We start from the raw sequence: 144,179 nt of genomic DNA, 5'->3' as shown, positions 1-144,179 counted from the left end.
TACGTTGCCACGTTTCTCAGTGTGCACGTTATTCCATTATAAAGTCCCCGTTTCTAGGCCTCAAAAGGGCCCGGACACCAGATTCAGCTCCTGTCTCCTGAGCCTCGCTGAGGAGCGATGCAGCCCCCACCTGTATCCCTGACCCTTCACTCATTTCCTGCCTCGCAGTGCCTGGCCCAGCCTGGCTCTGCCTCTGAGTCTGCCAAGAGTATGTTATGATTCTAGTTATCAGTCCAGCCCTCCTTCTCTGCATTCCTAAGCTACTGAACCGCATCAATAGTTTCCGTCATTGTCTAGCCTTTACGTCTCCATGTAAGAGAAATACTGTATTAATGGTCATTTAATATTCTTCATCACGCACTACATGTAGAATAATGCATGCTCCAGTCTTAGAGTCTGTTAGCCTTTACCCCGATAGCTTTTGGATTCTATCAACATGTTCTCTAAACATCAGATACTAGATACTGCTTAGGTACATGTCGCCCTGACTCTCCAGACTTCAGTCTCTGCTCCTAGCACAGAGTTCGTAGCCCCCAGCTTCTCCTAGTAACACATCATTGCCAGCTTGCGCGTACCATCAGGTTAGAGGTCCCGGCTCCTTAGGTAGCCCCCTCCATGTTTCCGCCCCATTCATGACATATTCTGTTACGTTTGCATCACATGTCTATGAATACGCCCTGTTACACCTACTTTCACCCTTATCTTTCGCGACTACTACGCGTCACACCCTTTGCTCCACCCACTGCTCCGCCTATCATATGTACTGTAATGTAACTGTTTTACTATATATACTGGTGTATTGTTATTAAATGCTAGCGCGCTCATCCCAGATCCAGCCCCGGCAGCTGCCGGGCCCTGCCATTCTATTCCTATGCAGGTTGTCCTGTTCCTGTCCTTTATGCTGTAATAAACATGCAAACTCCTACTACCTCGAATCTTGACTCTTATTTATTGAGCTATCTGTTATTCATTTATCCATTCAAAAATAGAGGTATTATTTATTTATTTACCACAATTTGATAGGGGAATTCAAGTCTCAAAGACATGTATGAGATAAAAGTAATAGAAATAAAAGTGAACCGGTGAAATACTGTACATCATGAACAAGAATACTTGTGAAAAATGCAACAAGAAAAACTATGTCAAACATTGGAAAAAACCTTCTATGGACTACAAAAATGCAAATAATCAAAACCAAACGAGAGAAGTAAAAGGGGTATGACAGAAAAAGTAGAAGGAATAGGAGTAAAGATACAAGAAGGGATGATGTATAAGAAAAAGATAATTGATAGAATAGTATGCAGGGAAAAGAAGTGAGAAAGAACATAAAAGCGATAATGAGTACTATGAAAAATAGTAACGATAGATAGAACATACCTACAAGGAATTCAAAACAATGAAGGGGCGGGGGGTGAGACCACATGGAACGATGATATGTCCAGACTTAATGAGGTAGGGAAAGGGAGACATCAGGATGTAGACAAAACATTGGACAAACTTGGTGAATAGATTGAGCCGAACCCTGTAAAGAGAAAAGGAATGATTAGTAATGCTGAACAAATTGCGATAATACGCACTTTAAAATATGAAGTGAAAATTAATATCCTAGGGTCCAAACGATTGAATTAAGACAGGCAAAAACAAATGAGATCTGCAATAGAAAAGATACAACAATTCAAGAAACTATAAAATATGAAGAACAGAAGCAAGCTCATTTGAAGCATGCATTAGAAGTGTCCATCCAATCCGGGCAATGCGCATTAAAGAAACTTCAAATTTAAGTGGGTCTTTGTAAGTCGTGGTACTCTTATTGTGGGTAACCTTGAACAAGCAAGGGTGTAAAAGTCCAAACCTAGCTCCGATAGAACTCTATGCTGGCCTCCTGGTAAGAACTTCTCTGCCACGATCCGCCGTTGACTTGGCGTAATCTTGTGAAAAGAAAAGTTGGTTGCCTGAAAATGGTATCCGTTTCATTAGTTTGGCTGCCTGCAAGACTTTGAGAAGATCAGTGTATTCAAGAAAGTATAATATGGAACCTCTGGGTTTTTTCATGCTTGAGGCTGACAAATGCATCGGGCCCAGACGATGAGCTCTTTGGATGTTTAGGATGGTGCCTTCAGGTAAATTGAGGAGCGATGGCAAGAACTTTTGAAAGAAAGAGATGGGGTCAGGTCCTTCTGAACCTTCTGCCAGACCATAAATGTAAAGGTTATTTCTCCTGCTTCTGTTCTCCAAATGTTCAACTTGCTTTTGGAGAGTTGTAACTTGTGTTTGAAGAGCCATCGTTATAACAACAGAGGAGTTTAGCGCTTCGATGAATTGTTCAGCTATAGTGACCCTGTCTTCTAATTTCTCCCAGCCTTCTGTAAGAACTTGGATTTTAGAGTTAATTTCCTCCACAAATGGTCTCAGAGCATGGAGAAGATCCATAGAAACAGAGGAAGCTTGCTTCGGCGGAGAAGGAGGGTCCTTTTTTAATCGCATAGCCATAACCTTAGTGCCTGCCAATTAACCACTTGTAATAATTGGAGCTGCTATTTTAGGGGACAAACTCAGTGCTGGTTTCATTTGGGCGCAGTGGGTAAAAAATTTGGCAGGTGTCAAAATTGTGTGTTTAGAGGCTGGTTGTAAAGAAAGAGCTTTTTTCAATCTGCCCATAAAAGGAGGTAAAGTTAGTATCAGAGTTAATGTCAATCGGAGTGCAACAAACCCCTCAGATTAAGAATAAGCAGACTGAGGAGTGGCGCAGAGTTAATAATGAAGTATCATGGACCAGAACAATAGTAATGGCCACATGCTTTCAGTGAATAATACACAAACTGAATGCCAGCACATATATTTGAAAGCTGTGACAGTGAAGCACTATAGGGTGCAGTATGCAGTTCAGAGCATTAGTTTTACAGAGATGACCAAAACATAACAGGGATACATTTCTAATAAATTCCGTCCTCATCCGAGTCACAGGAACGCTGCCATCATCCTTGTACGCTAGCCACACACCCCCAAATCAAATCAAATCAAACTAAAGTACAGAGATAAGCCACTTTGTCAAATGACTAGCATGAAATATTGCTCATTTTTTGATGCTTGTACAAAATGACCACAAAATGCCAATAGGAACAGTGACTCACTGTACCTCACATGCTATTGGTTAATACTCAAACTCTCCTGAAGACATCAAATGGCAATTGAGAAATAACACGGACCCAAAATGCTTATATGAGAATGTGCACTCAATGCACTCTGCAGAAGTGTGGATCAAAAATCGCAGTTATGAAAGACAAAACAGGTGTAAAGCAATAATGCAATCAAGTTGAGATAGAAGAGCACTTACCAGTCAACACTACAACTGACTCTGTAGAGCTAATGGACCACTCAAACTAATGTGTGGGCCTTTTATTTATACAACGCAGTAAGCCAATCCAACCATGAGAGAGTGTATTTAGCCGAACGGCTAGAACAGTCCATCTCAAATCAGGGGAACTGGGTTCGAGTATCGTTAATGACGCTCAGCATCCTGTGATTGTGGGCAAATCACTTAATCCCCCTGTGCCTAACAAAAATGAATGTGTCCTTATATAATAAAACTGGTGCTCATGTAACGCGCTCTGATGCCTGATACCTTTGGGTCAAGTTTGGGCTATATTTTGCGTGGAAAAAAAACATGCACACCGCTACTCATGTAACCTACCATCGAAGCGGTTTGCTCATTTCAAGTTACATTTTTATTTATGATTCAGAACTTCAATGAGTTCCACATAAAAGATATACAAATACAAGAAAATTTCAATATATCAAATCATCCTGATGTTAATTCCAATGTGTTTTTTCAGAACAATGAGGTATTGCTGAACACAACAAAACCATGCAGGAAGAATACTGTCACTAATCATGAAAAAGCTTGTAAAGTGTAAATATGCTCATAGAATCAAAGAATAATAACTCAAAATCAAAAGAGAAAAAAGACTTGCTGAGACAGATCTTACAAATGATGAAAGTTTGCCTTGGTCTTTAGAGGACCCCACTGCTATCGAATCAGTAAGCAAGATAAGTACCCAATATCCGAGGGAACAATGAAAGACTGGGTAAGGCTCTCACTTGGAACTAGAATGTCACATTGCCATGCTAAAAATCGCTTCTGTAGAGCAAAGAGTTATCCATAAGCAACAGTTTGTTGCCAACAGATAAATATGTCAGACAGATATTTCCAAGTTCATGTTTTGACCAAATGCCTCTACCCCAATGTGTTATTCGTCCACATGAAATAGAACTAACGCAGCCCATCTGCTGGCATTCACAGCGGGTCAACATTGCAGCAGGCAACCCCGTGGTCCGGTTTGAGAAGCTCTATAACAGATAACCTCAATTATCTTGATTTTGTCCAAGTAGAGGGTTCTCGATCACACAACAGTTGATCCTTCTGTAATGCTGGGTGGTTGTGGATTTTAATGTTTATGAGTAGCTGTCCCATATATATGTAATCAGGTGTGCACCAAATCGGACGTCACCCTTCTAGAATTACAACGTATGGAACGTCTTAGAGTGTGATTGACATTTTTTATGTTTAGAACTTTGGTTTCCAGGCAATATTCATAGGCAGTAGATTTTCCACATTTATAGTGACTTAGGTAGACACCATTGTGACTATAATTTAGAAAGATTGCTGATAGCAGTGCAGCTCTGACTATGCTATCATGTTCATTTTTTTCCAATTTGAAAGAGAGCAGAGCGCTATCAGGTATGTTTAGGGTGTCTTGTGCCAAATTCCAGTGCTTTTTTGAAAATTTTCTTTTGCTTCTTGTTGCCTACTATGGCTGGGTGAAATTTAAATTAAGCGGGCGTATTTTTGGGAGTGTCACAATTATGTTTGTTACACGAAATCCCCAAAATTACACCATTACGTCACTTTGTGTAATTACGTTCCAATCCAGGGAAACATTTACCATAAAAACGTGTGACAACAAGAACAAAAGTGGCTTTTTGTGGTGCTTTTGTTTAAATGAGTCCATGTGACAAAACTTGAATGATTCGCATTTTTGTGTAATCTTGCACTGTTTAACATCATTTTGCTACAATTACGCAAAATAAAATTACATGAAATTCGCCAACACCTACTGGCAACACCGAAAGCGCTCTCAAATATCAATTTATCATCTGAGTCATTTATGACTCAGGATTAAGTAGCTGCTCTCTCTGTGTAGATACCGTAGCTCTTTCTAACTTGATGAAGCAATTCTCTTGCCAAAAGCCAATTGACAAGATGATCAGATTCCATGAAATAATCTTTCTTTCTATATTAATCACTTCTCAAACTAAAACATTTGGCAAAGGATGTTAGCCCTCACGTTTCTCAGGTGGTGAGTATTTTACACCAGTAAACTATTTATTTCTGATGGCTTTTTAACTAGTGTGGTGTACAGTTTCTCTCCATCAGTGTTGATGGTCAAGTCTAGAAAATGGATGTTATTAGAATCTGAATGTCAATGGATTGGGTGTTAAACCAGTACTGAAAAATATTCACTGCATCCTCATTTCCTCTCCATATCATGAAGATTATTAGTCCCTGAATATCTGTGCTGATGTTGAAATCATTCATTTATATATATATCTTGGTAAAATTCTACACCTTTGACTTGGAAATAAAAATCCCTCGTAAAAGAGACATAATTCATGATCAGTGTTAGCTCAGTCAATTAATCAGTCAATCAATCAGTAGATTTGTAGAGCGCTTCTTGTCACCCTTGAGGGTATCTCAGGTGCTGAGATGTGTGATAAAATCAGTGGGGACCCTGACTGGATGTTCACATTTTTTCAGGGTTTCAGTGATTGCTCCGAGGGTCTCAGACTCGGGAATGCTGATGCATAAAGAATAAATGTCCATAGTTACCAGCAGCTCTGAATCACAGTTAAAAAAGAAATGCTGTCAATGGTATTGATGAAATCCATACTATCATTCATGAAGGCTGAGTCTCAGATGCAAATGGTTTGATAAATACATCTACATATTGGCTGAGGGGATCAAGTTTTGGCTGTTCTTGTGAATTTTTGGAAGAGTATAACTGGTTGGTATTCTTGAAATGTTTTTATATAGAAACTCAAATTAATTTTAGCTGGGATAACAAAGTTCTAACCCAGGTAGTGTAATTTCTCTAATGTCTTTATCTATTTCATCAGTTGGAACAGGTCTTAATTTCCTGTAGTGATCGTTAACACTGCGCTGGCGTAACACCTCTGCTTGGTATTGGGTGATGACTCCACCACCCTTGTCAGCCAGTTTGATAATAATAGGATGATTATTCTTCAGACTGGGAATTGCTAGACTCTCTTCAGGCGAGATGTTATATCAGACATACAGCCTCTGTTGCTTGAAAGTTTCTATACATTTTAAGACTATTCTTTATAAAGTCACAATTTCAGCAGGTATAAGGATGGATTACAGTGGATGGTGGTTGTAAGCCAGTTGAGTCATACTCTCAATTATATGTATTCCGACCAAAAAAGTACTCTCCGTAATGCTACCACCAGCTTTTCCATTGCTTCCCCCATTCCGCACTGTCCTGCTTGTTTTGTTTTCTACTCTAGTTCCTCCGTCCTTTGCTCGTTTTTTGCTTTCCACACCCTTGTTTCAATTTTTTCTTTTTAAAGAACAAGGCAGCTGAAAGTTTTTACTCAGCTGCTTCCTTCTCTTTAATGAACTTTGGATCCATTTTTACTTTTTAATATATTGCTCCAAAATGAGCATCTCTCATCATAGAATGGCAAACTAAAACTACTGAAAAATAGGCCACCACAGCCTCATAACAGATATGTGCGCCTAGTGAGTGACATAAGTTATGAGGCTGAGACTTGCCATTTTGGCATTTTTCTCTATTGCTGATGTTGCTCAGAATTTGCAACAACCATTTTATGTTGTAGTCAAAGCTGTCTAGCATTGGTAACAAGCATTGCCAAAGTCACAAGATTGGGAAAAGTCTTACATTTGTGATATTTGCCAAAGATTCTTAAAATTTGGAAGCAAATTGACCCGTGCCCACAATAACTCTTGACATGCCTTCAAGCTACTTACTTCCATTGGTAGCTAATTGAGACCAGGAACACAGTGATGAGATAGAATGTCTTTGCACCATGGATGCTCCAGGTAGACGACTATGTAACTGCACTGAGGAGGTTATAGCAAGCTTTGATAGACTCTGATGTTGGAACAGGTGGCTGTAAACGGACTGCAGAGAATTAACAAAAACCTAGGCACACATAGTAGTAGACAAACAGTATGTAGATAAAGACAAAAAATGCAGTATTGTAGCCACAATTCTGAAAGAGATATCTTCAGAAGAGTTGGATAATGTTCAGTCTTTTAATTTCACTTACGTTTTAGAGCCAATGAACAGAAAAATCTGTGTAAGGATAATGACAGCCTTTCTTAGCTCACCTATCTCTTCCTTCAGGTGCATCAGCTGGGTCTCATCTACACTACCCACTGTAGGTTGATTTAAGTTAAATTCCGGGGAATTTTGTACTGGATCATCTGTAGTAAAAAGATCCTGTCTCAGTCCCAAGGCCAAAAAATCTTTTTGTACATCCTATATTGAACATGAATCGGGTTAATTGTCTTTTTATCCCCTGGTGAGCCGGACACTACCTTGGCCTGCCCTGCAATTATTAAGGCCCTGCTACCATGTTTGTGGACAGAAGATTCTACTAACGCTGCCTTGCTTGAGCTTGGATGTGATTTATTTAAATAAGACTTTATCTCCCTACGCTTGCTTGTGATTGCTGCTGGTATGCCTCATTTATTCTTTTCGCCCAGCATACCCTCAACTTCCTCAATTAAAACCTCCATTTTGTCAAGGGTGCAATTTTCTACAGCATGTTGTGCTAGTTTTTGGGCCTTCCCATTTTTACCAACATTAACCACAGCTCTGAGTTTCCCCATTTCCCCTAGTTTTAAAAAAAACACAAAAGTTGATAAACAGACCCCAGAGATAGACTCCCAGTTAAGTACCATAACTTTAAAATAGGTTTTGGCCTTACAGTAAAACAGCATCAGCCACTGTCGTAAGCTATTTAGTTGTCACAAATGGCACACACTATCACAGAACAAGTGTCGCAGAGTATCATCAAATAGTGCGCTAACACTTCACTTTGAGCTTCCTTCTCCATAATCAATTAGTCCTTTACACTAACTGAGGTGGCACAAGCGTTTCCAGGGATTTTGGTGAATATACTGGAAAATGACATTTGCACTCACAGATAAATCAATCAGTGTGAGACCTGCCTCTACATAAGTCACTTCCATCCAGGAGGGCCTTTGTGGTGAGTACAGCAGGACTGATGCTACAAATACCCACAAGAGAAGCAATTTACACCACCTATCCACTAGAGCTCTTTCCAAAATGGTTTATGGCAATTTGGGGAAAAGACAGTACCTTTTGCAGGAAAGTCAAAATGGGTGGCCCACCCTAGCCTCTACCAGGCTCTGACGGGCACAAATGGACCATCTTTTGGCCTGGTCTTTGCCCAGGCATGCGTCTGGGCACGTCCTGCGCCGCGGGTTGTGGTGAGCGCTATGAGCAGAGCAGCCTTCCCCTTCCTGAACCGGGTGATAAGCAAGGGCTGCAGGCGACCTAAGTTAAACTCAAGAAGCAGCGGTCAAAATGTAACTTTGGCATCCACTTTGTGGAGAGAGCTTATGAGCACGCTAGTGGAGAGCAGCCCTCCCCTTCCTGGGCCAGCAGCAAGGGCTGCTGGGAGAAGTTACACCCCAGCTGCAGTGTTCAAAATGTAATTTTGTCGGCCACTCAATAACTGAGTTCTAGATCATCAGAATAAATGCAAAGGTTTTATTACAAAATTCAAAAGATGATTTACAGATAACTGCCAAGAAGGCCCTCAGCACATAGAAAATTACAAAGCAGTGCAAAACCAGAAATATTTTAAGTCTCAAATGCGCAGTAAAATCAAAAGAGAACCAGACAGCATCATTAGTAGAATCAGACATGCTTTGGTCAAATTCTGACTCACCTGGGGCTTATGTAGAAACGTTTCTAAAAAACTTTACGAAAACTGCAAATTCATCATGGCGTGAACGAATGTATCATCTTATTAGTAAATCAGAACATGGTTTTATCAAATTCCATACTGCTTAGCCTCTAAGCACTATCCCACCACATTGATAATGATTCTTCCCACTCTATGGTAATGTCATCCAGGGATGGTAGATGAAAGATACATGAACAGCAGAAAACATTATGAATGACAAGGATACACTGAGCTAACGCAAGGACCTTGGAATATGTTACAGTTTTGTGAGCAAGCCAGAAAGATTGCTTTGAGAATAGCAAGAACCATGACAGAGGAAGTAAACAAACACGACTCTCCTTGATTGTGTGTCACAGAAATAATGAACAGTAAATGTGCAGGGAAAGACAGGAAAGACATCCATTTTGAACAAGGTGGCTGCTAGACCCAAATTCAGGCCTAGTTAACAATTGTCTGAAAATTCACACCTATATGTCATTGGAAATTTTCTTAGAAAATAATAGCACAATATTAGTTTGTACATGTGTAATCAAGAGTAAAGCACATTCTGCATATTGTTAATGATGCACAAAAACTTAAGTTCACAAAAATCCTTAACAGCTGGAGCTGCATGTAAGTAGAATGGGGTCAGTTATGTCTGCAGTACTGAGAGGCATGCATCAGCTATGGTGTCTACACATCCTTTTCCAGCTGGTACATCGAGACACAAAAAGGCATTTGCACTGAATAGGGGAGAAGGAGCTCTACCGCACTGTGTCTGACTGGGATTTAATGTAGGAGGATTGCTGGAATTTCCCTGTAGGTTACAGCATAAGGGCATATGACATCTTGGCCTATAAAAGGGTCAAGGCAGGATAATAAGGGGCATTTTGGGATCATCCAGCAGCAGCAGTCCACGGCATTGCAGGTAGAGTGCTGATTTTCACTCTCGCTATTTTCAGCTGGGGTAGGACTTCATCCCCCTGCCTGCACCACTGTTTCTTGTCACTCCTGCCTGCCATCCATAACCCCGTAACTAGCGCTAAAAGCGCACTGCAATGCTTGCTGTGATGGACCCTCACTACTTTTGGCTCGGGTGAGGCTTCGTCCCCAAGCCTACCCCACTGTTTGCTGCCACTCCTGTGGACCGCTCACTTACCCATAACCAGTGTTAAAAGCGCACTGCAATGGGACATCCAGGTGAAGACAGGCCAAGACCGGTCCCATCTGCACCTGTCCATTCGTAAATGAGTCCGTGACAGGCCACCCCTCTTGGCCTGAGGACTTCTCTGGCGCCCATCAATCCGCTAAGAATTTATTGTATGCCTATTCCATTCCTCATAGTAAACAGTAACCGGGACTGGGTGTCAGGATCTGCTTGTCAACTCATGACCAAAAAAGGGTTAAAAGAAAGACAAAGGCCCAATTGAGATTAAGCAGAAAACGCTATCCACAAAAGAACAAACTGCCAATGACAAAACTCTTCATGAGACAATGCCTGCTAACATTGCAGAAATCAAGTATGTCCGCTGCTGACTCCGCTTGAGAATTGAGTCAGCGGTCTAGTCTTTCTGGGCTCGCGACGAGCCAGGTGCCTAATGCTTGTGTTCTAGAAAAGAACCGTGCACTTAAACCGTTGGCATGACGGAGATGGTTGTTTATTCTTCTCGTCAAGTTTGCTGTTTCCTCAGATTAGAATTCCGTTATGTTTAGAGTCACAGTTCTTGTTATTTAACGTAGCCGCTATCCTCCGTATATTTTCCTAGAGTGAAATTGGAACGCAAGCGCAACGTGGGATCCAGTGACACTACTCTCCTCTTGAGAATCGATGAAGTAGTGTTCAGAACATTGCTGTGTGTTTGAACCAGAGACTCAGAGCGTATGTATGTTTCCAGAGCGGCGGTGGTAAGAGGTGTCTTTGACACCAACTAACTGCCAGACAAAAATACTTTTCAAATTAGTAAATAGCGCAGTGTAGCTTCTATCAGTGGAAGCAGTCAGTTATTTTTACAGAAGTTCCTTGGATATAATAGAACTCAACATTGTATTTAATTTTGACGAGCAGTAATACTGCTATTGGGGTAAATAACTCAAATTGAATTTAAAACATAAATCAGAACGCTAGAACTGCAATAGGTTGGTACAAATTGTGTTTTTTCTTACAGGTACAGGTACAGATGTTACTTCCCCAAATAATCACAAATAGAGAGAAGCAATAGCCATGGGGTTAATTGGTAAATAAGTGTGTGATATTTAAAACAGTGAATCCAATAGGAGAAATTGCATTGCGTGTTAATGAGGTTTATTTTCACTGCAGGTACAGCACACTTATTACACAGGACCCAGCTGATCCAAAGCAGCGTGCTTCAAGTAGATACCAACGCCAGGCTGTCTCACTTTATTCTCCAATTCCCCTTTCCCCCCTGCCAGTACGTTGCCCAGAAAATTGTAATTTTCGGGTGTCGGCCTGGTGGTGGGGCGTTGGGACCATCTTCGACTCCTGTGGTACAAGTTTTGGTATTCCTGACAGATTGAAGTGCCACTGCTTCTCCACCTGAGTCGAAATAGCAGAAGGGTTTGATTTTAAGGCTTTGGCAGGCATACTAGATGGGTTACAAAATCAATTGACACAGTCAGCAGAGCAGAATAGGAGCTTGAGGGAAGAAGTCAAGAGATCTCAACAAGAAACCCAACAAATTAGGATGAGGATGGAAGAATTAATTGATAGGGATTCCACTCCACCTCAACTGGGGTCAGATAGAAAATTAGCCTCAGAAGTAACAACTCAAGTTATACATTCTGTAGCGCCAATAGTTCCTTTAGCAACCTCAAACGATTTAGTGGTGATCCACATATAAGGCTCAAATCTTCCTCCATTAATGTTCACTACACTTTCTATGTAGATCGGCAGTGTTGACAGAAGATCAAACCAAAGTTGCGTTCATGCTGTCCTATTTGAGTGGCGATGCTGCTGCCTGGTCGATGCCCGTGATATCACGCAATGACCCAGCCTTATTTGATTTCAACCTTTTCAAAAATGAATTTTTGAGGATCTTCGACAGGAGAACTGCAAATCAAGCAACCGACGGTGAGTTGTTGGACCTAAAACAAGGGAGTCGTGACCTTGTAGCTTACATCGCACTGTTTAACAAATTAATTGTAGAGACTGATTGGCCAGAGAGTAAACGATCTGCGATTTTCTATCGCGGCCTTAAAGATGAGTTAAAGGACGCTTTAGCACAAATACCAAAAAGGCCACAAGAAATCTCCGAATTAATAGATTTGGTGCTTCAAATTGAGCATGGTCTTGGTGAAAGAAAATCTGAGAGAAAAAAGGACTATCGTACTTTCGTTTTGACCAAGTAAAACCTGAGAATAGTAAGTCAGAAGCAGCATCTGGAGAGGAACTGATGCAAACTGGCTCCATCAGAGGTCCTCTCACCAAGGAAGAGAATGAAATAAGACGATCCAAGAACTTATGCATGTATTGCGGTGCATCCGGACACTTCGTGAAGGATTGCCCTAAAAAAAGAAAACTAGGGGCCGATTAGGACGGGGGATGGACTTGCGTCCGTCTGCCACCCCAGAGGTGGAGGGACCGTCTGCAGGGGCAGCGGCGGTCCCTCCGTGCAAATTAGGATGTGACCCCCACCCTGGCGGTCACATCCTGTATGTTTTAACATTGCGGCGGGTGCTGCTTGAAGCAGCACCCGCCGCAATGTTAAAACTGCATGTGTTACATTTACATGCACAAAGCGGCAGACACGGCACGGTGCGTGCCGCTTTGTGCATGTAAATGTTGGGGGTACCATAACTACCCGCCATGTGCACCCCCCACCACCGACACCCTGGGGGCCCGCAATGGGCCCCCAAATGCCAAAGACCACATGCTTTTCCACGGCGGAAAACCCGCCGTGGAAAAGCATGTTTCCCCATGCATCCTAATATGGCTGGCGGTGTCTGATAGACATCGCCACCATATTAGAGCTTTTCCGCCACGGTCTCGCGGCGGAAAAGCGGCAGACGGTCTTGCCTTCCGCAGATGACCCCCCGCCATCCTAATTTGGCAGGGAGTCATTTCTCTGACTGCAGCGGTTAATCCGCATCTTCCGGGCAGGTGGTGGCTTCTGCCGGCCCGGAGGATGCGGATTAACCGCAATCGTAATCGGCCCCTTAGTCTGGGGTTAAAAGACAAATCCCACCAGTAGGGAGAGTTGCCCTGGTGGGAAATGTCAGAGAGCCAACTCCAGAATCGCAACAATTAGCAAACACTTTACAATCAGCTTCCCCGCATTTGACAGTGTCTTTCACAGTAAAATTCAGAGTATTTGAAGTCAGGGGTGTGTCGGTGATGATTGATTTTGGTGCCACCGGCAGTTTTTGTGATCTGAGTTACGCCAAGGAGATTGGAATCCATGCCATTAAGAAGAAACATATTGAGGTGGTGAAGGCAGTGGATGGCTCTAATCTCACTTCTGGTCCAATTACAGAAGAAACGGAGACCTTAGAGACGATTGGTTTGCACGGTCATCGCGAGTATATTCGATTCAATTTGCTCGATGCTCTGCAGTTCCAATTGATATTGGGACTGCCGTGGTTGTCTGAGCACAATCCAAAAATGATTGGGAAAGAAGAACGGTCTAAATGACTTCTGAATATTGTAAGACAGTTTTTCTCTGGAAAGATTTCTACTTCCATGCGGAGATTATGGACAGAAAACTACGAGAGCGAGGATACCCCAAGAAATTAGTCAAGCAATCCTTAAAAAGGGCTAGATTTTACAACAGAGATGCTCTATTAGACATAAATAGACAGAAACCAAATAAAACAGATGACAGGATTGTGTTTGTTAGCCAGTATGCGGGTCTGAGTAACAAGATAAAAAACATTGTCAACCGCAATCGGAAGATTTTAAACAGTGAGGTGGAAACATCTCTCCCCAAACCGTTGTTTTCCTTCAGAAGAAACAAAACCCTGAGAAACACGTTGGTCCATACCTATAAGAACCATGATACCAACTCTCAAATGACAGTGACAGGATTGGGAAGAGCGGTGGGTAACTATAGATGTCGCTCATGCTCTATCTGTCCAAACTGCATGGAAAGTAAGTCTCTGACTCTTAATGAAAAAACAATTGTCTCCAAGAGTTTAAATAACTGCAGGAGTAAAAGTGTAATTTACCTCCTGATTTGCCCATGTGGCTTAGGCTACGTGGGGGAAACAGGTAGGGAACTCCGAGTTAGGTTAATAGAACATAGATCAGCAGTCAAAAACCAAAAGGAAAATGCTCCGCTGACTGACCATTTTAGGTCAAAGAACCATGATCACAACCAATTCTCGTGGTTCATCCTTGAGAAGGTTAATATCAGTAGGAGAGGTGGCAACCTGGAGGCGCTCAGAAAATCACGTGAACAATGGTATATATGCCATTTGGACACAATTAGAAGGGGCCTCCACTCCAGGGAGGACTGGATGACAATTGTAGCCAATCAAGAGTAGGTGTGGACCCTTTAGGTGTGCCTACAAGAGAGGTCCAGTACGAAATCAATAGTCTGACAACTATATACTGATCCCGGCTAACTGATGTATCTAACACACTTAGAACAACTAAGTGCGAATATATAATATTGATCGAACATTCTACAATAATTATGGATGTGGGAACACACATGAAAAACTGTTCATCTTTCACGATGACAATAAATCACAACGATATAGATTTGAAATTACAATATAAGAAGTGTTAATAAAAACACAACTTTTACCTAGCATATATTGAATAATAAATGCAAACAATTTATTTTGCATATGACATCATTGTTGTTATTGGGTAGAATGGTGAAGTGGTCGGAAAAAATATATATAAAATCTGAGAGCGAGGTCTGACACGCAGTAGGGTTAGCAAAACGGAGAAGGAAAAGAAAACAAACATGGCCGCGATTGTAAGCGAGGCTTGGAACTCGCACTTAATGCGTGCTAACTCAGCTTGAACTACAAGGAACTACAAAAGCACGTCGCAGAGAGAAAGACGTTTAGATTAGGAACAGCTGGGTGTCATTAAGGTGAGCCAATAGCATGAAGACTGACCCGGTTCAAATACCGAGAACGCGACGCGTAACAGTCTTTTCAATCCCGTGTGGTTAAACCGAAACAGGAAGGACTGCAGGAGGAGGTATTGGGAGTGGAGGAGATCGAGCAGAGCAAACGCCGGTAAGATTCCCATCCCACTTAGGTGCTGAGACTTTTTGGAGTGATATCACAGTGAACAGTTAATAATTCCTCTCCCATGGGGCTCTTTCCAATAGAATGCGATGCCCAACGAGCCACACAACGTATCCACTCCCTGAATCTACCGGCATTAGCGTAAAACGGTAAGACAAGGTTAACAGACCTGGCAATATTTAAGGCAAATGGCAGACTATTTTTGAGTACATGCAACAATGACCAGTTATTTGTCATTAGTTCTGCAGTGCCAGGCGCTGATTTCACACTGGGACACGAGTACTAGTATAAGAAGAAGAGAGATAGAGCCTGCCAACATAGACCCCCATGACCGAAGACGAGTCAATAAGGTAAACCCTAAAAAAGTCAGCTAAAATACTAGGTAGATGAGCGAAACTTAATCTTATGACACTTAGTCTACTCTTGGCCTCCCTCACTATAGATAACACTCGGCTACGGCAGAGGGTGAAGAGAAAGGGCGGACTTTATGGGTGACATTAACTGTGCAAAGGTAACTAGAAATGATTCTTAAAATAAGTACAAGTTAAGAACTGAAGAAAGGGGATAATGATTATGTCCATTCATGTTTTTTTTAAGGGATGTAACACTTTGTGGTTTACCCTCTGAGAAAGAACTGTTGAGCGATCTCCTGATGATAGAGAAGCCCCAAATGTAATCAGGTAATTGATAACTGCCCAATAGCTGTAAGAGAGTAAACAGTAATGAATTTCGTGATGCAGCAGTAATAAGAATGGGGCATGAATGTCAAATGAGGGTAAACATCACTTACAACGAAACTTTTACAACGCACTACCATTACAACGCGGTCATTACAACGCAAACTATTACAACGCATTGCGCTGGGAGGCGCTCTAGGATAGGGAATAGGTTAATTTACTATCCAATAACCTTCCCTAGTGTCCACGGGGACTGGAGTTGGAATAGTAAATTAAACTATTCACTATCCAGCACCCAAAAGCGCTATGCGTTGTAATGGTATGCAATGTAAAAACTGAGTTGTAAAGGCAGGCGTTGTAATAGCCTGCGTTCTAACGTCACACATCCCAAATGAGAGATAAAATTGCTCAATAAAAAGCACAACAGAACATAGAGATAACCTGTCAGAACAGTTATCCAGTATAAAAATGCAAGGGGTTCTAAGTATATGGATCAATGAATGTGGGACACACAATCTAAAAAGGTGCCTGAGTAGTAAGTACCCCACTAGATGAGAGGATGGGGGGACTGTGGCCCTTATATCAACATGGAGTGAGGGATGAATTGATTGATGATCCCTGCAATAATATTAGTCTCCCAAGAGTCGATTTAAGATCTGTATAAAATGAGAAATGATTTCTTGTACTGAACATTGATAGAATTATGTTTACCCGTAGGAAAAATCCTGTCAGTGGCAACCAACCAGTGCCCAGAAATTAGGAGAGACCAATCATCTAGTCTTGATAAAGATGGCAGCACATCAGGAATAGCCATCGAAACGCGTCGACACCACCACAGCATAATCAAGAGAACAAATCTACCTTGTAGATAAAATCATAACAGGCTGAGGGCTAGATTCTGTGATTCTTAGGTTCTCAGATGTGCAATTTTGAATGACCAATTATTACGTCTGTGTATGTCTCTCCCCTTACTGTTGCAAAATGTATTGTCTTCTTTAGATATGTATGTTGATGAAACATGTTTTGTAAAATAATGTAATTTTTAAACCATTTATGTATATTCAATTGTGTTGATTAGACTGTGAATTTTTAAATCGGTAGCACAATTTGTGCCTTTGTTTTTAATGTGTCAATTTTAAACAAGACGTTGTGTCTTTTTCAAAGAAAACAATAATAAACATTTTAATGTTAGAATTTGTGTGTGGGTATATAAGAGTGTGGTAACACAGTTTACATATGGGCATTCTTCTATGAGCATAGAGGCTAGTCAAAGGAAGTGTGTCCACCAAGGGAAAGTTCTTTTTTCTACTGTATAAGTACCCTATTCCCCTGGTGCGCGAAGGGGTCTCTCTCTAAATTTAAAGACATTTGTGGAATCACCTGCAACCAGATTGGCACAACTTTCTAAACAATTGTGCGTGGTTGATTTGAAGAAAGTTCCAAAGGACTATCGAGATTTGATCTGCGTTTTTGACAAAAGTAATGCAGAGAAACTTCCACTGCATCGGGACTATGACTGCAAGATTGAGTTGGAGCCAGGGGCCACTCTACCATGCAGTCGTATATACGCACTTACAGAAGCAGAAAATGCATATCTACAGGAATATTTAGAGGAATATTTGAGGATTGGATTTATTAGACCTTCACAATCTTCTGTTTCGTCTCCACTATTTTTTCAACTTAAGAAAGATGGAACCTTAAGCTGTAGTATAGACTACCGAACACTAAATTTGGTGACTATCAAAAATCTGTACCCCCTTCCCTTGATATCTCAACTTTTAGATCAAGTAAAAGGGGAAAAAGTATACACAAAACTTGACCTCAGGGGGTCCTTTCACTTGGTTAGAGTGGCTGAAGGCGACGAGTGGAAGATGGCTTTTCGTACTAAGTATGGGCTCTATGAGTACCAGGTAATGCCTTATGGTTTGAGCAATGCACCAGCTGCTTTTCAACATCTAATCAATGATGTTCTTCGAGAGTTCCTGGACAGAGTGGCAGTTGTCTACATTGATGACATATTAATTTTCTCTGATTGCATGGAAGTCCACGTGAAACATGTACGAGCCTTTCTGAATAAGCTATTGAAGAACCAACTTTTTGTCAAATTGGAAAAGTGTTCCTTTCATGTGGCTCAAGTGGAATTCCTTGGATTTGTGTTGTCTGCAGATGGCGTGGCTATGGATCCCAACAAGGTACAAGTTATCCAGGATTGGCCTTCTCCCAAAAATGTGAAAGAAATCCAAAGTTTTTTAGGCTTTGCCAACTTTTATCGGAGATTTATTACCAATTGTTCAGTTAAAGTTTCCCCAATCACACAACTCTTGAAAAAAGGAACGAAATTTGACTGGTCAGAGAATGCTGAAGAGGTTTTTCAATTTCTAAAAAGGGCTTCCACTACTGCACCCATCTTGGCGCATCCGGATCCAGAACAAGCCTTTTTTGTGGAAACAGATGCATAGGACTTTGCCACTGGAGGAATTTTGTCCCAAAGAAACAAACAAACTGGACAACTTCATCCAGTTGCCTACCGATCGAGGAAGTTATCAGAAACTGAGATCAACTATTCGATCGCAGACAAAGAGCTATTGGCAGTAAAGGAAGCTTTTCAAGATTGGCGCCACTATTTGTTAGGGGCTAAACACTGTGTGACGGTGTTTACAGATCATCGTAATCTGCAGTTCCTGAAGTCGGCGAAAACCTTGACTCCACGACAATTAAGGTGGTCATTATACTTTTCAGAGTTTAATTTTGTAATTACTTACAAACCAGGCGTCAAGAACGGGAAGGCTGATGCATTATCCAGATTGAACATATCTGAAGATGTGAAGGTTCCTTCTCCTGAACCAATCATTCCTTTGGACAGGATCATTGGAGTGATTTATTTGAAAGACTTTGCAGAAGAAATTCATGAAAATTGTTCAGCTCAGGAACTGGAAAATTGGGCCAGTGATGATCCAAGAAAAAGTATTGAAGAGGGTCTTCCATATTTGGACTACGCTCTGTATTTACAAACAAAGAATTTACGAGAAAAAGCCTTATATCATTGTCATGGCCAATCCATGGCGGGTCATAAGGGCATTAAAAAGACTGAGGGGCATATTACCAAGGGCAGTATCACCGCATTTCCGGGACTTTTTCCCGCTAATGCGGCGATAATTTTATCGCCCTATTACCAAGCTGTCGCTAACACCAGTTAGCGACAGCTTGTAGGCGATAGTGGGCATTTAGGGGCCCACTTTGCATGTCAGCGATAATTATCGCTAATGACATGCAAAGTGGGCGTGCCAAGATGTTAGCGACTGAAAACAGTCGCTATCATCTCTAACTCCTATTAACAACTTATGAAAATATTCGCGCTAAGCGCGAATATCTCCAAAAGCTGACGCCTGCTAAAAGCAGTTCATAGCCATGTTATCCAATGGAAGGTGGATAACATGGCTAAGAGCATTGTCACGATAATGCATGAATATCGCTGATTTTTCAGCTATATTCATGCATTTTGCAGGATTTTTACCGCTTTTGAGATAAACCTTGATAATATCAAGGTATCTCAGCGGTAAAAATCCTCGGTGCTCGGCGATATTTTTTTCCCGCTAACCAAGCAATAGCGATAATTATCGCTATTGCTTGGTAATATGCCCCTTTGAGTCTTATCAAAAGACATTTTTGGTGGCCGGACATGGCGGCTCAGGTGGCACAGTATGTATGGACTTGCGAGTTATGCTTAAAAGGGAAGCCAAACAAACAAGCGCCACAAGGGTTATTACAACCTCTACCTAATGCACCCTACCCTTGGAACACAGTGACTCTAGATCTAATAGTAGACCTTCCGCCCAGTAAAGGTTATACGACCATTTTATTTCTAGTGGATACATTTTCCAAAATGAGTCATTTCGTTCCAATGAAGTCAATCCCTACAGCCTTCCTACTTATCCAGTCATTCAACCAACATGTCATTCGAGCTCATGGGGTTCCACAGGTTCTTATTTCAGATAGAGGTACTCAATTTGTGTCTAGAACTTGGATAAAATTCATGAAAGGACTGGGAATTGACACGCGGTATTCTACCAGTTTCCACCCTGAAACCTACGGTCAGACCGAAAGAGTCAATCAAGAGCTGGAACAGTATTTGAGACTCTATTTGTTGGAGCAGGAGGGAAATTGGTCAGATCTACTTGGACAGATGAGTTTGCGTACAATAATGCAGAATACACTTCCACAGGGTACACTCAGTTTTATCTAAATTCAGGAAGACACCCTAATCTAGTAACAGGGAAAAAAGATGAAACTGTGCCAGCAGTAAAGGATTTACTAGTACAATTAGAACACTCGCATAAGAAAGCTCAGGAAAACATGCAGAAGGCTAAAAAGTCATATAAAAAACAAGAAGACATAAAAAGAAGGGTGGGTCCTGATTACAAGGTAGGAGATCAGGTTTGGTTATCTACCAAACATTTGAAATTAAAAGGAAACAGGAAGTTCCAACCCAGATTCATAGGCCGTTTCAGAATAATCAAAAAGATCAATCCAGTGGTGGTAAAATTACAGCTTCCTAAAAAACTAAAAATTCACCCAGCTTTCCATGACTCACTACTAAAAAAGAATCCCCCCATCGTAGGATTCAACAAATCTCCAGTGCCTATACAAGTAGAGTCAGGCAAGGAATTTGAAGTCAGTAAAATACTAGATTCCAAAAGGTCTAGAGGGAAGTTGTTCTACCTGGTGGAATGGAAAGGTCATGGTCCAGAGGAACGTTCATGGGAACCATCTCCGAATGTTCATGCTCCCAGATTAATAAGAAATTCCACAAAAATGACCCTTCTAAGCCAAAAGAGGGAGGGGCCCCTTTGGAGGGAGGTACTGTCAGGATCTTCATATCAACTCACAACCAAAAAAGGGTTAAAAGAAAGACAAAGGTCCAATTGAGACTAAGCAGAAAACGGTATCCACAAAAGAACAAACTGCCAATGACAAAACTCTTCGTGAGACAATGCCTACTGACATTGAAGAAATCAAGTATGTCCGCTGCTGACTCCGCTCGAGAATTGAGTCAGCGGTCTAGTCTTTCTGGGCTCGCGACGAGCCAGGTGCCTAATGCTTGTGTTCTAGAAAAGAACCGTGCATTTCAACCGTTGGCGTGACGGAAATAGTTGTTTATTCTTCTCGTCACGCTTGCTGTTTCCTCAGAGTAGAATTCCGTTAACCTCCGTATATTTTTCCAGAGTGAAATTGGAACGCATGCGCAACGTGGGATCCAGTGACACTACTCTCCTCTTTAGAATCGCTGAAAGTAGTGTTCAGAACATTGCCGTGTGTGTGAACCAGAGACTGAGAGGGTATTTATGTTTCCAGAGTGGCGGTGGTAAGAGGTGTCTTTGACACCAACTAACTGCCAGACAAAAATACTTTTCAAATTAGTAAATAGCGCAGTGTAGCTTCTATCAGTGGAAGCAGTCAGTTTTTTCACAGAAGTTCCTTGGATATAATAGAACTCAACATTGTATTTAATTTTGACGAGCAGTAATACTGCTATTGGGGTAAATAACTCAAATTGTATTTAAAATATAAATCAGAACGCTAGAACTGCAATAGGTTGGTACAAATTGTGTTTTATCTTACAGGAACAGGCACAGATGGTGCTTTCCCAATTAACCACAAATAGAGAGAAGTAATAGCCATGGTGTTACTTGGTAAATAAGTGTGTGAAAACAGTTAACTTGAAATTAAAAGAGAATTTGCATTGCATGTTAATGAGGTTTATTTTCACTGCAGGTACAGCACACTTATCACATAGGACCCAGCTGATCCAAAGCAGCGTGCTTCAAGTAGATACCAACGCCAGGCTGTCTCTCTTTATTCTCCAATTCCCCTTTCCCCCCTGCCAGTACGTTGCCCAGAGAATTGTAATTTTCGGGTGTAGGCCTGGTGGTGGGGCATTGGGACCATCTTCGACTCCTGTGGTACAAGTTTTGGTATTCCTGACACTGGGTCTGGAGAAATCCAAAGCATAGGCATGCACAAATTGACCCATTGCCCTGTGTGGACAAGTTCCAAAACTGCAAAAGCTACAACCAATTATTTAACCAATGCAATGGGCATTATTACCAGAGAAATTGGCAATGCGGATAAAAGATTGACTGCCACTCTGAATGCAGCCAATGAAGCCATGTGTAGTGTAACTGTGGAAGTCAAGTCAAGTCAAGTCAAGTGATTTATATAGCGCGCTACATACCCGGAGGGTCTCAAGGCGCTTGAGGAAGGGTGGGGAATTACTTGTCGAATATCCAGGTTTTAAGTTGCTTTCTGAATGTAAGGTGGTTCCGAGTGAGGCGAAGGTGAGTGGGAAGCGAGTTCCAGGTTTTAGCTGCCAGGTAGGAGAAGGATCTGCCTCCCATGGTGGTTTTGTTGATGCGAGGTACAGTTGCAAGGGCTTGGTTGGAGGATCGTAGGTGGCGGGAGGGGGTGTAGAAGGAGAGTCGTGAGTTGAGGCATTCGGGTCCAAGTTCATAGAGTGCTTTGTGTGCGTGGGTTAGGAGGCGGAAAGTAATCCTCTTGTTAACGGGGAGCCAGTGGAGGTTTTTCAGGTGTCCGGAGATGTGGTCTTTACGCGGGATGTCTAGTATGAGTCTGGCTGAGGCGTTCTGGATGCGTTGGAGTTTTTTCTGGAGTTTTGCGGTGGTACCGACATATAGGGTGTTTCCGTAGTCCAGGCGGCTCGTGACCAGTGCATGGGTGACCGTTTTTCTAGTTTCGGTGGGGATCCAGCGAAATGTTTTTTTGAGCATGCGAAGAATATTGAAGCAAGAAGATGAGACGGCGTTGACTTGTCTGTTCATAGAGAGTGAGGAGTCCAGGATGACACCTAAGTTCCGTGCGTGGTCCGTCGGGATGGGTGCTTTTCCAAGGGCCTCTGGCCACCAAGAGTCATCCCAGGCGGAGGGGGAGGTACCAAGGATAAGGACTTCAGTTTTGTCAGAATTCAGTTTTAGACGGCTGTACTTCATCCACTCGGCTACTTTTTTCATTCCTTCATGTAGGTTGGTTTTGGCGGTGTTGGGGTCTTTGGTGAGTGTAAGTATCAGTTGAGTGTCATCAGCGTAGGAGATGATGTTAAGGTTATGTTGGCGTGCGATGGCCGCGAGGGGGCTCATGTATACGTTGAAGAGGGTGGGACTGAGTGAAGATCCTTGTGGCACGCCGCAGATGACTTCGGTAGCTTCTGATTTGAATGGTGGAAGGCGGACTCTCTGAGTTCTTCCGGCAAGGAACGAGGTGATCCATTCCAGTGCTTTTCCTTGGATTCCGATGTTTCTGAGGCGTTGTATTAGGGTGCTATGACAAACTGTGTCAAAGGCTGCGGAGAGGTCGAGGAGGATGAGGGCGACTGTGTCTCCGTTGTCTAGCAGAGTTCGAATGTCGTCAGTTGCTGCGATGAGTGCGGTCTCAGTGCTGTGTTTGGCTCGGAAGCCGGACTGTGAGGCAATTGGGCACCAAATCCTGCCAAGTTCTAGCTGTTCTATACTCTCTGATACAGTCCCTGCAGTGATAGATATAATTAACACTGAACTGGAATCCTGCGTTTTGACCAACCCATTGGAAATAATACAAATTTTGCCTAACCACAACCCAAAGTCACCTCTGGCAAAAAAGAGTAGAAAGTGGGCTGGCATAGCTAGCACCAATTCAAAACAGATCCCAAAGGCTCCTGGTACATGTGGGAAGGGCAATAGGCAAATAGACTAACCCTCAAACAGGATTCTGGGCCCAAATATGACTTAGGAGGTGTGGGAGCGGGCCATCATGACACTGCCCTTCTCCCACACCACCAAAGCCGTGTGAGCACCGCCCTCCAGATTACGAGTTTTCTCATGTCTTACGGGCGTTTCTTTGGCAGTTCCACTGCAGTGCCTCTGAAACAGGGCACCACCATGGGAGAGTCAAAGGCAATTCCTGCACGGCATGGACTCTGCAGTCCATGCTGTGCAGGAACTGGGGTACATGCACACAGGGAGACACAACATGTCCCCCCTTGCATGCACCCTATGGCCCTGAGGCAACAGGGGGCTCTGTAGGGCCCCCTTTGTTTCCTCTCTGCCACAGTTTTCATGGCTGGCTACAACCATGAAAACTGTGGATGAGAAAAAACTTGTAATATGCTTGACAGCAGTACTGCCAAGCATAATATGACCTCAAGACTGCTGCAACACTGCCAGGCTGCGGTAGTCCTATGGTGGTTTGACTGCCCAACTTGTGATAGGACAGTCGGACAGCTGGTGTGGCGGTGCCTGCACCACCACCATGGCTACGCCAGTCCATCAGACCAGCAGAATCATAATTAGGCCCTCTGTCTGTTAAAGAGCTTCGAGACAATGATAAAAACTGGGCAATATAGAAAAGAGCTTAAAAAGTTAAGGACAGAGTTTCAGCAGTTGAGATAGCTGTCAAGAATATACCGGATATATTAAAAAATGCAGAAAAACCACAAAACCAATCTAGTTTCTTTGTAGAGAACGTGGTTGTTGGAACTAAGCTTCAAGTATCAAAAAGTAACAATTATGTGTTGCCTTACAACGAGTTGAGAAGTGTACGCCCACATCGAAACTCTTGCATGGGACATCTCATCATTCCATCCACCTTGCATGAAGCACGGTACCCTGTAATTACTAATGGAGCACCGTTGAATAAACCAGGTACTTTACATCTATTATCCGATGCTACCCTGTATGAAATTATTTTGAAGTATGTTCCCAAATGTTCGCTGTCAAAATTATGAAGTTCAACAATATTTGAGCATATAATGGATCAACTAGTTTGACTATATATCTATATAAAAAAATTAAACAATAAAATATTTATTATTAAAAAAACATTACATATGTATGAAGGAAAAACAGTTTTTTACATGTTTATTTATTAATAAATATCTATATTTGAATATAATATGTGATGAGTGAAAGTCAATGATTTCGTCGCACTGAAATTGGGTTGCCTGTAATTAATGTAATAAACCTTGCACATGTTCTCCTTTTTAACATTTCCCAAATTAGAACCACACATGATTTAATACTAGACCGATCTAAAGAATAAAGTTGTACACTGGATGTTGGACCTAATTTTTTTTATAATGCAATTCTTATGGTGAGAAGTGTGAGCTGGGTTCCCCATTCTCTGACAACAGGTTGTAGTGATTACATTCTCGTCAACTTTTACCACCCAGATGTGGTAAAGTCTCCCCTCTCCAAATTACTCTATAGGCAACAGTCCTTGGACAATTATAATAGGTACATCCTAGATGTAACTTTGAGTTACTTCTATAAACCCCCGAAATAGATCCCCAACATCAGAGGCCCATGTCCCTAACCCAGTTAAGTAAACATTGGGAGCATATGCCCAAAAGGGGCTTGATACTCATCATATCTAATAGAATCACCACACTTTATACTTATAGTGAGCTGGATTGATATTGAGCGCATAATGAGATAGAGACTACAAATAGGATATTGGGGGCTTCAAAAGAAGATTATGATAGAAGGGAGGAGAAAATCAGCGCAAGTAAGGAGGCTTTCTAACCACTAGATAAAGGAATGTCAAATAGAGGATAAGTAATGGCTGAGCCCTATCAATACTACACACTTTTCATGTGTTTACAGGAAGCATAGGACGTGGGGAAGTTTTAGTGTCATAGGATTCACCACTATCACTTCCCCTGCAACTCCCTCAAACAGTGGTTGGGCAAAGAGAGGCCTGACAGTGTTAATTTTAACTACAGCACCTATATGAAACATTTTACAAAATCACTGTACTTTCAGCTACTACTTCTACAAACGAATGAGAAACAGGAAATTATACACATAAATATCTATAATAATATATTTAATGAAAGAAGAACTAGGGTTATAAGGGATCTCAAGAGCATACTAGAAATCTTTCACGAGTGGCTGCAGGGTAGATAGCATTTAAATTTGGATGGGAGACTTTAATACTAGTATGTGCCATCTCACATGAAGAGACCTGTGGGTACATTGATGGAAAAGGTGGATCACTGAAAGAATATCGACTACCAAAATATCGACTACCCAAAATATTGAGGAAAAAATATCTACAGCAAAAATATCGAGTTTGTATGTACAAACAGGTAAGTACAAAAATATCGAGTACAAAATATCGTTTACAAAAATATAGTTGTAAAAAATATCGTATTTACTAAAAACAGTGTTAAATTAAATTAATATTAATAATTAATTACTAAAATATACTTAAAATTACTTAAATTAACTTATAATAATTAAATAATTAATGAAAGTTAAATAAATATTTTTTTATTTCATATTTATTAAACATATCTATATAGTAATAAAATATATTAAAATAATACCCAAAAACTGAAAACTGACCCCGAACTCTAAAAATACCCCTTTACCCAAAAACTGAAAACTGACCCTGAACCATAAAAATACCCCTTTACCCAAAAACTGAAAACTGACCCTGAACCCTAAAAATACCCCTTTACCCAAAAACTGAAAACTGACCCTGAACCCTAAAACTACCCCTTTACCCAAAAACTGAAAACTGACCCTGAACCCTAAAAATACCCCTTTAACCAAAAACTGAAAACTGACCCTGAACCCTAAAAATACCCCTTTACCCAAAAACCCAAAACTGACCCTGAACCCTAAAAATACCCCTTTACCCAAAAACCCAAAACTGACCCTGAACCCTAAAAATAAAAACGATATTACTTCACTTACCTTAAAAACGATATTACTTCACTTACCGTAAAAACGATATTTTGGCTGTCGATATTCTGTCCTGTCGATATTTTCTCCAAACGATATTTTGGAGTCGATATTATGTCCAAACGATATTTTGGAGTCGATATTATGTCTGTGTACCGGAAAAGGTAGCTGTCAGTCACATTTCCAGCATGATCAATATGGTGAGCCATTAATGCGCTGATATTTACATATTTTTTCTTGTAGGGATAAATACCCAGGCAGGCAAAAGAGTACAAGAGCTGGCTGACTATAAAAACAATGTTGAGATAGCACAAAATTATATAATAAAAAATGATTTAAGCAATGGACTGGAATGATATCAAAAGGATATACTTTAATATAAATATAAGATAGACATATACATAAAAAATAAATAAATTACACAATAGACATATTATTTCATAAAATTCATTTGTTTGTTCTCAAAAAGAGAGAAATTCTTTTTCTTTCATAACATATGGCTGTATATCGTGTATCAACGCGTTTCGACAAACTTGGTTGTCTTCGTCAGGACAGAAACGGATGGTCAGCCAGTTTTTCTAAACAAAAAGATATGCAATGATAATAATTGAATAAATTTCAAAGTCACAGTGCATTGCTTTCTTATAAACAATAAAATTATTATAAAACACTTTCAAATATCTCAGCCAGACTAATGTAATAATACATAACATTTTTTAGAAAAGTAGTTGGAAAAAAGCATACATTGTTCATTTTGTCACAGTTATCCAAAACACAGGACTTTATTTTTAGCAAAAAAAGCAGACATGTGTTGTAACTTCATAGAAGTCGGTGTGTCATTCATAAAGTCTAATGTTCTAGGATGGTCACCCTAAATTTTATTAAAACTGTTTAGTTCAGAACCCAAATTGTTTTTCCTCATTTAGTATATCTACTAAGTTATTTTAGGTCATCTGTATGAAAGGACGGCCTATATGAGATTGTGTCTAGTTTTTGTTATTTATAGATAGTTAGGCTGATATTAAATCAAAAACATGATTCTAAGGTATACTGATCGCACATTGTTAGACTATATCATCCACATAAAACTTTTCTTACCAACAATGATTAAATGCCATAAAGATATATAGTAGTTCTAGGGAGTAAGGCACCTTTCCTTCATAAAATTCAGATTCGGTATGTGATAACTAAATAGAAAAAAACATATTTTAGATTACTGTTCAGTTTGTCTTAGATCTACATAGTTCATCATTATAAAATTAAATGATTATATTAGGACCTAATCTCACCTGTTTAGTCAGTGTTCACTGCCTCCATCTTACTACTACCTATCACTACTCTTCGTCGTTCCTTTTATGATATGAAGACAAAGGGAGAGAGATCTCAAGCATTCAGATCCATTTTAGGTCGTCATATAGCGATTAGGGCACAAGGATGTTTACTGTTGAAAATAAAATCATAATTATAAAGTTAGCATATTTCGCAAATGATATTCTACCAGTTTAAATTTAAGGTTAAAGGACTCTTGTCTCTTACATTTGTAATTTCTTATAAACAAACGTGATCCCCAACAGCTTCTAACGGTAGTCTGAAGCGTGACACCGCAATGGAGGCCGATGTGCGCTTTTATCAGCGCTCGCGTTCCTCAGGTAGCACACGCTTGTTGATTGTATATTTACATATAACTTAGATTTTTTGGAGCAAACTACGAGTAATAGTGAGGCACTGTTAGACCTGTCAGATTTAGGGTGGTCTTCCGCCAAACATTTTGCTTTTTACCTCCATATTTTACTGAATTGTTTTGTTGGCCTTAGGAATCTGAGCACTTTACCACTGATAATCAGTGCTAAAGTGCATGTGTTTCTTCCTTAAACATGTTTGTAATTGGTGTATACATGATTGACATGTACTGTACTGCAGCACTGATTATGCCACCAACAGAAGTAGCCTTCCAAACCTGTCTCAGGCCTGCCACTGCTGTGCCTGTATGTGTAATTTACTGCTGCCACTTCAACTTGGATTGCCAAACATTAAACGTTCCCTTTCAAACATATAAGTCACCCCTAAGGTAGGACCTAGGTAGCCCTAGGGCAGGATGCTATGTAAGTAACATGTAGGACATGCACTTTTATGTTTTCCACGTCCTGGTAGTGACAAACAGCCTATTTTGTGTTTCTTTACTGCACTGTGAGTCCTACTTCTCACGTAGGTTAGCATTGGGAATTCCTTAATACACTTTTAAGCTGTAGCTCCTGATTAGAGAGGAGTAGCTTTTTCATGTTTCATATGTTTGGAATGGCTATTTTAGAAATGCCACTTTTAGAAAATGAACATTTCTCTGCATGTACTGCTATGTGTGCCTGACAGCCTGTCTCTAATACACATCTGGGGTGCATGACAGCTACACTTTGCGCATTCCCTCTAGCCAGCCACAACACAGGAAGTATAGGTTTGTCTGAGTACCCATCTATATATATCTGCATTCTGATGGCTTTGCCTGGGCAGTATGAAAGGGAGGGGCTAACATTTCACTTGAATACGTAGTGTCCTGTCCCTACACAAAGATGGCCTGGCCGACAAGACTGGGGAAGGGAAGCCTGTGCACTTCAGAGAGATGCTCTGAAGTCATACTCCGCATCAAAGGCACTTTTTGGTATAAGTATTGGGTCTCTGACCCCCTAAAATCAAACACTTCAGGATCTTGAACTTAACGTCTGTCAGACAGATTGCTGTGCTGCACCACACGGTCCTGCCACTTTGTGCATGCAAATTCACAACATGCATTTTTACCATTGCGGCAGGTGCTGTTGAAAGCACCACCGGCCGAAATGTTAAAAATGCATGATGTGCCTGCCAGTGTGGCGGGGGTATCCTAATCACCCCCACTGGACTGCCGCACATATGGCGTGCAGTTCCGTTTTCCGGCAGGATGGCGGGTGGACGGAGTCCGCCTGCCATCCTAATGATGCCCTAAGACATCAAACAAGAAACACAACCCTAATGTGTTCAGGTTAGCTTGGGAATGATGGCATGCCTGTCCAGGACTGATTAATGAAGCTGATGTTATTCCATGGAAAACAGTCAGTATTGTGAGCATAGTTCTATTACATTAATTTAATTTACCATAAAAAATAGATAAAATCTAAAATAAACACAACCATCTTTATCTAGGGATATCATTTGGGTGCCTGGGCCCGGTATATATTTTCCATGGTCGAACATCCATAAAAATCACCTAAGACATGAAAACAGCTTCAGGTTTGTTGAAATCAACAGGGTGCTATTGATTCAGTCCTCCAGATCACTTCCCTTCTAGGTCTACGGCGAGCGCGACTATGAAATTCATGAACGGTTAACCTGAGGATTATCCCACAATCCTTTCTCTAAACTCAGTACTTTTGTTTCATTTATATATTCTGATTGAGACTTCGAACCACCGATTTCCTAACTTGGAATATGGGACAGGGTAGAGATGCCCTGACACCTTAGCATTGGTGATAAGGTCGCAGAGGGACCCTGCCCAGGCAAAAAGCACTTTAAAAACAATTTAATTTGGAAACAAGATGGAGATGTCACTGAGATGTCATTGAGATGTCATCAGTGATTATATCAGTGATGTTAATGGCCATGTCATGAGTGATGTAATATGTGAGGTCATAAGAAGTGCATTGCAGGATTGTAAGCTATAGTTAGAGGAGCTAACTTAACTTTTGAATTTCACAGGTTTTGTACGAGTGAAATGTGAGACTAACTATAATGTCCCTGTAACCTTTGTTTTTTTCTGTGAATATATATATATTCACGTAAAATATTTTTACGATGCACTTGCCTTGACGATGCATGTCTTTACCATGAAAATATAAGTATTTTACAGGTAAGTGTAAACCCATTATAATTCTATAAATATGTATAAGAAAAACGGATTTACTAATCTGCCAAATACTTACATTTTTTCTGATGAAGGCTTTCATGGTAAAGGGATATCCATGATAAACACTTCTGTTGTTAAGGCAGGTGTTGTTAAGAATGTATTGCTGTAAAGCCTTTGTTGTAAAGACTTTCGCTGTTTAGCCTATCGTTGTTCAAACATACAACTGGCCACAGGAACCAAGTTATGTCTGCAAACAAGAGTATCTTAAATACTGATTACGGAGCATTGCGAGGACCTGCATCGAGGATATATCGTCCAGCAAAAGCAATGCATCACTTCCAAAGAGCTGCAGAGCATAGGGCTTTCGATGCAAAGTCCGGCATTGGGGATGATTCACGCAGTTGAGGCAATGCCGATGTTCCAAAGAGCTGCGAGGATTTGATACGAGAACATGCATTGTCATCTAGGCTGCCAATGACAAGAGATTTGTGATGTGAGGGCCTGCTACGGCGATGCTTTGCACAGTGGCAGTTCTGATGCGGGCTGTTCTTGCGCTGAGAGTCCCCTCGCAGCAGAGGCGATGCATTGGTTCGGCTCAGAATTGTGCTGTTCAGCTGAGGTGAAGAATCGGCTCTTCTGGATCCACAGATTGGCTGCAGTAGCAGGGCACATAAAACTTAAAAGTACATGTCCAGCTTTTTAATTACACTGTACTCTGCCTTCAGGGCTGTCCAGGGCCTACCGTAGGGGTGACATATGTATTGAAAAGGAAGGTATGAGCCTGGCACCAGGTTTGTTTTGCCAAGTCAAACTGGCAGTTTGAAACTGAACACCAGGCTGCAATGGTAAACCTGAGACATGTTTAGCATGCTACTTAAGTGGTTGGCACAATCCGTACTGAAGGCCCACTAGTAGCATTTAATCTACAGACTCTTGGTGCATGTAGTGCCACTCTACTTGGGACTTACAAGTAAATTAAACACACCAGTTGGGTATAAGCGAATTGTATTATGTTTTAAGGAGAGAGCACAGACACTTTAGCACTGGCCAGAAGTGGTAAAGTGTGCAGAGTCCTAAACTCAGCAAAAACAAAGTCAGCGAAACAGGAGGGTTGGATGCAAAAAGTTAAGGGGAAAAGCACATCAAGGGTGACAGGTCTTAAACAAGGTAAGTGTGCTTTTGCTGAGTTAGGGTTCAGAATATTGCAGTCAGATACTTCACTGGCCCTTTTCTTGGGGTGAATACTTGTGGCCTCCTCTATGATGCAAGGACAGTCTGACCTCCTCATACAGTTTGGTGTCCTATGTTAGGACCCACAGGTGATGTTATACCCGTGATTACTAGGTCATCCTTTTCTATGGTGGTTGATTTAAGGATTAATGTAGTGTGTCATCCTGCAAACTTCATGCTTCCAGGCTGAGGACTGCAAGTGTCCACTTTCCTTTGGGATGTTTTAGAATCTGCATATTTTTTATTTTCCATTTGAATTTATATTTTTGGTTTTGATTGTTCATTGACACGAATATAGGTGAGATGCAAAGAAATGTTCTGTGCTGCATATGTGCAATTGTTGGCCACACGTGCATGACCAGGGTTGGTGGATTCTGCTGATTATGTCCATATTTGTCCCTATAATGCCTGTATATACGCCCATTCATCATTATTTGTTATGGGACAGTGTTAACCTGCATCTCTGCAATGTATTTTCTTCAGTGGTTCTTTACTTTTTTATGTTCTGTTATTACAGGATGATATTAGAATGGGGCAAGGCTTGCAAGTTTGGATGTCTGTGAGTCATCATATACAAACAATGTGCTCATGGAGGTTATTTATCCACTTCAGCGCTAATGACAAGGGTAACTCGTCATGGACTTTCCATTGATTTCAATGGAAAGTCAATGGAAGCTCATCAGGTGCCTTAGCAGCCAAGTGGTTAAAGGGGTGTTCTTATTCCCTAATCACCAGCACTTTGTGACATTAATTGACTTTTTTTAAGACCTAGCCTGAAGACAGATTTAGCTGTTCCTCTAGCCTCATGTTTTCCAAACAAATAACAATACAGACATATATTCATCCAAACATAAAGGGGCTTAGGGTCAGCCCTCTTCATCCACTGATCAGTTCAGCTGTCATTCACAGTTTGCTGACACCCACAATGGGTCGAATCACTTCATCCCTTGCTGTCTTGGACTGTGGGTTGGCATTTTGCCTGGTTACCTGTCACAACCACCTGATCAGATGTGTGCTTCAGTGCCAGGCCTGATGTCCATGGGCTGATGGGCCACTCCTTTAGTTTAGACATTTTTATACTCTGCCTTTTTGTTTTGGCAAGGTGCATGTGCTTGCAAATGCCTGTTTAGTTGATAACATGGACCTGGTACTTTTTTTGTTTGCTCAAATACTGCTGGAAGATTATTAATATATTTTCCTTTTTTGTGCAATAATATGTGAGATTATTTATTTATGGTTTTAATAATTGTGCATCGTTCCTGGAATGGGTAGCAGTGCATTTTAAATCCATACAAGAGGTAAAGAGTAATAGCAAAAGCAGCAATATGTATGCTAGAAAAAGAACATTGCGATATAAGCACAGCGTAACAAAAACCACCATACATTATATGTACTGTTTCCTTAACTAAATTCTAGGGGCCTCATTTATGAGCCCTTGCGTCACTTTTACGCCGCCGGTGCGTCACTTTTTGTGACGCACCAGTGGCGTAAACAATGCGCCTTGTTGCGCCATATTTACATAGTGACGCACCTAGGTAGATGCGTCACTTTGTAAACCCCTGCGCCACATTATACCTGCACCAGGTATAATGTATGCAAAGGGGGCGTATTGACGCAAGAAAGGGTCATAGAAGTGACGCAGGGAAATCTATGAGATTTCACTGCGTCACTTCTAGGACACCGTTGCGTCAAAATCTTGCGCCTGCCTCACAGCAGGCGTAAGACTGACGCAAGCCCTTTCACATGGGGCTTGCCCCATGTGAAAGGAAGCATTGCTGGAGTTGCGTCACTTTTGTGACACACTCCAGCAATGTGTCACTTTTGCGCTTACAGATACGTCAGAAATACTGACGTATCTGTAACTCTTTGCGACATGATGCGTCATACATTAAATATGACGCATCAGGTATGTCGCAAGGAGTGTGCACTGAGAAGTGACGAATCGCTGCTTTCACACAGCGATGCGTCAATTCTCATAAATGAGGCCCCAGAAGAGAAAAAGGGCCGCAATAGCAGTGCTTGCTGCTGTGGACACTATAATGCTTAATATGAGAAAAAGTGACGTACCGGCGGTCAAAGGGTCAAACCCCCATATTTTTGTGGAGTATTACACTCCTTTTTTCCTGATTTCGTGGTGCCATACGATAATTGCTTTATTACTTCAATTTTTAGGTCGACGGGCCTAGTCTGCGTCACCCAAAAGTGAATCTTCACTTCAGTTCAATAAAGTTTTTTTAGAATTTTAGTAAGAATCGCGAGCTCTGAAAGGCTGTCACATCTTATTGCACGTCTCTCCATTCTCTGTGATTAATCTGTGCCACGATCTGAAGAAAAATACACCATGACAACCAGCTGTCACTCTCAATGAAGAGTTACATGAAACCAACATGGCGGCCGCATTAGCTAAAGACATCAATTAGGCAAATGCCGCATTGTATTTTGTCTCACTCTACTGCCAGTCTGCTGCATTCATGTACTCAGTAAGGCTCATAGACAAGCGCATTTTAGCAGGACAGACCACTTACAAAGGAACATTTCTTACATCTTATTACAGCCTCTGTCTCCCATGCTGTGTAATCTTCAGGTAATGAGTTAAAATGAAGTGCAAATAGCAAAAGCACAAAAACATATTTAAAAATGAACAATAACCCAAAGACTTGCCACACTAGAAGGTAACCAAAATAAAGAGCTGCTAAAATAAATACCTTTAAGAAGGAGTGTGTTTTAGCGTTAGCATTGGGGATGTAATTGTTTTTTCTCAGAGACAATTAGTTGTAAGCGGGCAGACTATTTTGCAGAAAGAATATAGCTAGACATTTGAATTGCATTTTTAAAGCTGATTGGTTTTCATGAACTGCAGGGCACTGCGACCTGGGGGTTGTAGGACGCTTATATTCCCCCAGGTTCCTTTGTGCTTACCTAATAACACCTTTGTTAATTTGGGAAGTAGCTAGCTGAATAAAATTTAAGTTGCCATTTCCAAACTTTGCAGGGAAACCACTATATTGTGCTCCACAACTATGTAACTATCTTCAGAAGCACAGAATCGAATCTATGTTTCAAACGAGCTGCTGGTGAAAACCAGTTCAGGTGAAGGTCAAAAGGGGATAAGGAGTTCTATGGTAAGGCTCTTTGATGGATGCGTTACATTTCGGCGCTACACTCCCTGTTGCACTGACTAGACTCTAGGGTCCTGCTAAGACCTTTCCTCCATTACTCAGAGGATAACACCGGATCCAAGGAATCAATTTACATTCCACTCTTCACTGATACATGTAATACTATTCGCTATAGTTCTGGCATTAACTGGGATCATCAGACCTACAAGATGCATTTTTTACAAGCTTTACTTGGGCCGCGGAACATTGATGGCCCGGCATGCGACAGGTATAGTCCTCGGTGATGCATCCCTCCTGGGGCAGGAGAGATAACAGGGACTAGTCAGAAGGGATATTGCTGCAGCCCCTAAGCTGATAAATATCCAGCAGTGAAGGAAGGCAGCCATCTTTAATAATTCAAGAAGGTCTCTTGGGGACAGGGAAATGAAAGGCCAGAGCCACTCGCTGTGATTCATTGGCCCATGCTGTCGGATGACATTGGGATGCAGAGGAGTGATGCTCAGTTTGTGCAGTCCTAATGACTTGTTGAAAGCAGGGAGCACCCCATGCGGCTGATTGAATCTGAGATTGATAAAGAGCGGTGCAGATAATGTCAGGCGGGAGAAGATCACTCACATAAAAAGAAAGGAAGGGGACAGTGTCGGGACCAATGGCCTTCAGGCCTTAACATGCAGGAGCAGCTGCATTATAAGCCACCAGGACAGCCGAAGGATCGCACTCTAGAAACAGTTATCGTGAAAATCTAATGCAACTAATGGCTTATTGCAAATTCACACCTCCTTAACCAGGGTACATGTCAAGCACCAAGCCAGGTATTTGTTAAGTGTTGAATCTGACCCTATGATTATCAGCTATGGTATTGGGCCCACATTTAGTAGGTGCTCATGCAAAGGATAGCATCAATTTACTTACCATTTCAAAAATGTGCATGCGCAGTGCTAAATTGGGTTTAATGAACACTCACACAAATCTTAGCAGATGAGGCCATTTGTGTAAAAAAATATTGTCGGCACACATACTCAGACACCAAGGTCCCAATTTATGAAGCCTTTGTATTGTCCTTGCGTTACGCCAGGAGACGCAAGGACAACACAAAGGCAACAGTCATTTTTACACATCCACGCAAAGCCTGATTTGTGTGGCTTTGTGAAGTAATGTAAAGTAAGGCTGCTGCTTGTGCTGTATTATGCTACATTTCAACTTGAGAGGCGTGCAATGGGTGGAACTTGGGCATTTCCATGCATCCACCCATGGAGTTTGGCGACAAAGGGCCATATTTATTAAAGGGTTGTGTCGCTTTTGCACCACACAACAGAGTGCATTCCTGATGCAACCCTTAACTATGATTGATCAAGTCTCGCAAGATCACCTTGCGAGGCCCTGAGAGGCTTGATAAATCCAGAGTGGCACAGAGCAGTGCAAATAACTGTGTTGCATTACTTGGCTCCAAAGAGGCGTTCCCTAGGAGGTGCATGGGTGTTCCCACGCAACATCCATGTATTTTGGCGCATTTCCAGATTTACCATAACTGATATATCTGGAAATGTGGCAAAACTGCTATCCCTCCCCAGATGAGTTATAGCAGTATTTTACTCTTTCTAGCAGTTTTTTACTCTTTCTATGTGTGCTGCATTCTGCAGCACACATAGAAAGAGGAAAATGACTCAGGAGATTGTTTTTGTGCAGGAAGGTGCCCCTTCCTGCACAAAAACAATCCTGCATGCAACAGAGGCACCGTTGCACCATGGTGCAAGAGAGCCTGCGTTGTCACTAGGCATCACATTGTGAGCCACTGCTGGGAATGGGCAGGAATGCACTGTATTACATTAAATACGGCACATTCCTGCCCTTTCCCTATCATGCACCACAGCAAGGTGACTTGCTGCACTGCATTACTTTTGATAAATAGACCCAACGGCGTGTAAACCTGGGAATGTGTCCAAATGCTACACCTTCCCGCTGAGGCGGAACAAGTAGAAATATCTTTATTTCTCCTTGTTATGTCCTCTTTCCACGTGTACTGCATTCTGCATCTCAGACAGAAAGAGAAAGATAAGGGGGGAGGGAGCACCGCGAACATATCCCAGCTGAATTACCTCTGTTGCATCTTGGTAAATGAAGTTCATTGTAGTTGCTCGTTCAGGTCACAAATCATAAAGTTCAAGGCCAGTGCCATTATTCTTCTCTCGCGTATCCCTAGACACGTGTTTCAGGCTTCTGCCATCATCAGTAGGGAAAAAATATCGTTAGGTCGCCGGATATGCTGCCACAATCTTCTCAGGACCATCACCACTCCAAGGCATGCAGGCGCTCCCTGAGCTCGTCAGCTCGTGGCTCACGGGAGCCATTTTAAAGTCAAGGGGGGAGGGAGCACCGCGAACATATCCCAGCTGAATTACCTCTGTTGCATCTTGGTAAATGAAGTTCATTGTAGTTGCTCGTTCAGGTCAAAAATCATAAAGTTCAAGGCCAGTGCCATTATTCTTCTCTCGCGTATCCCTAGACACGTGTTTCAGGCTTCTGCCATCATCAGTAGGGAAAAAATATCGTTAGGTCGCCGGATATGCTGCCACAATCTTCTCAGGACCATCACCACTCCAAGGCATGCAGGCGCTCCCTGAGCTCGTCAGCTCGTGGCTCACGGGAGCCATTTTAAAGTCAAGGGGGGAGGGAGCACCGCGAACATATCCCAGCTGAATTACCTCTGTTGCATCTTGGTAAATGAAGTTCATTGTAGTTGCTCGTTCAGGTCAAAAATCATAAAGTTCAAGGCCAGTGCCATTATTCTTCTCTCGCGTATCCCTAGACACGTGTTTCAGGCTTCTGCCATCATCAGTAGGGAAAAAATATCGTTAGGTCGCCGGATATGCTGCCACAATCTTCTCAGGACCATCACCACTCCAAGGCATGCAGGCGCTCCCTGAGCTCGTCAGCTCGTGGCTCACGGGAGCCATTTTAAAGTCAAGGGGGGAGGGAGCACCGCGAACATATCCCAGCTGAATTACCTCTGTTGCATCTTGGTAAATGAAGTTCATTGTAGTTGCTCGTTCAGGTCAAAAATCATAAAGTTCAAGGCCAGTGCCATTATTCTTCTCTCGCGTATCCCTAGACACGTGTTTCAGGCTTCTGCCATCATCAGTAGGGAAAAAATATCGTTAGGTCGCCGGATATGCTGCCACATATCCAGCATATCCGGCGACCTAACGATATTTTCCCTACTGATGATGGCAGAAGCCTGAAACACGTGTCTAGGGATACGCGAGAGAAGAATAATGGCACTGGCCTTGAACTTTATGAATTTTGAACTGAACGAGCAATTACAATGAACTTCATCTACCAAGATGCAACAGAGGTAATTCAGCTGGGATATGTCCGCGGTGCTCCCTCCCCCTTGACTTTATGTAAAATGGCTCCCGTGAGCCACGAGCTGACGAGCTCAGGGAGTGCCTGCATGCCTTGGAGTGGTAATGGTCCTGAGAAGATTGTGGCAGCATATCCGGCGACCTAACGATATTTTCCCTACTGATGATGGCAGAAGCCTGAAACACGTGTCTAGGGATACGCGAGAGAAGAATAATGGCACTGGCCTTGAACTTTATGAATTTTGAACTGAACGAGCAATTACAATGAACTTCATCTACCAAGATGCAACAGAGGTAATTCAGCTGGGATATGTCCGCGGTGCTCCCTCCCCCTTGACTTTATGTAAAATGGCTCCCGTGAGCCACGAGCTGACGAGCTCAGGGAGTGCCTGCATGCCTTGGAGTGGTAATGGTCCTGAGAAGATTGTGGCAGCAAATCCGGCGACCTAACGATATTTTCCCTACTGATGATGGCAGAAGCCTGAAACACGTGTCTAGGGATACGCGAGAGAAGAATAATGGCACTGGCCTTGAACTTTATGAATTTTGAACTGAACGAGCAATTACAATGAACTTCATCTACCAAGATGCAACAGAGGTAATTCAGCTGGGATATGTCCGCGGTGCTCCCTCCCCCTTGACTTTATGTAAAATGGCTCCCGTGAGCCACGAGCTGACGAGCTCAGGGAGTGCCTGCATGCCTTGGAGTGGTAATGGTCCTGAGAAGATTGTGGCAGCATATCCGGCGACCTAACGATATTTTCCCTACTGATGATGGCAGAAGCCTGAAACACGTGTCTAGGGATACGCGAGAGAAGAATAATGGCACTGGCCTTGAACTTTATGAATTTTGAACTGAACGAGCAATTACAATGAACTTCATCTACCAAGATGCAACAGAGGTAATTCAGCTGGGATATGTCCGCGGTGCTCCCTCCCCCTTGACTTTATGTAAAATGGCTCCCGTGAGCCACGAGCTGACGAGCTCAGGGAGTGCCTGCATGCCTTGGAGTGGTAATGGTCCTGAGAAGATTGTGGCAGCATATCCGGCGACCTAACGATATTTTCCCTACTGATGATGGCAGAAGCCTGAAACACGTGTCTAGGGATACGCGAGAGAAGAATAATGGCACTGGCCTTGAACTTTATGAATTTTGAACTGAACGAGCAATTACAATGAACTTCATCTACCAAGATGCAACAGAGGTAATTCAGCTGGGATATGTCCGCGGTGCTCCCTCCCCCTTGACTTTATGTAAAATGGCTCCCGTGAGCCACGAGCTGACGAGCTCAGGGAGTGCCTGCATGCCTTGGAGTGGTAATGGTCCTGAGAAGATTGTGGCAGCATATCCGGCGACCTAACGATATTTTCCCTACTGATGATGGCAGAAGCCTGAAACACGTGTCTAGGGATACGCGAGAGAAGAATAATGGCACTGGCCTTGAACTTTATGAATTTTGAACTGAACGAGCAATTACAATGAACTTCATCTACCAAGATGCAACAGAGGTAATTCAGCTGGGATATGTCCGCGGTGCTCCCTTCCCCTTGACTTTAAGAAAGAGAAAGATGCCTCAGAGAATTGGTGTTGGGAAGAAAGGTGTTACATCCTGCACAAAAGCAATTCTGCATGTAACGGAGGCTCCCTTGCACTATGATGCAAGGGTGCCCCACTGGTGCTAGCCAGCCCAACGCAAGAAGAGAGCAGAAATGTTCCATATCCTTGTAAATACGTCCTCATGCTGCATGAAAGTTTAACAAATGTGCCCCTGATTATGTTGCCCTTTGTTTGAAAGTTAGGAGGTAAAATTGAAAATAATTGTATATCTTTCACATGAGCAAAACTGCAAATGGTGCAGCTTATTATTAACATTTCTGAAATGCTGAGGATGGGCTCTGGGAAGCAATGATTTGTTTTCGTCACTATTGAAATCGCGCTTTACACTGCTCCTTCAAGGACAAATGAACACTCCTGGAGGATGATATATTCGCGAACATATGACGACAATCATTGCCTCCCAGTAGACGGCGCCCTGGAGCTTTTTTTATGAGTTGAAAATACCTCCTTATTGAAAAAAGGTTTAAAGGCTGTGCTCCAAAAGTGAGCTGCTTTCAGGCCCTTCCTCTCAGGAGCCTCCACTCTGGAGTGAAACTTGGGGGCCCCAAGGAATCCGGGGTTACGGCCCAAGAATACATGCCAGCAAGGGTCTATGCTAGAGATACTTGCCTTGACCAGCCCCCTCAGGGTAGCCGAGGGGTTTATGTACGATTCTTAATCCAGCCCTAGAATATTTGGGGAGAGTTAAATATTTCTCGAGTATTTTGAGAAAGGCTTGTAAAGTATCTTTGCATTGCGAACCCCTGAGGGTGGCGCTCGGTGAAAAGAATTAGGAATACTGAATCACATCGCGCCAAGACACCTCCGGGTAATCAGGCACTCTAAAAGTTACTTTCGCATAACATACCATTACATAACATTGCTGCAGGAAGGCTCAATGTGTCGAAAGTGTCACTGTGGTCTCACTCCAGCAAGTGTGACAGTTCAGACTAGTTCAGGCCCCCATCGCTATAAGAATGGCTCGGGCGGAAGGTAATAGACATTTTTAATGTATATTGAATTAATAATTAACTGTTTCAGCGATATCTAAATTAGCCACACAGAACCAAGCTCAGGTGTTGACATTTAAGTGAGCTAAGCACTGGAAACCACCAGCTCAAATTAAGCACTGTCAAAACCCCAGTAGGCCTATGAAGTAAGCATGAATCCCACCGGACTCACAGTTTGTGCATTTGCACAGGCACAGCTGTGTGTTGTTATTATGCATTCGTCTAATTTAGAATTTCCTCATCTTAGTGCATAACATGCAGACAGCACAGCTTGGTTATAAAGAGAAGCAACCACTGCTCACTGTGTAGTAATGTGTATTGCGTAGAATCTTTAATATGTCATTTGTTGAATTCTTATGTTGCTTAGTGCTATGGAATGTTATGCTTTCTGTTTGTCCTGGCCACGGAGCCTGCTGGAGCCGTTGCCTGCTGGCTCCATGACCATGTAGTCACCAATAAATCTCTTCAAGTAAATGCCTGTTTCCGGCTTCATTACTACAAATATTTTGGCGACAAGGATGGGTTGCGAACCTGATAGACATCGCAGGTCACCCGGCCAAATAATTTCACCATACACGTACCAGGCCCATATACTTGTTTCAATTTATCATATACATTAATCGGGTGACCTTACACTCTACTACCAGTAACCCTGGTTCCACTACTATTTTATTCCTCGTGTACCCGACTTACCAATCCACCGTTACGGGTACCTATGATCACAATGGATCAGGGAGCTAGCTGTGAAAGAAAGGCAGGCAACACAATACCAACTCTATATTTCTCTTTGTATTCATAAAATGACCACAAACTACTGGAAAGTTTTAAAAGTTTATCTAGAATTCAGATTCGGAGAGCATACAATTTACTACCAACAGGCAGTCAATAATCAACATACCAAACAGTATGTAACCATAAAGGAAGAAAATTAAGGCAACCATTTATGAGTCTATAGGAAGGTAAGAACAGAGAACGTGCTAAGCAGTAAAATCAGGAATGGAGTTTTCAAAAGGGGAAAATGATTATAACTGAGGAAAGTTTACTTTAGACAAACTCTAGAATTTCACTACTGGGAAAATACTATAACGTTTAGGAGATCCTATTTATCTATAAGAGGGGAAAAGAGAAGGAACACACTATAGTTCTAGAAACCTTACTTCAATCAATTCGAGAGGAGAGAAATTATAGAGCACATCTATATTTCATAAACGATATGAAAAAAATTGTACAAAAGGAAGGGTAAGATAGGAAAATGCTAGAAAAATATCAATAACGTATTAGCTTTCATTCAGTAGCTTTGCGAAAGCATGGAAAGTCAATTATGTGCAAGAGTATGTCTTTATTAAAGCAAAAGACAGAAAATAAAGGTGCTGTATAGAGTCTCAGCACTATATATTTACCTAGAATGGTGTGAAGACCAACCCTGGCCACGGATCAGTCAAGGACAGGAAATACCCCAAGGAAGGACAGTCATCTATGGGACAGCAGGTGCAGATTGGACACCCCAGGACAGGACAGGAAAACCAGATTAGGATCAGGACAGGACCCCCAAGGCACGACCAGCACCCGCAGTTCGGAAGCAACGCCTGCGCTCCACCCTCTCTGCAGCTATCAGTCAGAACCCCGATTGGGTTAGCAAACTCTCCAGCAAAGTGCTCCGCCAGCACTTAGGTTTAGTAAAACCTCCAGAGTTTATGGTATATTTCGGACAGAGTGCTCCGCAGCACCTCTGTATCAGTCACCTATTGAGTGCGTTGGGTCAGTGACAGGTCAGCTATTCAGACAAGTCGGACAATTTCTCTAGCTAAACCTAGGCTAGTTATACTGTTTTCGGGTCAGTGTACCACCCCCCAAATGTTGCAAGTGTCAGAATCCCCACTTTCGATTGGTCCCCACCTAGGATAGGTTAACACACCAATCACAATTTACGTCTACAAGCCTAAATTTGCATACTCTGGGACCGCCTAGTGATTTTGTGGTTCTCACGAGATTTTTGACAGAATACAATAGAAAATAACATTTGTAGCAAGTTAGAAACAGATCAGCTCCTTCCTGCTGGGTCAGAGGTTGCGTTCACAGGAGCATCTTGACTGTGGCTGCCAGCTGGCTGAGTTCCACTGCTCAAGGTTGCCTTCTCACTGCCTGCGCGACATGCGCAGTAGGGACCTACAAGATGGTTCGCGTCTCCCTCAGACCCCCAATATCGCAGTATATGAAAAGTAAGCGAAAACACATTAATAACGTAAAATATAATGACCCATGAATAGCTACTCTATACCTCTTACTATAAAAATATATGATGCCATTATGAATTAGTGCAACAAACAATAATGTAAAGCGTTTTGCGCAAGCTTCACCATGTGAGTGTACAGACAGCCATTTTAGACGCAACTGCGCAGGGCAAGAATTCCCACCAAAACTGCAAATACGTCACGTCACATGAATGTGACTAACGCATGCGCAGAAGAAACCCCTCAAGCGGCTGCCATTTTTAGGAACAAGGGTTACTTGAATTAGAACACATAGGCAAGCATCACTAAGATACACAAACATCAAAAATAAAGGGAAATTAGTAAGACGTACAGGTTGAGTTATAGGATTATGAGTTATTCGAGGTTCTTGATTTCAAGCAAGTTGCGTAATATGCAAAATCTTGCTCCATCAAACCCACGCGTGCAAAGCACAATGGATTCGCATCCCATCCTCGTTTCCTAGGGGTAGAAGTGAGAAGGCTAAGTAATGGTTTCCAGACACAGCCATTGTCCTCATAAGGATAAACATCTGGGTTTATGACTTTCATGATCTTGGATATATTTGTTATATCTAAGGTTTCTACCTTACATCTTCCCTGTTTCTCTGCCTCTGCTGTTCAGCCAGTGATAGTGGAATGTTAGTGTGAATGTGATGTCATTGGAATGTTTGGTATGCTGTGAGTGGACTGTCAGTTGGATCATGGGCTGAGCAGCAGAGAGGATGCTCCTGGTGGAGCTTTGATTACATATATACTGGAACCTCTAAGAAGAATAAACTTATCATCTGTAACCTATCCAAGTCTTCTGGAATTCCTTACTAGGATGTAACAATAGTTCCACTTCATGAACAGAAATGTATTTCTACATTTTGTCGAGCGACTCACACTGGTATGAATGAAATGTTTTGTGACTGGGAATGTGGTTGAAAAACATTTGCAGTAACCCATTTGCAAGCAGGAAGGGGTGCCCAGAGGACCCCTTCCCCTTTGTGAATGTGGGCATCAACATTTCTTGGGGGCATTCAGTGGTCCGACAGACCACAGCTTACTCTTAAAAATGAAAAGGAAAGTTTTCATTTTTCTTTTTTAAATGCATCCTGTTTTCCTTTAAGGAAAATAGGATGCATTTCAAAATAAAAAACTGCTTTATTTAAAAAGCAGTCGCAGACATGGTGGTCTGCTGACCCCAGCAGGCCAACCATAGGAGGCCACCATCCGTGTGAGAGCTGGCCATTCCCAATGGGTCACAATTTCTAGGTTGGACAAACACTGGTTTAAAAAATTTAGAAAATGTAGCCAAACTCCCTTTTAGAGGGAGTACCTTCATATCACAATAGGTGTGGGGTAAGCCAATTACCTATTTTTCTGGTCCTGAAGAATTACCAAAGATTGTTATTAGACCAACAGGATCGGAAACATGTCAACCCATTTACTTTTTATTCAGAAATACAGAGCTACCAGGGCAAATCATATCCCCATGGTAGCCTCTATCTGTCATGATTATTTACTCTGTCAAGAGAATAATTACATTAAAATGTGATCATATATCTCCTAGAGAGTTTTAACTCACTCACTGTCATACCTATGGTCACTCTACACTTCTGAGATTCCCTTATACTTGCACCCTTCACCATATGGTGATAAACCACAAAAAGATCTCTGCTAAAATGACCCTTCGGGGGACCTGTAGCGAATTGCAGCCTGTGTGAGGAGCGCATGCCCAGTGATGGAGCATGACTTCCCAAGGAGTGTGTGCGGGCATTAAGAAGTAGTTCTTCATACCTCTCTTAAGCTGTCTGACCACAAACTAGTTTTCTTTAGCTTTCTTTCTGTGTCTTGAGGAACAGTACCCCATCTTGTTGAAATTGACATATTTTTGGAGCATAGGTACTGGACCTTTATCTGCTCCCCTAGTCCTCCTCTTTTTGAATTTTACATTGACCATACAGTGGCACAGCTGAGGGACTCATGCCATCTCTTTTCTTTACTCTAGTTCCTCCCTTTTTCAGACAGATGGCAGGCCAACCACACCAAAGTCCCTACATGGATGAGAACCAGGGCCTCAGCTATGTGGATGACATCCTTGCTGAGATTCTGAAGACACCTTCCCTGTGAGGGGCAGGTGGGAGAACACCAAAATGTAAAAATCAGGGCGACTGGAACTCCATAACTGATCTTAAAAAGCAACATGTCAAGATAGCGCTTCATGGGGATATCATGACTGAATATCTTAGGGACCATCAGCCTGATTCATGAACGGGCCGTTTTGCGAGCCCCTAATAGCGATTCATAGCGAATCGCTATTGAGGACTCGCAAAACGGTATTCATGTAGGAATTGCTAAATAAATAGCGATTCCTACACATTCCTTATTTGCGAGTAGCAAATTGCTACTCGCAAATAAGGAATAACTCCCCATTCATTCCTATGGGCCAAAAGGCCCATAGGAATGAATGGGGTGTATCCCTTATTTGCGAGTAGCAATTTGCTACTCGCAAATAAGATAGCGATTTTAAAGGTGCCAGGGGTGTCCAAAGGACACCCTGTAGCACCCCTTAAATGCACATTTGAACAGGTGTTGCGCACACACATGTCCAAAGGACATGTGTGTGTGCCACATGCAACTTAGAAAAATGCTTTTAAAAGCATTTTTCTAAGTTTTTGCTATTTACCGAGAGGTCTGACCTCTCGGTAAATAGCGGCCCAAAATTGCAAATTTGCAATTTTTAAAAGTGTCATGAATAGCATTTAAGGAATCTCTAATAGAGATTCCTTAAATGCTAATCCTCGCATATTTGCTAATTCATTATTAGCGATTTTTGCATTTGGGATTGTGAATCCCAAATGCCAAAATTGCACTCGCAAAAGGCAAGATTCTGAGAATCTTGCCCTTTGCGACTGCAATTTAGCTTCATGAATCATATGCACTAAATGGCCTACTAACGACCACAGCACCATGTTGTTTCATGAAGACATTGTGTTCAGGCGTGAATGGAGCCAGTTCGTGTGGAAGTGTAAATGCAACTACCTTGTTCTAATTATTAACACAACCAAAAGCCAGTCTGAGGCATTGATTATAAAAAAATCCAGATTGCAGAGAATGCATTAAAAGTGGGGATAAATATCTCAGCATTTAAATCATGTTTAGCTGGGATCAATTCTGAGATGAGCGAGCATAAAGACTATTTAGGCAACAGAAAATATTGAAGCTCCTAAAGCATATTAGAAGGTTTGATAAAGAGAGCGTATTCCCCTACATCAGCGATGATTATTAACCGGCGGGGAGGGGAGAAACCTCTAGTACGATGATGGTTCAACATCCTCTTGCAGATAATACCATTCTTCTAACAGCAATTCAAGTAATGATAGCTGGGGCAGCATTGAGGGCCGCCATGCATTAGTTCCTACACCGCAGGTGCATGGAGATCAGATTCTCCGGTTTCCAGGGCATGCACCAATGTGGTACCTTGGGACACATGGACCTCATCAACATCCACAACTGTTTTTTCGACCTCCTTTTTTGCAACTTTTTTGGGGCAGAGAACGGGGCAGAGGAAGAAGAAGAGGAAGCAGCCATCAGGTGCACTGGCAAGAGATAGAAATCCATAGACAGACCAGGAGCCAAATCTTCAAGAAAAGCTGATAATGAATCTATCGGATAGGACCTTGACGGATGACAAAGTTTCGATTTTACAAAGAAGCCTTGGCTTTGTCCCTGCACCCCGGGAAGACCACTTTAGATTTAGGAACTACACCAATTCTTTTGGAAGATCCACCTGAAGGCTTTTTTCCAGGATAAAGACATCCCGGATCGTAGAGACTCGGTACTGAGGGCCCATCAACATTTACCTCCACTATGGCCATGACGCCATGTGAGGTGCTCACATTTGCAGAAGCTATTTTGAAGGATAGTGCCTGACTTGGTACACCAAAACCATATGACAACCTACCACTTAGGCAATGGAGGGACATTATGACACTGACTGGAGAACCCTCTATCATCATTTAAACAGCTGATAAGGGTGGGGCTACTCAAGTCAAAGCCAAAAGATCTTTATTCGGAATAAAAACATCCATAAAAGTGCATAACAAATACAATGGCAAAAAATGCATATACAAGGATAAACAACCAAATATGTAATCTGTCTAGTTTACAACAATGCAAGTACGTATTAAAAGAGACAATATGTACAATTTAAAAGATTTAAAAGATTGATAAATAGCGACAGATATGAAGTATAGGACAAAGGAAAAGCAAAATCCAAACAAATATATGTACAACTTTACAAATGTGCAAATTGATGAAAAATATAAAGTGCAATGTGCAATATGCAAATTTTCATCAGACAATAAGCAAGGTTGCTCGTGAGCGGACTGCAGCTTTGAGGAAGCAGCTCACTCTAAATATTATTTCATCTGTTCCTAACATTAGTAGATTCCTCAACACTGTCTTAAAATCTAACAGGCCGTGTTTCCGACAGTATGGCATTAAATAGTGCACAGTAAACAGTTTATAAAAATCGCAAAAGAACATAAAGTGCATAAGGCTTTGTTTCATGGTCGGATTACATGGGCAACATAGAGTTTCCAAATGTTTATTGTAGCCCAAAAGAAAATTTAATAGATTTACAATGCTCCCGTCCCGTAAATGGAACAGTAAACTTCTATTCCATCTACCGAGATTTAAACGTAGATATTTCTGGGGCGGGGCAGAGTAACTAGCAGGTGGCTCTAAATAGCCCATATACTTTACGACTGTACACTTTGAGAAATTTTTCCTTTCCCGTTCTTCTCTATAGAGGTTATACAGAGCCCTTTGAATGGATTTCTTATGTGAACAGTCTATAAGATTAGGAGAAGTAAACAGATGTCCTTGCCCTACACTTATTAAACAATCATTTACCGCTTTCAACCATGGTATACAATGTGCCCTGTCACATTTTAAACAGTCTGAGATTATATCTCGAGTCAATGTAGCTGCAGGGTTCATCCATGTCTTTAACCAAAAAAGGGGGGGCCTAGATCTAACAAAGTCCTCTATATAAGGAATATTTAATTCACTGTGGCATATATAGTTTGAGGCACAAATAACTCCACCCAACACCTTCCGACAGAATCTATTTTCTTCTGTCTGGATATGGAGACAATTTGTATGTCCCCTGTGGCTACTGTGGTGAGGAACTCCACTGAATATGATCAAGAGAGCCTACATCAGCTTGCAGACAACAATTACTACCACAAATTACACACAGATCCAGCTAACATTGGTCAACACAGATTCAAGGACTGGGCATGGCAGCAGAAGACCAGGGATGGATTTTGAAGCACAAAGCTGATTTTCTGGTAAATACATTGCCTATGACTTCGTATTTCTATGTATTGCCAAAGATGCAAAAAGCTGTCCACCAACCTCCTGGAAGACCCATCATGCCTGCAATTGGGTCTTTTTTTTGGAACCACTGAGCCAATTCTGTGACTACTACTTACAACTCCTGGTGCAAGATACCCCCATCATTCATTAATACACCAGGCACATCCTAAATCTAGGCACCAACATGGATAATCAATGGAATTTTGACTTACTGGTCACTTTGGACATGTAAGCAAAATATACAAAGATTCCCCAAGATGCCACACTCGATGTCAATCAATCAAATACATCGTTATTTCAGTTTGGAGAACCATAAAAGTGCGCAATACAAAAACATTCACAATATATAAAAAATTATTCAGACATGTTCACAAACCATACCAATAGAAATATCATAATCAATTTCTAATATAGTGCATCTTGTTAATAGAACAGGCCCCTAAAGCTGCAAATCAAGACCAGGGAGACAAAAACCTCAGACAGAGGCCCATAAAAGGGGTTCGTAAAGGGACTGCCATCTCACCCAGGTTACTATTGTATTTCCATCCTAGGGCAATACAGGCAGATCAATATTATGCCTGATGACAGCTACTCTAACTACCTCTACACCCATCAACTTCATTGTGAAATGTGCCACCTTGGCACTAAAATACAACTTTTTCAAATACAAGACTCAGCTATACCACATTGTCCACATGGGCATTCATTGATAGCTTGGACTACATGGTCATCAGGCCATGCAGTGAGTGGGTCATCATTTTTTCCAGTTGCCACATGCGAGTATTTCCATTTTGGAAGCATGCAATTTGAGATGGCGCCACAACATCCATTGATCCACGGCTCTGAGACAACTGAAAATTGGTGAGTTTCCAATAGTTTTTGAGCATTCCCGTTGAAGGAGTATTTGTTTGTCATCTGAATAGGTATAGCACATGAGGTGAAATTGATTGATGACTGCTGGTAATAACTTCATGTAGATGTTGAAAAGCATGGGTGAAATGATAGAGCCTTGAGGGATCCTGCTTTTGTGGAGTACGATTTGGACGGGAAAGGGGGGTATGGATTATATTAGTTCTGTTGTGAAAGTAGGATGTGATTCATTCTAGAACAGTCTCCTCTATGCCAGCTTCGTAGGCTTTTTGTATCAGAGTGTCATGGCCATCCATGTTAAAGACAGCCGAGAGGTCCTAGAGAAGTAGCGCAACAACCCATTGCGGTCAAATGTGTTTGTCAGGCTATCCCATCTGGCAATAAGGGCAGATTCTGTGCCTCTTCTTGGACGGAATCCCGTCTGGAAGTTTGAAAGTATGACATTATCTTCAAGTAACCGTGACATCTGGGTGAATGCTACACTTTCGATCAGTTTGCCCAGAAAAGGTCCATTTGTAATCGGTCTATAGATGACGTGCCCTCCTCTCACCATCTGGAATTATGTACAAAGAGCTGGAAGCAATGGCGGAGGTACCATCATCACCCTTTTCCTGGGAGATGTTTGGTGGGGGGTCATTCTTTCCCTCCCCTTCATTCTCTGGGGTCCCTGACCTAGCCTAAGCCTTCAGGGACCTAACCAACTCTGCCTTCTTAATCATATTAGTAGCAGGTAGCCCCATAGACTTATATTGAACCCTAAGCTCAGACATGTTGAGTTTAATCAGTTTAGACAGATCCAGCTCCATGGTAGCCCTAGTCTTGGGTCTCAACAACTATCAATCCGAGTTAGAACAAATTTAGAAAAATCAAAACAATCGATTAAAAATCAGTTTAGTTTGCATTTCAAAAATGCAAACATTACATTTTTGTTCTAAGACCAATTAGAGGATTTTTAAAGATCTTACCTAATTATTGTATGGTGTACTTCAAACACAAGTCCGTATCCACACTGCTGAAAACTAAATATTGGAAAGTAGGTTATTGGTATGAGTATGCACTTACCACTCACAATAAGGCCATCAACCTAGTATAAGGTCCAGTAAAGGTCTCAGTATGTTAGTCTCTTGCTCAACCCTCAGTAGCTGACAACAAATAGCCAGCCCTAACTTATGAGACAGGTATGTAAAGCATTTACAAACACCAATATATCAAATAAGTAAGACACAACACAAACTAAAAATCCCACACCAATTTATAAAAATCAGAAATATATTTATCTTTAAAATCAATCAATCGATCAAATATTTGTAGAGTGCGCTACTCACCCGTGAGGGTTTCATGGCGCTGGGGGGGAAGCAGTTACTGATCAAACAGCCAGGTCTTGAGGAGTCTCCGGAAGGTCAGCAGGTCCTGGGTCTGTCTCAGGTGAATGGAGAGGGTGTTCCAAGTCTTGGCAGTGAGGTGGGAGAAGGATTTGCCACCGGTGGTTGTTCGGTGGATGCTTGGGAAGGTGGCGAGGTCAACGGAGCAGGGCTGGTGGTTGGGGGTGTAGAAGGTGAATCGCTTGTTGAGGTATGCTGATCTGGAGTCATGGAGTGCTTTGTGAGCTTTGTGAGGAGCTTGAAGGTGAACCTCTTGTTGACGGGAAGCCAGTGTAGGTCCTTCAGGTGGGCAGTGATGTGGCTGTGGCGGGGGATGTCGAGGATGAGGCATGCACAGGCGTTTGTATACGTTGGAGTCTCTTCTGGAGTTTGGTTGTGGTTCCCATGTAGAGGGCATTGCCATAGTCCAGCCTGCTGGTGACCAGGGCCTGGATGACCATCCTTCTGATTTTTGTGGGGATCCATCTGTAGATCTTCCGAAGTATACGGAGGGTGTTGAAGCAGGAGACGGCGTTGACTTGTTGGGTCATTAACAGAGAGGAACCCCAGGTTGCATGCTTGGTTGGTGGGTGTTTGTGCACCTCCCAGCGAGGCTCGCCACGAGGAGTCGTCCCAGCGGAAGGGGTGGAGCCAAGGATGAGGACTTCCATCTTGTCCGAGTTTCAGGCGACTGCTCATCATCCATCCTAAGTTTGTGGTTGTCTACTGTTTTAAACAGCCTGCGCCTTTAGCACTTCTTTTCAGCACTGGCATGTTATTTAAATTTTGCTCTGGCGCGATCGCGCTCAATCTATTGCATGCACACAGTCACTTTCATCCACTAGGCTACTGTTTTATGTGTCAAAGTATAGTCGTAGTCGTTTGAACCTACCTATCTTGCTTGATTTTATTAGTGCCCGGGCCCCGGTCCGTCGCGGCTTGTGCCGTTTGTGCGGAGGGTCTCAGGGCTTTTTTCTCCTCATTTCCGGTCCAGGACCTGTGGCGGTGAGCCAGTTGGCACTCTAGTTGCTACGACCTCCCCTTTGCCTATTTAAAAGCAGTAATAGGGCGAGTATGCGCACAGCAGCGGCGTGCCAAAGGCAAGCCCATCTGTGCCCGTCCGTGCCAGACCACTGCCAGCTGCCAGGACCCCTGCCTCTCTGACAATAAGGGAATAGGAAAGGTCAGCCATTTAATAGGGCTATTCTGAGTTCTTCAAGCGCAGAGCTAAAATCCTTAAATAAGTCCTCCATCATCTAAAAAGCAATAAATCTACCATGTACCAAGGAGTCTTCCGTGCCTCCAACGGCTGAGGTTCAGATCTCCAGGAAGGCACTGCCTATGGCAACCATTTCCTGTCATAAGGGAAAAAGGGACTTACCTGATCTTCCGTATCAACTGCAGGGCCTCTATCTCAATGCCCGGTCAATCCGCAAACATGCTTTGGAACTATGGATCACGACAAACCAGATGTTTGTATCATAAGTGAAACAGGGCTTCATGACTAGGCATCTCCAGACATAGCTATTGCCTTTCCACCGCCATATCAACTAACTAAATTAGATAGAGCAGCAGGGAGAGGAGGGGGGATAGCAGTGGCCAGCAAGGAAAAATTAGAAATCACCACATTAGACTCCTGGAATACGGATAAAGCAGAAATATAAATTTTTAAAATCATGACCCAGACCTCTGTAATATGGACAGAGGCCTTAGTTATAGACCCCCAGGTCAAAAAGCCAACTTCGTAAATCTTCTACTGGAATTTATTGCGCCCTATGTTCTAGGCGCAAACAACTACATCCTCATAGGTGACTTTAACTATCATGCAGACCTATCACAGGACCCAGATACTGATCAACTGATAACATCATTACAGACATTAGGAATGGAGCAATTGGTAGTAGGTCCTACCCATCAGGCCGGCCATACTCTGGACCTATTGTTCACAAACATAACTAAATTTATAGTTGAACAACCTGTACTGTTACTTAGGTCGGATCATCATTTGCTAAAATTCAGTTTTCTTATGGATGCTCCAATAGTTAGCCAAGGCAAGAATTGTGCCTTAATCAGGCTACTATGGCTTTTGAAGAGGCTATAACATTTGCCTTGAACATGGTAGAGCCCATGTCAAGGGTCAAGACCAAAAGTAAAACATCTCCTTGGTTTACATTAGCATTAAAAGCTGAGTAATTGTCCAATAGAACGGCCAAACGACTCTGGAGGAAAACGAAAACTAATATAGATCCAACTAAATATAAAGAAATCCATCGCTCCTACTTAAATAATATCAAACAGGCCAAAAAGACATATTTAACAGAGAGGTTAATGATGCTGCGAATTCCAGCAAAGAGTTATATAATATTTGAAAGAGTTTACAACTCCCCAAGTTGACTACCCCACCGTTCTCCCCACACAAGATTGGGTTGATAGAATATCTTCCATGTTTGATGAAAAGGTGAAAGTTATTTATAGATCTTTCCCCCAGGAAAATGCCAACAATACTGATATGCACCCAGCTGTGAAGAGCCAATCACTGGTGCCTCTGCTGGTCGAATTTAAAACAGTGACCTGTGAACAGGCATCATTGTTATTGCCACGATTAAATCTGGTTCCCCAGCGGACCATCTTCCCCCTTGCATTTTCATGCAACTAGCACCTCGGTTGATCATGAAACTAACAGAGATTTTTAATATGTCTCTGGTTCAAGCGTTGGTGCCGGGAAGTTGGAAGCCATCCCAAGTTAGACCTATTCTGAAGAAGCCAACCCTAGATGCCAGTGAACCAGGCAATTACTGTCCCATCTCGCTGCTGCCATACTTCAGGAAGGCGCTTGAAGCCTTGGTAAACAAATAACTCACCAGCCACTTGGAAAACCATGGACTTCTTGATCCTTCACAATCAGGGTTCCGATCGGCGCTCAGTACCGAAACGGCAGTAGTTGAGATGGTTGATAACATCAGGCTGGCTTTGGATAAAAGAGAATCAGCTATGCTGGTTCTCTTGGACCTGTCAGCCGCCTTCGACACCATCTCACTTGACATTTTAGTACAACGGCTCTGGGAGATGGGGGTACAAGGGAAAGCCCTGGACTGGTTTAAGAACTATGTAAAGGACCACTCCACTACTGTGCATCTAAGTTCCCTGGCTGCATGCAGCAGACCAGTAAGCATTGAAGTTGCTAAGGGGTCTATCCTGAGCCCTTTGCTTTTTAATCTCTATGTAACCCCATTGGCCAGGATAATCAGGTCTTATGGGTTTGAGGCAGTATCATATGCTGACGACACTAAAGTTCAAGTTCAAGTTCAGAAATTTATATAGCGCACTACTCACCCAGAGGGTCTCAGGGCGCTTGGGGGAGTGGGGTGTATTTACTTATCGAATATCCAAGTTTTTAGTTGTTTTCTGAAGGAGAGGTGGTTCTGAGTAAGGCGGAGGTGGGTGGGGAGAGAATTCCAGGTCTTGGCCTCTAGGTAGGAGAAGGATCTGCCCCCCATGGTGGATTTACGTATGCGTGGGATAGCGGCGAGGGCTTGATTGGATGATCGTAGTTGGCGGGTGGGGGTGTAGAAGGTTAGTCGTGTGTTGAGGCATTCGGGTCCAAGGTCGTAGAGGGCTTTGTGGGTGAGGAGACGAAACGTTATTCTCTTGTTGACGGGGAGCCAGTGGAGGTCTTTCAGGTGACCGGAAATGTGAGCCTGACGAAGAATGTCCAGTATGAGTCTGGCTGAGGCATTTTGAAAGCGTTGGAGTTTTTTCTGTAGTTTGGCTGTGGTTCCGGCGTAAAGGGTGTTTCCGTAATCAAGACGGCTGGTGACCAGGGCGTGGGTGACCGTCTTTTTAGTTTCGGTGGGGATCCAACGGAAGACTTTTTTGAGCATGCGTAGGATGTTGAAGCAGGATGATGAGACGGTGTTGACTTGTCTGGACATCGAGAGAGAGGAGTCTAGGATGAAGCCCAGGTTGCGTGCGTGATCCGTAGGTGTGGGTGCGGTTCCCAGGGCAGGTGGCCACCAAGAGTTGTCCCAGGCAGAGGGGGATGAACCTAAGATGAGGACTTCCGTTTTGTCCGAGTTTAGTTTTAAACAGCTGTTCTTCATCCACTCGGCTACATCTTTCATTCCTTCGTGTAGGTTGGTTTTGGCGATGTTTGGGTCTTTGGTGAGGCAGAGGATTAGCTGGGTGTCGTCTGCGTAGGAGATGATGTTGAGGTTGTGTTGGCGTGCGATGGATGTGAGGGGGCTCATGTATACGTTGAAGAAGGTGGGACTGAGTGATGATCCTTGTGGTACGCCGCAGATGACTTCGGTGGCCTCTGATCTGAAAGGGGGAAGGCGGACTCTCTGGGTTCTTCTGGCGAGGAACGAGATGATCCATTCCAGTGCTTTTCCTTGTATTCCGACATTGTTGAGACGTTGTATGAGGGTGCTGTCACAGACTGTGTCGAAGGCTGCGGAGAGGTCGAGTAGGATGAGGGCAACCGTTTCTCCGTTGTCCAGTAGTGTTCTAATGTCGTCTGTTGCTGCGATGAGGGCTGTTTCGGTGCTGTGTTTGGCTCGGAAGCCGGACTGTGAGGGGTCAAGGGATTTGTTGGATTCAAGGAAGGCGGCGAGCTGACTGTTGACGGCTTTCTCTATGACTTTGGCGGGGAATGGGAGGAGCGAGATGGGGCGGTAGTTCTTAAGTTCAGTGGGGTCTGCTGTGGGTTTCTTTAGAAGGGCGCTGAGTTCGGCGTGTTTCCAGCTTTCCGGGAAGGTAGCGGAGTTGAAGGAGCAGTTGATGACATCGCGGAGATGGGGTGCGATGATAGGGTCTGCTTTGTTGAAAATGTGGTGGGGGCAAGGGTCGGTTGGCGATCCTGAGTGGATGGAGTTCATCAGGCGGATGGTGTCTTCGGTGGTGATTGTGTTCCAGGCGTAGAGGTTGTTAGAGTGCGGTTTTGGTTCAGGGGTGGGTGAAGTGGGCTGGTCTTCGGATTGGTTTTTGAAGCTGTTATGTATGTCGGCGATTTTGTTGTAGAAAAATGAGGATAGAGAGTCGCAGAGGTCTTGGGAGGGGGTGATGTCGTTGGAGCCGGCGTTAGGGTTGGTAAATTCTTTAACGATGTTGAATAGTTCCTTGCTGTTTTGGGCGTTGTTGTCAAGTCGATCCTTGAATGCTGATTTCTTGGTGGATCGGATGAGTTGGTGGTGTTTGCGGGTGGCGTTCTTGAAGGAGGCCAGGTTGTCGATGGTTGGGTTTTTTCTCCAGGCTTTCTCGAGGGTACGACAGAGCTTCTTCGATTTCTTAAGGTCGTCGTTGAACCAGGTGGCTTTTTTGTTGCCTTGCTTGATTTGATGGTTTTTCAGGGGTGCTAGTTCGTCAGCGCTGTGGGTGATCCATTGTGTGAGGTTGGTGGCTGCTTGGTTTGGGTCCGAGAATTTGGCAGGGGGGTTTTGGTGAAGCGATGTGAGGAGTTGGTCGGTGGTAATTTTGTTCCAGTTTCTTCGGGGAATAGGTTGTGGGGGGTTGTGGGTCGAGGTCTTTTTGTAATTGAAGTGAACGCAGCTGTGGTCCGTCCAATGGAGAGTAGTTGTGTGATCGAAGGAGATGTGCTTGCTGGAGGTGAAGATTGGGTCGAGCGTGTGTCCGGCAAGATGGGTGGGGGTGTCAACAAGTTGTTTGAGTCCGAGATTGATCAGGTTGTCTAGAAGGTTGGTGGTATTGCTGTCGTTCTTCTTTTCCAGGTGGAAGTTCAGGTCTCCCTGTAGGATGTAGTTTTCGGAGGGGAGGGCATGTGGGCTGATAAAGTCAGTGATATCTTTGCTAAATTGTGTGCGTGGTCCTGGTGGTCTGTAGATGAGGTTGCCTCTGAGTGTGGTCTGGGAGTCGGTGCGGATCTGGAAGTGAAGGTGTTCGGCGGCTGCAAGGTGATCGGCGGAACTGGTCGTGATGCGGATGGTGTTCTTATGGACGATGGCAATGCCTCCTCCTGTTTGGTTGGTGCGGTCCTTCCGGATGATCTTGTAGCCGTCCGGGATGGCTATGGCGATGTCGGGAGCTGAAGAGGCGTTCATCCATGTTTCTGTGAGGAAGGCGATGTCCGGAGATGTGGTGTCGAGGAGATTCCAGAGTTCAATGGAGTGTTTGTGGATCGAGCGGGTGTTGAGGAGGATGCACTTCAGGTAGTTGTTGTCGGGGCACTGTTTGGAGTTAGTGGGTTTGGTGTGGGTCCTGATACAGTCGAATTTGCAGGAGTGGCAGGTGAAGGATCCATGGGTGTGTCCCGGGGCAGCCTGGTAGCATTGTGGTGAGCGGGTGGGGTTCAGAGCTGAGAGGGTTGCTGCGTCGTATGTAATGCGAGCGGGGTGGGTCTTGCGGGGTCCAGGGTGTGTGGCGCTGGGCGCGGTCCAGGCGCGGACGGGCGTAGACGGGCTTACCTTTGGCGCACCTTCGGCGCAGACGCTGCACGTGAACGCTGCGCGTAAAGGCATCTGTCATATGTAGGTTGTGGAGGGGGGAGGGGCGAGGGAGGGGCAGCTGGGAGGCGGGATCGGGGTGGAGGTCCGGGCAGGGAGGCACCACAACAAAGCACAAAATGGCAGCAGGCCAAAAGCGAAACTGGATTGGGGGCACAACCTGAAGTGAACGCTATGCACTAATGGAACTATTCAACTAAAGGCAGCCAAGCACAATACAAATCTACTGACTGCGCGATTTCTGAATATAGCGCTACGACAATTATTTAAACAAAACAGCAGACAGGCACTAATGCGCGTTTAGGAGCTATGGCGCTAGGATAAATTAATTAAAAACAAACAGGCAACAATGATGTAGGAGCAATGCGAGAAGCGCTATGATCCCACAACAGTAATAGCGCTACGATAGTTTAGTTGAAAGCAAACAGGCAAGGCAATGCGAGTAAGCGCTACGATACCACAGCAGTCAGTGCGGGGAGCTGCGTGGGGAGCGACCGCTTCTGAAGACTTCAGGACGGTCACAGTGTGGATGCCGGAGGGTAGAGCCTACAGTATCAGTGGGAGGGAGGGGCAGCTGGGAGGCGGGATCGGGGTGGAGGTCCGGGCAGGGAGGCACCACAACAAAGCACAAAATGGCAGCAGGCCAAAAGCGAAACTGGATTGGGGGCACAACCTGAAGTGAACGCTATGCACTAATGGAACTATTCAACTAAAGGCAGCCAAGCACAATAAAAATCTACTGACTGCGCGATTTCTGAATATAGCGCTACGACAATTATTTAAACAAAACAGCAGACAGGCACTAATGCGCGTTTAGGAGCTATGGTGCTAGGATAAATTAATTAAAAACAAACAGGCAACAATGATGTAGGAGCAATGAGAGAAGCGCTACGATCCCACAACAGTAATAGCGCTACGATAATTTAGTTGAAAGAAAACAGGCAAGGCAATGCGAGTAAGCACTACGATACCACAGCAGTCAGTGCGGGGAGCTGCGTGGGGAGCGACCGCTTCTGAAGACTTCAGGACGGTCACAGTGTGGATGCCGGAGGGTAGAGCCTACAGTATCAGTGGGAGGGAGGGGCAGCTGGGAGGCGGGATCGGGGTGGAGGTCCGGGCAGGGAGGCACCACAACAAAGCACAAAATGGCAGCAGGCCAAAAGCGAAACTGGATTGGGGGCACAACCTGAAGTGAACGCTATGCACTAATGGAACTATTCAACTAAAGGCAGCCAAGCACAATAAAAATCTACTGACTGCGCGATTTCTGAATATAGCGCTACGACAATTATTTAAACAAAACAGCAGACAGTGCGGGGAGCTGCGTGGGGAGCGACCGCTTCTGAAGACTTCAGGATGGACACTCAGCTGCTGATCACATTTGGTCCCGACCCCACAGATACTATGGTCCGGTTTAAAAACTATCTGACCCACATTAACAGCTGGATGGGCCAAAATAAGTTACAGCTAAATGGCAGTAAAACCGAGATCATTCTGTTCGGCAAGGCCGAAGAGCATTGGTCTAGCAGCTGGTGGCCTCAGGCATTGGGTCCATGCCCATCCCTAAAACAAACAGTCTGCAACCTTGGAATAAAGATTGACAATAAGATTTCCATGAAAAACCATGCTAACCGTGTATTGGGCACCTGTTATGGTATCTTGCGGAAGCTACGAAAAATCTTTAAATGGCTACCAACTGAAATCAGGAAGCCATTGGTTCAGGGTTTAATTGTGAGCCGCATGGATTAGGGAAATGTTCTACTGGCCTCTGTAAGCAAAGATCTCCTCTCCAAGTTGCAGATCTTGCAGAATACAGCCAGATTGATCCTAGATCTACCTCCAAGATCCCCCTCATGCCCCAGTCTAAGGTTCATTCACTGGCTTCCAGTCAGGAAAAGAGGTCATTTTAAATTCCTGTGCCTAACACATAGAAGTATCTCTGGAACTGGTCCTGGCTACTTAGTAAAAAAACTTAAAAGATATCAGCCTGCAAGAATTTAAGGTCCAGCTCAAAGTTTCTTCTTACCCCACTACGAGTCCGCACCGTATGAAACGGGGGTTCATCTTTTTATTTTCTTGCCCCTCATCTCTGGAACTAGCTGCTGTTCCATCTTTCGTCCATTTCAGATAACCAGTGTTTCCCCAAAGTATTACAAACATGGCTGTTTTAAACGGAACTATATATGACCCCAGTCTCTGGAATCTCCGCAAGCGCCATGAGACCTACCGGTGATATGTGCGCTATGTAAGATACTTTGACTTGACTTGACTATTCGGCGATGGCCTTCATCCCTGCATGGAAGTTAGTTTTGGCGGTGGCAGGGTCTTTGGTGAGGGAGAGGAACAGCTGGCTGTCGTCGGCTTAGGAGACTATGTTGAGGTCGTGCAATCGGACAATCTTGGTGAGTGGTGTCATGTAGACGTTGAAGAGGGTCGGGCTGAGGGATGATCCTTGGGGTACGCAGCAGGTGATCTTGGTAGCTTCAGATTGAAATGGAGGGACGCGGACTCTGTGGGTTCTGTCAGTGAGGAAGGCGGTGATCCAGTTCAGGGCTTTGTCGCGGATCCCCGCATTGTAAAGGTGTGTGCAAAGGGTGTGGTGGCAGACAGTGTTGAAGGCGGTGGAGCGATCCAGGAGGTCCCTGATGTCATCGGTGGCGGCTATGAGGGCGGCTTTAGTGCTATGGTTGCTGGGGAATCCGGATTGGGACGAGTCCAGGGTGTTGTTTTCTTCGAGGAATTGGGTCAGTTGTCTGTTGACTATCTTTTCGATGACTTTCGCCAGGAACGGGAGCAGGGAGATGGCCCGGAAGTTCTTCAGGTCCTTTTGGGTTGGCCTTGGGTTTCTTGAGCAGGACGTTGATCTCTGTGTGTTTCCAGCTTTCCAGGAAGGTGACAGTCTTGAATGAGTTGTTGAAGATCTTGCGGATTTGGGGTGCGATGATGGAGCTCTCTTTGTTGAAGATGTGGTGGGGGCAGGGGTCAGATGGTGAGCCGGAGTGGATGGTGTTCATGGTCTTGATGGTTTTTCCGTCGTTGCCAGGGTTCCAGGAGATCAGTCGGCTGGTGTGACTGGGGGGCGGTGAGTCTGGGGTGTTGGTCTGTCGGCGGCTGTCGGAGAGGTCTAGGTGTGGAAGCTGTCATGGATGTCTGTGATCTTGCGGTGGAAGAAGGTAGCTAGGGAGTCGCAGAAGTCTTGGGATGGCGGGATGTTGTTGGAGAAGGAGCTGGGGTTGGTGAGTTCCTTCACGATGTTGAAGAGCTCTTTGCTATTGGTTGCGTTGTTGTCGATGCATTCCTTGAAGGAGGTCTTTTTGGCCGTACGAATGAGTTGGTGGTGCCTGCGGCCGGTGTTCTTGAGGGCTGCATGGTTGTCTTGGGTTTGCTGGTGGCGCCATTTCTTCTCTAGTCTCCGACGGGTCTGCTTCGATGTCTGAAGGTCGGCGGTGAACCAGATGGCTCTTCTGTCGGTGCATCTGTTTGTGGGTTAATTGATCAGGGCAAGAGTGTTGGCGCAGTCATCAATCCATTGCTTGAGGTTGCGGGCAACTTTGTCGGTGTCTGTGTGGTCGGTCGGTGGGTCTCGGGCAAGGGTGCTGATTAGCTGGTCTTCGGTGACCTTGTTCCAGCTGTGGTAAGGGATTCTTTGTTGGTGGTTGTGTGCGGTGACACCAAAACACCCAAAAAACAATGTAGCGAACCAGACATATGAATTTTCAAAGAATAACCACTTTATTTTTGCTTAAAAACATATAGCACCACTCTGGGACATCTGATCTTGCTTGACCGGGACAAAGTCAAAGTTTTAGGCTGACCGCAATGAAGCCCTGGTTGGATACACTAAGTGGGAGGCCCGGTCACAATTTTACCTTCATACTTAAAAACTTTTCTTGAGTTTTTTCTTCTGATGTGAATCAACCCTCCACAGCAGGCTGGATTCGGTGACAGTTGACTGGCTTTTACTTTCTATGAGGCTTGGTCAAATCCTAGAGCTTCAGAGCTTTCAATGGGGTGAACCTGAAATCCAGGCCAAGCCATGGTTGAAGCTAGTCGGCATCGACATCGGGTTGGTTACCCAACTCTCGACATTGGGTTGGTCACCTTGCGGAGCTTTTTCCATAAAAGTTCTCCAATCTTCGGGATGTGCATCCTGAAGGTATCCTTGTAGGTTCCAAGTGTCAAGAACACCAATCCAAAGGTCTGATTCTCCTTGATGGTCTCTGGGATGTCTGGCCAAAATCTTAAAAGTCCACTGGCTGCACTCCAAGATATGTACTATTGATGCAGATGATGCATGTGGGCTCTGTTAAATGGTAACTTGCAGGGAGTTCACTCCTTAATCTTTTTTGAAGCAAGGTAAAGGCCTCAGGGCTGTAGTTCCAGATTCAAGCAAGCCGGGCCGAAGAGGCTGAAATGCCAGAAACCGGTCCCCGGTAGCTTGTCTCCTTTCTGGTGAAGAATTGGCTTGGTAGTTTGGTCTGCCCTGTTCCCATGATGCACTGGGCCAGGGACAGACTAATTTGCATATAGCCAGGTTCTGAGCTGGGATGGGGCAGTGAGATAAATAACGGTGATGGATCAAGCCCTGATCTTTGGACTGGGTAAGAGTGGTCTGCTTAATTCAGACACTCTGTTCATCACCACCCCCTTTTCTGTATCGTAGTTCCAGATTGAGCAGCAGGCGCAGTAAGTCAAAGAGCAGGCCTTTAGGTGCAAATCCAGATTCCAGAAGATCAGTCCTTCTTCTCCTTGTAGTTTTAGGCAGCAGATCTGGGAGTCTATGCAGCTCTCACATATTTATTCAGTGTTCCAGGGTGAAAAGTCTGGGGGCACCTCTATCAAATGGGATGCTGAGGGCCATTCAAAAGCATGAAAACTTTGTCCACACTGTGTCATCTTTTTATCCCACAAAGCACAGCCCTACCAAAATCCAACATGTATAATTTCTCTCCAGAGGAGTAAGAGCTAGCTAAAGCAACCCACAGCGTGGCTCATTTCTATTAGCTCTCCTCTCCCTTCTCATTATAGTTTCAGGCAGCCGATCTGAGAGACTTTGCATCTCTCACACATGTATTCAGTGTCCTGGGCAACAAGCATGGGGGTATCCCTTTCCAATGAGATGCTAAATGCCACTCAAAAACAGAGGAGTAAGAGCTGGCTGAACCAACTCACAGCGTGGCACATTTCCATTAGCTCTCCTCCCCCCTGACCTCTGCAAATTTCTGTCCTAAGCCTGCCATCTGACTGGGGCACACAATGTGGGAGTGGTAAGCCTGCCATTCCTTACTGATATGCTCTCTCTTTGAACTCAGTTGGATTTACCCAACCCCCTCTTTATGACTTATCCTCCTCAGCTTCAGAGCTCTCTCCATCAATTAACCTCTGCTCCGGCCAGGCCACTTATCACCGAATCAAAGCAGCCTCGCTAAGTCTGTTAAGACTGACCAATCAGCCAGCAGAGACTACTAGAAGGCTGGATTTTGGCTTACAGAAGAGAAAGTTCTATAACTTCTCATCTGTACTAGTTTTGATACATTCAACAGTGGCAAGTTGTTGCAATTATCAATACCAATTATTTAAGCCCTTGAATAATATTTTTACTATCAATAGTTATACCTGAATAAAATATTGCAATGTTAGCCTATTGAGCTAAGTAAATACAATAAGCAAAAATGAAATGGGCTGTTTTCCCTCACCATGGCATATATAACATATTATATAAGGCCCCTGCTTATAGTTACATGCCCGCCACCCCTGGGGCACCCAGGGGAGATCTTGGAGGGTGCCAAATATGTAAAAATAAGGTACATTACCACCAAAGTTGAATTTGCACACAATTTACTTTTAAAGACAGTCTACAAATCAGGCTGCTTTTAAAATGACAGCAGGTGTTCAGCAGTGCACACATGCAAGTGCAAGAAATTTGCTGGGCCTCTAAACTTGCATGCCCTATAATATACTAGGGACTTTTAGGTATTTTGAACCTCCTAGCCCTATTGTATACTAGGAACCTATAGGGTCTGTCAATACCAATTGTGAGAATTTACTTTTAAGTATAGGCTGTAAGCCAGAACTGCCTTTAAAAGAACAGCAGGCATACAGCAGTCCACACATGCATGTGCAGGAAATCTGTTGGGCATCTAAACCTTCATGCTCCATTATATACTAGGGAGTTATAGGCATTTTGCGTCCCCATGCCCTATTATCCACTAGGGACGTATAGGGTCTGTTATTGCAGATTGTAAGTGCACCTTATTCCATTTACCTTTTTAAACATACCACTAGGCCAGGGCCTGGTTAGTGGGGCCCAGGGTACAGTCAGATTCAGGAACATCCAATATCCTTCAGCACAAAAATGGGGGTGCACAGGGCAAAGGATGGCTTTCTACATGAGGACAGAATTAAGGCACAGACGTGAGGTGGCAGTACTGTCATGTTTCTGCCTTAATTATGCTACCCACCAGAGCACCAGAAAAAGGGATGGGAGCAGCACTCACTAAAGAAGCACATTGACTAACTTATGGGTGATGGTCTTGACATTGTCTTGGGAATTCCTGCTAATGGGTGGATGATTTGGGTATTGGAACTTGGATGGGTATCAAAGCTGAGGGAATACCCAGATACTTGGTTATGTCCCGTCATGAGAGCATTATGGGAGACGATAACTTGAGGTGAGGAAACTGGACACCAGCAAGAGATTACCAGCTGCTTTAAATGAGCTGCAACACAAGCAATTTAGGCAAATCAAAACGATACTGCCCCCCAAAAGGCACTCCACATGGCTTGGCTTTCTTGGACAATTTTGATAAATAGATTAAACAAGGATGGGGAATTCACCTGTCTTCCAGTTTGTATCCATTCTAGACTAACAGATAGAACAGACAACCCTTAAGTACAAAACAGCCTTCACTTCAAATGTAATCTTTTCATCCACAAATACCAGAGGTGACCACAGTTTCATCAAGGAAACATGTAAGACCGGTAGAATTTGCAAACCTTGGGATAAGATTGAATTAGCAGCTCTGCAGCCAATTGATCCAACATACGTTGTATATGGAATGGTCAAATGTATCATGGCTGCACGTTTCAAGGGCACTGCCTTCTGTAAATATTTTGTTCACAAGCATACTCTGTCACTCTGTTGGTACAAAGGATCAGACTTTCTGTGTTTATCAGCGTTTTGTTTATACACGGTTTAGGTTTCTTGCAACTGGGTTTTGCTTGTTTGAGGATTTCACAGAATTGAGCATGACTGTGCTGTATAAGTTGAGGGGTTTATTTGGAATCTGCTGATGACTAGGAAGTTTTAAAAATGCATGAGTTCTTCTTGGAGGACATCCATTTAGAAGTCCGGAAAGTGTAAACATTTTTTTTTTCAGCTGACCTTGCAGTATCGATATGGTGTGAAGAATGGAGGAGCATGGTGAAGTGGTCCATCCAGTCCAGTGGTATTGAAGACTTGCAGTGATCCAAGGATGAGGCTGTGATGATTAAGTTGAGCTGTAGCCTTTAGAATGGGTGGGATCTGTCGCTTGATGTACAGGGTGTTGAAGAGTGTGTGTTGGGACTCTCTTGGTGGGGGTGAGGTCTCTGAAGAATATGGGGGACGTGTTTATAAAAATTATGAATGATTATTTCAACGCATTAGAAGGTTTTTTCCCCCACAAGCATCGTGGGCCAGCATTCAAATGCATAGCATATTTGTCTAGAGCTGTCCACACCATAGATTTAGTCAATCAAATGTCTAAAAGACAATTGTACAGAGATATAGAGTCTCCGGGCTCAGTGTTTCTATGGGTTTCCAGGAGATTTCGTCTTCATACCCATTTCTCTATACAAGTGACTCCCATATGGTTGTATGACAGAGGTACGCATGGCTATACCACATGTGCCTCTACAACGCAGCCGACAATGAATGTGTCTGAACAACAGATTATTGGGCCACACTTGCCTGTACCATGTATGCCTTTACCATGCAATTTCGTGGTAAAGGCATGATTGGTAAAGGGATGTATGGTAAAGATCACACCCAGCCCCTCCGCTCTGAGCCTGAAAGCCCTGGCCCCTGCCCTACCAACAACGCTACTCCCCCTTGAACTCTAAAAACGACCCCATCCCTAAAACCTAAAACTATCACGACCAAACCATGACCTGAGCGTTAAAACCCTGACCCCTGTCCTATAAAAAAACCTGACCCCATGCCCCAAAAACTACCCCGTACCTAAAAATACCCCAACCCTCCCCCTGCCCTGAGCCCTAAAATCTAACTCTCTGCCCTATAAACAACCCGACCCCCCCTGAGCCATAAAAACTCCCCCACCCCTTAACCTACCTCCCACCCCCCAAACACAGCACCTCTGTCATGTCCTCATTGAGCTTTCTGTCTAGATGCTTCTTGCTCCAGACATCTAGACTCCGCAGTGCCTTAACCAAACATATGTATGTTTAAGGCAAGCGTGGTTGCACTTGAGGGGAAATGGCACGCGTGTCACTGTCTGCGTTGCAAAGTCTGTTTCCCCTCCCATATTGTAGGGGTTGAGCTGGAAACTAGTGCCTGTAATGAAGAAGGAATGGATTAGGACAAGAATTGCCAATGTTCAGCCTATATATATTGTACTGCAAGCCTGCCTGGACACCTGTATTACCGTTGCTGAGGGAAAGGAGGAGGAGGGGGACAAGGACCACCAGTCCCAGCCTCCCTTGTGACCACTGTCACCGCCGCAATTATCCCATGCCTGGAGGTGCTTTAAATATCGCTGCGGACTCCCGCAGCACGGGACGCGTGCGGGCCAAGAGCGAGCCTGTCTGCGCCCGTCCATGACTGTTCGTGGCTGGACTGGGCCAATCCTTGTGGCTGGGCCAATCCTCTTGGCTGAACACTTTTGGGCAGAGCAATAGCCTGTTTTGTCATTTTCATAATTTCCATCGCCGCATGCTGCTCAAAGGTGGTCGCTGTTGACTCTTTGGACCCTGACCTGACATGTTCCACGCCGTGAGTACGCACCCTTTTTGGGCCACTTATCTGTTTGTGTGGAACATTAATATAGCCCATATCTTTATTGTCTTCCTGGCTCTCTCTGGTCTTTGTCAGTAAAATGGGGAAAAGACTCAGTGACGACCGCCACTGGCTGACAGGGTCGCACCATTGACACATTTCTGGCTAAGGCGGTGGGTGCCATCAATAAGGAGATAGTTCGGGCCAAGAGGCAGCTTTCATTGGACACAGGGGGGGTGGGAGCAAGTTTGCCAGCTAGTTTGCAAAATATTCGCACAAACCAGGTCCAGCCCATCCCTCCCCGGCTCCAAATCCTGCACCCTTGGAGGCATCATCACTCGAGCCGCCGGTCCCGGGGCCCAAGCCTCCCCCTTCAACCCCAGTCCCACCACCATCAATTGCATCTTCTGAACTAGTGAACCCCCTCTCCCCAAAACGGAAACAGAGGGCCAAGAAGCATATTGAAGCTGTGCCAATTACATGCCAGGGCCAGGAGATGGTTGCTAATGGGGCACTCATGGAGGAATTGTTGACCTGTCTGGTTCCAGTCTTACAGAACATTACAGGGTCTTTTACTGATTGTGTGTCCCACCTTTGGTCAGACTGGACAAACTGGCAGTAGCAACAAAGGACCTGGCAAGCAAAATGGACACTTTTGTGTCATCGATAGACAAACCTCCTTCTGGTTAACCACCAGTGTGTATTCAGCCTGTGGATACCTTGCCCCTTGCTACTCCCTTGTGTAATAGCAGTGTCCCACATGTCAATGTTCTCCAAAAGCTCAAGGGAATTATGTTTCAATCCACAAAGTCAGGGCCTGGTGGTACTAGTATTCCGGGAGAAGGCGCCATTAGCGGTGTACGGGCACGCCAGGACCTAAGTCCCTAAGACACCCCTCCATTGGGATGCAACAATCTGGGGTTTGCCAGCCTACCGTGATTGATCTCCACCCAGCATGTGCTCCTTACTCTGTGGTCTTGTCAGGGGTACCCAGCCTACCTGCCCATAAAGAGGAATCCACGGTCCAATTAATTAATAAAGCCTCACACTGGTTGGGCATGCATTCCGGGGTTTCCACTAGGGACCACACAGATATTTTGATGGTACAGAGGGTGGGGTGGATAGGCCCATCTAGGAAATGCTTCGAGGGGGAACGTGTTATAATTTCGGTATGGTAACCTGAGTTAGCTCGTAAAATCTTGTTTGGTGCCTCAAAATCCTCCTCCCTAAACTCCTGCATTAAGTTGCTCCCATTGGGCTTTTTTTATAGACCACATTTGAGCAGACTAGGGGGGGGATTTCTGGCAGGGGGCGGGCTGGGAGCTAGGGAGGCTTGGGAAGGGTGTTGATCCTTGCTAATTCTTTTGCTCCCCTTGCTGATTTGAACGAGCTGGATTGACTCCATGTGGTTGAGGAGCAGTACACCCGTTCCTCCCGGCAGAGTGATTCCTTGAGTCTGAGTGTAGAGGAAGTTGGCCCCGTATTATTATGTAGCCCGAAGGAGATCTTGGCTGTTCCAGCACCTCATGAGTCCCCCGCGATTAGCCACATGTCCCAAGTGAGGCCGAGTCACCACCTTTTATGGCCCTACCATCGCTAGTGCCAACCACTCAACCGGCAGAGATTTTAGTCTCGTAAACTGGAACGTGGCCGGGTTGTCTTCTAAGATTGCTGATGAATGTTGGCTATTGTATGGTAGGGCGTACAAAGTTATTTGTTTACAGGAGACCTGGGAACCCATGAACATTTTTTTCCTGGAAGGGTATAAGACCATCTTTTGCCCCCCAATAAATTCAACAATGGGTCGAGCCAGTGGAGGTCTTATTATATTTGTGGCCTAAGAATTTTGTAAAGATCTAATGATACTGAAATGGAACTCTCAGGTATTCCAGGGCATAGTAGATCACTTGGGTAGAGCACTCACCTGTGTGATTATCAACTTTTACAACACCAAGAAGGGTGCTAATTTTAATTTTGACGCTCTAAATTGTGCGATTGACTAAGTAAAGGAGGAGGGGTGCAAGTGTATGAACTTTATTCTAGTGGGTGATTTCAACTGACATTTGTGGTCAACTTTCGTAAAGAACCAGGGGGAAGTACAGCCATACCCAATTTCAGAGGTGCTCCATATGGAACACACACGGGAAGGGAAGGCTCTAAATAACCTATTATTGACCCAGAATCTGGTGAATACCCTAGATCTTTGGCCCCTGGGCCCATTTCCAACTTGACCCCATCCTATAAAGGTAGGGGTGCGGCAACCATCATAGATTTCATATTTGTAACAGCATCATTGGGGGTGGCCCCAGGATCATTCAACATAGAGGACAGTGCCTTCAGTGACCACAATCCATTGACACTGGTACTGACGGGACTGGTCTACCCCACGTCAGGTCTTTGCCAGTCGCAGATATCCCTAACCCCCACTGATCAGGGCAGGCGCCTTACATGGGCGAGCTTAGATACAATGGGCCCGATTCACAGAACTAACTTAAGACAAAAACCTAAACTTACTACTTTTGGTATTCACAGAAGTTAGGATTTTGTCTTAAGACAGACTTAAGACAGACTTAAGTTAGGATTTTGTCTTAAGTCTGTCTTAAGTCTGTCTTAAGACAAACTTAAGACAAAATCCTAACTTGTGTGAATACCAAAAGTAGTAAGTTTAGGATTGTGTCTTAAGTTAGTTCTGTGAATCGGGCCGAAAGACTTTAAATCGTAGCCTTTTCTCCTTATGCCAGATTGAGATAGGTGCTTGCCTGAACCCAAGCACCCAGAGCGAGGAAATGTTTAGCTTGTTTTCCTCCATTGCCCAGAGAGTTGCAGGCCTTCTAACTACACAGGTGGGGGTGGGCTCAGGCTGTCCTCTCATGGTTTGACCACAAGTGAATGCAGGCTTTAAGGAGGTTAAAAGCAGCCCTTAAACAGGTGCCACAGGTGAAAGCTGGAGTGTCTTTGTGCCGTCGCTTGTATAAAGAAGCGACAAGAGAGCGCAGGCGTCATCTTCAAATGCAGGCATGGGAGGACCTAGCCAAAGCTAGTGAACTGAGGGATATTTCCACATTTTGGAAAATTATTAATAGTCCCTGTTTCGCAGAGGCATCTACATGCCAGTATGTCACCATATCACAGCAGAAAAAATGGGTGTCCCATTACACAATAGTCTACGGTGAAGACTGCATTAGTGAGCGCAATGCTGACATCCCTCTTTGTGTGGTGGCTCCCCCGATTTGTTTCACTCTGGAAGAGGTAACACTTAGCATTCAGCTTTTGGCCCCAAATAAGGTCCCTGGCCCCGATGGTATTCCGCCAGATCTCTTTCACAACAACCTAGAGGCCTGGGCCCCCTTACTAACCCAAGTCCTAAACACAGCAGCCTTGAAAGGGACATTGCCCTCCTGGTCCTCCGTCACGATAGTGCCAATTTTCAAGAAGGGGGATAAGGACAAGCCACAATCCTACTGTCCAATTCCACTTATTGAAGTTGCAGTCAAGGTTCTGGGCCGGGTTCTTCATTCTAGATTGTCTACGTGGGCCATAGATAATCAGATCTTATTGGCAGTCCAATATGGCTTTCGGGAAGGTCTATCAACCTCAGACCAATCTCCTAACCAATGTCTTAACCTGTACCTTCTAATCTCAAAGAATGCGGTGGCCCAACCGGGTGCCATGTATTTGACCTTTATGGACCTTACATCCGCATTCGACCCGTCCAAGCTATGGTACATTTTAACTTCATTGGGAGTGCCAATACATCGGCAGCAGTGAGAGTCTCACATGAGGATGCCCTCACCAAACATTTTATTTGTACACGGGAGGTGCGTCAAGGGGGCATCTTAGCCCCTTTTTTATTCTCGGTTTATATTAATGGCCTCAAGTCTGCACTCCTGGGCCTTCAGTCAGATTCCCCTAGAGCAGGCACAAGAATTTTGCCATGCCTACTCTCTATGCGGACGACGCAGTGCTCATGGCCCATACGGGCCAGGCCTGCAAGTCCTAATAGGCGGTTTTGTGGCCTTTATGGATGGGCTGGATCTGTCAGTGAACTTTACCATGTCGCACGTACTGGTGGTGGGCCCACGGCGATCCGGCCAAAAAGCTTTGAATCCGGGAACCATTGCTTGGTAGGGTACCGTCCTTCCCCTATCTGGGAGTGTTATTCAATGATAAGCTAAAGTGGGAAACCCTCTTAGAAGGGAAGCTGAATGAGCTGAATAAATCCTTCTGTGCGATTTCTGGTTTTACAAATAGACTAGGCTCAGGGCCCCTGGAGGTGATCCTTAAACTTTACAAATCCAAGGGCATCTCAAGAGTAATAGATAGGAGCAAAATTTGGTACATGCCCACACATAAGCTACAGGTGGCGGAAAATAAATTTCTGCAATTAATTTTACGAGTCCCACAAGGTACGTAAGTTTGGACTGTACACGAAGAGCTAGGGGTGGGTTTTCTGGCAGACCAAGTGGTAATCAAACCCCTAGTGTGCTGGATAAAGATTTGGACCTCCGAGCACAAGCATTTAAATCGTATGATTGTATCAGACTATTTAAAATTGGAGCATGGTAATAAAATACCTTGGATACATCATATAAGAGAGTCCTTTCAGACAATAGGTATGTGTTGTATTTACCTAGGGTTGTTTTAGAACTTTCTTGTTAGAGCTAATGACATCATAGAATGGTGATGCTATGTAACATAGAATGTTTTGTGTGCATTTGATTTTTCTGAACTGAGAAGACGAAGGTCTGGTTCATTGATGCTGAATTAGATATGACCTTACAAATAAATATTTCATTTTCATCTTTAGATTTATCTTTGTTATAGTAGGCCATAAATTGTCTTTGCACATTACACTTTAAATAAGGGGGACATTGATATTATAAAAGATTTACAGTACAATTTTTTAAGCTTGAACCATGAAAATCTGGAGCTCAGCAAACCTTTAGTCAGGGCATATGTAATGTTAAAATCGCTATCGGGTATGGAACCGTACCTTCTGGCCTTAACTAGAGCTCACGGCAGATTTTTAATCTCGCGTTTTAGATTAATCAACCTCATACCCCATTTTAGCATCCCTGGTGGGTTTTTTCCCCTCACCAGATCACCGAGGTCCTTGTGGCTGCGGTCTTCAATCTCCTCAGGACAAATTACATTTTATCCTATTGTGTAAATATTTTTCACTTTCCAGGAAATGTTTTCTCCGGCCCCTGCTCAATTGTTTGAAGTTCAGGCATGCTAAAGTGGCCCTTTTGCATTTACAACTGCTACCTAATCCTTTGACTCTCTGTGCAGTGTTAAGTTTCTTGCGGGCCGCTTATAAATCCAGATTATCTAGAGTGGATAGATTAAGAGATGAGGGTTTTATTTATGTGTACTGTTTTTTAAAATGTTACTTTATTCTTTTTGTTTTTAGATTAATTGTGTGCTTATTTATTACATGACATATTGTATCTTAAATGTTTGCTTTGCATCCGAATAAAGAAATTTCTATATTTATTGTACTGAATGAAAGAACCGTTACTAGAAAGACCATACTTTCCTAGACTCCCTGACTGGCCGGTAAGTTAGTTGGTTCCTCCATGTGATTAGTTCAGTGTTCCCCATGACCCGACTTTCAAAAAAACGCTTAATCCAGCCCCTCCTCCTGGTGTTCTAACCACCAACACGTATGTCCTCCTCTCGTACTTTTACTTCTGCTCATGTTATATACTATTCTGCTTCCTTTATGTTTGCTGGAATGAGAGTCCATTTTACCCTGAAGGGCTCTATGTCCGAATGACGGACATAGACAGGAGAGGTGTTGGCACACTGGGCTATAAAGGGATTGCTCTTCCCGTGTAACATATTTGAGGTGATCTGTATGGTCGTGCCTTCCTGCCAACTCAGAATTCTGAATCCAAACAATCACAGAGGGCCTTGAAATTCCCGTCTCTGGAACTGGAATTTTTTTGATGGGTAGCTCCATTATGGCACATTCACCCTTATTCCCCAGTTATTAACAACCTTTCGTTTCACCTTATCATAGTATGTTGAATGGCGGTTCTTTTTGGATCTCGGACCAAAGGAAGCAGTTCACAATGGCTGTCCTTGCCAAGAACTCCGATATTTTCTCAGTTATTTTCATTTCTTCTTCCTCAAACATTTCTTATGCAAACACTTCTCGTTGTTGTTATAAGTGTTGTTATCAATGCTATGATTTCACATGCTAAAATGTATGTAATATGCATGTATGTAATATGCAAGGGTATAAGCAGTGAACGGAGAAGGCACGAGTTATAGTTAATGTAGTGTGGTTAGTGAGGTGAGAAGACTGTCTTCAGAGGTAATTATATATATATATATATATTACCTACTGGCGGTCGCCAGTAGGTAGTTATAGTTAGGCCTAGTTTCCATAGGAAACTCATTTTATGTTTTCCCAATAACTTTAGCACCGGTTAACGAATCTTCGCGAAAGTTGCACAACTTATGGCCTGCTCCGGTCAGCTCCTATCCTGAAAGCTTTGGGGTGATTCGCCAAGCGGGGGTTGAGAAAAAAGGGGGATCCTAAAACATGTTTTCTCCATGTTATTTCCCGTAGGAAACTGTAGACACGACTACAGCCCGAACTGCTGAATGGAATTACACCAAGTTTGGCAAAAAAGTAGCTCTTGGTTCAGAAAAAGCCCTTTTTTTAAATGGTGTAAATCCGTTCAGTAGTTCCTGAGAAATTAAAAAAATAGAGGTGAAAAAATCAATTTCCCATAGGAAACTTTAGACACGGTTACATCCAAAACTGCTGAACGAAATTACACCAAATTTGGCAAAAAGGTAGTGCTTTGTTCAGAAAGCACTCTTTTTCTCAAATGGTGTTAATCCTTTCAGTAGTTGCTCCCTCGCTTCATTTAATTGAAGCCCCCGGGTGGGCTTGGTCCTGGGGGCAGAATGTGTGGGGGGCCCCAATCTCCCTACACTGCCCCGGGGCCACACGCCCCCCCGGCAGCCCCGGGGACCGTCACCCCCGGGGCTTGCTTTCTAATCTGTGGGGGGGCCTTGGAGGACCTTCAAGCCCGGGGACCACCACCCCCTGGGGCTTTTATTAAATATTTAGAGGGGGCAGAGGGCACCCCTGCTGCCCCAGGGACCACCAGCTCAAGGACTTTAATACAACACCTGTGTGGGGTCTCGCCCCCCACTTGCCCCTGGGACCACCACCTCCCAGGGGCACTTATATTTAAATGCGTGGGTCCGTAACAGATCCCCGAGCCCCGGGGACCACCACCCCCGAGGCTTTGTCAATGTTGGGAGGGGGGTGACGCGGCCCCCCTCCTGGAGCCAGTGATGGCCCTGGGGACTGCCACCCCCCAGGGCTGGCTTCTACAGTGTCCCAGGGTGCCCACTCCCGGTAAACTGCTGTTTGCTATTGCAGGGCAGGAGTTTTGTGGCTCCCATCCTGTCAATGCAAACTGTGGTTTGGATTTTGGAAGAGAGAGCAGGAAATCTGCTCTCTCTTCCAAACTCTAAACCACATTGCTTTTCCACACGGGGAGCTGCATGTCAGCAGCTCCCCATGTGGAAAAGCAATGCCAGCTCCCGCAGGAGGGGGGGAGCCGGCAGGGACCGTGGGGGAATTGGGGCTCCCCCCACGGTCCCCAATGAGAGGCCAGGCCCAGGGGATGGGTTCCGGGGCCAGAAGTGGCCCGGGAGGGGTGCCACACAGCACCCGTCCCATTAAATATATATTTTTTTAAACGCGCAAAGGGGGATGGGGTACCGGGACCATAAATGGCCTGAGGAGGGGGGCCACGCAGCCTCCCTCCAAATAATCAATACAAAAACACTAGCCATGCCCCAGGGGATGGGGTCCCCAGGGCCGAATATGGCCGCGGGAGGGGGCCACGTGGCCACCTTCCATTTACAAAACAAAAATAGGGGCGAGCCCTGGGGGATGGGGTTTCCAGGGCCTATAAAATAGAAAAGGAAGGGATGTCGCACAGCCACCCTTCAGACCGCTCAAAGAGAGAATATACGAACACTTGAGGGCCATTAAACATAAGGACACCAGATATGCAACTGCAGTATACATAAATGAGTACCACGCTCAGGAAACAAACAAAACAATATCATTCTGTGGAATTGATCAGATCAACATGGACCAGAGGGGTGGCAACAAGGAACTACACTTAAGACGCAGGGAGGCACTATGGATTATGAAGCTTCAAGCAGTAGAGTACGGGATGAATACTGACCAAGAATTACACTATTTCCTAGGTGACTGAACAGCTAATAACCAGGACTGATGTGTAATGTAGGACTGCCAAATTGTATTTTTACAGTAATAAGACCACCAGTGTATGTAACAATGAGTCATGAACAAGATGTACAACAAGTGCTGACATTTGAATCTGTCTGGGACTATATATATTGTATAGGAAATGGTATACAAATCTGCAGAGTGACAGGATTATTAACTGTTAGATCATCTTAATATGCATAGTTGACCTAATTTAATTTTAATTTTATATATAAATGTGATGTTGATCTCGTGGTTTACAAGTACTGTAGACATATATTTGATAGTGATGGCACCCAAGCCCAACATTAATAGACTCGCTATGTATATACTTTTAATGATTTTTTTCCCCCGAAATTCTTCCCCTTTTATATTCACTTTTTCCAAATACGGGCTGACTGCCAGTATACATATTTCTGATAAATTTCAGGACCGATCGGCATATTTATTTTTTGTATTCTAGAAATCCACCCTACTTACTTCCAGGGTGAGTGATATTCTCAATATGGCGACAGTGATTTACGCCGCGAGACTCAATACTAATCTAACTTTGCTATAAACATGAATAAATAATTTTTGCAATAAAGAGTGACACCGATTCGGACATTAATTAACGTCAACTGTGATTTAATCAATACAGTTTACCAAAATAGGCATTTATAGGTGAAGGTAATGTTCCACATATCGCCAGAATAGGTATCTCAATATGGCGACCGATATAGCTAAGGCGGCTGCAATGCTCGCACACTAGCATTCCTAACACCCATATATGTATTTAGCACTTCTGGTTTCCAACTAAACATTGCGGCTATACCGAGGTGCCGAGGGGAAACTAGGGGACTGCACGCTGCTAATACCAGGTATGGACTGACAGAATAACCAATTGTTTCTCTAATACTTAGATGCAAGGAACAGAACCTCTAATCATTTCCTCGTCTAACTTTAGCACGAAGGTGGCGGACCAGATATTGAGTCGTCTTTGAGCACAAGACGATTCAGTTCGTGCAACTCGGGTAAGCACATGCACGTGCACAAATTACCTATGAATTTAAGGGTCAGATAGTTACCGAATCGGTGCACCAAGAACTTTCTTCATGTGTTCACAAGTACATCACGAGCACACTGGGAGCACCAGTTACACCTCTGCCTTAGATACAGGTTTAATCTAATAATATATCTCAGTCTAATTCAAGCTGTTGATAGATCTATACTAGCTCACAAGTGGTGATTAAATAGTATGGATATCGACCAGTATTACGCACTGCAACATTTTGAAAAGTATATATAAGTCTGCAGAAGCACATACTTTCTTTAATTTTTTCGATCTTTTATGAGTCATTATCTTTAGGCATGCATATCATGCAATGTGTGAATACTTTGAATTGGGAGCATCTCGGCCCAGACTATAAAATGTTCTCACTATGTTTTTTTCAGAGATATATACCTGATCTGAATTGCTCATGGAATACTATCAAGTTACCCAGCCATATTAAGGCTGGGACAGAATTATAACCAGCCAGAAGGTACGTCTCAGACCTCTTGGTAGTTACCATTAAGAGTAGATCCCTGATGGAATATATAGATAATTGATCTTGTTGTTTTAATTTAGGCATATAGTATTCGTTCAGATATTGGAAGGTAGGCCTGGGGCTTGCCCCAGTATATGAGATTTTTCAATATGTACACATAAACTGTCACTCGATTGGAGATATGGTAATTCGCACCCCTTCCCCCAAAATGTAACACTGCCCACAACCTCCCTGATCATAGGGTGATTCTCAGTACTGATTGGCTTGGCCTGTTAAGACACCACTGATTAATGTATACACTTGTAGAAGGATCTCTTTTTTCTGGACACACGGCATCTGCCCTCACTGTCCCACTCTGACTGCACCTATAACCATGCAGGGGCCTATGATGTAAATAGGATAGGCACAGTTGTGGAAAATGACAAAATGTATATGTACATAAGCGGTGTTCACCCTCGCCACTGTTGAAGGTACACGAAACAGTGGCCCCGCCATCTTGTTCCCTTTTAGGCTCCATCACGAACATAGATAGTAGCCATCTTTGTGTCATGACCTCCCTGCCCATTGCCGATAGCCATCATCTCTCTCTCTCTCTCGCTCTCTCTCTCTCTCTCTCCAGCCCCGCAAGCACCCCGCGCCCTGACAGCCCCCGGTCTCTCCTGTTCGGGCCATAAACGCACCGCTAAACACGACCTTGTCACCACTCTGGACCCCTGCCCCCTCGCTCTTTCATTCTAGTCATAGAACGGGCCCTTTTGGTAACCTCTTCCTCCCTGGCCGATTGCCCGGCCTGATCCCAGGCCATCACCTAGCCCAACAGATGCAGTTTATTGCTTCCTACAGTAGGACCTCGCCTCACATCAGAGGAGCGGCGATTAATCAAGGCCTTCACACCCCTAGACCTGACCGACACCCCCGAATCCCTCCCAGGAACACCCTTCCTCTCTTCTGATGGCCCCCCCCCCCGGCTACACCTGGCCTCTCGACCCAGTCCCACATCATAAAACTAGGTCTCGTGGATGTACCCCTCCGGCCCCGCATAGCGAAACATGATCTTATCGCCCGCCCAACCTTAGTTCTGGCCACCCCCTCCTGCCCTCGTGCCCTGTTGGAATGTCCGGCTGCAGATTACAATCACATGTTACATTTGGGAGGGGAATACAACATCAGAGCTACCGGTATGGGAATAGGCCCGGAGCTGGGATCCCAAACATGCCCTTTTTGTACTTCAAAGTGTCTTTATTGCAATAAGGAATGTTTGTACATCATAAACCTGTGTATAAAAGACGGAGCCGTAGAGAAACTTGAAAGAGCACCTCGAGAAGATACCCTGTTGTCTGATTTGACGTGTTCTGTTCCGTCGGAAATAAACTCCTGTTTCCTGCCTTCCAGTCTCCAGCGCCTGCCTCTTTATTTGGGTAATCGTGAGTTGGGTGAGAAGCGGCTAACGCCGGGCAAACCTAAAAAAGGGGTAAACGACCTGATCTGCCTGAACCCTTTTTCATCAATTGGCGTCCCAAGCGTGGGGCCCATCAGCGACACGTGGATCCAGTGAGAGAGGTCCCAACGACAGAGTGAACGACTGCAACGATCGGGAAGAGCTCCTGCCCGATAGACCCTTGTCTGGCAGCCGATCATCCGAACTTCACCGGTTCCGAACAGACCTCTCTCGAGTGATCTACGGTCCTGGCTGGGAACCATCAGGAGTGCCACAGCAATTACGGAGAATAGAGGACGATCGGGCGCTGGAAACGGAAGACGAGAAACCGTCCATACGGTCCGGGTAAGGTCGTGGAAACACGACAAATTGCGAATTGATTGTTTGATTGTCATTGGAAAATACTAGTATTACGCATTTTGATTGTTTTGTCCTGAGAGATTCTCTGTCTACAAACGGGGAAGGATAGGAGTATTCTCCCTTTGCAGATAGTGAAGGGTGGGTAGCGCAGGCTTTTGCCCCCGTTGTAACCCGTCGCGCCTACTTCCCTCTCCATTTGATTGATTGTTATCCAAGCATTTATTGTTTTGGAATTGGTTCTTTTTGGATCATTCTCTATTTGCAAACAAGCACAGGGCCGCCATACTCTGTTTAGTCTTTGCAGATAGTGAAGGATAGGTAACGCAGGCTTTTGCCCCCGTTGTAATCCATCGTGCCTATTTTTATCCCCCACTGATTGATTGTTTGACCGGACCTTGATCGTTCGGAATTGGTTCTTGGAAAGGATCTTCTCTGCCTACAAACAGAGAGGAACAGGAAGATCTCTCTCTTTGCAGATAGTGAAGGGTAGGTAGCGCAGGCTTTTGCCCCCGTTGTAACCCGTCGCGCCTATTTTATTCCTCATTTGATTGATTGATTGTTTGTCCGAACTTGACTGCTTGGAATTGGTTCTCTCTTTGGGTATTCCCTATTTGCGAATACTGTAGAATAGAAATATTCTACCTAGTCTCCGCAAAGTAGTGAAGGATAGGTAGTGCTGACTTTTGTCCCCGTTGTAACCCGTCATGCCTATCTCCCCCCCCATTGCTCAGTAGTTGGTTCAGCCCGGACCATTTATTAAAGGTAGACCATCTGGCTCCACCGGAGGACACCCCTAATAAAGAGGACATATATAAAGAAAATGCGGATTAGCCGCGGTATCGTGCTAGCAAATAAAAGAACATAAGGATCATTAGGAAAAACAAAAGGAATTGAGTAAAGTCAGTAGGCCACTGATGCGATCTCTTTTCAACCTTACTGAAATGGAAACATTAGGAACAACCCCTCAGGAAGTATGAAACTAGTGAGGAAAGCCGAACTCAACGCCATGATGACTGCGAGACAGCTCGGCTCCACCGACCACCCCGCCCAATTAACGACAAACCCTAGGCAAATATTAGAAATATACAACACTATAGCAAAGTAACAGGTTAAAACGTTTTTATTTTGAACAAAAACATATTAAACAACTATTTACACGGCAAACGGCTGCAACAACAAACCCACAATGCATTTCGCCGTCTGCTTGACGCCGTTCCTGTCCCTCCTTCCCCAAAGTAGCAATGTCGGGCTACTTTGGGCTACTTTCTAGTAGGTTTTTGGGCGTCAGAAAGTCTACAAAAGCCGTCGGCGGCGGCCTGGGGTGGAGAACCATCACGCCAATAGTCCGGAGGCGACACCACGCGCCAAGGCCTGTCCCCAGGATGAACCAAGGGACCCGCTCCTGTGGCCTGGGGTGGAGAAGCGGCTGGCCGCCCCTCGGCCGGAGAGGTCGTGGGGTGAATGGCCCGGCCCGGAATGAACTTGTCCTCCCATTCCCTTCTTCTCCTGACGCCTTGCAGGCCACGGGGGGGAATGTCTTGCATATGCCTCCGACCCCCCCCTCTTCTTCATCGCCTGGTCCGGCCATAACAAATGTCAGCGAGACGCCGTGGGGTGCACTGGGAGGGAGAGGCGGCGCTGACGAGCCTCTCCCGCCTCCCCAGGTGGAGGCCCCTCAGCTGCACCCCCAACGCTCCACGCACCCGGCAAAGGGTTCGTCCACTCTTGCGGTGCAGGGACGCTCCACGCACCCGGCAAAGGGTTCGTCCACTCTTGCAGTATAGGGACGCTCCACACACCCAGCAGGGTCTCGTCCACTGTGGCGGTGCTACGACGCCTCACCCAACAGGCTGGAGTCCGTCTGCTCATTTGACCCAGTGACTGCCGGTAGCTGCAGAACTCCTAAAAATGGCGGTCGACCTTGCAGGAACGAACCTGACGTGCAAGGATGGCCTGGTCGCTGGCCAGCTAGAAAAACGAGTCCTCCGTTCAGAAACGTTCTCCTCAGCTTTGAAGATTCTACGAGAGTTGCGGAGGGCCCTCGACCTCCGCAGGCCTCGACCGCCCCCCGATGGGAAATGACTGCCATGATTGCCTGCAGAACGACCAAGACGAAGCCACGGGACGTCGGCGCCCTCATGCTGGCGCCAGCCTCAGTTTTGAATGACCCAAGATACTGCAGACTACCGATTTGATCAGTTCCGGTGGAACATCAGTATGACCCGGTAGGAAAGATTGTTGCCCCTCCCTTTTCTTTGATTGATGGTTCATGTCACCGGTCCCTTCTGTTGCCCCTTAACGCAACTTCTGGACTGCCGAAAAGAAGTTCTGGTCCAACCACGAGTTGATAGAGACAGTTTGACTATACTTGGACCCGCCTGACCCCACCCAAAATGGCGCCGGTACAAACGAAACTCACAATTCCCCGTTGTGTTCCGGATGCTCAGACTTGATATCGTGAGATATGTATGCAGTTTTGAAGCACATGGCGGGAGGGGATGAGTATTGCTCGAACATTCGAACAGTGAATTTGATATTAAGTTCTGACGCATCATTGATTACAGTATTATTGAAAGTTCGAATCTTTTTGACACTGATGGTACTTACCCACAATGAATTTTCGATATGATTTTATTGCACTTATCGTACCTTGATGAAATAAAACAACCACCGACTCGGTTATGTTTTCCGCAGATAAATATGCCCTCATGTACAGTTCCAGTCAGCTCCGTGGCTGGCCCACGTGGTTGTAGGCCTGCATTTGTACGTCAACATTTTTTAAATAAAGATTTTGTGACAACAAATACAGTCGTAGCTTTTGGATTGGTAAGTTTTGAATACATAGCCCTTGTTTCCGATCTACGTAAAATATAGGCGAAATAAAGCAAGTCGATTACTGAAAGGTTAAAAAGCAAAGTACCTAGGAATATTGAAAATGTGAACGATCCAAGTTGTTGCGTGTGTTTTTTTACTTTTGTGCAACCTAAGGCAATCGATAAAGGTCCCGATGTTCTGTTTTACTTTGTATGCCACATATCTCAGGGAAATTGTTTCAGATGCCCCTAAACCAGACCCGGTACCACTGTAGACCACCCCGACTCCTCGAAGAAGAACACGAGTTCACCCACTTTACCCTGATTGCCCTTTTGTTTCGACCCCCCCACACAAGATCCGCAATACCACACGTGGGCGATCTATGCAATGTGCAGTCCATAAATGATTGTGCCTCCCGCACCACCAGTCCCACGGGGCTTAAAACGCTGAGATGGAAGGGACTGCACCCCGCGGAGATAGGTCGAAATACGTAGTAAGTAAAAAGCCTTTTAGGTTTATGCGCGCGAATGTGTCTTTAAACGCTGTCCCCACCCCTTCTTCTTCCCCTTCTTTCTGCAGGTCGCATCAGAACATCGACTAAAGTGTGGAGAAGACCTAAGCAACGCGGATTTGGGTGATATGAATGCATGTGTGTATGACCGAATGTGTGTAACTCGACTGGATATACGTTGCACGCGTTGACCTGATAAGAGAGGTGTCTTTGTACGACTTGAGTGATGATTGGACGGCCGATGGAATGGGGAAAAAGGGGGTCTGAACATAGCACCTATACACGATGAACAGACATAGATATAACGCACCCTTACTTAGAAACGACCATCTCTCTAGTAATGCAACCAAGAATGACGTGCACCTACGAGTAGATTCTTACGCCATGAAACTCGAAGTTGCCCATTGTTCCCCCAACTAACACCCTCCGTTGCCTTGGCCTGGATACCCGTCCGCTAAAAATGATTCAAAGATCCCACCGTAAGTATTAGCCCGACCAGGATAGTTCCCGAACAATTGACGAAAGTATAAGTATTTGCAACAGAGACAAACAGCAAAAGACAGCCAGGCGAATTAAATAGGAAACTAAGGATGCGCAGCATGCAGGAGGAAATGTCTTTGGCCAAGTACTGTTCTATGTTTTGTCTTGAATTCTGTATGTAAATGCATGTACCCCCCTCGCCTGAATTCATGTGTACGTGGTATATGGATTTACGTTGTCCCTCAGTCTGTGTTTCTATATAATATGACCCCTACTGTTTTGTGTTTTGTGCGCATCAAAATGGCCTATTATTGTACACGTTTCTCTCTCTCGTCCTTTCCCTTCATGTTGTACGTGTACCGAATAGTTCATTTAAAATGCGAACGACCCTTGCTCCCTCTTCCTCTGTGTGGTAATGTTGTGCCCCGCCGGCACGAGCCTAATTGGTTTTTCGAACACAAAGGTGATCGACAAAATTGCCAGAAACTAAAACAATTGTAATTTGCCATGTTACTACCTCTCCTTTTCTGTAAAAATGACAGAACTCGAATTGGCTATAAGGAAAGGACAGGTAAGACGACTGATGTCCCCCTAATCTGGCCCTTTTTATAGGAGGACTATACGTCAGTGGCCTTCTGCTCTCAGCTCGTTAGAAACACAATCTCCTAGGCCCAGATTGCCCCACCCCTCTGCACCCAAGTACGGATGTCCAAAACGTCCCCGTTCCTCCCGCTTGACCCCAGCTCCGTAAACTCGAGGTATAACTGATGACCCTGCTTAACTGTTGCTCCCCGAGAAACGAGTGTTTAGCCTCTACCCCTCTCTCATGATGATAAAAGACTGCCAGGGCTAGGGTCAGAAAGCCACATGTGACATGAATGAACGCCAAATAGACCTAGTTCAAAATCAGTAGACACGCCTGTATACATACTCCACAGTGATAACTTCTGACCGTGACCGATGAAACGTACCCCCAGCTACCTAAATCTGGGACGGAATTGAAATGTATAAATGCCTTCTCTTGCCAGTTCGCTAAAACCTGTTTTGTACCCATTCAAGGATACACAGCCACCGGAGGAGAGGGGCTGGACGTGACGCACAGCCTGGCCACAGATCGTGAGGCGCGTGTGACCTCGACCTAAGATGGAGCCGCAGAGCAACAGGACGCGGGACGATGCACCACTCTCAAACGCAGAAAACGAAGGAATGGGGGGCAGCCTTGAAGCCCTCTACTTGTTGACCCACGCGTGCCAGAAGTCCCCGCCCCTTTGAGCCCGATTGATGGACCTGCCTGCGCATCACCCTTTTGCTCCCCTGGTCCGTCTCAAAGATCCGGTCCCACTCCGCCCTCTCCTCCCTCGATTATCCGACAAAACCCCTTCTATCCTTTCCACGTGGATTCTGACTCCGAGAAAGAAATGCAGGTGCCCAGCATAAGGCACCCTTAAGAGAGATTAGCTAGGAAACAGGACTGTGGCCTAACGGCAAAGGACAGATCACACCCTGCGACGTGTAAAGAAGGACCCGAGCTGGACCTGTAGCTCCACCGCCGGTGCTCAACAGCGCCAACGGAAGAAAACGAACTACCAGAACCTACCAGTGATGACTCGCTACTAATAAAGACACTGTGGCGAAGACCCCCCTTTTTCGGAACTTTCTACACCCCTTGACTAATTGCTTGTATTGGACTAAATTCCTCCCTCAATCACTTTTGCCTGTAAAATGTTTCATCGGTCACTTTTAAGTACGACAAATGTAAATTTATATGTATTCCACCTCGTATGTTGCATCAACTACACACGGTTATATGTAAGTCTACCAATATTGACAAACGCTATTTAATTGACTAAACACGACTATATGTATGATAAACACGGAAATGATCTATCTTATGTAAAAAGCGGCAACTGTGGAAAATGACAAAATGTATATGTACATAAGCGGCGTTCATTTGTGTTCACCCTCGCCACTGTTGAAGGTACACGAAACAGTGGCCCCGCCATCTTGTTCCCTTTTAGGCTCCATCACGAACATAGATAGTAGCCATCTTTGTGTCATGACCTCTCTGCCCATTGCCGATAGCCATCATCTCTCTCTCTCTCTCGCTCGCTCTCTCTCTCTCTCTCCAGCCCCGCAAGCACCCAGTGCCCCGACAGCCCCCGGTCTCTCCTGTTCGGGCCATAAACGCACCGCTAAACACGACCTTGTCACCACTCTGGACCCCTGCCCCCTCGCTCTTTCATTCTACTCATAGAACGGGCCCTTTTGGTAACCTCTTCCTCCCTGCCCGATTGCCCGGCCTGATCCCAGGCCATCACCTAGCCCAACAGATGCAGTTTATTGCTTCCTACAGTAGGACCTCGCCTCACATCAGAGGAGCGGTGATTAATCAAGGCCTTCACACCCCTAGACCTGACCGACACCCCCGCATCCCTCCCAGGAACACCCTTCCTCTCTTCTGATGGCCCCCCCCGGCTACACCTGGCCTCTCGACCCAGTCCCACATCATAAAACTAGGTCTCGTGGATGTACCCCTCCGGCCCCGCATAGCGAAACATGATCTTATCGCCTACCCAACCTTAGTTCTGACCACCCCCTCCTGCCCTCGTGCCCTGTTGGAATGTCCAGCTGCAGATTACAATCACATGTTACATTTGGGAGGGGAATACAACATCAGAGCGACCGGTATGGGAATAGGCCCGGAGCTGGGATCCCAAACATGCCCTTTTTGTACTTCAAAGTGTCTTTATTGCAATAAGGAATGTTTGTACATCATAAACCTGTGTATAAAAGACGGAGCCGTAGAGAAACTTGGAAGAGCACCTCGAGAAGATACCCTGTTGTCTGATTTGACGTGTTCTGTTCCGTCAGAAATAAACTCCTGTTTCCTGCCTTCCAGTCTCCAGCGCCTGCCTCTTTATTTGGGTAATCGTGAGTTGGGTGAGAAGCGGCTAACGCCGGGCAAACCTCAAAAAGGGGTAAACGACCTGATCTGCCTGAACCCTTTTTCATCAATTGGCGTCCCAAGCGTGGGGCCCATCAGCGACACGTGGATCCAGTGAGAGAGGTCCCAACGACAGAGTGAACGACTGCAACGATCGGGAAGAGCTCCTGCCCGATAGACCCTTGTCTGGCAGCCGATCATCCGAACTTCACCGGTTCCGAACAGACCTCTCTCGAGTGATCTACGGTCCTGGCTGGGAACCATCAGGAGTGCCACAGCAATTACGGAGAATAGAGGACGATCGGGCGCTGGAAACGGAAGACGAGAAACCGTCCATACGGTCCGGGTAAGGTCGTGGAAACACGACAAATTGCGAATTGATTGTTTGATTGTCATTGGAAAATACTAGTATTACGCATTTTGATTGTTTTGTCCTGAGAGATTCTCTGTCTACAAACGGGGAAGGATAGGAGTATTCTCCCTTTGCAGATAGTGAAGGGTGGGTAGCGCAGGCTTTTGCCCCCGTTGTAACCCGTCGCGCCTACTTCCCTCTCCATTTGATTGATTGTTATCCAAGCATTTATTGTTTTGGAATTGGTTCTTTTTGGATCATTCTCTATTTGCAAACAAGCACAGGGCCGCCATACTCTGTTTAGTCTTTGCAGATAGTGAAGGATAGGTAACGCAGGCTTTTGCCCCCGTTGTAATCCATCGTGCCTATTTTTATCCCCCACTGATTGATTGTTTGACCGGACCTTGATCGTTCGGAATTGGTTCTTGGAAAGGATCTTCTCTGCCTACAAACAGAGAGGAACAGGAAGATCTCTCTCTTTGCAGATAGTGAAGGGTAGGTAGCGCAGGCTTTTGCCCCCGTTGTAACCCGTCGCGCCTATTTTATTCCTCATTTGATTGATTGATTGTTTGTCCGAACTTGACTGCTTGGAATTGGTTCTCTCTTTGGGTATTCCCTATTTGCGAATACTGTAGAATAGAAATATTCTACCTAGTCTCCGCAAAGTAGTGAAGGATAGGTAGTGCTGACTTTTGTCCCCATTGTAACCCGTCATGCCTATCTCCCCCCCCATTGCTCAGTAGTTGGTTCAGCCCGGACCATTTATTAAAGGTAGACCATCTGGCTCCACCGGAGGACACCCCTAATAAAGAGGACATATATAAAGAAAATGCGGATTAGCCGCGGTATCGTGCTAGCAAATAAAAGAACATAAGGATCATTAGGAAAAACAAAAGGAATTGAGTAAAGTCAGTAGGCCACTGATGCGATCTCTTTTCAACCTTACTGAAATGGAAACATTAGGAACAACCCCTCAGGAAGTATGAAACTAGTGAGGAAAGCCGAACTCAACGCCATGATGACTGCGAGACAGCTCGGCTCCACCGACCACCCCGCCCAATTAACGACAAACCCTAGGCAAATATTAGAAATATACAACACTATAGCAAAGTAACAGGTTAAAACGTTTTTATTTTGAACAAAAATATATTAAACAACTATTTACACGGCAAACGGCTGCAACAACAAACCCACAATGCATTTCGCCGTCTGCTTGACGCCGTTCCTGTCCCTCCTTCCCCAAAGTAGCAATGTCGGGCTACTTTGGGCTACTTTCTAGTAGGTTTTTGGGCGTCAGAAAGTCTACAAAAGCCGTCGGCGGCGGCCTGGGGTGGAGAACCATCACGCGAATAGTCCGGAGGCGACACCACGCGCCAAGGCCTGTCCCCAGGATGAACCAAGGGACCCGCCCCTGTGGCCTGGGGTGGAGAAGCGGCTGGCCGCCCCTCGGCCGGAGAGGTCGTGGGGTGAATGGCCCGGCCCGGAATGAACTTGTCCTCCCATTCCCTTCTTCTCCTGACGCCTTGCAGGCCACGGGGGGGAATGTCTTGCATATGCCTCCGACCCCCCCCCTCTTCTTCATCGCCTGGTCCGGCCATAACAAATGTCAGCGAGACGCCGTGGGGTGCACTGGGAGGGAGAAGCGGCACGGACGAGCCTCTCCCGCCTCCCCAGGTGGAGGCCCCTCAGCTGCACCCCCAACGCTCCACGCACCCGGCAAAGGGTTCGTCCACTCTTGCGGTGCAGGGACACTCCACTCACCCGGCAAAGGGTTCGTCCACTCTTGCAGTATAGGGACGCTCCACACACCCAGCAGGGTCTCGTCCACTGTGGCGGTGCTACGACGCCTCACCCAACAGGCTGGAGTCCGTCTGCTCATTTGACCCAGTGACTGCCGGTAGCTGCAGAACTCCTAAAAATGGCGGTCGACCTTGCAGGAACGAACCTGACGTGCAAGGATGGCCTGGTCGCTGGCCAGCTAGAAAAACGAGTCCTCCGTTCAGAAACGTTCTCCTCAGCTTTGAAAATTCTACGAGAGTTGCGGAGGGCCCTCAACCTCCGCGGGCCCCGACCGCCCCCGATGGGAAATGACTGCCATGATTGCCCGCAGAACGACCAAGACGAAGCCACGGGACGTCGGCGCCCTCATGCTGGCGCCAGCCTCAGTTTTGAATGACCCAAGATACTGCAGACTACCGATTTGATCAGTTCCGGTGGAACATTAGTATGACCCGGTAGGAAAGATTGTTGCCCCTCCCTTTTCTTTGATTGATGGTTCATGTCACCGGTCCCTTCTGTTGCCCCTTAACGCAACTTCTGGACTGCCGAAAAGAAGTTCTGGTCCAACCACGAGTTGGTAGAGACAGTTTGACTATACTTGGACCCGCCTGACCCCACCCAAAATGGCGCCGGTACAAACGAAACTCACAATTCCCCGTTGTGTTCCGGATGCTCAGACTTGATATCGTGAGATATGTATGCAGTTTTGAAGCACATGGCGGGAGGGGATGAGTATTGCTCGAACATTCGAATAGTGAATTTGATATTAAGTTCTGACGCATCATTGATTACAGTATTATTGAAAGTTCGAATCTTTTTGACACTGATGGTACTTACCCACAATGAATTTTTGATATGATTTTATTGCACTTATCGTACCTTGATGAAATAAAACAACCACCGACTCGGTTATGTTTTCCGCAGATAAATATGCCCTCATGTACAGTTCCAGTCAGCTCCGTGGCTGGCCCACGTGGTTGTAGGCCTGCATTTGTACGTCAACATTTTTTAAATAAAGATTTTGTGACAACAAATACAGTCGTAGCTTTTGGATTGGTAAGTTTTGAATACATAGCCCTTGTTTCCGATCTACGTAAAATATAGGCGAAATAAAGCAAGTCGATTACTGAAAGGTTAAAAAGCAAAGTACCTAGGAATATTGAAAATGTGAACGATCCAAGTTGTTGCGTGTGTTTTTTTACTTTTGTGCAACCTAAGGCAATCGATAAAGGTCCCGATGTTCTGTTTTACTTTGTATGCCACATATCTCAGGGAAATTGTTTCAGATGCCCCTAAACCAGACCCGGTACCACTGTAGACCACCCCGACTCCTCGAAGAAGAACACGAGTTCACCCACTTTACCCTGATTGCCCTTTTGTTTCGACCCCCCCACACAAGATCCGCAATACCACACGTGGGCGATCTATGCAATGTGCAGTCCATAAATGATTGTGCCTCCCGCACCACCAGTCCCACGGGGCTTAAAACGCTGAGATGGAAGGGACTGCACCCCGCGGAGATAGGTCGAAATACGTAGTAAGTAAAAAGCCTTTTAGGTTTATGCGCGCGAATGTGTCTTTAAACGCTGTCCCCACCCCTTCTTCTTCCCCTTCTTTCTGCAGGTCGCATCAGAACATCGACTAAAGTGTGGAGAAGACCTAAGCAACGTGGATTTGGGTGATATGAATGCATGTGTGTATGACCGAATGTGTGTAACTCGACTGGATATACGTTGCACGCGTTGACCTGATAAGAGAGGTGTCTTTGTACGACTTGAGTGATGATTGGACGGCCGATGGAATGGGGAAAAAGGGGGTCTGAACATACCACCTATACACGATGAACAGACATAGATATAACGCACCCTTACTTAGAAACGACCATCTCTCTAATAATGCAACCAAGAATGACGTGCACCTACGAGTAGATTCTTACGCCATGAAACTCGAAGTTGCCCATTGTTCCCCCAACTAACACCCTCCGTTGCCTTGGCCTGGATACCCGTCCGCTAAAAATGATTCAAAGATCCCACCGTAAGTATTAGCCCGACCAGGATAGTTCCCGAACAATTGACGAAAGTATAAGTATTTGCAACAGAGACAAACAGCAAAAGACAGCCAGGCGAATTAAATAGGAAACTAAGGATGCGCAGCATGCAGGAGGAAATGTCTTTGGCCAAGTACTGTTCTATGTTTTGTCTTGAATTCTGTATGTAAATGCATGTACCCCCCCTCGCCTGAATTCATGTGTACGTGGTATATGGATTTACATTGTCCCTCAGTCTGTGTTTCTATATAATATGACCCCTACTGTTTTGTGTTTTGTGCGCATCAAAATGGCCTATTATTGTACACGTTTCTCTCTCTCGTCCTTTCCCTTCATGTTGTACGTGTACCGAATAGTTCATTTAAAATGCGAACGACCCTTGCTCCCTCTTCCTCTGTGTGGTAATGTTGTGCCCCGCCGGCACGAGCCTAATTGGTTTTTCGAACACAAAGGTGATCGACAAAATTGCCAGAAACTAAAACAATTGTGATTTGCCATGTTACTACCTCTCCTTTTCTGTAAAAATGACAGAACTCGAATTGGCTATAAGGAAAGGACAGGTAAGACGACTGATGTCCCCCTAATCTGGCCCTTTTTATAGGAGGACTATACGTCAGTGGCCTTCTGCTCTCAGCTCGTTAGAAACACAATCTCCTAGGCCCAGATTGCCCCACCCCTCCGCACCCAAGTACGGATGTCCAAAACGTCCCCGTTCCTCCCGCTTGACCCCAGCTCCGTAAACTCGAGGTATAACTGATGACCCTGCTTAACTGTTGCTCCCCGAGAAAAGAGTGTTTAGCCTCTACCCCTCTCTCATGATGATAAAAGACTGCCAGGGCTAGGGTCAGAAAGCCACATGAGACATGAATGAACGCCAAATAGACCTAGTTCAAAATCAGTAGACACGCCTGTATACATACTCCACAGTGATAACTTCTGACCGTGACCGATGAAACGTACCCCCAGCTACCTAAATCTGGGACGGAATTGAAATGTATAAATGCCTTCTCTTGCCAGTTCGCTAAAACCTGTTTTGTACCCATTCAAGGATACACAGCCACCGGAGGAGAGGGGCTGGACGTGACGCACAGCCTGGCCACAGATCGTGAGGCGCGTGTGACCTCGACCTAAGATGGAGCCGCAGAGCAACAGGACGCGGGACGATGCACCACTCTCAAACGCAGAAAACGAAGGAATGGGGGGCAGCCTTGAAGCCCTCTACTTGTTGACCCACGCGTGCCAGAAGTCCCCGCCCCTTTGAGCCCGATTGATGGACCTGCCTGCGCATCACCCTTTTGCTCCCCTGGTCCGTCTCAAAGATCCGGTCCCACTCCGCCCTCTCCTCCCTCGATTATCCGACAAAACCCCTTCTATCCTTTCCACGTGGATTCTGACTCCGAGAAAGAAATGCAGGTGCCCAGCATAAGGCACCCTTAAGAGAGATTAGCTAGGAAACAGGACTGTGGCCTAACGGCAAAGGACAGATCACACCCTGCGACGTGTAAAGAAGGACCCGAGCTGGACCTATAGCTCCACCGCCGGTGCTCAACAGCGCCAACGGAAGAAAACGAACTACCAGAACCTACCAGTGATGACTCGCTACTAATAAAGACACTGTGGCGAAGACCCCCCTTTTTCGGAACTTTCTACACCCCTTGACTAATTGCTTGTATTGGACTAAATTCCTCCCTCAATCACTTTTGCCTGTAAAATGTTTCATCGGTCACTATTAAGTACGACAAATGTAAATTTATATGTATTCCACCTCGTATGTTGCATCAACTACACACGGTTATATGTAAGTCTACCAATATTGACAAACGCTATTTCATTGACTAAACACGACTATATGTATGATAAACACGGAAATGATCTATCTTATGTAAAAAGCGGCAACTGTGGAAAATGACAAAATGTATATGTACATAAGCGGCGTTCATTTGTGTTCACCCTCGCCACTGTTGAAGGTACACGAAACAGTGGCCCCGCCATCTTGTTCCCTTTTAGGCTCCATCACGAACATAGATAGTAGCTCTCTTTGTGTCATGACCTCTCTGCCCATTGCCGATAGCCATCATCTCTCTCTCTCTCTCGCTCGCTCTCTCTCTCTCTCTCCAGCCCCGCAAGCACCCAGCGCCCCGACAGCCCCCGGTCTCTCCTGTTCGGGCCATAAACGCACCGCTAAACACGACCTTGTCACCACTCTGGACCCCTGCCCCCTCGCTCTTTCATTCTACTCATAGAACGGGCCCTTTTGGTAACCTCTTCCTCCCTGCCCGATTGCCCGGCCTGATCCCAGGCCATCACCTAGCCCAACAGATGCAGTTTATTGCTTCCTACAGTAGGACCTCGCCTCACATCAGAGGAGCGGTGATTAATCAAGGCCTTCACACCCCTAGACCTGACCGACACCCCCGCATCCCTCCCAGGAACACCCTTCCTCTCTTCTGATGGCCCCCTCCGGCTACACCTGGCCTCTCGACCCAGTCCCACATCATAAAACTAGGTCTCGTGGAAGTACCCCTCCGGCCCCGCATAGCGAAACATTATCTTATCGCCTGCCCATCCTTAGTTCTGACCACCCCCTCCTGCCCTCGTGCCCTGTTGGAATGTCCGGCTGCAGATTACAATCACATGTTACATTTGGGAGGGGAATACAACATCAGAGCGACCGGTATGGGAATAGGCCCGGAGCTGGGATCCCAAACATGCCCTTTTTGTACTTCAAAGTGTCTTTATTGCAATAAGGAATGTTTGTACATCATAAACCTGTGTATAAAAGACGGAGCCGTAGAGAAACTTGGAAGAGCACCTCGAGAAGATACCCTGTTGTCTGATTTGACGTGTTCTGTTCCGTCGGAAATAAACTCCTGTTTCCTGCCTTCCAGTCTCCAGCGCCTGCCTCTTTATTTGGGTAATCGTGAGTTGGGTGAGAAGCGGCTAACGCCGGGCAAACCTAAAAAAGGGGTAAACGACCTGATCTGCCTGAACCCTTTTTCATCACAGTTGGGATTAGCTATCAGTCACCTGATAACAACTGTAACTCTAATGCCCGAAATGCTCTGGGCTTATACCCTGTTCTTCATGTATGTTTTCCAGCCCTGAGGAAGTCGCAAGTGTCTTGTCCCAATCGCTAAACACGTGTTGGCTGGAGTCAGAACAAGAATATAATATTAAATTACTTATACTGTTATTGCATTTGTCGTGAACTCCAAGTGATTTACTCGTCATAATCAGTATATTGTGGTGTGCCAGGTCCTGTTACAAAGTTGTTACAGATCGGTGGATCTGAATGGGGATGTGTTGGATGATTACCTCTACCCTAGGCACCTGTAACTGATACATAACTACTAGATACCAACCGGAATTTGTGAGCGCCACTCCTAGCCAGGGTATAATCATCCCAACAAATAACTACAGACCTAGGAATCAGTCAGTGGGTATGTAGTAAGTAACTGATATTAATGTGTCTATGGTTTCGAAAATGGTAATCTGTATTTAAGGGTGGGTGTATCAAAGGGTACATTAGGGTGTGACAAGGTCCATTAGATTGTCACGTGTATGATGTCATCAGTGATGTCATCAGTGTTGTCATTTGAGATGTCATCTGGGATGTCACTGACCATGTCATGAATGATGTAATATGTGACGTCATCAGCAGTGCATTGCGGGGGCGCGAGTTATAGTTAGCTCAACTAACTATAACGGCCAAATTTCTCTGGTTTTGTACAGGTGAAATGTCCAACTAACTATAACATCCCTAAAACCTATGGTTTCTTCAGTGAATTTCTATGTTTTTTTAAATGCTAATTTCTAACTATAACATCCCTGAAAATTAAGGTTTTTTCAGTTAATTTCAAAGGTTTTTTTAAGGATAATTTCTAACTATGCCTCCAGAGGCAGGACATGTGAAGAAAGAGGAAGAAAGGCACAGAAAGAAGCAAGAGAAATGCAGAGAGGCAACAGAAGTACAGAAAGACGAAGACAAGTACAGAAAGAAGCAAGAGATATACAGAAAGAACCAACAGAGGTGCAGAAAAAGGCCTTGTTGCAAAGTCATCCTGTGCCCCATCTTTTGACTGACTGGTACTGGTGGTAACTGACTCTGACTAACCAGGCCGGAGCCATTTCCATGCTGAAAGAGATTTAGAATACAGGGAAACCACCTACATACACATGGGTACAATATGGGTTGGGGTATCCCTGTGATTGGCATGACCTCCCCTGTAAGGCCCTAATACTTAATAGGGCAGGGGGATTAAAACTACCTCTTACTCAGAGGTGCAGAAAGAGCAAAGAGTGGTGCAAAAACAGGTAGGAAAGGTGCAGAAACAGGGAACAGGGGTACAGAAAGAGGCAAGTAAGGTGCAGAAAGAAGTAAGAACAGCGTTGCAAAAAGATGTAAGAGGGGTGCAGAAAAAGGTAGGAGGGATACACAAATAATCAAGAGAGGTACAGAAAGAGACAGGAGGGATACAGAAAGAAGGGAGAGAGGTGCAGAAAGAGGCTAGAGAATTGCTGAAAGAAGCTACAGAGGTGTAGAAAGAAGCAAGAGAAGTGCAGAAAAAGGCAAGTGAGGTGCAGAAAAAAGCAACAGCAGTGCAGAAAGAACCAACAGAGGTGCTGAAAGAGGCGTAAAGGGTACAGAAAGAGCAAGAAAAGTAGAGAAAGAGGAAGCAGAGCTACCGAAAGAGGCAAGAGAGGTGCAGAAACAGACAGGAAAAGTGCAGAAACAGGGAACTGGGGTGTAGAAAGAGGCAAGAGAAGTACAGAAAGAGAAAAGAGGGGTGCAGAAAGAGGCAAGAGATCTGTAGAAAAAAGCAACAGAGGTGCTGAAAGAGGCAAGTGAGGTGCAGAAAGAAGCAAGAGTGGTGCAGAGAGAGGCAATCGAAGTGCAGAAAGAAGCAACAGCGGTTCAGAAAGAGGCAAGAGGGGTTCAGAAAGAAGGAAGAGAAGTGCAGAAAGAAGCAACAGAGGTGCTAAAAGAGGCAGGAAGAGTGCAGAAAGAGACAAGAGAAATGCAGAAAGAAGCAACAGAGGTACAGAAAGAGGCAAGTGTGGTACATAAAGAGGAAGAGAGGAATAGAAAGAGGCAAGAGAGTTGGACAAATAGGGAAGAGGGGTGCAGAAAGAGGCAGGAGGGGTGAAGAAAGAAGCAACAGAGGTGCAGAAAGGGGCAAGAGAGGTACCGAAAGAAGCAAGTGAAGTGCAGAAAGAGGCAACAGAGGTGCAGAAAGATGCAAGAGAGGTGCAGAAACAAGCAAGAGATGTGAAGAAAGAGACAAGAGAATTGCTGAGAATAGCAACCAAGGTTTAGAAAGAAGCATGAGAAGTGCAGAAAGAGGCAAGTGAGGTGCAGAAAGAAGCAATAGCAGCGTAGAAAGAACCAAAAAGAGGTGCTGAAAGAGGCAACAGAGGTGCAGAAGGAGGCACGAGGGATGCAGAAAGAAAGAAGTGGGGTGTAGAAAGAAGGAAGAGAAGTGCAGAAAGAAGCAACAGAGGTGCTTAAAGGGGCCAGATGGGTGCTGAAGAGGCACGAGAAGTGCAGAAAGATGCAACAGTGGTACAGAAAGAGGCAAGAGTGGTGCAGAAAGAGGGAAGAGAGGTGTAGAAAGAGGCAAGAGAGTTGCACAAATTGCTAAGAGGGGTGCAGAAAGAGGCAGGAGGGGTGCAGTAAAATTTAACAGAGGTGATGAAAGAGGCAAGAGAGGTGCAGTAAGAAGCAATTGAAGTGCAGAAAGAGGCTACCGAGGTACGGAAAGATGCAAGAGAGGTGCAGAAACAAGCAATAGAAGTGCTGAAAGAGCTAAGAGAATTGCCGAAAGAAGCAACAGAGGTTTAGAAAGAAGCACGAAGGGTGCAGAAAGAGGCAAGAGAAATGCAGAAAGAAGCAACAGAGGTACAGAAAAAAGGGCAAGAGTGGTACAGAAAGAGGCAAGTGAGGTGTAGAAAGAGGCAAGAGAGTTGGACAAATAGGAAAGAGGGATGCAGAAAGAAGCAGGAGGGGTGCAGAAAGAAGCAACAGAGGTACCAAAAGAGGCGTGAGAGGTGCAGAAACAAGCAATTGAAGTGCAGAAAGAGGCAACACAGGTGCAGAAAGATAAAAGAGAGGTGCAGAAACAACTAAGAGAGGTGCAGAAAGAGTCACAGGAATTGCTGAAAGAAGCAACAGGTTTAAAAAGAAGCAAGAGAAGTGCAGAAAGAGGCATGTGAGGTGCAGAAAGAAGCAAGAGAAGTGCAGAAAGAACCAACAGAGGTACAATAAAAGGCAAAAGGGGTGCAGAAAGAGGTAGGAGAGGTGAACAAAGAGGCAAGAGGGATAGAGAAAGGGGCAGGAGGGGGGCAAAAAGAAGGTAGAAAAGTGCAGAAATAGGCAAGAGAATTGCTGAACGAAGCAACAGAGGTGTAGAAAGAAGCAAGAGAAGTACATAAAGAGGCAGGTGAGGTGCAAAAAGAAGCAAGAGCTGTGCAGAAAGAACCAACAGAGGTGCAAAAAGAGGCAAGGTAGGTTCAGAAAAGGGCAGGAGGGGTGCACAAACAGGCAAGAGAGGTACAAAAAGAGACAGGAGGAGTTCAGAAAGAAGGAAGAAAAATGCAGAAAGAGGCAAGAGAATTGCTGGAAGAAGCAACAGAGGTCTAGAAAGAAGCAAGATAAGTGTAGAAAGAGGCAAGTGAGGTGTAGAAACAGGCAATAGAAGTGCGGAAAGAAGCAAAAGAGGTGCACAAAGAGGCAAGAGGGGTGCAGAAAGAGTGGGAGAATTACAGAAAGAAGCAAAAGAGGTGGTCAAAGAGGCAAGAGCAGTGCAGAAAGAACCGAAAGAAGTGCATAAAGAAGCAACAGAGGTGGAGAAGGAGACAGAAGGGGTGCAGAAAGAAGGAAGAGAAATGCAGAACAAAGCAACAGAGGTGCTGAAAGATGCACGAAGGGTGCAGAAAGAGGCAAGAGAAGTGCAGAAAGAAGCAAAAGAGGTACAGAAAGAGGCTTGAGTGGTACAGAAAGAGGGAAGAGAGGTGTAGAAAGAGGCAAGAGAGTTGCACAAATAGGGAAGAGGGATGCATAAAGAGGCAGGAGGGGTGCAGAAAGAAGCAACAGGGGTACCAAAAGAGGCATGAGAGGTGCAGAAACAAGCAAGTGAAGTGCAGAAAGAGGCAACACAGGTGCAGAAAGATGCAAAAGAGGTGTAGAAACAAGCAAGAGAAGTGCAGAAAGAGCCAAGAGAATTGCTGAAAGAAGCAACAGAGGTTTAGAAAGAAGCTAGAGAAGTACAGAAAGTGGCAAGTGAGCTGCAGAAAGAAGCAGGAGCAGTGCAGAAAGAACCAACAGAGATGCAATAGGAGGCAGGTGGGTTGCAGAAAGAGGTGGGAGAGGTGCAGAAAGAGGCAAGAGGAGTAGAGAACGGGGCATGTGGGGAACAAAAAGAAGGAAGAGGAGTGCAGAAAGAGGCAAGAGAATTGCTGAAAAAAGGAACAGAGGTGTACAAAAGAAGCACGAGAAATGCAGAAAGAGTGCAGAAAGAGGAAAGAGGGGTGCAGAAAAATGTAGGAGGGTTGCTCAAACAGGCAAGAGAGGTACAGAAAGAGGCAAGAGGGCTACAGAAAGAAGGAAGAAAAATGCAGAAAGAGGCAAGAGAATTTCTGGAAGAAGCAACAGAGGTCTAGAATGAAGCAAGAGAAGTGCATAAAGAGGTAAGTGAGGTGCAGAAAGAAGCAAGAGCAGAACAGAAAGAAGCAACAGAGGTGCTAAAAGAGGCAAGTGAGGTGCAGAAAGAGGCAAGAGAGCTGCAGAAAAAAGCAACAGAAGTTCTGTAAGATGCAAGAGAGGTGCAGAAAGAAGAAAGTAAAGTGCAGAAAGAGGCAACAGAGGTACAGAAAGATGCAAGAGAGGTGCAGAAACAGCAAGAGAAGTGCTAAAAGAGCTAAGAGAATTGCTGAATGAAGCAACAGAGGTTTAGAAAGAAACACGAAGGGTGCAGAAAGAAGCAACAGAGGTACCAAAAGAGGCATGAGAGGGGCAGAAACAAACAAGTGAAGTGCAGAAAGAGGCAGCACAGGTGCAGAAAGGTGCAAGAGAGGTACAGAAACAACCAAGAGAAGTGCAGAAAGAGGCAAGAGAATTGCTGAAAGAAGCAACAGAGATTTATAAAGAGGCAGGAGAAGTGCAGAAAGAGGCAAGTGAGGTGCAGAAAGAAGCAAGAGCAGTGCAGAAAGAACAAACAGAGGTGCAATAAGAGGCAGAAAGAGTGCAGAAAGAAGCAACAGAGGTACAGAAAGAGGCAAGAGTGGTACAGAAAGAGGGAAGAGAGATGTAGAAAGAGGCAAGAGAGTTGCACAAATAGGGAAGAGGGATGCAGAAAGAGGCAGGAGGGGTGCCGGAAGAAGCAACAGAGGTGCCAAAAGAGGCATGAGAGGTACAGAAACAAGCAAGTGAAATGCAGATAGAGGCAACACAGGTGCTGAAAGATGCAAGAGAGGTGCAAGAGAGGTGCAGAAACAAGCAAGAGAAGTGGAGAAAGAGCCAAGAGAATTGCTGAAAGAAGCAACAGAGGTTTCGAAAGAAGCTAGGGAAGTGCAGAAAGAGGCACGTGAGCTGCAGAAAGAAGCAGGAGCAGTGCAGAAAGAACCAACAGAGATGCAATAGGAGGCAGGAGGGTTGCAGAAAGAGGTAGGAGAGGTGCTCAAAGAGGCAAGAGTAAGTATGGGCGAACTTTGCAAATTCGCGGTTCACGAATTCGCAAAAATATCCGCGAATTCGCGGATTTACCGCAAAATCGCTGATTTTTTGGCAATTGCACTATACTCAACTGGAGTACTTTCTACTGGCTAATCAGTAAGTGCTACCTCATTGGGTAAATGTATCGTGCTTTTCCTACACTACAGCTGCGTAAAGGCCCAGAACAGTTGTCTCCAGTGATCCCGTGTGTCTGTAACTTTGCCACCGCGCCCATAGGCGGCGAGGTCCCTCGAGTGAGCTGTCCATCACAGTGGGGGAAAGGGCGGGAAGAGGTTGCATAGCCTAGTGTGTGTGGGCTGGGCTTCTGTGCGAGTTCACATGCCTCTTGGTTATTAAGGTCAGAGACCGATCAGCACAGCAGATGAGGAGAAAGCAGTAAGTGCTACCTCGTTGGATAAATTAAATGTATCCTGCTTTTCCTATACTACAGCTGCGTAAAGGCCCAGAACAGTTGTCTCCAGTGACCCCGTGTGTCTGTAACTTTGCCACCACGCCCATAGGCGCCGAGGTCCCTCGAGTGGGCTGTCCATCACAGTGGGGGAAAGGGCGAGAAGAGGTTGCATAGCCTACTGTGTGTGGGGCCGGGCTTCTGTGCGAGTTCACATGCCTCTTGTTTATAAAGGTCAGAGACCGATCAGCGCAGCAGATGAGGAGAAAGCAGCCTCCTGGTCACTGGAAGTACAGGGGGATTGCGCTCGAGAAACTCGTGGATGCCTAGACCTCCATCACAGATTACAGCTATTTGTAGAGGGTAGATTTGGGGAGAAAGCACACCAGCCTAGCATCGACCGTGCTCACTAGATTCTTGGTCTGATTATAAATGCGTTACTGAATTTGAGCTTTAACTCGGGCACCTGCTTTATTTATATCTGTAAGTGCTTCCTGCTGAGGTTTAATTTTTGTGACAGGAGCCTCGTTGCCTAATTGTAACTATTCTCTGACCCTGCTTCGAGGGTAAGAGGAGAGTCAGAGAATAGTTGCAAATAGGTAATGAGGCGCCGCTCAGGAAGCACTTACAGGGTTACAGCAGGTGCCCAAGTTGAAGTTAATTTCTTTGTAACCCTTTTGTAAATGGTTACAAAGAAATTAGCTTCAACTTGGGCACCTGCTGTAACCCTGTAAGTGCTTCCTGAACTAAATTCGTCCCGCTCGCGGATTTTCCCGCAATTTCGCGAGATTCACGGATCGCGAAATTGTGGAAAATCCACAAATTCCGCCAACAGAACGAATTTTCGGCCTATACTTAGGCAAGAGCAGTGCAGAAAGAACCAAAAGAAGTGCATAAAGAAGCAACAGAGGTGGAGAAGGAGGCACAAGGGGTGCAGAAAGAAGGAAGAGAAGTGCAGAAAAAAGCAACAGAGGTGCTGAAAGATACACGAAGGGTGCAGAAAGAGGCAAGAGAAGTGCAGAAAGAAGCAACAGAGGTACAGAAAGAGGCACAAGTGGTACAGAAAGAGGGAAGAGAGGTGTAGAAAGAGGCAAGAGAGTTGCACAAATAGGGAAGAGGGATGCAGAAAGAGGCAGGTGGGGTACAGAAAGAAGCAATATAAGTGCCAAAAGAGGCATGAGAGGTGCAGAAACAAGCAAGTGAAGTGCAGAAAGAGGCAACACAGGTGCAGAAAGATGCAAGAGAGATGCAGAAACAAGCAAGAGAAGTACAGAAACTAGCAAGAGAAGTGCACAAAGAGCCTAGAGAATTGCTGAAAGAAGCAACAGTGGTTTAGAAAGAAGCTTGGGAAGTGCAGAAAGAGGCACGTGAGCAGCAGAAAGAAGCAGGAGCAGTGCAGAAAGAACCTACAGAGATGCAATAGGAGGCAGGAGGGTTGCAGAAAGAGGTAGGAGAGGTGCACAAAGAGGCAAGAGGAGTAGAGAAAGGGGCATGTGGGGTACAAAAAGAAGGAAGAGTAGTGCAGAAAGAGGAAAGAGAATTGCTGAAAAAAGCAACAGAGGTGTACAAAAGAAGCAAGAGAAGTGCAGAAAGAGTGCAGAAAGAGGAAAGATGGGTGCAGAAAAGGGTAGGAGGGGTGTTCAAACAGGCAAGAGAGGTACAGAAAGAGGCAAGAGGGATGCAGAAAGAAGGAAGAAAAATGCAGAAAGAGACAAGAGAATTTCTGGAAGAAGCAACAGAGGTCTAGAATGAAGCAGGAGAAGTGCAGAAGGAGGTAAGTGAGGTGCAGAAAGAAGCAGGAGCAGAACAGAAAGAAGCGACTGAGGTGCTAAAAGAGGCAACTGAGGTGCAGAAAGAGGCAAGAGATCTGCAGAAAAAAGCAACAGAAGTGCTATAAGAGGCAAGTGAGGTGCAGAAAGAAGCAAGAGAGGTACAGAAAGAAGGAAGAGAAGTGCAGAAAGAAGTAACAGGTGTGCAGAAAGAGGCAAAAAGGGTGTAGAAAAACATAAGAGGGGTACAGAAAAAGGCAAGAGAGGTGCAGAAAGAGGGAAGAAGGGTGCAGAAAGAGGCAAGAGGGGTACAGAATGAAGCAAATGAGTTGCAGAAAGAGGCAACAGACGTACATTCTGTCATTGGGCTATAGTTGGGCTACATCTGGCTGATATTTGGGCTACATTTGGGCTCTTTTGTCTCTGGTGGCCATCTTGGGAGACTGCATATCAGATTTTTTTTAATGAAATATAAGAGGATTTGAGAAGTCACTCAAAATGTGCCCTAATTTTTATTTCTTCAGCACTAATCATAATTTCTATGGCAAAATGAACCCCCTCATTTTGTTCCTTTGCAAATTAAATGTTTTAAGTGTTAACACTTTATTCCAATCAAGATGACTTCAGGTGTGCCATACTTTTGTCATAAGTAAGACTGTTAGCGCTCTAGTTGTTCTTTAGAACACTCTGGGACATTCTGTCATTGGGCTATAGTTTTGCTACATCTGGCTGATATTTGGGCTACATTTGTTTTTTTTGTCTCTGGTGGCCATCTTTGGGCTACATTGGGCTACATTGGGCAACATTGGGCTACATTTGGGCTCTAACATATATATAGCCCAATGTAGCCCAATATATATTTTTTCAAAGTTAATTTTCATAAAAACCACTGGAGCATATATCTTGAGACATAGCAAAGGCACATCGGGGTACCAGTCCCTACAATTTTGCCAAGTTTGGTGGAAATCCATTCAGCCGTTCAGGCTAAAAGTGAGTCAAACCGCCCTATGGAAATTAACATGGGGAAAACACGTTTTGGGACCCCCCTTTTATCTCGGCCCCCGCTTTACGGATCCCCGCGAAACTTTCAGGGAAGGAGCGGAGCACAGCGAGGCAAAGTTAACGAAAATTACAGGCAGATCCCTCATTCGGCGCTAAAGTTATTCCTAATAGAATGTTGCGGATTTCCTATGGAAAACGATCCTAACTATAACTACCTACTGGCGACCGCCAGTAGGTAATATATATATATATATATATACATATATATATATGTATATATATATATATATATATTTATTTATTTTTTTGTTTTTTTTTTGACATATGGACAAGTTTTAGGCTGGGAGCCTTTTGCCCATACAGGGCTCAATTATGCTATCTCGGCAGCTGGCTATACATGATGATACGGGATTATAATGTTCTTTTGGTCTCTGAACTTTTTGCCTTTATCATCTGTGGCAACTGCCGAGACTCTGAAAAATTCATACAGGTCATGGAGATTGTCAATAATCAACTTGCAACTCTATAATTAAGAGTCCTGTTTTTATGAACACATATTGTGAGAGGAAATGACTCTCTTTATTTAACACTGTATAATTATTGTTTATCCACTTGCACTTATAAATTGTTTGAATAATCACTTTTTTACCCACTATAAGATGGCCGCCACCATACGAATGTATAGTTGGTCAAGATTATGTCCGTCATTTGTTTCCATGGCATGGAATTGAAGGTTGGGTTTAAAAGTCATTGTAACACTATGGGTTATTCGACATTGAAAAAGCCGCGAAGGCGAAACGCGTCTGTCGAATTGGAGGGGAGAGGAAACTGTAAAGCACCGATTAAAGCATCTTAGCTTTAAAATCTGACTCCGAGTGTGCCTCTTACTTTGTTAGCAGTACTGCATGGTTGCTAATGTACAACAATATGGAACGACCCACCATCGTTTGAGGGAGCACCCGGAAGAACGGAGCGACGGCGGTGAAGTCCTGTTTTAGAAATCAATATGGCCGTCAGCCCGGAGGCTTCGAAACGCACAGCAACGCCGAGAGATACATCGGAGTAAAAGTGCGTGGAATTACAAGAGCGCTGCCCATTAGAAATATCAATACGGACTTGACAGATACGAAGACCGTGAGCAAGCGGCGACGAACCTGACGGAAAACGACACAGCCCCTCCGAGGCTGCAGCGCGGACCGGGGGTAAGTCTCTGCCCTTGCACACGCTAAACGAACTGTGTTATAACTAATAGCTCTGAGTCTCTATTTCGAGGAGTAACACCACAGTGCAATGTTGTCCTCTTCCCTCCCTAACCTGTACAATTAGTGCAAGTATTACAAGGGCGCCACGGAATATCGCCTCAAAAACGAGAAAGTATTTAAAAAGACTCCCTTACTAACTTGCCATGTCCAGTGTTAAAGAACGTGAGGAACTGGCGACAGGAATGTTTAAGCCCAATCCTGGTGCTCGGCCCAAACAAAGTGCGAATACAACAGCCACGGCTAGTCCTGCCAGCAATTTAACAATTCTATTTCAAAATCTAGAGAAAGCCCATGAAAGAGAGTTGAGAAAATGGTGGGAGGCCACCTCATTACAGGGATACGTGGACTGTGACCGTATTCCAAGGGGCCTCAGAACCTATACTGTTCCAGCTTACGAAAACCCGGATCCCCAACTGCTAAAAGACTGGGCAGTATATACAGCTGAATCAGACAAGGGTTTAGTAAAAATGCTGGTCCATTATGCATGGAGCGACAGAAAGAAAGCTCTAGACGAGATAGCAAGACTGGAGGATTTAATAAGCAAAGAGCAAGACATCACGGTCGCACAAGATCTAAAAGATAACATGCTCAAGAGACTCAAGAATTATGAATCGACGATTAGAAGGAGAAAACAGAGTAAGTTCGAACGTGACAAACAGGATTATGCAACAGGGCGAATACTAACCTTCGCAAAAAAATATGATAAAGTGAGATCAAGATTAAACAAGGTAGGAACAACAGCCACGGACGATCGGGAAACTTCTGAGTCGGAAGTAGAACTCTCGGAGGAGGAGTCTACAACTGCTGTGGATGGTCGAAGAGTGGAGGTGGAAGATGGAAATGATCCTCCATTTTTTCGGGAATACAAAATCATCACAGAAAGCCGTCAAAGGAAAGTACAACAAACTCACACTCCTGTGCAGCAAAAATCGAAAAATCAAAAAGGAAAACCAGGCGCGGCAAGAAAAGAGGTGGTAGAATTGCCAACCCAGAGAGAAACCAGGAGTCAACGGCAGAAGAAGAACAAAAATTAGAGGACCAGCCTGCACATATAGTGGTTAATCTCTCCAAAAGAACATTAACACATGAGGAACAGAAGGTTTTGGAACTGGGGACCACTTTTTGCCCAACGTCAGGATTTGATTATGCCAACACACGTATCGACCTATTCAAGTTTATAAGAAAACTAAAATTTCAAAAAATCTTTCTGATTAATCCCCAGGACACATCATCTACATCTCTTCCTATTCTGGAGGATGAAGACACAGAAGAAGCCTCACCCACGGTTAATACTTTCCGGACATTGTCCACTTTACATGCATTAGAGAGTTTGAGCGCCGGAGAATCGATGGCGCCAAACACCCAGGAATATCTAGAACAAGCAGGAATAACCCAAGTGGGAGGCAGAAGTAACTTCAAAAGAAAATCTAGAAAGATCCCTCAGACTCCTTTCGATGCAATTGATGTCTTTAATGAAGCTGTTATCAATGATTTGAAAAATCTGGCCAGCAAAAACCGGAAAGGAATTGATAACTTTAAAATCCCGAGAAAATATTGGGAAGCTCTGCAAACCCTAAAAAATGATAAAACCATAGAAATTAAACCTTCAGATAAAGGTGGCAACATGGTGATTTTCAGTAAAGAACATTATCAGAAAGAAGCTATGAGGCAACTGAAGGACATTGAATGCTACACTAAAATCCAACGTAACATTTATGGGGCTAGCATCCTACAATATCATCAACTACTAGGACAATGGAAAGCAGAGGGCATGTTAAATCATGATGAGTATCTCTTCCTGCTTTGTGAAGAACCGACGCTGCCCACAATCTACCACCTTCCAAAAATTCACAATCACTATAGCAATCCACCTGGAAGACCTATAGTTGCTTCTAACAACAGTCTCCTAGAGAACACTGCAATATATGTGGACTCTTTTCTATCTCCCTTTGTCAAGAACCTAACATCCTATATACAGGACACTCGGGACTTCTTGAAACATGTGGAAGGAATCTGTTGGGAAGAAAATCTGTTACTGATAACACTAGACATCACAAGTCTATACACCTGCATCTGTCATTCTGATGGCCTGGAAGCGATCAGATGGTTTTTGGGTCAGAAACATCCCAAATTTGCACAACACAATGACATGCTGTTACAGATGGTATCTTATTGCTTAAACAATAACATTTTTGTGTTTGATGGACAACTGTACTTGCAAAAACGGGGTACAGCGATGGGCACGTGCTTCGCCCCCAGCTATGCGAACCTTTTCGTTGGTTGGTGGGAGAAGCACGTGGCCTGGGAAGAGGATAACGACCATTGGCTAGACAAGATTGTACTTTGGACAAGATACATTGACGACCTGTTTATTATTTGGAGGGGTGATCGGTCCTCTGCTGAGGAGTACATTGCCACTCTAAATAATAATGAATTCAATCTGAGGTTCACAGGGAATATTAGCGATACTACTGTCAATTATCTAGATCTCCAGGTCTATATTGAAAATAACGTTCTAGCCACTTGCCTTTTCAGAAAACCCACTGCAGGGAATGCAGTATTACATGCAGATAGTCACCACCCGACCAGCCTTATCAAGAGCATCCCGTATGGAGAGCTCTTGCGCCTTAAGCCCAATTGTTCTACGGAGAAGAGTTATGACAATGCTAAAAAACAGGCATTGCAACGTTTCAAGAACAGGGGCTACAAGAAGGGACATCTGCAGAATGCGGCACTCAAAGTACAGCAAATTGATAGAAGAACCTTATTATCTTCTGCAAGTAACAATAAAATCAAACCTAAAGATAATACTGTACGTATGATTACCACATACAATGAGAAATCCGCACAAATTGTCCAGATCTTTAAAAAGAATTGGCATATTCTTCAAACTGACTCGGTTTTGAAGAAACATATCCCAGAACGTCCCGCAATCACATACAAAAGATGTTTATCCATTGGCGACCATCTTATACATAGTCATTTCACTAAACCAACAGCCACCAAAAACAAACTGGGCATAAATGGCTTTTTTCCTTGCAAGAAATGCAAGGCTTGTAAATTCAGTAAGAAAGTTACTAGTTTTGAGGGTGGACTGGGAAACAGCAGGCCTATGAGAACAATTAATAAGTTCTATAATTGTAATTCCGATTATACGGTTTACTGTCTTGTCTGCCCCTGTAACAAAAGATATATTGGTAGCACCAAAAATCCTACAAAGAAACGCATACTGGAACATATGCGGGCGATCTCTAATAAGGACCCCACCTACCCCGTCGCTAGACATTTTGAGTTATATCATCAAAGTAATAGGGATCTATTACAATTCTATTGCATCGACGGGGTAGACAGACATGAGAGAGGGGGAGACAGACTGAAAAAACTCAGAGCCAAAGAGTCCCGATATATTATAGAACTCCAAAGCATGAGCCCGATGGGACTCAATAATGATGAAGAGCTTTGGGCACACCTAGACTAGAGTATTTTCATCTGAATAATGTGTTGTACAAGTATCCAACTAGCACGATAAAGTGTACTAAGAAATGTAGGTTCTTACTGTCAGAATGATATACATGAAAATATGGTTATTTTACAATTGACACTGATACCTGCTTTCGTATTCCTCCCAATGGCCCATTATCTAGGGGTCAACTTTTTAACAATTTAATAATCTGTTGTTATTGAAGCAAGTATTTGTAACTGGACATATGGACAAGTTTTAGGCTGGGAGCCTTTTGCCCATACAGGGCTCAATTATGCTATCTCGGCAGCTGGCTATACATGATGATACGGGATTATAATGTTCTTTTGATCTCTGAACTTTTTGCCTTTATCATCTGTGGCAACTGCCGAGACTCTGAAAAATTCATACAGGTCATGGAGATTGTCAATAATCAACTTGCAACTCTATAATTAAGAGTCCTGTTTTTATGAACACATATTGTGAGAGGAAATGACTCTCTTTTTTTAACACTGTATAATTATTGTTTATCCACTTGCACTTATAAATTGTTTGAATAATCACTTTTTTACCCACTATAAGATGGCCGCCACCATACGAATGTATAGTTGGTCAAGATTATGTCCGTCATTTGTTTCCATGGCATGGAATTGAAGGTTGGGTTTAAAAGTCATTGTAACACTATGGGTTATTCGACATTGAAAAAGCCGCGAAGGCGAAACGCGTCTGTCGAATTGGAGGGGAGAGGAAACTCTAAGGCACCGATTAAAGCATCTTAGCTTTAAAATCTGACTCCGAGTGTGCCTCTTACTTTGTTAGCAGTACTGCATGGTTGCTAAAGTACAACAATATATATATATATATATATATATATATATATATATATATACTGCTCAAAACTTCCTCCCCAATAAAAGGAAAGAATGGCCGCACTCAAAGGGTCGTTCTTGTGCTAAAGGTTATTTATTCAACTGAAAAATAGCACAGGACGCGTTTCGGCGTTCATGCCTTCTTCCTGCTCTATTAAAGTGCATACAAAGTAAACGCCATTTTATCTTGAATCCCCACAGTGTTTCGGGCACAATTCATTAACATAAAAAGCGGACTTCGCTGTAATGTTCATTTCACAGAGGCGCCATTATAAAGCATGTTCATTCATCATGTAAGTGTTTCTCTTCAATTCACGTAAAGAAATTCATTAAACTTAATTAGTAGAATTTGTTTGACTTTTACGCACAAGATGCATCCCTTGATATATCGGAAGCAAGGGGCTTCTGCATTGATCAGAAAATCGTGCTAACTAAATTCAAGCCCAAATCAACCTATATGCCAATGACCCCATTCGACAAAAAATATGTTTTTGAGGAAGCAGTGAAAAAAGATCTACTAGCAATGAGAATGACACCAACATCTAACTCGAAAAAGAATTTAACAAAAGGACAACAACAAGCATTACAAGGGCTACAGAATGATCCAGACTTGATATGCAAACCTTCGGACAAGGGAGAAAATGTATTTCTAATGTCTCGCGAATTTTATACTCAACTATCAGACACAAAATGCTATTTGAAAATCACAAAGGGGGAATATATTAAAAGTATTCATCGATATCATGATCTTATTCAAAAATGGGCAAATAGAAATATGATAAATGATAATGAGTTCAAATTTCTTACATGTCCGTACCCTGTCACTGCAACTTTCTATAATTTGCCAAAAATACACAAGGATGTCAGAAGGCCACCAGGGCATCCTATTGTTTCCTCCATTGGTTGTCTGACGGAAGCCATGTCCAAATTTGTTGAACACTTCCTGTCAGATTTTGTAAAGACGTTGCCTTCATATATTCGTGATACCACTCATTTAATTAGGCGTATAATGAACATTTCATGGGAACAAGATATGGTGATGATAGTGTTGGACGTGACTAGTCTGTACACTGCAATTGAGCATGACAAGGGCCTACAAGCCGTACGTTATTTTCTTAAAGGAAGGTCATTACAACTATCAGAACATAATGAAATGTTGATCGAATTTGCTGATTTTTGTTTGACAAATAATATCTTTCTCTTTGAGAAGCAACACTATCGGCAGGTACGGGGTATCGCAATGGGCACCTGCTTTGCCCCCAGCTACGCAAATTTTTTCGTCGGCTGTTGGTAGAAGCAGGTGGCCTGGGTGGAGAAATATGACAAATGGATCAGTTGTATCGTATCTTGGCACAGATACATCAATGATTTGTTCATTTTATGGAAAGGTCCACAATATGAAGCTGAGAAATATATTTGTGAACTGAATAGAAATTCCCTGAACTTACATTTTAGTGGGCATCTGAGTAAGAAAGAGGTCTCTTTTCTAGATCTTAAAGTGTTCATTAGTGAGGGTAAGATTTGTACTTCACTCTTCAGGAAGGAGACCACAGGTAATTCAATCTTAGAAGCCTCCAGTAGCCACCAAAAGAGCCTAAAAGATAGCATACCGTACGGTGAGCTTTTGTGCATGAAGAGGAATTGTACTAATATAGAAGACTTTCATGCTGCTGCACTTGAAGCTATTGATAGATTTAAGGTTCGGGGTTACTGCCATGATCTGTTATTGAAAACATTGGCCAAGGTGGAAAGAATACCAAGGAGTTGCCTACTAAGGGATAAGGAGAGACCTAATAATCAAGGAGATGACACATGGTGATTTATTACTACTTTCTCAAGTAAGGCTGGGACTTTAAGGAAAATGTTATGCCGTAAGTGGCATATTTTGAAGACAGACCAAGTAATAGGGAGGACTCTACCTAAATATCCACAAATCACATTTAAATGTAGTAAATCCCTAAAAGATGCCTTGGTCAAAAGTCATTACGAGCCAATCCCCTTTGTCCCGAGAATCAGTACAATTACCAGGTTTTTTCCTTGTTCAAAATGCAAGGCTTGTAAAAAATAGTTCCAAAGTTCTATCCTATAAGATACCTGGCATGGAAGGGGTAAAAATGATCAATAGGTTTTTGACTTGTAACACTCCATACTGCGTGTACTGCCTAGTATGCCCATGTGCAAAATGTTATTTAGGCAGCACGATACACCCCACAAAACGTAGAATCTTGGAACACGCCCGGGCAATTGAAAATAGGAACTCCTCGTACCCAGTAGCGAGGCATTTTTCCCAGCATCATAACAGTGATAGGAGTCTCCTGAAATTCTATTGCATTGATCATATCCCAGCCAGTCCAAATACATAATCAATCTAAAAACTGTAATTTCCTATGGTCTCAACACCGAGGAAGAGATTTCCATTCATTTAGGTTAGAAAAATAATCTCCCCTTGGGATTTGGTGGTATCTGGATTAAGAATTAAGGGTACCCGGTTGAAATTAACTTCAAATTACTTGATTGCATTGCATTTAAATTTGTCTACTGCACTATGTGAGTGAATTAACTTTATTGCTTTATGGGGACAGGCATTTGCCTCAGAGGGCGTACAGCATTAGATGTATTATGATGTTAAATATCAAATATATTGGTTTTGAAATTATGAGTATTGTGATTATAAGCCCATTCAGGGCTCAATTGTGTGTAAAAGTCGAACAAATTCTACTAATTAAGTTTATTGAATTTCTTTACATGAATTGAAGAGAAACAAACACTTACATGACGAATGAACATGCTTTATAATGGCGCCTCTGTGAAATGAACGTTACGGCGAAGTCCGCTTTTTATGGTAATGAATTGTGCCGGAAACACTGTGGGATTCAAGATAAAATGCTGTTTACTTTGTATGCACTTTAATACAGCAGGAAGAAGGCGCGAACGCCGAAATGCGTCCTGTGCGATTTTTCAGTTGAATAAATAACTTTTAGCACAAGAAGGACCCTGTCAGCTTTGGATTGGTAAAATACCATCCAAGCCAACCTGAAATTAATAAAAGCAACCCCTGTGAAACGTGCAGAGGTTGCTATTATTGATTTCAGGTTGGCTTGAATGGTATTTTACCAATCCAAAGCTGGGTATTGTTTTGACTTATAATGGTTGCTCACTTGTGTCTGGACAAAGCTAAACCTCTCTTAAGAGCTGTAATGACAGCGAAACACATGTCAGGGGTTGATTTTATTCATTTCACGTTGGCTTGGTTGGTATTTTGCCAATCCAAAGCTGTAATATTGTGCCTGGAGTGGTAAATGGCTTTTGTCATTTTACAGCTCGGCGTGGATAGCTCTGTGCTAATCCTATGCTTAAGGACTTAGCTGTACAAATGGCAAAATACTTTGTCCATTTCTATCTCAGCATGGCTAGCACTGTGCTAATCCTATGCTTAAAATCTTTGATAGAAAAGCAGACATTTGAGGTGAGAAAATTTAGAGTATCGCTGGTGTTGAGGGTGCTCTATACAGGAGCTGCCATCCGCCTGAACTTGGGAACCACCCTGATTTCCCTCCTTTTTTGCATAATTTATGCTTCACTTTATGCCTGCAAGGGTATTGTTTTGACTTATACTGGGTGCTCACTTGTGCAGTAATGACAGCAAAACACATCATTTTCAGGGAATTTCTAAGGTTTTTTAAATGCTAATTTTTAACTATAACGTGTGTCAAACCTACGTTTTTTTCATTGAATTTCTAAGGTTTTTTAAATGCTAATTTTTAACTATAACGTGTGTGAAACCTATGTTTTTTTCAGTGAATTTCTAAGCTTTTTTAAATGCTAATTCCTAACTATAACGTGTGTGAAACCTATGTTTTTTTCAGTGAATTTGTAAGGTTTTTTAAATGCTAGTTTTTAACTATAACATAACTGAAACCTATGGTTTTTTCAGTGAATTTTAAAGGTTTTGTAAATGACAATTTTTAAATGTATTAATTGTTATATTTTTTTACACTACTCTACTTCATTGTTTTAAAGTGTTTATTTTTAGATATTTTATTTTTTAAATTACATTACATATTTTTAATATAAATTGAAAAAAAGTTTTTAAAAATATTGAAATTGTAATATTTTTTGGGGTATTTAATATTTTTTTATATATATTTTATATAGCAGGCAATGATATCCAATGATATCCTATGGAAGGAAATTCAAGTTACTGGTAAGTACAGTTAAATTTACTTTTCAGGAATAGTAGTGAGTGAAAACGTCCATTTTTTGATCACGCTTTCACCATCAGCCTCCTTCACGGGGCTTCTAGTATACCGTCCTCCAGGATCCTTAGGACAATTCCACAGGACACTGCTAGAATCGGTGGTGAACCTCGCCAGTTCGGCTTCCAACTTTACCATATTGGGAGATCTGAACCTCCATTTCGACAATCCACAAGATACGATAGCTGTGGATCTGGCCCAAGACCTAGAGACATGCGAAATGGTTCAAAGAATCCAAAAGCCCACACATATAAAGGGACACCTGATTTACCCCATATTTTCTAATATCACAGATTTAATTACCTTGGACCCGAACCATGTCCCATGGTCAGACCATTTCATATTACCTTTCACCTGGACTGTCTCTCCCCCAGCCCCGGTCAAACCCTTTAGCACTAAACAGACAAGACACTGGTCCAAACTCAAGATAAACGAATGGTCGGAAGCCCTAAGGAATACTTTACCGCCCGCTAACCCGGACATCAATATAGCGAACCCAGAGTTTAACCAGTGGATAGAGAACTCATTGGACGCCATCCTGCCTAGGAAATCTGTAACCCAAAAAAGGGGATCTATCAATCATCCTTGGTTTAGCCCAGAGCTCCGAAAACTTAAACAGAGTTGTAAAAAAGAGGAGAGAGAATGGAGAAAAGACTTTGATCCAGAGACAAAAACTAAATACAGGGCATCCATCAAAGCCTATAAAGCTGCGTTAAAGGCAACAAAAACAGCTTTCTACGCAGAGAAAATCATTGCATCCCCCAACTCATCGAAAGAGATTTTCAGAATTGTCAAAACTCTGTTGAAACCCCCTGACTCCCCCTTGCCCCAAATGCATCAGGGCCCCGCTGTGAAGAACTTGCACTCTTCTTCCATACTAAAATTCCAAAAATTCTCCTGGGTCTCCCACCCATCACCACTCCCGAATCACTCCCGTTATCTAAACCTTTCTCTCAAGGTACTTCCCCTGAACTCTCTTCTTTTATCCCTCTCACCGGGGAATTGTTACCCCCCTCCTCAACTCAATCAAAAGTGGCTCCCCCCTTGACCCTGTTCCTATCAACATCTTGAAATTAGCCTTGCCTATCATGGCGTCTCCTGTCATCAATCTGATCAACACCTCGATTGAAGCAGGCACAGTCCCACAGGACTGGAAAATGGCCATGGTCAAACCTCTCTTAAAAAAACCCAACCTTGATCCTGGAGACCTATCCAATTACCGCCCCATCTCCCTTCTCCCGGGCATCAGTAAATTGGCAGAAAAATGTATAAACCACCAACTGTCCTCATTCCTGGAAACCTCTAATTTACTCCATCCCTCCCAAACAGGCTTCCGCCCGGGTCAAGGGACGGAGACGGCACTTCTTAAAGTGGTGGAAGAGTCTAGGAGAATCCTGGACACAGGTGGCAATGTGGCCATCATCCTCCTAGACCTCAGTGCCGCCTTTGATACGGTAAGTCACCGTATCCTTTTAGCCCGCCTAAACGAAATCAGAGTCCCGGGAAAAGCCCTTTCTTGGCTTGAATCCTTTCTTTGCGAGAGGTATTTTAAAGTATTCGAAGGGGACTGCCACTCCTCGCCGTTACCCTTGCAGTGTGAGGTTCCTCAGGGCTCCTCCCTTAGCCCCACACTTTTTAATGTGTACATGTCCCCCTTAGCCGAGATAGTGGACCCCTACGGAATTGAATTAATCAGCTATGCTGATGACACTCAGCTCGTGGTCTCTCTGAATCAGGCCGATCTGTCAAACACGAGTCTGAGCGACTGTCTTGAGGAGGTATCAAAGTGGATGGGCCAGTCTCAGCTCAAACTTAATAACCAGAAGACTGAACTGATGTTATTGGGCAGGAATGCATCATTCAACTCCCCCACGCTATGGCCTCCCTCTATGGGTGCTGGTCCGACCCCAAAAAGCGTGATCAAGAGCTTAGGATTCTGGTTAGATGATGATCTTTCATTCAAAGTACAAGCCAGAAAAACCGCGGCCACCTGCTTTGGCTTGCTAAAATCCATACGTAAAATCCTCCCTCAACTTCCAGATAGAGCCAAAAAAATCCTGGTCCAAGCTATGATCTTATCGAGGCTTGACTACGGTAATGCGCTCTACCTGGGAGCCCCGGTTTCTGTGATCCAGAAACTACAGGTGGTCCAGAATTCAGCAGCTAGATTGCTGACGAGCACTAACCATCGCTCCTCAGCCAAGCCAGCGCTAAGATCACTCCACTGGCTACCGATAAAAGAACGGGTACATTTCAAAGCCCTCTGTATTGCCCACAAAAACCTGCAAAACAAAGGCCTCCCTATCCTTAGCAATCTGCTCCATCCATAAAAAAACTACCAGAAACCTCCGCTCCAACCATCTTATCCTGGCACAAGTCAACAGAATCAACAAGGCTCGTATGGGTGGCCGCCTCTTTTCCTATAACACTTCAAAGTTATGGAACTCTCTGCCCCCCCCCACTTTGTCAGGAGCCCAATCATCTTTCATTTCGTAAGAAAATAAAAACCTGGCTTTTCCCTGGAATCTAACGAATAATTGATCCCTGCTCATCTCAGACCCTCTCTGTCGCAGCTTTAAGCGCTGGGATGCCTCTGGGCAGCCATGCGCTATAAAAGAGTTATTTTCATTTCATTTTCATTTCATTTCATTTCATTTCAAGATGCAGCACTGAGGTATCTCCTGATAACAGGTGAGTAAATTGGAATTCGTAGTTCAACTGATTTTTGAGGAATTTTTTTAGGTTCCAAAACTCCACACTTAGAAGAATTTCCATGTGAAACCGGTCAATGTTAGCCTAGAAAGGAAATTCAAGTTAATGTAACTACGATTAGAATGACTTTTCATGATCAGTAGTGGGCTGAAAGATGCAGCACTGAGGTCTCTCCTGATAACAGGTGAGTAAATCGGAATTCGTAGTTCGGCTGATTTTAGAGGAATATTTGTACGTTTCAAAAATAGACACTTAGAAACTTTTCTGGTGAAAACCACACAAAAGATTCCTATGGAAGGAAATACAAGTTACTGGTAAGTACGCTTAGATTTACTTTTCAGGGGTAAGTACTGGGCTCAAAGATGCAGCACTGACATCTCTTGTGATAACAGGTGAGTACATTGGAATTTGTGGTTCCGTTGATTTTAGAGGAATATTGTGCTCAATAGTGAAGAAAGGGGTGGGGCCTGAGGTGACATGTGTGCAAACACGCCCTGTGGTGCATTTTAGATTGGGGAATTAATTACTCTTCAATCCTGAGGTCCCCTGTGAGCCAACTAGCCCACCAGGTACCTCCAGTATGCGCAAGGGAGCTGTGCTGCAGAGAGGTGTTCAGAGGGCACGTCCCCTTTTTACAACAAGCTGCAACGCAGCTCCGTGGCGCTTAATGGAGGTACCTGTTGGACTAGTTGGCCCCTAGGGAACCTCTGGATTGAAGAGAAATTATTTCCCCAACTTAAAAAGCGCCACAGGGCATGTTTGCACACATATCACCTCAAGCCCCGCCCCCTACCTTCACCACTGTGCAAATGCGCCCCGTAGCGCGTTCTAAGTCGGAGGATTAAGTCTCCTTGCATACTGAGGGTCCCCGGAGTCCAACTAGCCCACCGGGCACCTCCAGTATGTGCCAGGGGGCTGCGTTGCAGAGAGGTGTGAAAAGGGGCGTGGCCCCATTACACCTCTCTGCAACGCAGCCCCCTGGTGCGTTTGCAGAGGGAGAACTAATTCCCCGTGCATACTAGTGGCCCCTGGGGGCCAACTAGCCCACCAGGAACCTGCAGTATGCGCCAGGGGGCTGTGTTGCACAGAGGTGTAGTGAGGCCCCCTCCCTTTTTGCACCTCTCTGCAACGCAGCCCCCTGGCACGTTTACAGAGGGGGAACTAATTCTCCTTGGAAATTGGGGGTCGTTGGGGTCCAACTACCCACCAGGAACCTCCAGTATGCGCCAGGGGGCTGTGTTGCACAGAGGTGTAATGAGGCCCCACACTTTTTTGCACCTCTCTGCAAAGCAGTCCCCTGGCACGTTTACAGAGGGAGAACTAATTCTCCTTGGATATTGGGGGTCCTTGGGGGCCAACTACCCACCAGGAACCTCCAGTATGTGCCAGGGTGCTGCGTTGCAGAGAGGTGTAAAAAGGGGCGTGGCCTCTTTACACCTCTCTGCAAGGCAGCCCCCTAGCGCATACTGGAGGGCTACTTGGCCCCCAGGGACCCCCACTATTCAAGGGGAATTATTTCCCCCTCTGAAAACGCGCCATGGGGCGCATTTGCAGAGTGGTGCCTTTATGTTTTTTTGGGGATCGGCAGGGTACAGGTACTCTGCGCGTATCCCGGGATTTTTTCAAAAGAATAAAAGTAAAATTTGGCCTTGGGGGTTCTTGTGGGACCCCCTGAGCAGGCCTAGGGGGTCAGGAACCTCCAGTATGCACCAGTAGGCTGCCTTGCAGAGAGGTGTTAAAAAGGAGCATGGCCTCTTTACACTTCTCTGCAAGGCAGCCCCCTGGCGCGTTTGCAGAGGGGGAACTAATTCCCCTTGAATACTGAGGGTCCCTGGGGGCCAACTAGCCCACCAGGGACCTCCAGTATGCGCCAGGGGGCTGCGTTGCACAGAGGTGTAATGAGGCCCGCCCCTTTTTACACCTCTCTGCAACGCAGCCCCCTGGCGCGTTTAGAGAGGGGGAACTAATTTCCCTTGCATATTGGGGGTCCCTGGGGGCCAACTAGCCCACCAGGAACCTCCAGTATGCGCCAGGGAGCTGCATTGCAGAGAGGTGTAAAGAGGCCACGCCCCTTTTTAAAACACTCTGCAAAGCGGCTCCGTGGCCTTACTGGAGGTATCTGGTGAGCTAGTTGGCCCCCAGAGACCTCCAGTATTCAAGGGAAATTACTTCCCCCTCTGCAAACGCGCCAGGGAGCGCGTTTGCAGAGTGGTGCAGGGAGGGGGCAGGGCTTGAGGTGACAGATTGCACCACTCTGCAACACAACCCCTGGCGCATTTGCAGAAGGGGAACTAATTCCCCTTGAATACTGGGGGTCCCTGGAATCCAACTAGCCCACCAGGAACCTCCAGTATGCCCCAGGGTGCTGTGTTGCAGAGAGGTGTAAAGAGGGGCGTGGCCTCTTTACACGTCTCTTCAAGGCAGCCCCCTAGCGCATACTGGAGGTTCCTGGTGGGCTACTTGGCCCCCAGGGACCCCCAGTATTGAAGGGGAATTATTTGCCCCTCTGCAAACGCGCCAGGGGGCGCATTTGCAGAGTGGTGCCTTTATGGTTTTTTTTTGGGATGGCAGTGTAGGCGTACCCTGCAGGTATCCCAGGATTTAACAAAACAATTATAATATTTTTTGTGCCTTGGGGGTCCTTGTGGGACTCCCTGAGCAGGCCTAGGGGGTCAGGAACCTCCAGTATGCGCCAGGGGGCTGCCTTGCAGAGAGGTGTAAAAAGGGGCGTGGCCTCTCTACGCGTCTCTGCAAGGCATCCCCCTGGTGCGTTTGCAGAGGGGGAACTAATTTCCTATGAATACTGAGGGTCCCTGGGGGCCAACTGGCCCACCAGGAACCTCCAGTATGGGCTAGAGGGCTGCATTGCACAGAGGGGTAAAATGGGGCATGGCCTCATTACACCTCTCTGCAATGCAGCCCCCTAGCGCGTTTGCAGAGGGGGAACCAATTCCCCTTGCATACTGGGGGTCCCTGGGGGCCAACTAGCCCACCTAGAACCTCCAGTATGCGCCAGGGGGCTACGTTGCACAGAGGTGTAATGAGGCCACGCCCCTTTTTACCAGACTCTGCAAAGCAGCTCCATGGCACTTACTGGAGGTACCTGGTGAGCTAGTTGGCCCCCATAGACCCTCAGTATTCAAGGGAAATTACTTCCCCCTCTGCAAACATTCCAGGGGGTGCATTTGCAGAGTGGTGCAGGGAGGGGGCAGGGCTTGAGGTGACGATTGCACCACTCTGCAAACGCGCCCCCTGGCGCGTTTGCAGAAGGGGAAATAATTCCCCTTGAATACTGGGGGTCCCTGGAGGCCAATTAGCCCACCAGGAACCTCCAGTATGCGCCAGGGGGCTGCGTTGCAGAGGGGTGTAAAAAGGGGCATGGCCTCTTTACACGCCTCTGCAAGGCAGCCCCCTAATGCATACTGGAGGTTCCTGGTGGGCTACTTGGCACCCAGGGACCCCTAGTATTCAAGGGGAATTGTTTCCCCCTCTGCAAACGCACCAGGGGGCGCATTTGCCGAGTGGTGCCTTTATGGTTTTTTTTTGGGATCGTGTACGCGTACCCTACATGTATCCTGGGATTTTTTCAAAAAAAGACATAAATTGGGGGGGCCTTGGGGGTCCTTGTGGGACCCCCTGAGCAGTCCTAGGGGGTCAGGAACCTCCAGTATGCGCCAGGGGGCTGCCTTGCAGAGAGGTGTAAAAAGGGTCGTGGCCTCTTTACAGGTCTCTGCAAGGCAGCCCCCTGGTGCGTTTGCAGAGGGGCAATCAATTCCCCTTGAATACTGAGGGTCCCTGGGGGCCAACTAGTCCACCAGGAACCTCCAGTATGCGCCAGAGGGCTGCATTGCAGAGAGGTGTAAAAAGGGGCAAGGCCTCATTACGCCTCTCTGCAATGCAGCCCCCTCGTGCGTTTGCAGAGGGGGAAGTAATTCCCCTTGCATACTGGGGGTCCCTGGGGGCCAACTAGCCCACCAGGAACTCCAGTATGTGCCAGGGGGCTGCGTTGCACAGAGGTGTAATGAGGCCTCGCCCCTTTTTACACCTCTCTGCAACGCAGCCCCCTGGCGTGTTTACAGAGGGGGAACTAATTCCACTTGCATATTGGGGGTCCCTGGGTGCCAACTAGCCCACCAGGAACCTCCAGTATGCACCAGGGAACTGCATTGCAGAGAGGTGTAATGAGGCCCCTTTTTACCAGACTCTGCAAAGCAGCTCCATGGCACTTACTGGAGGTTCCTGGTAAGCTAGTTGGCCCCCAGGGACCCCCAGTATTCAAGGGAAATTTCTTCCCCCTCTGCAAACGTGCCAGGGGGTGCGTTTGCAGAGTGGTGCAGGGAGGGGACAGGGCTTGAGATGACAGTTTGCACCACTCTGCAATACAGCCCCCTGGCATATTTGCAGAGGAAGAACTAATTCCCCTTCAATACTGGGGGTCCCTGGAGGCCAACTAGCCCACCAGGAAACTCCAGTATGCGCCAAGGTGCTGTGTTGCAGAGAGGTGTAAAAAGGGGCGTGGCCTCTTTACACATCTCTGCAGGGCAACCCCCTAGCACATACTGGAGGTTGCTGGTGGGCTTCTTGGCCCCCAGGGACCCCCAGTAGTCAAGGGGAATCATTTCCCCCTCTGCAAACGCGCCAGGGGACGCATTTGCAGAGTGGTGCCTTTATGTTTTTTGGGGGGATTGGGAGTGTACGCGTACCCTGCACGTATCCCGGGATTTAAAAAATTTTTTTAAATTGGGGGGGCCTTGGGGTTCCTTGTGGGACCCCCTGAGCAGGCCTAGGGGGTCAGGAACCTCCAGTATGCGCCAGGGGGCTGCCTTGCGGAGAGGTGTAATAAGGGGCGTGGCCTCTTTACACGTCTCTGCAAGGCAGCCCCCTGGTGAGTTTGCAGAGGGGGAACTAATTCCCCTTGAATACTGGGGGTCCCTGGGGGCAATTAGCCCACCAGGAACCTCCAGTATGCACCAGAGGGCTGCATTGCACAGAGGTGTAAAAAGGGGCGTGGCCTCATTACACCTCTCTGCAATGCAGCCCCCTGGCGCGTTTGCAGAGGGGGAACTAATCCCCCTTGCATACTGGGGGTCCCTGGGGGCCAACTAGCCCACCAGGAACCTCCAGTATGCGCCAGGGGGCTGCGTTGCACAGAGGTGTAATGAGGCCCTGACCCTTTTTACACCTCTCTGCAACGCAGCCCCCTATCGCATTTACAGAGGGGTAACTAATTCCCCTGCATATTGGGTGTCCCTGGGGGCCAACTAGCCCACCAGGAACCTCCATTATGCGCCAGGAAGCTGCATTGCAGAGAGGTGTAATGAGGCCACACCCCTTTTTACACCTCTCTGCAACTCAGCCCCCTGGCGTGTTTACAGAGGGGGAACTTATTCCCCTTGCATATTCCCTGGGGGCCAACTAGTCCACCAGGAACCTCCAGTATGCACCAGGGATCTGCATTGCAGATAGGTGTAATGAGGCAAAGCCCCTTTTTACGACACTCTGCAAAGCAGCTCCATGGCACTTACTGGAGGTACCTGGTGCTAGAGGACCCCAGTCTTCAAGGGAAATTACTTCCCCCTCTGCAAACACGCCAGGGGGCGCATTTGCAGAGTGGTGCAGGGAGGGAGGCAGGGCTTGAGGTGACGGATTGCACCACTCTACAAACGCGAGGCGCGTTTTCAGAGGGGGAAATAATTCCCCTTGAATACTGGGGGTCCCTCAGGGCCAAGTAGCCCACCAGGAACCTCCAGTATGTGCCAGGGGGCTGCATTGCACAGAGGTGTAATGAGGCCCCGCTCCTTTTTACAACTCTCTGCAACGCAGCCCCCTGGTGCGATTACAGAGGGGGAACTAATTCCCATTGCATATTGGGGGTCCCTGGGGGCCAACTAGCCCATCAGGAACCTCCAGTATGCGCCAGGGGGCTGCGTTGCAGGGAGGTTTAATAAGGGGCGTGGCCTCTTTACACGTCTCTGCAAGGCAGCCCCCTGGTGCATACTGGAGGTTGTTGGTGGGCTACTTGGCCCCCAGGGACGCCCATTATTCAAGGAGAATTAGTTCCCCCTCTGCAAACGCGCCAAGGGGCGCGTTTGCAGAGTGGTGCCTTAATTTTTTTGGGGGGATCGGCGTGTACCTCCTAACCGCCGTCTCCTCCAGGCGTTGTGGTGGGTACTGGGCGTAATTGCTACCACAATTCAAAACCAATGCTTGGCAGAGCGGGCCAGGACATCCAGACCTCTTGTGCGACGGGGGTACACTGTAATGCGCTCTGGCTTAGCGCATGAAAATATGACCACAACCTCCTCCACAAAGAAAGAGCAGTGACCCAAGGGGGAGGTTAAGGAAGCACTTTATTGAAGGAAAGTCCCAGGCGAATGCATTTCGGCGTGTCAGCCTTCTAAAGCGCCCCTCTCAATGTGCTTCCTCTGCTGCGGCGTAGGCAGTCCTGCCTCGCTGTAGATGTAAACACCTTGCTCCGCCCCCTGTTGTGATGGAGCTCTCCTGTGATTGAGCTCTCCTGTGCAATCCCTTTTAGTATATATATATATGAACACCAATTCCAGTTTCCCTCCAGACCCTGGATACCGACACAAGGACTCCGATTTTGATTTAAAAACTCTTGTTTCTTTCTTGGTAACGCGTTTCACCTGTCTAAGCAGGCTTGCTCACACAATAAACGCTATTGCCATAACTCCATTTTAAAATCACAAGCTTCCGATCATGTGGTCCACTACTTTCATAACAATAGGAGGCAGACTCTACAACAGTCTGCGATTGAAACAACCATAACAAACATGCCCTGTTGATAGTTTTTCAGTTATTTTAAATTAATTTTTTGCATTGATCATTCATTGCAGAACATTTTCAATAGGTATCAATAATTTGGAGTTGTACATTTCCTGTATATTCAATGTACAGTCAATGATCAAAATTATCACACTACTTGAATCCCATTGGGGCTGGGGATTTTGGCAAGTGCCTAATTCATCCTACAGCTTTCAATCAAGCCAACTATTTTATGTATAGTGGGTTTAGATTCCCACATTCAACATACACATCATATAAATGATTAAAATGTGCATAAAAAATGTAAAATATCATTAAATGTTCCAATATCAAAAACTTCTAGATACATATTAAAATCAGACATATTTCAAATGTTTCCAACACTAAAAGCATCCAAAAAGGTTTTACGGTGGGCCAACTCGGATAAAGTGCAAATGCATAGTAAACAAACATCTCCATTTTCATATTGTCTATATGGGTAATAAATATATAAATAATGTTACCTTTGCGGCCAATCTATCAGAAGTAGTATATGGTAAAGTGCAAGTGCTTCTTTCAATGTCTATTCTAAAGTGCATGTTCAGACTTATAATCAGTACAGTACATGAGATCATAAAGTGCAAGTGCTTTGCCAACAATTAATCCATTATTTGCCACCCACTTGATCATATTTCACCATGAAACAATATGAAAAGTGCTAGTGCAATTTAAAATATATCTTAATAATGACCTCCTTTCATAATCTCCAATGACCCCCACTTTGGAGTTGAAAAATATATGTATATATAAATAAATACATTTTATTGCAGTAATATGCCAACATATTACCATCCTGACTCCAAATGCTAAAATTATACAATTTCATCCAATTATTGGGCAACTTTCTCTCAACATGTCTAACACATTTATCAATCTCGTTGTGGATTAAGGAGCTTGTTATCAAAATGAGCTATCTGACCTGGATACTACTAATGACCTAAGTGTACATGTAAATCCTTGACTGTGTTCATTCCTGACGGGATTCTGGTATTGAACAGTATTATGTATTTTGATTCCAAATGTCATCATTTTCTCTCTCTCTTGCCTCCTCTTCTCATTTTGGCCACCTGGTCAACTGCAAAATAAGTTAGATCATCTAATTTGCCCTTGTGAATCTCATTTATGTGGTGTGCCACAAGATACATTTTATCATTGTTTTTGACAGCCTGCATATGCTGGAGTATACGCACATGGACCATGTGGATGGTGCTTCCTACATATAACTTTAGGGAGGAGCACTGTAGAATGTAAACTACATGGTCACTCTGGCAGTTCAAAAAGCATCTAATTTCCATGGGTTTGCCATAAATGGGGACATGACTGATTTGGCATTTTGGGCAATTGTACGGGCTCTACGCTTTTGGCATTTATAAAAACCTGGATTCACCCTCAGCCAAGTCTCTGGCTTTGTTAGTTCCTGACTGCTGTCCACCAGCACTTGCCTCATAGATTTGGCCCTTTTGAATGTCACCTGTGGCCGGTGTTTTACCCCTGTACTGAGCATTGGGTCACTTCTTATCAGGTGCCAGTGCCTATTCACACAATCTCTCACCTTTGTGTGGTAGGCACTGTACCCGGTGATCAAACTAATTTCCTCATTGTCCTGCTTTTTTGTTTCCTCCTTTCTTTCTTTTGGTCTAAGTAGGGCATCTCTTTTGATACCACTGACCTTCTGTAGTGCTTGATTGAGAACCTAATCTTTGTAACCCATTTCTGAGAATCTCCTGGATAAACTATTCTGAGCATGCTCCAGTGCCTGCCTCTAACTTCAATTTCGTTTCATCCTAAGGTGCTCAGCATAAGGGATGCTCATTTTTAATCTAGTGGGATGAAAACTATTTGCATGTAAAATGGAGTTTCCTGCCATGGTTTTTACTGAATGTGCGTGTATGTAGTATGTTGTCTCTTACGTATATTTCAAGGTCTAGAAATGTTACTTGGGACATGTTGATGGTATCTGTAAATTTCAAATTTAGTGTGTTGTTGTTAAGTTGACTAACAAAACATTTTGTGGATTCCACTGATCCTTCCCAGACCACAAAAAGGTAATCAATAAACCTTTTCCACAAAATCACATTCTCATTCCACTCCTTGGCGTAATCATCCCTGAGCACCTGCTCCTCCCACCAGCCCATATGCAAATTAGCATAGCGGGGGGCAAAGCAGATGCCCATGGCTGTCCCGCAAACTGGTTTGTAGGTTTCATTCCCAAACATGAAACAGTTATTTTCTAGACACAATCTGCCCATTTCAATCAGCATTCTTGAATGCTGGTGAAAGGAAAAATGTTGTCTGTCTAAGAAATGACGCATGGCATTCAATCCAGCCTCATGTTCAATGCTCGTATATAGTGATGTAACATCGAGCATGATTAACAGATTAGTGTCTTTCCAGGTTAGACTTTCAATTTTATTTAAAAAATCTTGGGTGTCTTGTATATAGGCAGGAAGTTTTGTAACAAACTCCTGCAGGAAATGGTCCAAAGATCTAGAGGTTGCTTCGAAAAGACTCTCAATGGCAGAAATGATATGCCTGCCAGGTGGTGTTTCCTTATTTTTGTGGATTTTTGGGATTAAATATTAAATCGGTGTCACAGGATTGTCAACCTTTAAATATAGACGTTCACCTTGGATAACATCCTAAGTCCCCTCCAGCGTGCGAGTTCTTTGTGGAATTTATTGTTCATCTCTAAGAGGTTACTATGTGGAACCTTCACATAACAGCTGTTGCCTCTAAATTGTAATTTTGCTTCCAATTATACATTTCTAGTGGCCAGAGGACCAAATTACCCCCTTTGTCCGATTCCCGGACCACTATATCCTTGTTCTTTTTGATTTTTTCCATGGCCTGATTGTATTTCCTGTCATGGAAACTATTTCCTTTTTCAAAATCCTTACTACATGTCAAAGTACATCGACTCGGGTAGGAGATTTTAGGGATACTACTCCGACAATTGCTTGAAAGTCCTAATCGAACTATCATATGGATTATTGTTTGTGACCCCCCTTTTTTTTCTGTTTCCCTGCAGCTTGCCATTATTTGTGTTACAACTGAATTATTTTACTCCCTGAACGAGAACGTGACAATGTGTGACCTTATCAAGTATATCGACTTGGGTAGGAAACTCTTTCTGGTCTCGTGAGCTTAGGACTTGGGCCCGGCATTTTGTGTCGTATCCAGGTTGTTATTGCACTTTTGTCCTGTTGTATTTGACTTTTTATAGTTGTTATATTTTGTCTTTGCTTTCAGCCCTGAAGAAGCTCTCAGCTAGACAGCAAAACGCGTTGGCTGATATCGTTCCATGCATGTTTTTTAAGAACAGAACAATTGTTTTCTCAATAAAGAAGTGACTTTTCAATACTATCTCTGGACTTTGTAATTTGTGCACCTCCAACATTATTCATTATTTGTGTGATCTGGAGCACAGATACGCCAACCGGCAGCTGGTGTAAGGGTTCTGTGCACAATACTGAGAGAGAACCTCTGGAACTGGTGTGAGGTGCGGCATCAAAGGCCCGCTACTGTAACTTGTGGACTGGTTTTGTACTTCGAAAAGGCTGTCAATGGCAGAAATGATATGCCTGCCAGGTGGTGTTTCCTTATTTTTGTGGATTTTTGGGATTAAATATTAAATTGGTGTCACAGGATTGTCAACCTTTAAATATAGACATTCACCTTGGGATAACATCCCAAGTCCCTTTCAGCGTGCGAGGTCTTAGTGGAATTTATTTTTCACCTCTAAGAGGTTACTATGTGGAACCTTCACATAACAGCTGTTGCCTCTAAATTGTAATTTTGCTTCCAAATTATACATTTCTAGTGGCGAGAGGACCAAATTACCCCCTTTGTCCGATTCCTGGATCACTATATCCTTGTCCTTTTTGATTTTTTCCATGACCTGATTGTATTTCCTGTTATGGAAACTATTTCCTTTTTTAAAATCCTTACTAGATGTCAAAGCCAAATCGTTTAAATCTTTAATCCCACATCAGAGAAGAAATCAATCAAATCTTTGGCACATTAGGTGCAAAAGTGGATGATGGTCAAAAGTTTGTCTTTACGCCTTTATAAATATCCAGTCCCAGGACTCCTGCTGTCTTTCTTGGTGTCCCTTAAGGCTGCAGTCCTTCACATTCTCTTTCAAGTTCATTAAGTTCATGCAGGATGTGCAAATCTCCCACCTCCAATTGCGATGTTTCTTCTGGGGTGTCCTGCATGTTTCCAGATTGATTTCTTTGGAAAAAGAATTTCCTCAATTTTAGCTTCCTTACGAACTTGAAAAAGTCAATGCCGGTCTGGCTGTTGTCAAAGTTAGATCTCTTGCAGAATGACAGACCCAAGACTAATATATTGTTTTCTTCTTCTGAGAGCACCATATTTGTCAAATTGATTACTGTGGCGGGTCAAATCTTACTTCTGTTTGTATTTTTCTTGCTCTTTGTTCCAGATCTGAGTTCCATTTCCTCCACTGGCTTTGCGCTTCCGTGCTGATTTTTTCCTTTTTAATTTTGCAGCCTCTTTCTGTTGTTTTGGGTCCGATCTATGCCTAAAAAAAAAAACTGATCAACTACAGTTGGAATTACTTCAGCGCTCTGGGAGGTGCCTGTGCCATCTTCTTCAGAGCTCATCTCCACATCAGAGCTCATTAGTGAACTTCTATCGGAGGCACTATCGGTTCCTGTGTTTCGGACCCCTTGTTTTCTCCCTATCGTTGCTTTCCCGTACAGCTTCTGCCTCCTAATGTTATCAAATTAACTGGCAAAGGTTTAGATTTGCCCTCTTTGGTAGTCCAGCCTGTCTTTCAGGAATTCAGTAGCCTTTCTATCCCTTATGGTCTGTTCCAGTTTCTTCAATCTTGCTTGCAATTCCGTTTCAAATTTGGCCATATTTATTGCTTTCATTATTTGTGATAATTCGGCTTCTACACTCTTAATTTCTTTCAATATTTTTCCTCTATACTTACGTGCATATTTGATGAATATCTTCGTCATATTGCTTGAGGAGTCCGCATTGTTGGCGGCCCACTCATGTAACATCTCCGGGTCTGGATCCTCTAACGTAGGGGTCACAAGAATTGTTAGTCCCCGCAGGACTCTACCGACTTCCATGTACCTTTCAAGGGACTTGACCTCCCACCATTTGGAGACTTCTCCTCGATTTAGTTTTTCTAGTTTTCGCATAAGGTTCTGAGCATTGGCTTCATGGGTGACAGCCTGTGACACTTCTTTGTGACTTTCAATTATCATTTTATTTTCATTAAACACAGAATTTGCTGCCTCATCCCTTTCCTGTAGCCACATATCCATGATGGCTATTGCACTTTTATACCAATGCTTATTTTTCACCGTCAATACATTTTCGAGAGTTTGTATTTGCTTGGAATCCGAATCCCACCAGGTAACCTCCCCAGCTCCTCTCCCCGTTACTGCTGTTAAGGGATAACCACACTCTGAGGCACGGGACTCACCCGACCGAAGGCGTCCTCCGACCCACTGCTACCGGCTCGTTCCTTTCTTGCAGTGGTTTCTCCCAATTGCACTCCAGTTGTACGGGGGGGAGGGCTTCCAGTTATGCACTTCATTTAATTTCCATTGCCAGACTCCAGGAAGCACCCGATCGCGGGCGTGTCGGTTACTGCCGCTTTCCAGCATCGCAACACCTACACAAACACCAATTCCAGTTTCCCTTCAGACCCTGGATTCCGACACAGGGACTCCGATTTTGATTTAAAATCTCTTGTTTATTTCTTGGTAATGCGTTTGTCCTGTCTCAGCAGGCTTGCTCACATAATAAATGCCATTGCCATACCTCCATTTTAAAATCAGAAGCTCCCAATCACGTGGTCCGCTACTTCCATAACAATAGAAGACAGGCTCTACAACATTCTGTGATTGAAACAACCATAACAGACATGCTGTGTTGGTAGTTTTTCAGTTATTTTATATTCATTTTTTGCACTGATGATTCATTTAAGATCTTTTTCAATAAGTATCAGTAATTTGGAGTTTTACATTTCCTGTATATTCAATGTAAAGTCAATAATCAAAACTATCATACTGTAGAAAGGTAGGGCCGAATTCGACCAAGAACCCTTCAGTATTTGCCCGGCATTAGCCGCCTCTCATACCATTCGAGATTACCAAACAAAGAGGCAGGCGCTGGAGACAGAAGGCAGGAAACAGGAGTTTATTCCGACGGAGCAGAACGCGTCAAATCAGACAACAAGGTATCTTCTCGAGGTGCTCTCCCTGCATCTCTGAGGCCTGGCCTCTTACACAAGTTTATTACTTTATTACGTACATTGCATCAATAATGTGTCTTTGAAGTAAAGGAAGACCTCCTCGGAATCCCCGGTTCATGTCCGTTCCCACACACATCTACAGTAGAGTTCCCACCCCGTTCTCAGCATGTGATGGCTATCGCGCAGCTGGACATTCCGCTGGGAATGGGAAAGTGGGCGATCAGTCGGATCTAGGGGTGCGAAGGTATTGATTAACCCCCGCTCCTTTGATGCGGGGTGAGTTCCTACTGTAGGGGCAATAAACTACAGCTGCAAGGCTAGGGGGTGGCCTGGGAACGGTTCAGACAATGGACGAGGAGGAAGAGGTTATCAAAGGCTCGTACGTGTGAAAGAGATGAAAGGAGTGTGAGGGTTCCGTACGGGATGTGGCTCTGAGGCAGGGTCGCGCTGGAGGTGCGTTTTATGGCCCAGGCAGGAGAGATCGGGGGCTGTCAGAGCGCGGGGGAATGCTTGCGAGGCTGGGGAGTAAGGGGGAGAGACGCGCAGGCTATTGGCAGTGGGCAGAGAGGTCATGACACATAAAATGGCTGCCACCTACGTTCGCGATGGGGCCTAAAAGGGACAAGATGACGTGGCTACTGTTTCATGATTGTCGCTTTACTTTCAACAGTGGCTGTGGTGAACATAAATGAACGCCGCTTATGTATATCGATTTTAGTCATTTTCCACAGTCCCCAGTTTTTATCATAAGTTAGTTCATTTCTGTTCATGTCTGAGGTAAGGACGTACAAGCTGACATCTAGTTATACTAATAAGGGAAGCATGTGGCTGGGCTGTCTATTGAGGTCTTTGGTAGCCCATATGCATTACGGGCAGATGGAAATAATCCAGCTATCAATGTTGACAGAATCGTACATAACCACATGTAGTCAATGCGATAGGCGAGGAGGCAGTGCATACAAAATTACATTAGCTGTGTCATATGTTTGACCTTGGAGACTGGGACATTATTTAGACGATGTAGGAAATTCATTCGAATACAAACATGATGTCATACAAAAAATGTTCTGGCCAAATAAGGGCTATTAAGTGAGGTCTGGACTCCATGGGGGTCAAAATTAGACAGTATGCTCACGTGCATAACTGGTGTTCTACAATCATCATGATACAGAGTTAACGCTTTCTTAGTTATCCATGTACAGTTGAAAGTGACCGATGTAAGGTTTCGAAAGCTCAATTGGGTGATAATCAATACAAGTGGTTGGGAGAGGAATTCAACTTAATACAAGGGACAGTCAAGGGGTGGCAATGTTCAAAAAAAGGGGTTCGTCTTTCCAGTGTCTTTTTACAGCGAGCCATCACTGGTAGGCTCTCATTGTTTTTCTTCTTTCGTTGGCACTGTTGAGCACCGGCGGTGGAGCTATGCGTCCAGCTCTACTTCAGATCTCGCGTTGCAGGGTGTGGCCATTCTTTGCTCTTGGACCACAGTCCTGTGTTTGTCCTGTTCCCTAACTAATCTATCATAGGTACCTTAGGCGGGGTACCCGCATTCCGTTCTTCCTTCGTGACAAACCCTATTCTATCTTTTGTGCTGTCTTTCTTCTCAGAGTCAAGTTCAAAAATTCCATATGAAAAAGGGGGGGTGATGGGGGCGTGCTTTGGGAGGCCGAGGGAAGAGAGGGTGGTGTGGGATCAGATCTGAGGCGGACCAAGGTGGGCAGAAATTTCAAGCAAGTGGGCCCACCAATCGGGCACAATGGGCTGGGACTTTCGGCACGAGCTCATCAACGTGCAGGGGCTTCTGGGCGGCCCTTCTTTCCTTCACTTTCCACGCTGAGAACGGTGCCTTGTCCCGCAACTCTTTGCTCTCTGGCTCCACCTTGGTCGAGGTCATAGATATTCCCCGATCTGCAGCCAGGCTGTGCGTCACATCCGGCCTCTCTCCTCCTGACGACTGCACGTTATCCTTGAATGAGTATAAAAACAATTTTTAGAGAATTGGCAGGGGAAGACGTTTACATACTTTAATTTCTCTCCCAACCCCAAGTAGTTGGGGAAACGCTCATTGGTCACGATAGGGTGGATGCTTAGTAATCCTTACATCGGTGTATGTTGTTAACTCATGCATCATTGCTGTAGTGCAGGTCGGCAAGCATTTTTTTTTATTTTCAAACAACATGTCTGTCTGGCGTTTTACTCTTGTTATATTTGCGAATGTGGCAAGAAGTCTGATATCTAAAAATTACATAGTTTATCGAATTCGAACCGGCTCCTTCAGTAGAGACTCGCGTTTGTCTAAAACAAATCCTGTTGAGCTATATGTTTCTTCAAGGTCTGTTAATTTATAAAAGGTGTGAAATGCTATTATCATGGGCTTATAGCTACAGTCTTTAAGATTTTCTGGGACGGCTGGTACAGAACTGGGACCATTCTGGAGAAACAGGGACATGTCGGACATTCTATTTTTGTGCAATGGGCGGTGGTAATCCGAACGATGAGGGTGATGTTTACCAAAGTACTTAAAACAAAAGCCACTGACATATAGTTCCCTATTAAGGGTCAGATTAGGGGACATCAGTCGTCTTACCTGTCCTTTCTTTCTCAGCCAATTAAGTTTCATCAATTTGCAGAAAGGAGAAGCAGTAATATGGCAAAATACGCTCGTTTTGTTTCTGTCAATTTGTTCAAACACTGTCGTGTCTAGAGCCAATTATACCTGTACCGGCGAGGTACAGTGTCGCCATTTATTCAAAAGGGAGCGAGGGAGCCCTCAGAGGGAGAGAGCGTTGTGCGTACCAAATAGGCTATTAGTACACGTACAACATAAAAAGAGAGAGAGAGAGAGACGTGTATAATAATAAGCTATTCAGTGCACACACATATAGATCAGTACGGGTCAGTTTCGCGTACAAAACACAAGCTGAGGGAAAACATAAATTCATAGTTTACGTATACACAAATGCTAGATAGGGTGCGACAGTACATACATCAAGTACAAAAACTTAAGATAAAACAGAGGGCTATTTTTGGCGAAAGAGCCTTTTCATGCGTGTTGCATATTTTCAGTACTCCATTTAATTTATTTGGGGGTCGAGCTCTTCGTTCTCCTTCCTTCCTAATAGCGAACAATTTCTGTTGGTAACCTCGCTTTAATAAATACTTACTCCTTTTAATTGGTCGGACACTGGTCCAGTTGTGCTTATACTCACGGTGGGGTCTTCCAACATCTAACAAATGACGATCCAAGTTGAGGTAAAGGAGGGGTGTCTGTCGGATGTGCGATGGTGCATTTCTGACTTTTCTATGAGGATGGAAGAAGAGGGGGTGAATCTAAAACATGACAATATCCCTAATTTCTGGGCTGAGGGGGGGTTTTGGATGAACCCCAACCCGGGGTATCCTTAACTTTTCTCATCTAGTCCGCACATTAAGTTGACTCACTGGTGCGCGTCATTTAGGGCGTTCATTTGGGATATCGGTTGGGGTTGGGTTCGTCGTACTGAAATAGGCCTTTGAGTTTCTGGCATAGGCCACTCCCCCAGTCGTTAGCTCCAGAGAGAGTCGTTCCTAAGTAAGGAAAGTGCTATATCTTTATTCGTTTTTCACATGCCGGTACCATGTTCGGGCTTAATTTTCCTATCCCATTGACCGTTCGATCAACACCTTAGTCATACAAAAAGCATTCGTTCGTCAACCCAGATGTGCGCCACACATAAGCATTCATACGACACAAATCGGGGCCCACGCGCACATTCACACCATACAATTCTTCTTCTTTCTGCGTGGAACACGGTGCATTCTGGGTCTTCTCCATACTTCAGCTGAAATTCCGATATTAACCTGCAGAGAAAGGAAAAAAAAAGGGGGGGAGGGGGGCGACAGCGTTCAAAGCACATCAGCGCGCAAAAACACGAAAATGTTTTACCTACCACGTACCTAACTTATCTTCTTTGGGATGCAGTACCTTGCCTCTCGGCCTTGAAGCCCAGAGGAACTGGTCTATTGTCCTATTCATAGATATATCTAAATATCAGGATCTTTTACCTATTGTTTATGCTGCAGAAATGTAAAACACGACAGATCCTGACTATTCATTTCGCATTATTTCTATGTACCATGTCTTTCTAATTTTTCATGACCAAAATTGCTTCATTTATCTTGTCCCTTTCTTTATTCGAGAACCTACCAATGTAAGTGACTGTTATTTTTTTTTTTTTAAATATATTTTTATTGCAGAATCAGGAAGAAAAACATCCAACAAACCAACCCGTACACCAACAGTCCCCATCACACAGTGCAATAATAATACAGTACACAGCCGATCGGCCCACATCCCGGAGGCTGGGCGGCGCATCAATAAGTCAGTACACTGGAGGTACCTCGGTGCATGCCCTATTCGGGACACAGGTCAAGTATAACACTTCGTATCCGCTTTTATCCCACAACAACCAACCCACATTCTCCATCAGAGCCCAGGCCACTCTAATGTCATGTCACTAAAGCATCCAATCTAAGTGACTGTTATGAGGCTAGTTCCATATATTTATTTGTGAGGATGTCAGCATTCAAATACGGGCCTCCAACCATGTAGGCCAGCCACGGGGCAGACGGGAAACGCATGAGGTAAGGAGACATTACACTGTAGTATAGAAGTGAGCAAAGGACGAGCCATTTAATTGAAAAACTAAACGCGACTGACGGTTGCAGGACCGGTGAAGGTTTATTTTATAGTTGGAAATATAACAGGATCAGTTACAATAAAATCGTCCATACGTACACCAAGGGCATGTATCATCAGTAACATCATTTCGTAGCTTTAATAATACAAAAATGACAAAGAAAGCACATCGATAGGGTTGTTCGTATGTTCAGTCCGCACTCTTTCCTGCCCGCCACGTGTAAAAAGACCGCATACATATCCCATAACATCAAGGTTTAGGCAACTAGAACGTCATAAGGAATTGCGAGTCCCGCCCATACTGGCGCCATTTTGGTCGAGGCCGGGCGGGCCCAGAGCATAGTCCAAATGCCTCCAATAACAAGTGGTCGGACCAGAATCCCTTTCGGTAGTTCAAAAGATTCCGTTAATGCCAGCAGAGAGGACAGGCGGTGTGGACTGCAATTTAAAAGCGAGGAAGGCAAAATATTCCCTACCGGGCCACGCTGAGGTCCCACCGGAGCTGATCGAGTGTCTCTTGGTAATTCAGACAAAAGCTGGCGTCATCATGAGAGCACCATCCTCTCGCGGCCACGTCGCGGCCACACCGGAGAGCGGGACAGCAGGTGTATCCCTCCACAGATACGTTGAATCAGTCTTTCCTTCGACACCAGATGTGGATAAGGTGGCGGTCGCCCGGGGCAGCGGCATATCCATGGGGGATAGTCGAGCAACAGTGGCGGTGGCCCCCACCGGAAGCCTGCGGGAGTCGAGGGCCAGTGACTTTCGTAGAATTTTAAAAACTGGGAGGGCGTCTTCAAGAGTGGGGCTCATGCCCGAGCAGGCAAGCATCCGAGTTCCAAGGTAGCCCAGAGCCGTTCTAATGGACCAGGCCCAAATCCGGGGTGTAGGCCGCCATTTTGAGCGTTCCGCAGCAGCAGCCGCTCTTCACCCCGGCCACCGGAGCGGGTCCCCCGGTCATCCAACCGAGTGGAACGCCAATGGCAGTCCTGGTGCAGCCGTCCGGCAGGTGAAACGTTAAGGGTCGCCCCACTGCAGCTGGCCGGCGAGTGAAACGCTAAAGGTCGCCCCACTGCAGCTGGCCGGCGAGTGAAACGCTAAGGGTCGCCCCACTGCAGCTGGCCGGCGAGTGAAACGCTAAGGGTCGCCCTGCTGCAGCTGAGGAACCTCCCCCCTGGGGAGGTGGGGGAGGCCCATTTGCGTCGCCTCCCCCCAGGGCACCCCACGCCATCTCTTGGCGCAGCATTATAGGATGGCTGGACCAGGCCTTGGCGCGTTGGGTAGCCTCCGGCCTATTCGCTCAACGGGCCGCCACCGACGCTACCTCGCGGGCTGATGGCTTTTGTAGACTTTTTTATAGCCCAAAGCCTACTAAAAAGTAGCTCAAAGTAGCCCAACATTGAAGGCGGGACAGGAACAGCGTTAAGCAGACGGCAAATGCATTCGGGTTTGTTGTTGCAGCCGGCTGCCATGTAAATAGTTGTTTAAAAAAAGTGTTAAATAGTTGTTTAATAAAAAGTTATAACATGTTACTTTGCTGGAGTGTTGAATATATTTATAATATTTGCATTGGGTTTGTCGTTATTTGGGCGGGGTGGGCGGTGGAGCCGAGCTGTCTTGCAGCCATCATGGCGTCGAGCTCGATTCTTCTCACTAGTTTTATATTTCTCATGAGGAGTTGTTCCTAATGTTTCTATTTTAGCGAGGTCAAAAAGAGATCCCATCAGTGGCCTACTGATTTTGCTCGATTCCTTTTGTTTTTCCTAACGATTTTTACATTATTGCTTGCTAGCACGATACAGCGGCTAATCCGCATTTTTTTTTTTTTTATATATTCATGTCCTTTTTATTAGGGGCGTCTTCCGGTGGAGCCGGATGATCTACCTCTAATAAACGGTCCGGGCTGAACCAACTACCAACAAACGGGGCAAAGATAGGCATGACGGGTTACAAAGGGGACAAAAGTCTGCACTACCTATCCTTCACTATCCGCAAAGACTAAACAGAGTATTGCGACCCTGTGCTTATTTGTGAATAGACAATAACCCAAAGAGAACCAATTCCGAACGATCAATGCTCGGATAAACAATCAATCAAATGACGGATAAAAATAGGCACGACGGATTACAATGGGGGCAAAAGCCTGCGTTACCTATCCTTCACTATTCACAAGGACTAAACAGAGTATTGCGACTCTGTGCTTATTTGCAAATAGAGAATGATCCAAAGAGAACCAATTCCGAACGGTCAATGTTCGGTCAAACAATCAATCAAATGAGGGATAAAAATAGGCACGACGGATTACAATGGGGGCAAAAGCCTGCGTTACCTATCCTTCACTATCTGCAAAGACTAAACAGAGTATGGCGACTCTGTGCTTGTTTGCAAATAGAGAATCTCTCAGAAACAATCAAATGAGTAATACTAGTATTTTCAAACAATCAAACAATCAATTCGCAATTCGTCGTGTTTACACGACCTTACCCGGACCGCATGGACAGTTTCTCGTCTTCCGCTTCAAGCGCCTGATTGTCCTCTATTCTCCGTAATTGCTGTGGCACTCCTGATGGTTCCCAGTCAGGACTGTAGATCACTCGAGAAAGGTCTGCTCAGAACCAGTGAAGTTCGGATGATCGGCTGCCAGACGAGGGTCTATCGGGTGGGTGCACTTCCCGATCGTTGCAGTCGTTCACTCTGTCGTTGGGACCTCTCCCACTGGATCCACGTGTCACTGATGGGCCCCACGTTTGGGACGCCAATTGTAGAAAGGTAGGGCCGAATTCGACCAAGAACCCTTCAGTATTTGCCCGGCGTTAGCCGCCTCTCATACCATTCGAGATTACCAAACAAAGAGGCAGGCGCTGGAGACAGAAGGCAGGAAACAGGAGTTTATTCCGACGGAGCAGAACACGTCAAATCAGACAACAGGGTATCTTCTCGAGGTGCTCTAACTGCATCTCTGAGGCCTGGCCTCTTATACACAAGTTTATTACTTTATTACGTACATTGCATCAATAATGTGTCTTTGAAGTAAAGGAAGACCTTCTCGGAATCCACGGTTCATGTCCGTTCCCACACACATCTACAGTAGAGTTCCCACCCCGTTCTCTGCATGTGATGGCTATCGCGCAGCTGGACATTCCGCTGGGAACGGGAAAGTGGGCGATCAGTCGGATCTAGGGGTGCGAAGGTATTGATTAACCCCCGCTCCTTTGATGCGGGGTGAGTTCCTACTGTAGGGGCAATAAACTACAGCTGCAAGGCTAGGGGGTGGCCTGGGAACGGTTCGGACAATGGACGTGGAGGAAGAGGTTATCAAAGGCTCGTACGTGTGAAAGAGATGAAAGGAGTGCGAGGGTTCCGTACGGGATGTGGCTCTTAAGCAGGGTCGCGCTGGAGGTGCGTTTTATGGCCCAGGCAGGAGAGATCGGGGGCTGTCAGAGCGCGGGGGAATGCTTGCGAGGCTGGGGAGTGAGGGGGGAGAGACGCGCAGGCTATTGGCAGTGGGCAGAGAGGTCATGACACACTGGTGCGCGTCATTTAGGGCGTTCATTTGGGATATCGGTTGGGGTTGGGTTCGTCGTACTGAAATAGGCCTTTGAGTTTCTGGCATAGGCCACTCCCCCAGTCGTTAGCTCCAGAGAGAGTCGTTCCTAAGTAAGGAAAGTGCTATATCTTTATTCGTTTTTCACATGCCGGTACCATGTTCGGGCTTAATTTTCCTATCCCATTGACCGTTCGATCAACACCTTAGTCATACAAAAAGCATTCGTTCGTCAACCCAGATGTGCGCCACACATAAGCATTCATACGACACAAATCGGGGCCCACGCGCACATTCACACCATACAATTCTTCTTCTTTCTGCGTGGAACACGGTGCATTCTGGGTCTTCTCCATACTTCAGCTGAAATTCCGATATTAACCTGCAGAGAAAGGAAAAAAAAAGGGGGGGAGGGGGGCGACAGCGTTCAAAGCACATCAGCGCGCAAAAACACGAAAATGTTTTACCTACCACGTACCTAACTTATCTTCTTTGGGATGCAGTACCTTGCCTCTCGGCCTTGAAGCCCAGAGGAACTGGTCTATTGTCCTATTCATAGATATATCTAAATATCAGGATCTTTTACCTATTGCTTATGCTGCAGAAATGTAAAACACGACAGATCCTGACTATTCCTTTCGCATTATTTCTATGTACCATGTCTTTCTAATTTTTCATGACCAAAATTGCTTCATTTATCTTGTCCCTTTCTTTATTCGAGAACCTACCAATGTAAGTGACTGTTATTTATTTTTTTTTAAATATATTTTTATTGCAGAATCAGGAAGAAAAACATCCAACAAACCAACCCGTACACCAACAGTCCCCATCACACAGTGCAATAATAATACAGTACACAGCCGATCGGCCCACATCCCGGAGGCTGGGCGGCGCATCAATAAGTCAGTACACTGGAGGTACCTCGGTGCATGCCCTATTCGGGACACAGGTCAAGTATAACACTTCGTATCCGCTTTTATCCCACAACAACCAACCCACATTCTCCATCAGAGCCCAGGCCACTCTAATGTCATGTCACTAAAGCATCCAATCTAAGTGACTGTTATGAGGCTAGTTCCATATATTTATTTGTGAGGATGTCAGCATTCAAATACGGGCCTCCAACCATGTAGGCCAGCCACGGGGCAGACGGGAAACGCATGAGGTAAGGAGACATTACACTGTAGTATAGAAGTGAGCAAAGGACGAGCCATTTAATTGAAAAACTAAACGCGACTGACGGTTGCAGGACCGGTGAAGGTTTATTTTATAGTTGGAAATATAACAGGATCAGTTACAATAAAATCGTCCATACGTACACCAAGGGCATGTATCATCAGTAACATCATTTCGTAGCTTTAATAATACAAAAATGACAAAGAAAGCACATCGATAGGGTTGTTCGTATGTTCAGTCCGCACTCTTTCCTGCCCGCCACGTGTAAAAAGACCGCATACATATCCCATAACATCAAGGTTTAGGCAACTAGAACGTCATAAGGAATTGCGAGTCCCGCCCATACTGGCGCCATTTTGGTCGAGGCCGGGCGGGCCCAGAGCATAGTCCAAATGCCTCCAATAACAAGTGGTCGGACCAGAATCCCTTTCGGTAGTTCAAAAGATTCCGTTAATGCCAGCAGAGAGGACAGGCGGTGTGGACTGCAATTTAAAAGCGAGGAAGGCAAAATATTCCCTACCGGGCCACGCTGAGGTCCCACCGGAGCTGATCGAGTGTCTCTTGGTAATTCAGACAAAAGCTGGCGTCATCATGAGAGCACCATCCTCTCGCGGCCACGTCGCGGCCACACCGGAGAGCGGGACAGCAGGTGTATCCCTCCACAGATACGTTGAATCAGTCTTTCCTTCGACACCAGATGTGGATAAGGTGGCGGTCGCCCGGGGCAGCGGCATATCCATGGGGGATAGTCGAGCAACAGTGGCGGTGGCCCCCACCGGAAGCCTGCGGGAGTCGAGGGCCAGTGACTTTCGTAGAATTTTAAAAACTGGGAGGGCGTCTTCAAGAGTGGGGCTCATGCCCGAGCAGGCAAGCATCCGAGTTCCAAGGTAGCCCAGAGCCGTTCTAATGGACCAGGCCCAAATCCGGGGTGTAGGCCGCCATTTTGAGCGTTCCGCAGCAGCAGCCGCTCTTCACCCCGGCCACCGGAGCGGGTCCCCCGGTCATCCAACCGAGTGGAACGCCAATGGCAGTCCTGGTGCAGCCGTCCGGCAGGTGAAACGTTAAGGGTCGCCCCACTGCAGCTGGCCGGCGAGTGAAACGCTAAAGGTCGCCCCACTGCAGCTGACCGGCGAGTGAAACGCTAAGGGTCGCCCCACTGCAGCTGGCCGGCGAGTGAAACGCTAAGGGTCGCCCTGCTGCAGCTGAGGAACCTCCCCCCTGGGGAGGTGGGGGAGGCCCATTCGCGTCGCCTCCCCCCAGGGCACCCCACGCCATCTCTTGGCGCAGCATTATAGGATGGCTGGACCAGGCCTTGGCGCGTTGGGTAGCCTCCGGCCTATTCGCTCAACGGGCCGCCACCGACGCTACCTCGCGGGCTGATGGCTTTTGTAGACTTTTTTATAGCCCAAAGCCTACTAAAAAGTAGCTCAAAGTAGCCCAACATTGAAGGCGGGACAGGAACAGCGTTAAGCAGACGGCAAATGCATTCGGGTTTGTTTTTGCAGCCGGCTGCCATGTAAATAGTTGTTTAAAAAAAGTGTTAAATAGTTGTTTAATAAAAAGTTATAACATGTTACTTTGCTGGAGTGTTGAATATATTTATAATATTTGCATTGGGTTTGTCGTTATTTGGGCGGGGTGGGCGGTGGAGCCGAGCTGTCTTGCAGCCATCATGGCGTCGAGCTCGATTCTTCTCACTAGTTTTATATTTCTCATGAGGAGTTGTTCCTAATGTTTCTATTTTAGCGAGGTCAAAAAGAGATCCCATCAGTGGCCTACTGATTTTGCTCGATTCCTTTTGTTTTTCCTAACGATTTTTACGTTATTGCTTGCTAGCACGATACAGCGGCTAATCCGCATTTTTTTTTTTTTATATATTCATGTCCTTTTTATTAGGGGCGTCTTCCGGTGGAGCCGGATGATCTACCTCTAATAAACGGTCCGGGCTGAACCAACTACCAACAAACGGGGCAAAGATAGGCATGACGGGTTACAAAGGGGACAAAAGTCTGCACTACCTATCCTTCACTATCCGCAAAGACTAAACAGAGTATTGCGACCCTGTGCTTATTTGTGAATAGAGAATAACCCAAAGAGAACCAATTCCGAACGATCAATGCTCGGATAAACAATCAATCAAATGACGGATAAAAATAGGCACGACGGATTACAATGGGGGCAAAAGCCTGCGTTACCTATCCTTCACTATTCACAAGGACTAAACAGAGTATTGCGACTCTGTGCTTATTTGTAAATAGAGAATGATCCAAAGAGAACCAATTCCGAACGGTCAATGTTCGGTCAAACAATCAATCAAATGAGGGATAAAAATAGGCACGACGGATTACAATGGGGGCAAAAGCCTGCGTTACCTATCCTTCACTATCTGCAAAGACTAAACAGAGTATGGCGACTCTGTGCTTGTTTGCAAATAGAGAATCTCTCAGAAACAATCAAATGAGTAATACTAGTATTTTCAAACAATCAAACAATCAATTCGCAATTCGTCGTGTTTACACGACCTTACCCGGACCGCATGGACAGTTTCTCGTCTTCCGCTTCAAGCGCCTGATTGTCCTCTATTCTCCGTAATTGCTGTGGCACTCCTGATGGTTCCCAGTCAGGACTGTAGATCACTCGAGAGAGGTCTGTTCAGAACCAGTGAAGTTCGGATGATCGGCTGCCAGACGAGGGTCTATCGGGCAGGTGCACTTCCCGATCGTTGCAGTCGTTCACTCTGTCGTTGGGACCTCTCCCACTGGATCCACGTGTCACTGATGGGCCCCACGTTTGGGACGCCAATTGTAGAAAGGTAGGGCCGAATTCGACCAAGAACCCTTCAGTATTTGCCCGGCGTTAGCCGCCTCTCATACCATTCGAGATTACCAAACAAAGAGGCAGGCGCTGGAGACAGAAGGCAGGAAACAGGAGTTTATTCCGACGGAGCAGAACACGTCAAATCAGACAACAGGGTATCTTCTCGAGGTGCTCTCCCTGCATCTCTGAGGCCTGGCCTCTTATACACAAGTTTATTACTTTATTACGTACATTGCATCAATAATGTGTCTTTGAAGTAAAGGAAGACCTCCTCGGAATCCCCGGTTCATGTCCGTTCCCACACACATCTACAGTAGAGTTCCCACCCCGTTCTCTGCATGTGATGGCTATCGCGCAGCTGGACATTCCGCTGGGAACGGGAAAGTGGGCGATCAGTCGGATCTAGGGGTGCGAAGGTATTGATTAACCCCCGCTCCTTTGATGCGGGGTGAGTTCCTACTGTAGGGGCAATAAACTACAGCTGCAAGGCTAGGGGGTGGCCTGGGAACGGTTCGGACAATGGACGTGGAGGAAGAGGTTATCAAAGGCTCGTACGTGTGAAAGAGATGAAAGGAGTGCGAGGGTTCCGTACGGGATGTGGCTCTTAAGCAGGGTCGCGCTGGAGGTGCGTTTTATGGCCCAGGCAGGAGAGATCGGGGGCTGTCAGAGCGCGGGGGAATGCTTGCGAGGCTGGGGAGTGAGGGGGGAGAGACGCGCAGGCTATTGGCAGTGGGCAGAGAGGTCATGACACACAAAATGGCTGCCACCTACGTTCGCGATGGGGCCTAAAAGGGACAAGATGGCGTGGCTACTGTTTCATGATTGTCGCTTTACTTTCAACAGTGGCTGTGGTGAACATAAATGAACGCCGCTTATGTATACCGATTTTAGTCATTTTCCACAATACTACTCGAATCCCATTATCTATATATATAAAAACAAATGTATGTCTGTCTGTCTGTTTGTCCTTTATGCATTACTACCCCATTCATCCGATCGCCATGAAACTTTGGGAAGAGTACACTCCCGCAAAGGTTTCTGGCATACATTTTTATTAAATATCGGCCCCCCAGGGCCCTCATAATCTTTCGAATACTGATGTACGCACCAGACGGAAAAACAACAAATCGTGTATTCACAAGCACTCGAATAAATAAATAGAATTAAAACACCATTCATCCGATCGCCATGAAACTTTGGGACGTTGTTGAGTACACTCCCGCGAAGGTTTCTGGCATAACATTTTTTTAAATATCGGCCCCCCAGGGCCCTCATAATCTTGCGAATACTGAAGTACGCACCAGATGGAAAAACAAAAAATCGTGTATCCACAAGCACTCGAATAAATAAATATAATTAAGACAGCATTCATCCGATCGCCAGGAAACTTTGGGAAGTTGTTGAGTACACTCCCGTGAAGGTTTCTGGCACAAATTTGTTTTAAATATCGGCCCCCCAGGGCCCTCATAATCTTTCGAATACTGATGTACGCACCAGACGGAAAAACAACAAATCGTGTATCCACAAGCACTCGAATAAATAAATAGAAATAAAACACCATTCCTCCGATAGCCATGAAACTTTGGGAAGTTGTTGAGTACACTCCCGCAAAGGTTTCTAGCATAAAATTTTTTTAAATATCGCCCCCCCTGATGTGTGGGACTTATGGAGGTGAGAGGAGGGGTTGTTGGACCCCAAGGACCTTCACCAGCCAACAGGACTTCTTACCCCAACCAGTTGTGCACCCGGAGGCCCCTTTCAAGAGTGGTTGAGAAAGGGGGCAGGGCCTCTGGCGACTTCCACCAGAGCCATTATTTAAAAAAAAGAACATTTTACTAGGGGAGGGGGGCAATGAGGCCCCCTCCCTGGACGATTGCGGCCCCAGGTACCCCATCACCCAGGGCCTGGTCATTTTGCAATGGGGCAGGGCCCACTCCCTCAGGTTGATTCTGGCCCCAGGGACCCCATCCCCTGGTGACTGGCCTTTTGTTCTTGGTGCCTCCGGGGCACCCAGTCTGTATTGGGACTACAGGGTGAGTCTGAAGGCCCCTCAGTCCCTGCCAGCTCCCCGCCACCTGCGGGAGCAAGCAGTGCTTTCAAACACAGCAAGCTGCTTAACATGCAGTTCCCTGTGTCTACAGCGTAGCGTAGTAGTTTTTCTGCTTTACGCGTTCAATAGCATTCTCGCGTGCGCTGTAATGACTTACCTTGGTTCTGCGTTCGCTTTCTCGCTTTTCTCTCCCGGTCGCGTTCGCTACGATGTTTGGAATCCGGCTGCACAATCCAATGCGACTGTGAGAACGCGATAACGTCATTCGGACTCGCGAACAGGTCATTAGGATGCGCTATCCTCCTTGCAGCTCCATGTTGGTAAGATCGCGTTTCCGAACATGCAGAAACTGCAATCTGGCACAGAATATCTCTCGAGCATGTTAAAATCTTGTCAAAAATGTTCATTTAACCCCTCAGATTGTGATTTGGCTGTATTTTTTTGGGCTAGGAGTCCTCTTTTTGTTTCTACTCTTTTTTTCAAGAGGAAGGAAGTGCCCCTTCATGTTCCTGTCCACCATGCTCCTCCCAGTGCTTTGTCCATGTGGTGTTCACTTTCATTTGGATTTGGAGCTGGAAGGATCACTCTTTGTGTATGTCTGCTGCATCATAGTATTTAATTGGATTTATTGAGGAATGTTGGATTTGAACTTTTCTTTTACAAGTAAGTTTGAGAATTGAGAATTGGTGTACTGTAAATGTTTGTTTGGTTTGGGTTTTTTTAACTACAGTTTTCTGTGCTTCTCAATGTTTCTTAAAAATTATTATTGAGGGAGGCCTGTACTTTCATGAGGGGCCAAGTTGTATGTGTTTGAAATTTCATCCAGTAGGCCTAGAGGTACCCACGGGTCCACCCATGTTTCTGTGGTGTCTGTAAAACATCATGGATGGCATTGGATTTAATTGCATACTCTGTTGTAGTGGAATTTAATTTTTTTTAGTAAAATTAGGTAACCCTAGTAGTTCATGTACTTAGTGTAGGCCTGCTTGAGTTCATTTACTTTCTGTGGGTGGCTTGGCCAGGTGGTGGCGGCCATTTTGTGTTTGTAGCCACTGTGTTTTTGCCATAGGCCTCCAAGCTTGTGGCCTACTCTGCCAGTAGGCCCAAGGGTACTACTAGAGTCCTCATCATGGGTGCATGAAAGTTGTTCAACTGTTATTGGGGTGTTTAAGTTGTAAATGTAACATCATGTAGGTCATGGATGGCTTTGGATTTATTAGCAAAATGTGTTTTTGGTGTTGAATTGCAGGTTTTGGGGGTGTGTTGAATAATATGGCTTTTTCTGCGCACTAGGTAACCCTAGAATTCAGCTCGCGTAGTTTTGGTAACTTTGCACAGTGCTACAACGCGACCTTACAGTTTTTGTCTTCTTCGCGCGCTCAATGTGTGTGCTCGGGCACGCGATAACGACGTTTTGTACAGTTCGCCGAACACGTCGAATTTGCATTCTCGCGAGCAATATCTCTCGAATTGCCTAAAACCTTCCCGAAAATGTTGATGCTGTTCATTTTGCTAAAGAAACTCCTCTCAGGTTGTCATTTGCTTGTTGTTTTTGGAGCATGGACCACTTTCTGTTTCTGTCCTCTATGTACTTTGTTGTTTGAGGGTGGCCTGACCATGTGGGCGGCGGGGCGGCCATTTTGTCAAGCCAAGCATTGTCCTTTTGCCATAGGCATGTAATGTCTGTCTTCTCTTTCTTTTCATGTTGTTGGGGGTGGCCAGGCCATGTGGGGGCGGCCATTTTGTGTGACCTTCCATCGTGCTTTAGTTTTTTTGTCGCAGGCCTACAAACTTGTGATTTTTTCTGCCAGTAGGCCTAGAGTCCCAGAGGTAGTCAGCGGGGATGCTTGATGTAGCGGTTTCCATTTTGTCTGTTGAATTTAACATCTTTTAGGGCATGAGTGGCAATGCATTGCATTTTCAAAAGTGGTGTTTGGGGTGCATTTAACTGTTTGGGTGTAAACGGTAAATGCCTTTGTTGTTTGTGTTGTTGTGTAACTTTCAAACCTTTTAGCCATGGGGATTTTCTTTTTTGCATTAAGCTGTGATGTGTAACAGGCATCCTCCTTTTTCTGGCCATATAGGGATATAGGCCTTCTTGAGTTTATTGTTTTCTGGCCTTTACCCATGTACCTGTGATGAGAGTGCCCATGTGGAGCTGTGGTGGTAGTAGTAGTGTGCTGTTTTGTTTTTGACAAATTGGCCTGTGTCTTGCCATTGTTCCTGCTGGCTTACTACTGTTCCCATCCCCATTGCTATCTGCTACAGGTCACTGATGCTGCATCCATCCGAAATGATGCACAAATTAAGGATAAACAAGTTCCACTTCCACTACATTTGCATTTTAGTTCTTTGCTATTCTTACTCTCACTGAGTGTACTAATACTTCTAGTAGTAATTAAAATTAAAGCTAACAAAAATCCACATTCGACTGATGTTACTCTGCCTTCTTTGCTTGTAGGTGCACAAAAGACTGAAGAGGAGGTGTCTGTCATCATTCATCGCCTGTTCTACTGCCAGACGGACGTCCTTCTGTACTACGTCACATGTGGTGTGACTAACCTGACCAGACATCATTCTCAGCAACTTGTGCAACTGAGTTCTTCTGCTGACATCTGAAGAAGATGGGCCCAAAGAAAGCAGGTACCAGGTCCTCCAAGACCAAGAAAGTTGCTGAGAAGAAGAAGGAAGAACAGAAGAAGGAAGTGACACTTAAGTCTGGTGTTGACCCGAAAACCTTTTTTGGGAGAAAAAAAAGTATGCCTGCAGCAGCAGTGACCGGGGTCCAAGCTGGGGCCAGCACCTCCGCATCAGTGGGCCCAAGCCACCAACCCAGGCCAAAGCAGATGAGTGGGGAAGAGGTAGCCAGCCTAATGGTGGAAAGCAGTGATACTGAGCCTGACCTGAACTTATCGATATCTCAAAGTAGTGCACATTCCACGCAAGAGGGAACACAGCAGAAAAGTGGTGAACAACAACCACCGCCCGCAATAGTAGATGTTCAACCTGAGCCACCGCCCGCAATAGTAGTTGTTCAACAACCACCGCCCGCAATAGTAGATGCTCAACGAAAAGAACAACCACAACCACCGCCTGCAATAGTAGTTGTTCCACAACCACCGCCCGCAATAGTAGATGTTCAATGAAAACAACAACCACAACCACCGCCTGCAGTAGTTGTTGTTCAAGAACCACCACCGGCAATAGTAGTTGTTGTTCCTCCCGAAGTCGGGGCAGTTCAGGAAATTGAGCCTGATGCAGAGCAAGAAGAGGAAGCACCTCATGCAGGAGATCTATTGTTTTCCAAATCCCCACCAAGGAAAAGGTGGGTTAGTCCATAGAGTTCTTCGCCAAGCATCCCTTCTGATGATCTTGATCTCAAGTGGGAGCCACAACAATCTGAGCATGAGAGGGAGAGACATCCCAAGGAGACCAGGCTAGGGAAAAGGAAGGTTCCAGGTAGCCTACCACTTATGGAGTGCGATGTTGAACAACCGGATAATGATGGTGATGACGAGTCAGACACAAGCATTACTCCTGGCCCTGAGGACATGGAGACCAACATTTTAACCCTAGCGAGAATGGCTGCGACTAGGGATGTAGCACGCATACCACCAACACAAGCCACACCAAAACTACCTCCAGCTTCCATTTTTACATTTGCACAGAGCCTGCAGCGTCCTACATCCAGCACAAGTTCCACCTCAGCAGAAGTAAGTAGTGGT

Source organism: Lissotriton helveticus, chromosome 6 (assembly GCF_964261635.1).
Source record: "Lissotriton helveticus chromosome 6, aLisHel1.1, whole genome shotgun sequence".
NCBI classification, from domain to species: Eukaryota; Metazoa; Chordata; class Amphibia; order Caudata; family Salamandridae; genus Lissotriton; species Lissotriton helveticus.
The sequence above is the reverse complement of the archived record's forward strand: the minus strand, read 5'-3'. Positions refer to the sequence as shown.